Source organism: Trachypithecus francoisi, unplaced genomic scaffold (assembly GCF_009764315.1).
Source record: "Trachypithecus francoisi isolate TF-2019V2 unplaced genomic scaffold, Tfra_2.0 Lachesis_group1, whole genome shotgun sequence".
NCBI classification, from domain to species: Eukaryota; Metazoa; Chordata; class Mammalia; order Primates; family Cercopithecidae; genus Trachypithecus; species Trachypithecus francoisi.
The window spans coordinates 65,013,927-65,158,105 of NW_022681454.1; the positions used below are offsets into that span (position 1 = coordinate 65,013,927).

General features: G+C 37.4%; 2 protein-coding genes across 2 annotated transcripts; both read left to right on the forward strand.

The window, feature by feature from the left end:
• Positions 1-22,751: 22,751 nt before the first annotated feature.
• TMPRSS11D (transmembrane serine protease 11D) lies at positions 22,752-91,907 on the forward strand. Its single transcript, XM_033214546.1, has 10 exons — positions 22,752-22,854; positions 58,093-58,214; positions 63,619-63,737; positions 70,037-70,104; positions 74,155-74,312; positions 77,377-77,415; positions 79,107-79,284; positions 85,281-85,540; positions 86,963-87,105; positions 90,286-91,907. The coding sequence occupies exons 1-10, from the start codon at positions 22,847-22,849 to the stop codon at positions 90,445-90,447; spliced, it is 1,257 nt and encodes a 418-aa protein (XP_033070437.1). The 5' UTR covers positions 22,752-22,846; the 3' UTR covers positions 90,448-91,907.
• Positions 91,908-92,419: 512 nt separating this feature from the next.
• On the forward strand, positions 92,420-93,535 carry LOC117084906 (POU domain, class 5, transcription factor 1-like). Its single transcript, XM_033213323.1, has 2 exons — positions 92,420-92,437; positions 92,778-93,535. Exons 1-2 carry the CDS (start codon positions 92,420-92,422, stop codon positions 93,270-93,272), a joined length of 513 nt encoding a protein of 170 aa, XP_033069214.1. The 3' UTR covers positions 93,273-93,535.
• Positions 93,536-144,179: the final 50,644 nt, after the last annotated feature.

The following is a 144,179-nucleotide window of genomic DNA, read 5'->3' on the forward strand; positions in this document are numbered from 1 at the left end:
GAGATGAGTTCAATTCCTGGATATCCTTGATAACTTTCTGTCTCGTTGATCTGTCTAATGTTGACAGTGGAGTGTTGAAGTCTCCCATTATTATTGTATGGGAGTCTAAGTCTCTTTGTAAGTCTCTAAGAACTTGCTTTATGAATGTGGGTGCTCCTGTATTGGGTGCATATATATTTAGGAGAGTTAGCTCTTCCTGTTGAATTGATCCCTTTACCATTATGTAATGGCCTTCTTTGTCTCTTTTGATCTTTGATGGTTTAAAGTCTGTTTTATCAGAGACTAGGATTGCAACCCCTGCTTTTTTTTTGTTCTCCATTTGCTTGGTAGATCTTCCTCCATCCCTTTATTTTGAGCCTATGTATGTCTCTGCATGTGAGATGGGTCTCCTGAATACAGCAGACTGATGGGTCTTGACTCTTTATCCAGTTTGCCAGTCTGTGTCTTTTAATTGGAGCATTTAGTCCATTTACATTTAAGGTTAATATTGTTATGGGTGAACTTGATCCTGTCATTATGATATTAACTGGTTATTTTGCTCGTTAGTTGATGCAGTTTCTTCCTAGCATCGATGGTCTTTACATTTCGGCATGTTTTTGCAATGGCACGTTTAGGGCTTCCTTCAGGGTCTCTTGTAAGGCACGCCTGGTGCTGACAAAATCTCTAAGCATTTGCTTATCTGTAAAGGATTTTATTTCTCCTTCACTGATGAAACTTAGTTTGGCTGGATATGAAATTCTGGGTTTAAAATTCTTTTCTTTAAGAACGTTGAATATTGGTCCCCACTCTCTTCTGGCTTGTAGAATTTCTGCTGAGAGATCTGCTGTTAGTCTGATGGGCTTCCCTTTGTGGGTAACCCGAACTTTCTCTCCGGCTGCCCTTAAGATTTTTTCCTTCATTTCAACTTTGGTGAATCTGGCAATTATGTGTCTTGGAGTTGCTCTTCTGGAGGAGTATCTTTGTGGTGTTCTCTGTATTTCCTGAATTTGAATGTTGGCCTGCCCTACTAGGTTGGGGAAGTTCTCCTGGGTGATATCCTGAAGAGTGTTTTCCAACTTGGTTCCATTTTCCCCCTCATTTTCAGGCACCCCAATCAGATGTACATTTGGTCTTTTTACATAATCCCATACTTCTTCCAGGCTTTGTTCATTTCTTTTTCTTCTTTTTTCTTTTGGTTTCTCTTCTCGCTTCATTTCATTCATTTGATCCTCAATCGCTGATACTCTTTCTTGCAGTTGATCGAGTCGGTTACTGAAGCTTGTGCATTTGTCACGTATTTCTCGTGTCATGGTTTTCATCTCTGTCATTTTGTTTATGACCTTCTCTGCATTAATTATTCTAGCTGTCAATTCTTCCACTCTTTTTTCAAGATTTTTAGTTTCTTTGCGCTGGGTACGTAATTCCTCCTTTAGCTCTGAGAAGTTGGATGGACTGAAGCCTTCTTCTCTCATCTCGTCAAAGTCATTCTCTGACCAGCTTTGATCCGTTGCTGGTGATGAGCTGTGCTCCTTTGCAGGGGGAGATGCGCTCTTATTTTTTGAATTTCCAGCTTTTCTGCCCTGCTTCTTCCCCATCTTTGTGGTTTTATCTGCCTCTGGTCTTTGATGATGGTGACGTACTGATAGGGTTTTGGTATAGGTGTTCTTCCTGTTCAATAGTTTTCCTTCTAACAGTCAGGACCCTCAGCTGTAGGTCTGTTGGAGATTGCCTGAGGTCCACTCCAGACCCTGTTTGCCTGGGTATCAGCAGCAGAGGTTGCAGAAGATAGAATATTGCTGAACAGCGAGTGTATCTGCCTGATTCCTACTTTGGAAGCTTCCTCTCAGTCAGACTGCCCCTAGTGGGGGATGTCTCCCAGTTAGGCTACTCAGGGGTCAGGGACCCACTTGAGCAGGCAGTCTGTCCGTTCTCAGATCTCAACTTCCGTGTTGGGAGATCCACTGCTCTCTTCAAAGCTGTCAGACAGAGTCGTTTGCGTCTGTAGAGGTTCCTGCTGCTTTTGTTGTAGTTGTTGTTAACTGTGCCCTGTCCCCAGAGGTGGAGTCTACAGAGACAGGCAGGTTTCCTTGAGCTGCTGTGAGCTCCACCCAGTTCGAGCTTCCCAGTGGCTTTGTTTACCTACTTAAGCCTCAGCAATGGCGGGCGCCCCTCCCCCAGCCTCGCTGCTGCCTTGCGGTTAGATCGCAGACTGCTGTGTTAGCAATGAGGGAGGCTCCTTGGGCGTGGGACCCTCCCGGCCAGGTGTGGGATATATTCTCCTGGTGTGCCCGTTTGCTTAAAGCGCAGTATTGGGGTGGGAGTTACCCGATTTTCCAGGTGTTGTGTGTCTCAGTTCCCCTGGCTAGGAAAAGGGATTCCCTTCCCCCTTGCGCTTCCCAGGTGAGGCAATGCCTCGCCCTGCTTCAGCTCTTGCTGGTCGGGCTGAAGCAGCTGACCACCACCGATTGTCTGGCACTCCCTAGTGAAATGACCCCAGTACCTCAGTTGAAAATGCAGAAATCACTGGTCTTCTGTGTCGCTCGTGCTGGGAGTTGGAGACTGGAGCTGTTCCTATTCGGCCATCTTGCTCCCTGTTCCCACATTTCTTTTAAATAACTAGTTGGGGTCACTTTGAAGCTGAGTTCATAAATTTGGCACTATTAATATTTTGGTCTGGATAATATTTTATTGTGAAGGGCTATCCTGTTCATTGTAGAATACTTAGCAGCATCCCACTGGATGCCTGTAGCATACCCGTTTTCTCAAATTATTATAATCAAAAATATCTCCCGACTTGGCAAAGGTCCCCTAAGGTATAAAATTATTCACTATTGAGAGCCACTATTCTGGATTCATTTGATCATTTTTAGAAATGTGAGAAATGACTCAAAGTTATGACACCAAATATTCAGAAACTACAGTTTTCTGATCAAGCTGAACATTCACTAGCATGTTCTTAAAAGAAATGACAGAATACATGACTGGTGCTTCAGTCTGTGGCTGTTTCAAATGCAGACTGATCTCCCCAAACATAAAGTGCTCAAAGAATTTGTCTAATGCTTCTGCCTGAACTAGAGTATAGTCATAGAGCACCATTAAACTTTTCCATGAAAACAGGGCTTTATGAAAAACACCCTCTAGCAGTTTCTCTACCTTGACCACAATTCACAGTAGGAAATATGTTATACATCACAGCTCCATACATATACAACCAAATACATACAAAAATTGAAACAGCAGGTTCATAAAACAATACTTACCTTTACAAAATGTAATGAAATCTAATATTTCCTACTTTATTGTACTCTATGCTATACAATTCTATTCCACTTTAAAAAAAAAAAAAAAAAAAACCATTTACCCCGTCTCCTAAATTGATTTCACAATCTAATCAATCATCATTGGCAATGCCAATAAAATGTTCTCAAATTATCATTTTCTATTATATTTTTTATTTGTATAAATTTAAGGGGTAGAAAGTGCAGTTTTGTTACAGGAATATATGTACAGTGGTGAAGTCTGACCATTTAGTGTATTATTAACATTCATTTGGGGAGGAGTGGATCAAGATAACAGAATAGAAGCCTCCACTGATTGTCCCCCTCCCCAAAGGACACCAATTTAACAACTATCTACACAAAATGATCACCTTCATAAGAACCAAAAATAACGTGAGAACTCACAGTATCTGGTTTTAACTTTATATCACTGAAAGAGGCACTGAAAAGGTAGGAGAAACAGTCCTGAATCACTGGCACCATGGCTCCCCTATACCCAGAAGCAGCGGTGTGGTGCAAAGAATATTTTGGTGTGCTGGGCAGAGAGATATGACAGTATTTTTGAGGCACTAAACTCAGTGCTGCCCTATTATAACAGAAAACAAACATAGACTAAACTTAGCTGACATGGAGGGAGTATATAAAACAGCCGTAATCAGAGGAGAATAATCCATCCCAGTGGTCCAACCTTGTGTTCCTGCGAGCCTCAAAAAAGAGAACCATTCCCTCCATTTGAGGAGAGAGGATAGAATAGTGGGAAGGACTTTGTCTTGCATCTTGGATACAAGCTCAGCCACAGCAGGATAGGACCCTGGTCAGAGTCATGAGGCCCTCTTTCCAGGTCCTAGTTCCTGGATGATATTTCTAAACATACCCTGGGCCAGAAGGGACCCTCCCTGCTTCCTCAAAGGGAAGGACCCAGTTCTGGCAGGATTCATCACCTGCTAATGAAAGGGCCCTTGGGCCCTGAAGAACCAGCAGCAATACCTAGGTACTATGTTGAAGGGTTTGGGTAAGACTCTAAGATGTGCTGGGCTCAGATGAGACTCAGCATATTACCAGCTTTAGTGGCTACGAGACTCCTTTCCTTTAAGAAAAGCAGAGGGAAAAGCAAAAGGGACTTTGTCCTGCACTTTAGGTACTAGTTTGGCCACAGGGGGATAGAGCACCAAGTGGGCTCTTGGGGTATCCAACTAGGACTTGATGCTTGGATGGCATTTCTGGACCTTCCCCGGGCCAGAAGGGAGCCTATTCACCCTAAAGGGTGAATTTCAGGCCAGGCAAAATTCATCGCATGCTGACGAAAGAGGCCTTGGGCCTTAGGGGAACATCAGTGGTAGTCTGGCAGTACTCCCATGGGACTGTGGCAGTGAAGGCCATGGGGTGAGTCTCTCTGCCTTTGGAAAAGGGAAGGACTGCATCTTTTGGTTTCAGTGCCAGCTCAGGCACAGTACAATAGAAAATCAGGTAGACTTCTAAAGTTTTTGACTCTAGTCCCTGGCTCCCAGAAGGCACCCTGGACATGCCCAGGGGTGGGGTGAACTTACCACCCTGAAGGGAAGGATACAGGCCTGGCTGGCTCTGCCACTTGTTGATAGTAGAGTCCCATGGTCTTGAATGAACATAAGTCATAGCCAGGGAGTGGTTACAGCAGGCCTTTGGTGAGACTCAGAGCTGTGCTGGCTTTGGGTCTGACCCAGCACTGTTCTAGCAGTGTTGGCCATAGAGATGCTTGTGTTAGTTACACCATCCCCAGTTTCAAGTGTCTTAGAAAAGAGAAAGAGAGAGACTTCATTCACTTTGGAGAAAGTAAGGAAAGAGAACAAGAGTCTGTCTGGTAATCCAGAGAATTCTTCCAGATCTTGCCCAAGACCATCAAGGTGGTACTCTGTGAATCTGCAAGACCCACAGTGTTACTGGGCCTTGGGTGCTCCCTTAAAGCAGACAGAGCTTGGATCACAACATTCAAGTCCTTTTGAATATCTGGAAAGTCTTCCCAAGAAGGATGGGTACAAATAAGCCCATATTGAGAAAACTACAATAAATACCTAACTCTTTAAAGCTCAGACACTGAAGAACATCTACAAGTATGAACAACATCCAGGAAAAATGTGACCTCATCAAATGAACAAAATAAGGCACCAGGGACCAATCCTGGACAAAGAAAGATATGTGAACTTTAAAACAGGTAATTCAAAATAGCTATGTTGAAGACATTCAGAGAAATTCAAGACAAGACAGAGAAGGAATACGGAATGCAATCAGGTAAATTTAACAAAGAGATTGAAATAATTAGAAAGAATTTTGCAGAAATTCTGGAGTTGAAAAATGCAATTGGCATACTGAAGAATGCATCAAAGTTTTTTTTTAATAGCAGAAGTAATCAAACAGAAGAAAAAATTAGTGAGCCTGAAGATAGCGTATTTGAAAATTCACAGTCAGATGAAACAAAAGAAGAAAGAATAAGAAAAAAGTGAAGCACACCTACAAGATTTAGAAAATAGCCTAAAAAGGGCAAATTAAGAGTTTTGAGCCTTAAAGAGGAAATAGAGAAAGAGATAGAGGTAAAAGAGTTTCATTCAAGGGATAATAATGGAGAACTTTCCAAACCTAGAGAAAGATATCAATATCCAAGTATAAGACGGTAAAAGAACACCAAGCCAATTTAACCCAAAGAAGACTACCTCAAGGCATTTGATATTTGAACTCCCAAAGGTCAAAGATAAAGAAAAGATCCTAAAAGCAACAAGAGAAAAGAAACAAATTACATACATTGGAGCTCCAATACATCTGGCAGCAGACTTTTCATTGGAAATCTTACTGGTCAGGAAAGAGTAGTATGACATATTTAAAGTGCTGAAGGAAAAAATATTTACCCCAGAATAGTATATCCAGCAAATATGTATTTCAAACATGAAGGAGAAATGAAGACTTTCTCAGACAAACAAAAGCTGAGAGATTTCACAACACCAGACCTGTCCTACAAGGAATGCTACAGGGAGTACTTCAATCAGAAAGAAAATGATGTTAATAAAATAAGAGATAAGAAGATACAAAACTCACTGGTAATAGGAAATACATAGAAAAACACAGAATATTATAACACAGTAAATGTGATGTGTAAACTACTCTTATCTTAAGTAGAAAGACTAAATGATGAACCAATCAAAAACAACAACTACAATAACTATTCAAGACAAAGTACAATAAGATACAAATAGAAACAATAAAAAGTTAAAAAGCAGGGGATCTAAATTAAAGCATAATGTCTTTGTTAGTTTTGTGTTGGCTAGTTTGTTTGTTTATGCAAACAGTATTAAATTGTTATCAGCTTAAAATAATGGGTTATAATATAGTATTTGCAAGCTTCATGGTAACCTCAAACCAAAAACACATACAACAGATACGTAAAAAATAAAAAGCAAAAAACTAAACTGTATCACCAGAGAAAATCACCTTCACTAAAAGGAAGACAGGAGAAAAAGAAATAAGGAAGAGAAGATCACAAAACCATCAGGAAACAAATAACAAAATGGCTCAAATATGCCCCTACTTATCAATAATAACATTGATTGTAAATGGACTAAGTTCTTCAATCAAAAGACATAGAATGGCTGAATGGATCTATTTTTTTTTTTAAAAAAGATCCAATGATCTGTTGCCCACAAGAAACATACTTTACCTATAAAGACACAGGGATGTAAAAAGATATTCCATGCCAGTGGAAACCAGAAAAGAGCAAGAGTAGCTATACTTATAACAGACAAAATAGATTTCAAGAAAAAAACTATATGAAGAGACAAACAAGGTCACTATTTTAATACAAAGGGGTCAATTCAGCAAGAGACATGACAATTTTAAATGTATATACACCCAACACTGGCACACCCAGGTATATAAGGCAAATATGATCAGAACTAAAGAAGGAGATAGGTCCAATCTAATAATAGCTGGAGACTTCAACATCTGATTTTCAGCAAAGGATAGATCTTCTAGACAGAAAATCAATAAAGAAACATCAGACTTAATCTGCACCATAGACCAAATGGACCTAATAGATATTTACAGAACATTTCATTCCATGGCTGTAGAATATACATTCTCTTCTTCAGCAAAGAATCATTCCCAAGGATAGATCACAGGTTAGGTCACAAAACAAGACTTAAAACATTTTTTAAAATTGAAATAGTATCCAGCATCTTGTTTGGCCACAATAGAATAGAACTAAAAATCAATAACAAGAGGAATTTGGGAAACTACACAAACACATTTAATTAAATAATATGCTCCTGAATGACCAGTGAGTCATTGAAGAAATTAAAAAGGAAATTAAAAATTTCCTGAAACAAATAATAATGGAAACACAACACACTAAAACCTATGAAATACAGCAAAAGTGGTACTAAGAGAGAAGTTTATAGCTATAAGTGTCTACATAACAAAAAAGAAAAAAAACAACTTCATAATCTTATATTTGGAAAAACCTAAAGACTCCACCAAAAAACCATTCGAACTGATAAATAAATTCAGTTAAGTTGCAGGATACAAAAATCAACAGAAAAACATTAGTAGCATTTCCATATGCCAACAGCAAACAATCTGAAAAAGAAATTAAAAACATAATTCAATTTACAATAGCTGCAAATAAAATTAAATACCTAGGAATTAATTCAACTGAAGAAGTGAAAGATCTATATAATAAAATCTATAAAACACTAATAAAAAAAATTGAAGAAGTCACCAAAAATGGAAAGACATTCCATGTTCATGGATTGGAAGGATCAATATTGTTAAAATGTCCATACAATCCAAAGCAATCTATAGAGTCAATGCAATCCCTATCAGAAGACCAAAGATATTCTCCACAAAAATAGAAAAAATAATCCTAAAATTTATACGGAATCCCAAAAGACCTGGAATAGTCAAAGCTACACTAAGCAATAAGAACAAAACTGGAGGAATCACATTACTTGACTTGAAATTATACTACAGAGCTATTGTAACCAAAACAGCATGGAACTGGCATAGAAACAGACACACAGAACAATAGAACAGAATAGAGAATCCAGAAACAAATTCACACACCTAAAGTAAACTCATTTTTTTCAAAGGTACCAAGAACAAACACTGGGGAAAAGACAATCTCTTCAATAAATTATGCTAGGAAAACTGGATATCCATATGCAGAAGAATGAAACTATATCCCTATCTGTTATCATATACAAAAAATCAAATCAGAATGGATTAAAGACTTAAATTTAAAACTCTAAACTATGAAACTACTACAAGAAAACTTTGTGGAAACTCTCCAGGACGTCGGTCTGGACAAAAAGTTATTTTTTTTTTTTCTTTTTGAAACAGAGTCTTTCTCTGTCACCCAGGCTGGAGCGCAATGCATGCTCTCAGCTCACCGCAACCTCTGCCTCCCGGGCTCAAGCAATTATCCTGTCTCAGCTTCCCCAGTAGCTGGGACTACAGGTGCACATCAACATGCCTAGCTAATTTTTGTATTCTTAGTGGAGATGGAGTTTCACCATATTGGTAAGGGTGGTCTTGAAATCCTGACCTCAGGTGATCCACCTGCCTCAGCCTCTCAAAGTACTGGGATTACAGGCGTGAGCCACAGCACTCGGTGACAAAAAATTCATGAGCAATAATACCCCACAAGCATAGGTAACCAAAGCAAAAAATGGGCAAATGGGATCACATCAAGTTGAAAAGCTTCTGCACAGCAAAGGAAATAATCAAAAAAGAGAAAAGACAACCCACAGAATGGGAGAAAACATCTGCAAACTGCCCAGATGGGATTTAATTGGTAAACTAACTTTTTAAACTGTTTTGATATTTTCTAAGCTCAGTAGACTCCTCCTACACCAGAAGTCACTAAATAAAATAAAGCAGAAAAATACTAAATGTCACGCTGTAATTCAAAAAATATACCAATGGAAGTGATCTGGGGCTCATGAGCTAACAAAAGACTGGAAAACAATGAGTGAGAGTATCAACACTCTCCACATAAGGAGGTACCTGAAACATCCAAACTTAGAGAAAGACTCAGTAACTAAAAACCACTTGTATATGAACTAATGTAGTATTAGTATTTTGAGCTAGCATTAACTTAGTATTTTGAGCTAATGTTAAAATTTCTGAGGTCAAGTTTTGGAGAGAAGACAAATCAAAAGCCATTTTACACATTTTTAATCTGAAGATTGTAACTGGTAGGGAAGGGAATCTGGATCCAAACCTACTTAGAGAATAGGTTCAAAAGAATGTGGACATTTAAAGCCTAATTCTTAGCCCAACAAATGGTAAAATCAGGCATATTATAATAAAGTAACAATATTGTTGGCAAAAATAAGGATGGAAAATTAAAGATACTATCTTATGTTTATTCATTAAAAGAACTAAAATGTGTCTGCTACATTTCTGAGGTAGGAAGTGAGTTACTACAGTGACTTCTCCCTCCAGCCCATATGCTTCCAAGTATGCAGAAACAGTAGTTAGCTGAGAACCTAACACTTGGATTTTCTGCCTCTGGTTAATGTTTCTGAGATAGGTAGATAAAGTAGAGTGAGTTCTTAGTGAACTGGGCATAGGTGAGAATTGTGAAAGAATGAATAGATGTAGATGGAGTGGAAACTGAAGCTCCAAATTACAAGAGAAATATTAAAGTTGCCAACACTTCAGAGGGAACCATTCAGCAGACCTCTAGACCCTGGCAATGGCCAGAGGAACCCTCAAAGAATATACTCTACACATACTCTACACAGCAGTCTTCCCTAAGGTTACACACTATTGTTGCACCTGATCTTGGTATCCCAGAGACTATGCTGGTGGCACTCCTGCATTGGGCTATAGATTTCCCAAGCGCTTTAAAAAAAGGCTATCAAGGGAATGTGTAACAGTATAGCCACTTTGGAAGAAAGTTTGGCAGTTTCTTACAAAGCTAAACATACTCTTTGTTTGTTTGTTTTAAGACGGAGTCTCACTCTGTTGCCCAGGCTGGAGTGCAATGGCAGTCTCGGCTCGCTACAACCTCCACCCTCCAGGTTCAAGTGATTCTCCTGCCTCGGCCTCCCAAGTAGCTGGGATTACAGGCACCCACCACCATGCCCAGCTAATTTTTGTACTTTTAGTAGAGACTGGATTTCACCATGTTGACTAGGCTGGTCTCGCACTCCTGACCTCGTGATCCGCCCGCCTTGGCCTCCCAAAGTGCTGGAATTACAGGCGCGAACCACCGTGCCCGGCCAACATACTGTTATATATGATCCATCAATCATTCTCTTTGGTATTTACTTAAATGAGTTGAAAGTTTATGTCCCTACAAAAACCTGCACATAGTTGTTTATAGCCATTATAATTATCAAAACTTGTAATCAAGGTGTCCTTTAGAAGGATAGTGGATTAAAAAAATAACTGTGGCACATCCATACAATGGAAACCTTAAATGTATACTACTAAGTGAAAGAAGACAATTTTAAAGGAATCAGTGGTTGTCAGGGGTTGCTGGGTGGGGAAGGATAAATACATGGAGCACAGAGATTTTTAGAGAAGTGAAACTACTCTGTACCATACTATAATGGTGGATACATGTTATTGTACACAAGCCAAAACCCATAGAATGTACACCACCAAGAGCGAACTCTAATGTAAACTATAGATTTTAGTTGATAATGATATCAGGGTAGCTTTATCAGTTATAACAAATGTACCACTCTGGTTCAAAATGTTGATAGTAGGGGAGGCTGTGCACGTGATGTGGTAAGAAGATATACGGAAACTCTCTGTACTTTCCATCTAATTTTTCTACATACATAAAATTGCTCTGAAAAATAAAATCTATTTTTTATGTATTATTATTATTATCATTATTATTTTTGAGACGAAGTCTCACTCTGTCACCAGGCTGGAGTGCAGTGGCACAATCTCAGCTCACTGTAACCTCTGCCTCTCAGGTTCAAGCGATTCTCCTGTCTCAGCCTCGTGAGTAGCTGGGACTACAGGTGTGCACCACCACACCTGGCTAATTTTTGTATGTTTGGTGGAGACAGGGTTTCATCAGATTGGTTAGGATAGTCTTGATCTCTTGACCTCATGATCCACCCACCTTGGCCACCCAAAGTGCTGTGATTACAGGCATGAGCCACCACGCCAGACAAAATCTTTTTTTAAAAAAAAGCTACCAGATCCTCAAAGGCCCTTTGAGATGTGGTGGAATATAGAGGAGTATAAAAGGAGAATATAGAGTTCTGGATGAAGGAGTGCAGGGAGTTAGAATAAGGGAATTACTTCTTCCATAGCTAAAGAATTCTGTGGCTGAATTTTGTTGTTGAGAGAAAACATAAATCAGAAATTTTTGTAATAATCAAATTGAAACTCTTGATCAATGGGTATAAGCAGAGAATAGGAACCAAAACTATTTTTCTTAAATAATGGAAGAGCTGAATATCATGTAACTTAAAGTTCTGTGGAAACTGATGGTGATGATGTAGACAGAGGGTCAGTGCAGTATCTAATAGCCTCATGAGGATGTTGGAGACCTCCTTGCTAATGTCATACCAATGTTAGTGGGAAAAACCAAAGGTAACAAGTAGCTTCCACAGTCAGGAAAAGAAAGTGATTTCTCAGATTACCCTCATCCGTCCTTAGCCTTCACATAAGCATGATTGGTTTGGGCATATTAGATGATATTACGTAGTATTTTGTAAATTTTTGCATAACTTACTGCATATTTTGCATGGGCTGTATTGATAAACTATGGTAGCATCATAGCACAGAAAAAGTCATAGGTTGAGTCACTCCCTGACTTACTGTCCTCGTGAAGTAAACCACCTCTGAATTCTGGGCCCTCCAGGGCCATCTCAGGAGGTTCTGGCATTCTGTTAGACACTATTATCCATAGCAATTCTCCAGTTATCTTTGAGGGATCATCTATATTAATTGGAGCCTGGGAGTTAAATGACTCAAATTCTCCAGTTAGTTAGATATCCTAGAGAAAATTTCCCTGACAAATCCCTGATAACCTAATTTGGCCAGTGTCAAGCCTATGAATGTGTTATGCTACCTGACAAAAGGAAATTTGCAGATGTAAATAAAGCTACCAAGTATTAGCATGTAGTTAAGATAATTCTAAGTTATCTGAGTGAGTCCAATATAATATCATGAAACCTTAAAAACAGGGAGAGCTAAGCAAAATTTCACCAACTTTGAAAGGTGCAGTTGAAATGGTCTGCCTTAACATACTTAATAAAATTTCCCTTGAGGATTCCCAGAGCCAAATCAGGAAAAAATCCAAGTTCAATGAAAGGTTCGTGTGACTAAAGATCTAGTAGAACGTGTTATGTTTATTACAAGTAAAACAAAAACAATGGCAGCATTTTCAAATACAAACCCTAACTTGATCATAAGAACAAACATTTTGAATTGCAGTGTTTGACTTGAAGTCCACTTAAGCAACCCTACATACCTTGATCTAGAGAAAATAGTTAATTCTGAGGAATTATTAACTGTACATAATTAAATATAATTACTAAGTGTACATGTTTAAATAACCGTATATACTTAAATACAGTTAAAAATTTCTCAGAGCCACATTAGTCTATTTATGAGTGTTCTAACAAGATTTTTATTAATCAAGATAATGTGAACATTATGAAATCAACTGAAAAGATTTCCGCATGTTCTATTCTTAAAAATGGTTAACATAGGAAATAACTATTTCTTGAAACATTATGAGTCCAGATCATTTTAGAAAAAAAAAATTGTATATAATGTTTTCCATTCTTCCATGGTTATTTTTCACTTCAAGTTTTCTACTTCTTCAGTGAATTTCAATAATTTTTGTGTTTCATAAAATTATTTTCTTATGATTCAATATTTTTATCATAGTTTCACATAATGTTAGCATTTCTCATCTCTTCTGTGTCTGTTGTTGTATTATTTTTCTCATTTTTAAAATTTTGCATTTTTGTGTACTTTTTATCGATACAAATTATACTTCTTATCTGTGTTAATGTTGTTGCTCTGGACTTCTACCTATACTGTGTCTGTGTAGTAATCTGCTGTTTTTGTTCTTCCTCTTTAACTTTTTTTGTTTGTTTTAGTTATGTATCTACTAATGCACTGGTTTCTGCTAACTGCATCTTCTTTTAAAAACCATTAGAAGAATCATTGTCTTTTACTATTTCTGTTGAAACAATTCATATATATTGGCATAATCAACATTACATTTCTATCACATTTCTTTCTACCATTTATTTCTTATATTTTCTTAAGAACTTCCTAATCATCTATATTTTATTCCCCCAATACACACCCATCCCCAGAGCAACTGAGACCTTAGTAAATATTTCCAGGTACTTCCCTCCCTTGGTGGGAGACTTTTTACTATTTGTTTGCTATTATTATTTGTTATAGTCTAATTGCTCCATTTTAAACAGATAGATGTTGTTCCCTTTATTTTTTTATTTTTTATTTTTTTTTATTTTTGAGATGAGTCTCACTCTGTCACCAGGCTGGAGTGCAGTGGCGTGATCTCTGCTCACTGCAGCCTCCACCTCCAGGTTCAAGCGATTCTCCGGCCTCAGCCTCCCAAGTAGCTGGGACTACGGGTGTGCACCACCATGCCCAGCTAATTTTTATATTTTTAGTAGAAACAGGGTTTCATCATGTTAGCCTGGGATGGTCTCAATCTCTTGACCTCGTGATCTGCCCGCCTCGGCCTCCCAAAGTGCTGGTATTACAGGTGTGAGCCACCGCGCCCAGCCTATGTTGTTTCCTTTAAAGCATCTAAAACCAAAAATCAACAAAATAGTTTTTATGTCAAAACTTAATGTAACTTGATTTTCCACAACACTTCTGCTTGTTCTTCCTCTCCAGTGAAGCTGCATCTTTGCCAGAGGCCTGGTTTGTGTTCGTGCAGAGGCCTGGTGTGTGTTCTTATTAGGTTCTTAAAAAGAGCACTCACCATAGAAATTCATACCATGGGTTCTAAGGCCCTTAAATTACAACACTGCACAGCTATATATTTTTCCAAAATAACTACTTTAAAATATTACCATATATCTACATCAATACATAATAAGATAATGTCTCTGGCTTTTAAAAGATTATAATTGATTTCCTTCTATATTATACAGGCTTATTACTGCTCAAGAATTCCTTTAAGATGAAAAGATAGATATAAATGTCATGATACTGGAAAAAAAACAACTCTATGTCACACTCAAATTATACTTAGTCACAACCTGAAAAGAACATATTTCATAGCAGAAAACAAAGCAAAACAAAACAAATAACCTGTGACTTCTTTGGAATTTGTCTCTACATGTTAAAAAAGTGAAAATAATTTATTTATTCCACTTCCAAATGAGCAGGACAATACAACATATTTTAATGACTTAATCACAATGAAATCAGTTATTTTAAAAAAATCTCTGGGAGACAGGAGAGGCTCCCTTCAATTATAAGGTATCTATGAAGTTAGAATGTTTCCAACAACCCAGATAGTGCTGTTGGCTAAGGCCCTCCAGGCAGGCAAGACAAACCCATATCTGGCATAGATGTCCATTCCTGTGAGAAGAAATGGCTGGTCCTTCCAGGATAGAAGGCATTCAACACAGCTAACTTGCCACTGACTGTCCAGTTGGCCCCCTTGAGTAACAGAGTTATCCAGTGGGTGTAGTTATTATCTAGGTTGATGGCAGGTTGGCATTCTGAGGAGGCATTTGTTGCATTGTTGTTGGTAAGTGGGAGTCCTTGCTGCTGGGCCTAGGCAGGACCTCTATCTTGCCCACTGCGGCCACGTCATTTGTGCGTCCATCCTGCCAGCACTTAATGATATTGATCTAAGATGACCAATCATGCCAGTTTGCCTAGGATTGAGGAGGTTTCCAGGATGCTATACTTTCCATTTCAAAGCCTGGATTGTCCCAGGCAAAATGAGACAAATTGATCCTCTCCTAGTGCATATTCCACCAGCTCCTGTCACCAGCATATTCCTAACGGTCTTCATTTATTATCTGGACTTTCCCAGGGAATATAATTTTCTAATGGGTCTTCTGGCTTCACATAAGGTTATACATTACATCATGTCCGGTTCTCTGAGTCCTTTAATCCCCTTCCCTACTGTCTTCCATAACAATCCTAGCATTTCAACCTTGCTCAGGATGGGCCATCACTTTTTCCAGACTCCTAAGAGCCACTCCAACAGCAAGTTTACACCATTCCCTGGGTACCTTGTCAGGTGTTAAATCCTGTATACTGAGAGATTACTCCCAAATTAACAAAACTTTCCTCATCCAGCCTTATGCTCCAATCCCCTTGACCAAGCACACTCAGGATCCTGTCCCACAGAAGGCACTCCCACGGTCTCTGCTGCCGCCTGCTGGTTACTTTATGCAGCACGTTTGGGGTGAAGATTGTTTCCTCCCTCTTCAGGCCTGACACATTCCCAGCTGGTTATGATAATAATCAGCTTAACTTTGATAGGCCCAGTAACCAGGAGAGGAGAGGCACACAGCTCCTAATTTATGAGCTATTGCCTTGTGGGGAAAAGGCCTGCCCAGTATCTCTTCACAATGCCAGCTGTCATTGAAAAAAGTGGGGCCACTTCCGCAAGGCCACAGGTTCAAAAAGAAGTCTGCAGAGTCAAAACCTTCAAGGCCATCTAGCTAGATGTCCACATCCCATGCATCAGGTCCCAGGTTTTCTTAATTAGACCCTTGACTTCAGAAGAGCAGATCTATTTCAACTAAGTATTTAACCATCATTGAAATTCAGCCACTCTATCCAATTCTGTGCTTGGTATTCATCTTTTCCTGCTTACCCACTAAGGTTAGGGCTTCTTAATAATCTACCAAAAGGAGTCTCTGGAACACGTACTCAGCTTTTTCAATTACGTTCATTGCCCTCGACTTTTCATCATCTGCCTATTGGGCATAAAAGCAACCAAGTAGCAACCATGCAATTTCACTCTCGTTATGTTTATCACCCCAGTCCCCCATGCCTTTTAATACGTGAATCATCACACTAGCTTGTGTATTCACTAGCTTGCTGGCCTGCCTCACTACTAATGAAAATTTCAACAGACTACCACCTCTTGTTAGAGGTTGCCAGCTTGCCACCTACCACCAAGTCCTCATTACCAGCTGGGTAGTGAATAATAAGTCTCATCCTGATGCCTATTTTCCTGGAGTTGTCTCGGTATCAGCTATTACAAGTTGGGTTTCAGCACAGCAAATACTTACACAAAGTTAAAGTACAAAAATTTATTGAAAAGTAACACCTGTTAAAGGAGATGGAAAGAAGCAGGACTGGGCAGGGGTAGCTGTCAGAGAGCAGTGACAATCTGACAACATTTCTCCCAGGTCAACAGGGAACTTTGTAATAAATATTACTTGTTAGAGAAATCCATATTGAGTGGAAATAGCTAGACTCTTGTATCATCACCTTGCTCAATCACTGGCTTGGGGGCCACTGGGAAAAGAACATGTTCTTAGCTTGAAAGCTGAGGAAGGCCCTGACAAACCTATTAGTTAGACTGTCATGTTGTACTAAGCATGTCCTTTTTTTCTGATGTTTTCACATCTGCATGTCCTTATTGACCCTGGAGGGACTGCCCCACCCAGGGCTAACTAATTTCCAAAGATAGCAAATGACTCCTTAGGACTAGCCTGTCATATGCAAGCCAACCCTTCCCACCTGTCTTATGGAGCTCTTATACTCCAAGCCACTATTAGGGCCTTGCCCTAATTACTCCAGGGCCAGGTATCATGCAACTAATGACACCCCCCACACCTGAGAGCCCCTGATATTATTCAAACTAGCCAATCCGAAGCCTGCTTACCTTGTCCCACCTGTTCCTTACCACAGAAACAATAATAAAGGTTCTTCCTTATAGTACCTCTTTCACCCCTTTCCTTCTGAGTGACCCTCCTGCTTCACTGTGTGGCATGGTGTGCACCCTCCTCTTGGGAAGTGTGAGTAACAAGCTGTCTTTCCAGTGTCAATCTTCTTCTGATCACTTAGCCTCACCATACCTAAATAAAAAACAAATCTACAATTAAAAGACAGATACTCATACTCTTTGCAGTTAAGCACCAAGCTTTGTCTTGAAGAAGGATCTGAAGGACAGCTCCACGTCTGCTCTAAGAGTGAATTGTGTAACAGCTGAAACACAGTTACAGTATGCAGAAAGCAGTGAAGTTTTATTTACTCACTCAATAATTCAAAAATTATTCAAATAAATAGTTGAGTAATTTATATAAATTATTGAAATTATTAAATGAATGATTAACCCCATGCCTGGTAGGAGTAACAGGCTCTGAGAACATAGCAATCCTTTCTTTTGTGGACTCTGTTGTCTACTGTGTAGGCAAATTTCAAAAAAAGTATGCTGAGGCCGGGCACAGTGGCTCACTCCTATAATCCCAGCACTTTTGGAGGCCAAGGCAGGAGGATTGCTTGAGGCCAAAAGTTTAAGACCAACTTGGGCAATCTAGCAAGACCCTTATCTCTACAAAAAATTAAGATATTAGCTGAGCATGGTTGTGCACACCTGTAGTCCCAGCTACTAGGGAGGCCAAGGTGGGAAGATTGCTTGAGCCCAGGAGTTCAAGGCTACAGTGAGACACAATCATGCCAATGCACTCCAGCATAGTCTATGGAGGAGTGAGATTCTATCTCAAAATAAAATAAAAAAGTATACTGAGTGTTGTAAGGAGTATACGAGGAGAAGTAAACTGATGATGGATCACACTTCTGAGGAACCAACCTACCAAAAGAGAAAAAGCCTATAAGTAGACCTTAATGATTATTCTGATTTGGGAATTAAGAAAAAAGTTTATTGAAAGAGGTAGAAAAAGATAATCCAAGCTAAAGGGACAGAACTGGAAGAGATAGAGGGGTAGCATATTGAAGTAATTAAAAGAAATTCAATGGATAGAGTGTGGAGTATTAGAGGTATGGTGGGAATGAGCATGAAAGTTGGGCAAGGGCCAGATACCACAGGGCATTGCCACCCATGTTAAGGAGAACAGATTCTATCTTAAGTGTACGGGAAGCTATTGAAGAGTTTTTTAAAGAATAGTGACATAATTCAATTTATAATCATCATTCTTATAGCTGAGTAAACCAGAGTGGGAAAAGGATTAGAGGCAGAAGGGTCAATTAGAAGGCTGTGACAGTGATCAAGCTGATGATTACCATGGCCTGGAGTCACGTAGTGGCAGTGGGGATGAGAGGGAAAGAAATTGGTTCAATACATATTTATGTACATAGGGCACCAAGAAAAGAGATAGAGTCAAGGATGACACCTTAGTTTGTTAGGTTTCTGGAGTTCAAAACTGGGTGAATGGGAGTGGACTTGTGGAAATAGGGAATAGTGGAGAAACAGGTTTAGAAAAAGGAGAGAAGACATGAATACAGAGCACAATGAAAAGATTAGCCTCCCAAGGGATGAGGAAACCTCTTCTGCTATAACAGGAAGAACATGGGCAGATGGGTACAGATCTGTAGACATGATAGCAGGAAGTGAAGGGAGTGTCCATCTGAAGGCTTCTCTTTTGTTTTTCCAATAGTGGAAAGGTAAGTCATCTGCTGAAAGCAAGTGCAGTGAATAAGGAATGGAACATACATACTGGGGAAGAGTAGAAAGATTTGAAGTGGTTTTAATAAACCCTAGCTTGACATTGACCAGGGAAACCTAGCTGTATTGTTAGGCAGTATTGAAGGGCCAGCTAAGACCAATAGTCATAAATTTATAATGTACTAATTCTTAAAATAGATACTATGTAATATCTATTTTAATACATACTAGTATCTCTTTAATAACAGAGTTTATCAGTCAGACCATCCAGTATGTGAAATGATGTATGATGTTGTATGCTAAATGAAATTAGATTTATTTGCTCTGATTGCTTTTCTCAATGTCGAGAAAAATTACAAGAGTAAAATTTGTGAATGCGTGCAGGAAAGTGAAATTTACTCTCCATATAAGAAAACAACTCTATGCAGCTCAAAGGGGATGAGGTAGAAAACTTAGGAGAGGGGTAAAGGATACATACGTCTTCCTTTAACAAGATTAAAGAATGCCTCTAGTCAAGATGTTTCTTTGGCCTCCTATGGTTAAGTGCAGGTAAAAAAAAAAAATTGCTTGTGGAAAACACAAGAAAATAACTGACTGTCAACATGAAAGCCATCACAGTTTGTAATGAGTGTTGGATTTCTTTAACCATGTTTGTATGAATGCTTTAGGAATAAGACTGATTTGTAGAAGCAAAAGAACATGCCAATCTAAGCAGGGGCGGTATTTTGGAAACATCCAGGACCAGTTTCAAATTGTATGAGGTCTCCACTCCTTAGAGATTATGACCCCTATACACACACACACACACACACACACACACACTGCCATGAGAACAAGTACCCTGCGAACTGAACATGACAAGTGCTTTACATTTATTAGTTCATTTGATTTGATTTGACTAAATTTAGTTTTTGCAACTCTATGAGAATGGTATTTTAACCCAATTTTCACATGTTAAAAAAAACTCTGAGGCTTACAGAGATAAATAACTTTTCCTGACCTTGTGGGGTAGTAAAGAGAAGAGTCAATGTTTTATTTAAAGTGTATTCTAACTCCAAAGAGAATACTGTTTCCATTACATCATGCCTTCTAAATAGATAAATGCCTCTAAAACATGGTAAAATGTACTTGTACCTTTGCCTCCAACTACCTGGAAGTCATAAGCCACAAAATTACATTTAGCCACACTAGCAAAATCCAATTATTACCCAATTTTAAAATGTACATTTATAACAAATATGAATACTTGTATTTAAATAACATTTATAGCTTTTATACGGTGAGCACATCCATTCTTTTTTCTTTTTCTACAATAACTCTGTGAGGGAGGTCATGACAAATATATAACCTACCATAACCATATGACTGTGCTTTCCTGGACTTGATGACTAAACAAACTTCAAATTCAAAAAAACACTACTGGCCCACACCTTCTTAGGTCATCTGCTTTTTGGTTGTTTTTTTTCTGCTAATATTGTTATGACGGTCCCATTCAATGATTCACACTTCCTTCTAAACCAAGTGTGTTAATAGACATTTGTAGGGAAATATGTCCAGAGTTCAAGATTTCATGGGTCTCTTAACCACACTGTCTCCCTATCAGCAGGCAAAATAACCAGTCTTAATAGTTCTTACATAGCATAGTTCATCTTCCAGAAATATAAATGATCTCCACTATGTCCCTGAAAACTGTTCCTGTCATTCCTTCTCAGTCTAGCTGCCTTGGTTTTGTGACTGTTCAACCAGAAGAATAAAATCAGCCTGTAACCAGAAGGCAGACGACTTTTATATTTTTTGTATAATGTGATTCTACATTTCTCATTCATGCAATCTCTTAAAAAGAGAATAGGTCAAGGCCTATCCTGACACTCCCTGAGGATCTAAAGATGAAGAGTCAACATCTTTAAACTGGTCCCTGTTATGAACAATTCCTTTGCCTCACAAACCATAATTTCCTGCCCCACCTCCCTTTCTGTGTTGAGCTCATCATGCGGGAAGTCACTTTCAGACTGAATCCAATTTTCCCCATACCTTTCCCCCGACTCATCCCCAAGTTCTGTTGTGAATAGTAATAGAGCACTGGGATTTGCGCTAATATGTTAATTACGAGACATCTAAACAACATATGTTGAGTAAGTACCTTTGGTAAAAAGGTCTTTACTGCTGAGCATTCCAGGAAATAAAAAGACATACAAGAAAGAGCATGCATAATTAGGGAAATTTTCTGTAAACAAAAAACAGAAGATAACACTTTAAATCCTGGTAAAAATTATTAAACCAAAAGTAAAATTTTATAAGCCATTAAAATATTTAAATTACTTGGCTCAATAAGCCTCTTCAGTTTATTATGAAGAAAAATTCAACTGTAGGATGACAAAGAAAAACTATGTTTGTGAAGGTAGTCATTCAAAGACTCATCTACAATTAAAAAAAATAGAAAATATCTAAATACTTCACATTAGAAGATAACTTTGGTACTTTATGATGACTCCATTCAATGTAATGCGATTTGCCTTTTAAAGTGCAGCCATTAAAACTGCTAATAATGGGTGAATCTTGTGAGTTTTAAATTATATAAAACTACAAAGTTATAAATATATAGCTACTAAAAATAAAAATTAGTAATATCAATATGTTTGTGAAATAATATTAAGTATAAAAAGCATAACACAAAATTATATACCATGATATAACTATATTTAAAGGTACTTGAAGTTAACATGTAAAATTTAAAAATGTTTTGTTTATGTAAGTTTATTTTTTAAACTTTTAAATCTTGTTATATTTATTTATTTATTGTTAAAAATAATGGCAGAATGTCAGGCATGAGATACAGTATGTAAAAAATACATTTGGGAAGGGTAGAGAGTAACCACTCATTCCTGTCTCTGTTGTTTGCTTTGCACATTATATTTTAAAAAGTCAAATAATTGAACACATCTGAAGTTGCAGTACTGGAGTAAATGTAATCATTAGTGGTCAGTGCTTTACAAGATGAAGTCAAAGAACTTTATAATTGAAAGAGTCCTTTAAGACCTCCTGATTCAACTTCCCATTTTCTTAGTAGATACATGTGACTCATGGAGAAATAAGTAAATTTTTCCCTTAAGCTACACAATTAGTTGGTGAAAAAGCTAAGACTAGAATTCATATTGTAATAATAATAATATTGTAATAATTCTATTACAATTTCCAATTATTTAGCATTCATTAGTTCTCATAAAGTAACCCCAGTATAACCTTCCAAATTTATATCCTGCTTTGGAATGTTAGACAGGAATGCCCTTTTTCCCCTCCATGCTAGTCTTGCCTGCTTTCTTGAGCTCTCCACCCTTACCCTAACCCCCTACACACTCATACTGTCTTCTTCTGTCTGCTCCTCTTCTAGTAGTAGTGTGTTAGAATACCTTTTTCAAATGATCATATTGGAAAAAGACAAAGTGGATTTTAGTTCCAACTATTCTGTTTGCTAGTCTTACTTTGTGCACCTACTCAATTACTGCTCTATTTCATATACTATGAGAAAAACAGCATTTAATCATAGAGATGAGGGAATTCAGAGGTAGTCCCCATTAATGTATGGAAAGTATATTCTGATAGTTCTTGGCTGGCTGTGGCAAGGTATGAGGTATATGACAGTATGATAACACGAGCAAAAGAATTGTCAAATCCCCTTGAACTAAAAGTGATTCTACAATTGTGAAGTAGTCACAGGCTTTCACAAAATACCTGTCAACTGTAATTGTGTTTAATCTCAATTTACCAGAATAAATTTTTTACTAATTTGTGAAATTCCTGTCTATTTTTAATTATCTTCCACAAGTCATACTATTGGTTTGCTGATTCCCTCAAACTTGTTTAACAAGTTATATTTTAATTACATGAGATTTCCTCCTTTGTCCTCAACTATAGATCACACATAATACATGAGAGTCATTCGAGTGGGAATCTCAAAGCAGTTGAGTAGGCAGAAAAAGGAACCCCTTCATTAAGGATTAAAATGTATAGGTAAGTCCTGTTTTTGTCTTTGTAGCTTTAAAAGTTTTACTATATCTTACAGTATGGGAAAAATATAAAAAAGCTTTGGAAATTTTGACTGTGTCTAGCAATCTTCTAGTTACTTCTCTGAAAACTTCATTGAAACTCTTAGATATTGTTTAGATAATATGCTTGATATTATTTCCATAAGGTACATAGTTGCTTAACTGAATTTTTTATAAAACAAATAACCACAAAAATTCAGCTTAGCATTATGACAACATATCTTTAAATAACGAAGTGGTTTTGTTTCTCATGTGCAACGTTTTAAAAAGTGGTGTGTGGATTTTAAAATTGCAATCTGTAAATAATTCTTCTGTTGTTTAGAACTTTTTGAGGATTCTGTATTTTGACTTCCATTACAGTTTTATTGCTAGTTATTAAATAAATATGCCATAAATCCTAAAGTACACTTTTAGAAAGTAAAGATGGTATTTTTCTACTTTTTATGTAGTCGTGGAATTATTTTCAGGAAAGTTCTTGCTAATATTTAAGAAAAAATAATATCTCTCTGGTTTTCTTTTTAGTTAATGAATAGGTATTTTCATATACTTTCACATAAAGAAAGCAAAAAGTTGTGGGATAATCAAGTCACCCGTTAAAAATCTCAAAACAATGAAATAATTATATAACTTGGTATGCTTATATGTGCACTTAAGTGTATATATATGTATATTATTTTTCTATGACTACAGAAAAACATGATACTGGTAAGTCATGCTGAAAGGATCAACAAAAACATGAACAATGTGTTGGCTATAAGTGTAGTTGAATTTATTTTAAATCTCCTGAACACTGGAAAATTCAATCAAAAGTCAAACCATTTTAAATAATAAAAATATATATACAATTATATGCACTTGAATATACATATGAGTGAAAAGTGGATAGCTGTCTAAGCTTCCAGTGATAGAAGAAATAAAATTATTTCATATTAATGTAATAGATACAAGACATTTATTAAAGTAGCTTAAAAAACCTATGAAGTAATTTGCATACTGAGTTTGTTCTCGTTTTATGCGGGAAAAAAAAAACCAAATCACAAAATCATATTTACTCATCAACTACTACTTTGTAAAGCTGTACATGGGAGAAAGTCTAATAAAGAACATAGAATATTTATCAGGTTTGTTATACTAAAGCAGTGAGTTTATGAATTATATTTTTTATTATTCTTAAACCATATATAACAGTGTAATATTATTTGGGTAATATAGTGCATTTTAAAATGTATTTTGCGGAAATATTTTAATTTTAAAGGAATTGCTCTGATTTTAAAATATTGCCCTTATAAGTAGCCAAGTGTATATCAAAACATCATTCAATGGAAAATAATAAAAGAAGACATGTAAATAACACAAATCCTGAAAGAGTTGTACAATTTCAGAAGACTTTGAATCAATCAAATTTCTAAGTTGATCCATCGTACAGGAAATTTGCCACTCAATCAGAGCCAACCTTGCCAATTACAAAGAACTCTCCTGTGGAATTTTGGTTTCTAAGGATCACACTTTTTGGAATATTTTATCTCTTTAATAGTCTGTACCTACTACTAATAAATAGTAGCTAGGTGTTTATATTATATAATGGAAGGGAAATTAAATTGTACAATATACTTTTTTAGGTAATTCTAGGTAATTTTGGCATAATTTTAGGTAAGTCTTCAGGTAATTCTGAAATACTTTTGGTTGAAAATGGGCTGCCTTGGATGGTTTGATTGCTTTTTTATAAAAATTAAACTCCTAGCTCTCTTCCAAGCTGCTGCAAGATGAAATGCTCCTTTCTTTGTCTACCTTCTTCCCTTCTTTGAAGAAGGAAATCCCACCACAGGGCCCAGGAACCTAAACAGCTGTGTTACTCATTTCAGATCCTTGGTCACTTGAGATTTTCTCAGATTCACCAAGGGAACATCTGTGCCCACCAGATTACATAAAAAGTGAGAAATGAGGTTTGGGAAATAGGATAAAGATTTATAAACTGGAATTCAGAATATAGTTTATGGAAAGATTTAAGGTAAATGAGCACATCTCAGCTCAGGGACACACAAGTCTTAGCAGGAGTCCTCCTACCAAACAAATCTTATTTCCGTTTCTTCCCTTTTCTCAAGACATGATTAACTGACTGCAGAGACATGCCAAAGACAATCAGATGTCCTGCCTCCCAACAGTCCAAAAGAACCTGAGACAGAAGTTGGGGGGGAAGAGCCATCGCTGTCAAAAATGCATTCCAAATTCTGCCTGTTGTTTCAATCCTGGTTTTTGAACTGCTATAGGAACTTAGAAAAACATGCTTAATAAATTGTAAATCATTAGGCAAAGAATGTATTTCTTCATAGAAATTAGACAGGTGGACACCAATTTATATTTACAGTCATGAAGCCCAAAATAGTGCATTTAAAGTACAAGTTGTTGCCTATAAAATCTTGGGCCACATGCTAAAGCAGCTGCTGCATTTGGCCCAAATGTTTTTCTAATGATGGTGTGGGATGGGCCCGCACACAGGAAGATGAGCTGCAGTAAGTCATCTGGGATTATATATTTTCTAGCAAATTATCCCATGCCACTGCCAACTTGTCTTCCAGAAGGCACTCCCAATTTATTTTCTCAGTAATTCATTACTTACCTAATTCTTACACTACTGCAACTCCCAAATAGCTATGACTGGCACCCCTAAAATAAGTCATGAGGAAGGAAATCAATATCTACTGTTGTAAGGGAACTTAAAGTTATCCAATCCAATTTCGTAAAAGGTATTGCTCCCATTTGAAGGATCCCATTCTTTTGAGCAAAGAAGACTTGGCATGATTTCACAGTTTGGGGGAGTATTCTTTCTCTAGCTTTAGTGTGTGCTCATGACATATAAAATAAAAGCACCATCCCAAGTCTAAAGTCATTAATTGGATAACTGCCTAAGATAGTTGTAAATAAAATGGACTTTGGAAAAGTTTATACTGATGAGTCATTCAGCAGAAAGTAAAAGCAGATTCTATGGAATATTTACAATATCCATTTGCCAGACGTTTTAACAAGTGTATCAGTGATGAATAAAGTAATACATGCACTCAGAGTTCAAGGCAGTGGAGCAATAAGTCATTGATGGCCATGGTGGTGCTTGTATTCCGTGTATTCCCTGAAGGCTGAGGTAGGAGGATCACTTGAGTCCAGAAGTTCAGTGTTGCAGTGAGCCATGATCGTGCCACTGCACTCCAGCTGGGGTGATGGAGCAAAAACCTATCTCAAGAAAAAGATTAAAAATTATAAATAAATAAAAGCCGTCAAGTATATTTTTTCTAAATTAGACACATTTTTATTCTGACAAGCTTTCTTCTTAGCCAATATATCTACCTGAGTTTAATAGTGCAAGAATAAATTAAGATGTAATGTTTCCTTCTCTGGTGAATATTTGTCAGCATAAAGACATGCCATACTATCCCTAATTTTTAAAAAATCCCTCCCTTGGCCCATATCCCCTGTCCAGCTATTGCCTCATTTCTCATCTCCTGCTCTTAAAAGCAAAACTATTCTAAAGATCTGTCTAAACCTATTGCCTCTATTTTTATTTTCTTCCTCCATTATCTCCTTTTGCTTTTTAACTTTTTATCATTAAACATATCACATATACATTCTAATTTTAAAATAATGAACCTCTGGGTATGAGACATCTATTAATAAAAATAGCATCACCAGTATCTTAGAAGACCCCGTGGGCACCTCCTGTCTATTAACTGACCTTTCCCCACTTTTCACGATGTAACTGTTATGTGGCATGGTATCTTAATTTCTTTCATTTTCTTCATGATTTTACCATTCATAGATATATTCCTTAAAAACTTATGGTTTAATTCTACCTGTCTTTGAAAATCATATAAATGAGAAATATATTATATATTATATACAATAAAGTGTGCATAGCTTATTCGTGTTCATAGCTATATAATATTTCGTTGTAAGACTGTCCTATAACTTAAATATTTACTTTTCTAGTATATTGCCATTACAGATAATGTAGCACTGAATATTCTTACACAGGTCCAATGGTACAAACATGCAAGAGTTTCTCTTGGATATGTTCCTAGAAATGGATTTTCTGAGTCAAATGGTGTATGCATCCTCCCTTTTCCCAGTGCAATAGTTTCTGATCTTCACAGCTCTGAAACAGCTCTTGTCTTGCTCCACATTGCAAAATCCAGTGGTCAGATCTCCACTGAGATTACATTATCACTCCACCAGAGACCATTCTTTTCTTGAAACGTGATCTTCACAGAGCTTCCAAAACACCATTCTTTCCTTTTATTTTATTTTTTGCCTATCCCATGGGTCAAATTTTCTCTGTTTCTGTTACTAGAATCTACTCATTTTCCTGTCCTCCAGAGTTTAAGTGCTTTTCTTCTTACATTCTGTGTGATTCCATCAGTCTCATGGTTTTCAATATTACATAAGCTAATGATTCCCTAGGATAGATAATGATCCCTTAAGTCCACTATCATTCACTGGAAAACACAAAATGCTGTTACCTCAAAGCAACTTCTGATATCATATGGCAAAATAAACCATTTTGAATCCTAAATACCTTAGTGCTTTATTTATACTTATACATCTTTTATGATATGTACAATTACTCCATATATATATATATATATATATATATACATGTTTTGAGACAGAGTCTCCCTCCGTCACCAAGGCTGGAGTGCAGTGATGCAATCTTGGCTCACTGAAACCTCTGCCTCCCGGATTCAAGTGATTCTCCTTCCTCAGCCTCCTTATAGCTGGAATTATTGGCACATGCCATCACACCTGGCCAATTTTTGTATTTTTAGTAGAGACGAGGTTTCACCATGTTGGTCAGGCTGGTCTCAAACTCTTGACCTCATCATCTACCTGCCTCGGCCTCCCAAAGTGCTAGGATTACAGGCATGAGCCACTGCTCCCAGCCAATTACTCCTTATATTATAATTCATTTATTCATTCATTGAGTGCTAGGTATACAGCACTGGAACAAAAAGGCCCAGACCTTGTTCTCATGGTGCTTGCTGAGAAGACAGACACTAAAATACATTAGGCAAGCAAATACTTATCTAATTATAGTTTTGGTGGTGCTATCAAGAAAAGTTTAAGGACTTTGGGTAATTAAGATAAATGGAAACAACCATCATTGAAAACATTTACTCTGTGGAAATCTCAGTAGGGCAAAATGTAGTCTTTACTGAAAACCACAGACCTTCTCATTCAAAAGACAACTGTTACAGCGATTAACATGGAAATATATAATTTCATTATGATTTGTTTAATACAACGACACTGAAATAAGTATTATAATAGTGAAAACGAAACCAGTCTAGAAGCTCATGGAAGACTTCTCTGAGGAAGCATTGTTTAAGCAGAAACTTAAAGGCAGGCAAGAAACAGATCCTGCTGCTTTTTGAAGACCATGTTTAGGATTTGGGATTATATCCTCAGAGAAACACAAAATTGTTAAAGATGTAGCAGGGCAGATATGTTATTACATTAGAATCTTTTTTCTTTATAAATTACCCAGTTTTAGGTCTTTTTTTATTATTATTATGCTTTAAGTTCTGGGGTACATGTGTAGGTTTGTTACAAAGGTATACATATGCCATAATGGTTTTTAAAAGATGATTTTAGCTTCATATAGAGAACGATCTCTGTGGAGAAAGGAGATATCTTTTGATGAAGGGAGACTAGTTGGAGGCTTGTTCAGTATTTTGGAAAAAGGATAAACATGGCTTGGATAAAGTGGTGGGAGTGGTAATACAACTTGAGATATGTCTAAGAAGTCAAAAGAACCAGATTTGACATTCAATTGGATGTGAGGGATGAGAGAGGTGTCAAGTATGATTTTCGGGTTTTTCACACGTATAACTTGGTGAATTTTGGCATCATTTACTGAGAAAGAAAATGCCAGAAAACGGTCTATTTGACTGGGCAAAAGAAGGTTTTGAAAATCAGAAAGATTATGATCAGTTCAGCTTTGCAAATGCTGAATTCTAAGCACCGAATAGAGATATGTGAAAGATACAGCTGGATATTGTAGTCTGGAAATCATGTACAGATCAATGTTTCTCAGGTGTAATTTTTGGTTTATCTCTTTCTGAATCCCCCATGCTACTTGTATAATGCAGAACTCTGAGACGCAAGACCAGACCTACTGAAATAGTCTGGGTGGGTATTGGATTCAGTACAGGAATTTGCATTTTTCCAAGTTTTCAAGTAATTCTTACTCACAAAAATTCAAGAAGCATTGGCTTAGATGGTAATTGAAACTGACTGAATGAGATCAACTAGAGAGAAAGGAGAATACCCAGGACAGAGCATGGAGCAACACCAGATACTTAGGTTGACTAGAGGATATGCAACTAGCAAAAGATCTAAAAAAAAAAAAAAAAAACACTTTTTATTGTAGAATATTTTAAAGATATACCGAAGTACAGAGAACAATAGAATGAATTCTCACACCTATGGCCAGTTTCAAGTTACCACACCCCAGCAGCCAGTATTGTTTCCTCCATACCCTACTCACAACCAAAAGATATTTAAAGAGGAGATGGGGCCAGAAAGAAAAAAGAGTATGAAATCATGGAAATCAAAAGAAAAAGAGTGTTTCAATAAAAAGGGATATTCAAGGGTGGGAAATGCTGCTAAGGGGCTATGTAATAACCTTCTTCAGTAAGACATGAGTACTTTAAGGGAAGGACAATTATTTGGCCATTTAAAAAAATGTCCTAAGTGCTTGGCAGAATATTGCAATAGGTACTCAATAGCTATTAGTTTTTCCAACATTCATTCAATAAGCACTGTACCTATAAAGCACCCACCATGTCTTGGGTTGCAAAAAACCATAAGGCTTCAGAAAAAAAGCACAGACAAAAAAGTCAAGAGGTTTAAATGCTGGTCTCTCTGTGGTACTACTTAATCTCACTGCAGATCAGTTTATTTATCTGCATAATAACAAAATCAGAGTGGATATTTTTGAAACTCTCTTCCATTGCTAACATTCTATGATTCCGCAAAATGCTATCAATCTTATAAAATGTTATTATAAAAATATATCGTATCGTATACCTTGAATATATAAAATTGTATTTGTCAATTAAATATTTTAAAATAAAAATAAAATGTATATATTCTATTGCATGTTTTCAAAAAATGTATTATTTTTAGCCAAAGTTAGGTTCTACATATAGAAAGACTAACAAATTTATAATTTATTGAACATACAACAGAATCTAAGTACTTTATAAACAGCATCTCAGTTATTCTTCACAACCCTCTGAGGCACGTGGCTATCTCCATTTTATGAATGAGGAAACTAAGGCTCAGAGAGGTTTTATTACTTCCCAGTGATCACATGGGTCTGTCTGATTATAAAACTCATGGTTATTACTATTGTAATATATTACCTTTCTGCATTGCCTGTGTAGTAATTAAAAACACAGGCCTCTAGACAGGACTAGTGTTTCATAGTAATCTTTATATAAAAAGAGAAGAAAAAGAATAAACAAGTACATTTGTTCAGGAGACAGAAAAAAATCCCTTTTTTATGTGACTCTTTGTGCCAGTATTAGATTCCATGGTGAGATTCACAAAGTAGACAGAGCCTTCCTTCCATCATCTAACCTATCCTTTTACTGTACAGATTCACTTAATGAACAGATCATTAAATACTTTGGGAGATATAGCAGAAAAGAAATCACAGTCTGTGCTTGCTTTTGACTTACTTGATTTACCAAGCACTGGCATAGGGCCAAATGCCAGACATTATTTGAGTTGTGTTAAAACATTTTTAATTCACTGTGCTCATAACAACAAGGAGGTAGGTACCACTGTCACTTCCATTTTGCAAACAAGGAAATTGAGGAGTTAGGTGACTTCCTAGGTTCACACAGCAAATAAATGGCAGAAGTGGGATTTGAACCCAATTAGTCCAGTCTCAGGGTCTGTGCCCTCAGCTGTTATCCTGTGCTGTCTCTCTCACAGAGCAGTTTATTTGTAGGGACAGGTTGTGGATGCAGAGACAGGTAATAAATATATGAGCAAACAGACCTTTCAGGGGAATAAAGTACTTGCAAAGATTGAGAGTGTGTAGGAGTGGTGGGAGGATCTATCCATGGGCTAGCCATGGGAAGGAAGAAGGAACCTTCTTGTTAAGAAGGGAGGATATAGAGAACAGTGTGAAGGTGATGAAGACACTTGCTGATTCTTCATTCAATGACAAGGAAGAAAACTGAAATCCAAAGAAGGGATTTGCCTCCTGTCGAGCAGCTTTTTCTGATTACAACAGCTTTCTCCTCTCACCCTGCCAGTATGCATACTCCTCCCCTGGATAAGAGAATATATGTGCAGCATTTTTCATAAGCTCTGAGGAGCACATTGTATAGGCATCAAAAGTATTCATTCCATAGACCTTGGAACTCTGTTCATTTCATTATAACACAAAATCATCCTTGGAAAATAAAACTAAGAAGCTTGATTCTTTCCTCTGCTTCTGAAGACAATCTAGGCAAGAAGCCAGTAGGATTAAATTCAGAAGGGATTGAATGCAAGATGTTGTTTTTAAATATATATTGATGCAACTAAATATTACTCAAGCACATTTCAAAGAACTAATCTAGGGTTTGGTCCATGATTCACTAAAAGTCACATTTTTTTTTTCTGTGAGAATAATTATGATTTAGTAGATATGGTTAAATAGAATGAACCGTGATGAATACAAATGAGGCTCTGATTCCAGCATCCACTCCTCTCTACTAAATGACCCTCAACCAGTTGCTGTGAGAAAATAATTTCAGTAAATTTCTGGATTCCCTACTCTATCACCTCCTCTGACTTATTTCACCCAATATATGTTGAAATGTCATCTTTCTTTCTTTATGCTCTTTATTAATAGATTTTTACTTATTTAACCTGTGTGTTTAATGATATATGTCTTTCTTACTGATTCTACTCCATAATTCACAGTGCCTCCCTTCTCACCAACTCACTCCCATCCCCAACATTTTTAACATTGCAACCAATGTTGTGGTTTAGGTCTATCTACAAAAATAAAATCAAACATTGGAGGATGCCCACATTTGGAGCAAAAAACACTGCCATGAACTCCTTTAGAGTGTAATGTAACACATTTCTCACCTCTTTGGGACACATTTTGTAGAGATAATGATGGGTGGAGAATATCTTGACACTTTCTATTGAACATTACAAATCAGATCACATTGAGCTATGTATAGGAGCTTCTAAATCCTTCACTGATTTATATCCTACAGGAAGCAAACATGGATCCACCAGTCATCTGTTACTTGACAGGGAAACATTCTGGGAAATACATCATTAGGCGATTTTGTCCTGATGCAAACATCGTAGAGTATACTTAGATACACCTAGATGATATAACCTACTACACACCTAGGCTATGCAGTCTATTACTCCTTGTCTACAGACCTGTATAGCACATTACTGTACTGAATACCATAGGCAATTGTAACACAGTAGTAAATATTTGTGTATCTACACATATCTAAACATAAAAAAGGTACAGTAAAAATGTGTATAACAATTGTATGGGACCACTGTCATACATGTGACCTGTGATTGACAAAGATGTTGTTATATGTTTTGTGACTGTAGTTCTATAATAGGGTCAGTATATTTTGATGAAGCAATAAGTTAAGGCTTTGAACATTTCATAATAATCCTATAGCAAAGAGGATTGCCTATTTACTTGGGCTTTAGGAAACAGAGAAGGATTTATTATGCCTTCAGTGCAATCACTCCACTTTTCTCTGATCTTTTCTGATGTAATTGTATCTAGAACCCTTGCTACACAAAACATAGTCTTTGGACCAATAGCATTTACGTCACCTGGGAGGCTTGTTGGAAATGCAGACTCAGATCCAACCCAGATTCACTAATTTAAAATTTGCATTTTAATTGACAATTCACATATCCACTAAAAATTGAGAAGTGCTGGACTAAACAATTTATTTCACCCAATATGTGCTGAAATGTCATCTTTCTTTCTTTAGGCTCTTTATTAATAGATTTTTATTTATTTAACCTGTACATTTAATGACATATTTCTTTCTTATTTATTCTACTCCATCATTCATGCTACAAGCTACAAGTTACAAGCTTAGTCTCCCAGATTCCCAAAATGGAAGAGAGGGGTACAGTAAGACATTTCCTTGTGTATTTAAATACGCATAAACATGTATCTAACCTGAGTGTGCAATAGATTTCCCCATTCCTCTCCTGCAGGAACACTGAATGCCTTGGCAAGTTAGAACTCACAGAGCAGCACATTCCTGAGTTCCAGGAATACTGTGCTCCTCAAAATGCTAGGTATTTCTGAAATAAATGTTTCTGTGCTTTGATAAGTTCGGGAAACACTGCTGTTTCATCAGTTCAGGCTACAGAAGGAAAAGAAGAAATAGAATTGGAAATGTGCAAAGAGCAATTGACTTTTTGTCATTTGGCATCTTGAGGTTAAACATGAACTTTTCTCTAGGCTTTCTCAGTCCTTTTTCCACTCTGACATATGACAGTGATGAAAATATGTGACACATCTCCATGGGTCCAACCAGGTTTAAAGCAATTCCCAATGCACTATTTGTAATTCCACCCAGAAAACAAAAACAAACAAAAAATGCACATGAGTAGGAAGAACATTATCCTAGAATTAAGTAATTTAAATTGCATAAGAAGTAAATCATTTCAAAACTCTGATGCGTTTTAACCATTATGTGTAACAAATTGCTTGTCATGAATACTAACAGACTCCTGTATTCCAATGTCTCATTGACAATTGCTACCTAGGAAATAGCATTGAAACCTGAGCTGAATGGGCTATTGAGTCTTTTTCTGTTCTGGAAGTTTAAGTCCACCCTCATCGTCAATTGAACACAGGAAACTTGGTAATTTTGTTATTCCACTAAGTTAACAATTATTAAAAGATAAATTTAATTTTAACCACTTTATTGAAATAAAATTACAAAACAGCAACTTCACGTGTTTAAGGTGTTAAGGTTCAATGATTGCTAGTATATGTACAGAGATGTGCAACCATCACCAAAATCCAATTTCAAAATACTTTCATCATCCCCAAAGATATTCAAATACATGTGATATTCAAGTACTCATTTCCCAAAGGCATTTTTACAATAAAATATCACATATTTAAACAGTCATGAATATTTCTTTATAATTTGTGGTAGCTGGCAAAATTATTTTGTGCCAATAAAGGTTAGAAGACATCTTTAGTTAAAAGTAAAGGGGGGAAAAGGAAAGAAAATGAAAAGAAAGAATGAAAGAAAGGAGGAAGAAAACATATCTATTTGGAAACTAAATCCAAACAGGGAAAAAATTTATTTTGGCCATTTTAGGGGCAAATAGGCAAGGAAGCAAACAAGTCTATAAATAGTTTTTTTCTTGTTTTGAAACTGGTATGGTCTTCATGGCTCTGTCAATGACTACACTTTGTAGAACTCAGAAAAAAAATATTAAAATTGAACAGCAGTGCCCTCTACAGTATATATTGGGCTATCCCTAACTAGCATTAATCAGTAAGGAGATAGCTAACCCATCAGGGCTCTCTCTGTTATGGTTCTTGGTAACAGGTTACAAACACTCAGTGCATGTTCTTAAACACCAGTAGAGTCAATAAAGTATTGTTCCCATCACTTTGCAAATCTGGTGACTCCTAGAGAAATTTACTTAAAATCTTAGCATCATAAAGTTCCAGAAAAAAATATTTCCATTTGTTCTGTTGTTTTCAAATCATTTTGTCAGACTCACCTTTGTAGGTGGTGCCACCCCTACCATACTATCACCATGCTCATTTGCAGACAGAAAAGGCTTCATAATCTCAATTATAGAAGCAAGAATCCACACTTTGGGCAGATGTAAAATGCCAGAAAAGATTACTTTCCTTAGCAAAGTAAGTGTATATTAAGTTTAAGAGAGAAGTAATCAGAATTGTTTTTAAGTCTTCAACTGATTCTTCACAGAAATGGCAAGTAGTCTTCAGACATTTATTAATAATCATGCAAAGCTGACCCTATTATTAAATATGGGGATAGATTCTGAGTGAAGGAAAACATGGCAAACTTTCCTGACTTGTGTCAGCAGCATTCTCGAAACCCTACTCAGCAGTCTATAGCATCCTCCTAGCTATACCATTGCTTGAAGAAGATGAGGTATGAGAGTGACAATACAGATATACCATCTCCTTCCTCAGTTTAAAATAAGATATATAGCATATGAGGATCAGAAACAGCATCTGAAAATTCTTGCCTTGCAAATTATGAGTGCAGAGCTGTATCACAGCTCTGACTTGAAAGGGAAACACTCTGAATTTCTTTAAATCCGTCTTCTGCAGTCAAGAAGTTCTTTCCCTGGAAAGGCTACAAATTAGTCTGACTAATGAATAAAGACTCTTGGCTTTGGTATTCGTCACCTTCCTTTATAGATTTTTCAATACCAGAATCAATTCCTACTCCTAGCCAATGCCTTCCTAGGAACAGTTCTTGAATGTATTAAATATACAGAAGCCAGAGTAATGAGATCACCGTCTTTTAAAATAAAGGCATTATTAATGAATTGGTAGGAAGAAAGAAAGGAAGGAACATAAAAATCCTCACCTTTATGGAGCTTCTTAACTGGTGGAGGGAGACACATAACAAACAAAATAAGTAAATTGTGGGGTATATTAGAAAGTTATAAGTGTACTGCAAAATAATAAAGCAAATAATAATAATAAAGCAGAGAGAGGAGGTGCAATTTTAAATAGGGTACTTAGCAAGGTCTCACTGAGAAGACAACAATTGGGCAAAGACATACGAGAGGCCAGGGAGCAAGGCCTGTGAAAACCTGAGGTTAGAGTGTTCCAGGCAGAAGGAAGAGCAAGCACAAAGTCCCAGAGGTAGAGAGGTCCTACTGTGCTTGAGGAGCAGCAGAGAGGCCAGGATGTCTGGAACAGGATATGGAGGCAGAGTGAAGTTAGAGATAAAGTCAGAGACGTAAGGACATATGGAACCACATTAGAAATTCCTGGAAGTAGTGTCTTGATGCAACACCAAGAAATTAAGAGGCAAAACAGTACAAGATAAATACCCATGGCTATCCTGGATGTCTAATAAACATGTCCACTATGAAAATTTTATTTTAAATTTTCTAGAAAATCTTAAAATATACAAAAACGATGTTGCCACACACAAGAGAAGGGTGTGACGCTCGGCATGAAGTCCTTAGTGGGTGATCAATGTAGCACCACAGGTGGGGTAGCTTGTGCCAAGACCATCTTTTTTAATTAGAGACTTCCTTCCATTTTTGGCAGGGAAGAGTGTTTGCTAAAAAAAAAAAAAGGAGCACAAATTTGCAAAATAGCAAATAAGAATAAGGGTTGAGCCTATATCTGTGAACTAATTGGAACAATCTATATAAAATTAAACCTTTGACCTTGGTCTCATTATACCATACCCTAAGTACCTAAAATAACCAGCTGCTGATTGATGGCTTAATGTGGTAGGTGTGATCCTTCTAGCAACTTATTAAATAACCACACACCCAAGCAGCCAGCATGAGTAATTATTTATGTTGTTTTCATTCATTACCAGTAACTCTTTAAGAATTAGCATGCACTAGTACATGAAGTACAGACCAAATTTAATATTGCTTTCTTTTCTATTTGTAAGCCACAGTTTACAAATATGAAACAAATGAAACAAAAGTTTCATTTTCCCTGGGTCATAAATCACTCTCTGTGTTTTTAGCCTCACATGTAAAATTATTTCACTTATGGCAATGGTATGATCATATGATTATAAATATTAATTGATAGGTTCCTAAATTATATACATGTAATATTGCATATATAGTAAGCTACACACATTATTATAAATTATATATCGCATATGTAATCATAATTGCCAATTGTTTCCTCTTATTATTAGATACCTAAGGCAATAGTAATGGGAAATTCTTTATTGTATCAAATTCATGTGTGTCTACATATATGCCTACAGATTTATATTGAAGGTCTGTATTTTTTAATCCAAAGGCAGTGAAATAAGTGGTTTCCAATACTCTTTTTCAGAGCTTCAAATACTACCTGTAAGATAATGACTTCAAAAAAAAATACTTCCAGTCCCAAGACCTTTGCTCAGTTGAGACCCATCTTAGCAGCTGACTGCTAGGAATTAACAGGAAAATATTAACAGTTACTGAAGTCTCAAAACGACTCAAATTGTCTAGTCATGTGACCAGTATAACTAAATCCCCAGTCACACAAGCTCAATCTTCAAAGTTTCATCTTGGACTTCCACTCTTGCCCCTGGCACTGAATTCTCTATGAGGGAGTGGTCCTAATTCTTCATCTTCCACATTTTCCTCAACCCTTTCTTTTCCACACACATAGCCTCTACACGGCCCTTGGCACTTCATATCCCATTAATGGATTAATAAATTTGTCTGTGCGATGAGACCTCCTGCCTCATAACTCCTGCCTCTTGCAGCCCAACCGGGTCACCAGATTAACCTTTCTAAAACACTGCTGCTTTTCTTTAACTTCTCATTTCAAAAAGCTCATTGATACCCTAAGACCAAGAAAGAGTCCAAACCCATTACTCATAAAGTCTTCTATAATCTTGACCAGCCTTATTTTTCTAGATTATTTTCCATCTGCTTTCCTATAAGCACCAGACTGGGCCAATTACTTTTCACCAAACACACTTTGCACTTCTACCTCTTCTGTTCCCATTTCTTCATTTACCCAGAAGGCCTATCCATCTTTCAAGGCATAGCTCACATGTCACATGTTCTATGAAGATTGGTGGCATTTCCTCCTCCCTCCTCTGAGTGAAGGAATTTTTATAATAGTTTTAAGGGGTAGAAGTGCAGTTTTGTTACATGGATGTATTGCATTGTTATGAAATCTGGGCTTTTAGTATAGCCTTCACCTGAATAGGGTACCCTGTATACATTAAGTAATTTCTCATCCTTCATTTCCCTCCCATCTTCCATGTCTCCATTATTCTACTCTCTCTGTCCATGTGTACACATTATTTAGCTACCATGTATAAGGGAGAACATGCAATCTTTGACTTTTTAAAAATCTTTTTGTTTTTATTATACTTTAAGTTCTGGGACACACGTGCAGAACGGGCAGGTTTGTTACATAGGTATACACGTGCCATGGTGGTTTGCTGCACCCATCAACCCGTCATCTACATTAGGTATTTCTCCTAATGCTATCCCTCCCCTAGCCCCCTAGCCCCCAGTAGGCCCCGGTGTGTGACGTTCCCCTCCTTGTGTCCATGTGTTCTCATTGTTCAAGTCCCACTTATGAATGAGAACATGTGGTGTTTGGTTTTCTGTTCCTGTGATAGTTTGCTCAGAATGATGGTTTCCAGCTTCATCCACGTCCCTGCAAAGGACGCAAACTCATCCTTTTTATGGAGGCATAGTATTCCATGGTGTATATGTGCCACATTTCCTTTTTCTTTTCTTTTTTTTTTTTTTCAGTAAGAACTTTTTTTATTGTTTACTTTTTAGTTTCAGTAGTTTTAGGGGTACAGGTGGTTTTTGGTTACATGGATGAGTTCTTTAGTAGTAAATTCTGAGATATTGGCACAACCATCACCCGAGCAAGTGTACACTGTACCCAACATTTAGTCTTCTATCCCTCATCCACCTCCCAGCCTCCTCCCGCTCAGGCCCCACAGTCCACTATCACTGTGCATTTTTGTGTCCTCCTAGCTTAGCTCCCACTTATAAGTGAGAACACACAGTATTTGATTTTCCATTCCTGAGTTACTCAGTTAAGAAAATTCTTAATACAAGGCTAATCAACCCATGTTGCCTTTTTTTCTTGCTCTCTCAAAGTTATAACCCAAATCGGAAAATACAAGCTCTTCTGCAGAGAGGTGGACTGACCACTAGACAGGGGCTAAGAGGCCCGTCTTGACTCCTGTCTCCTTTCTATGTTCCAGTTCACCAGCCATGCTCCCACGGGCCTGAGCTGCTCTTGTCTGCTACTAGTCACCCCGCTGCAGCTTCCCTCCCCAAGGCCCTGATTCTTGCTTCCTGAGTGTGAACTTCCTCCTGTCATTTACAACTGGCTGTGCTTCACACTGCACACCTGGCCAGGGGCAAGGAGGGGCTGGTGCTTGGAAATCCCAGACAATGTATATCAGGACAGTGACTGTAACAATTTTGGCAGATGGCAGGGAAGTGTCTTGTGGGAACTTTTTATAATTTGCACCAAGTCCCCATTTGGGATAGTGTCGGGGCTGCTCAAATCTTTCTTTCTTTATTATTATACTTTAAGTTCTAGGGTACATGCACACAACGTGCAAGTTTGTTACACATGTATACATGTGCCATGTTGGTTTGCTGCACCAATTAACTCGTCATTTACATTAGGTATATCTCCTAATGCTATCCCTCCCCCCACCCCACAACAGGCCCAGGTGTGTGATGTTCTCCTTCCTGTGTCCAAATGTTCTCATTGTTCAGTTCCCACCTATGAGTGAGAATATGCGGTGTTTGGTTTTTTGTCCCTGCGATAGTTTGCTGAGAATGATGGTTTCCAGTTTCATCCATGTCTCTACAAAGGACATGAACTCATCCTTTTTTATGGCTGCATAGTATTCTATGGTATATATGAACTACATTTTCTTAAGCCAGTCTATCATTGATGGACATCTGGGTTGGTTCCAAGTCTCTGCTATTTTGAATAGTGCCACAATAAACATACATGTTCATGTGTCTTTATAGCAGCATGATTTATAATCCTTTGGGTATATACCCAGTAGTGGGATGGCTGGGTCATATGGTACATCTAGTTCTAGATCCTTGAGGAATCGCCACACTGTCTTTCACAATGGATGAACCAGTTTGCAGTCCCACCAACAGTTTAAAAGTGTTCCTATTTCTCCACATCCTCTCCAGCACCTGTTGTAGCCTGACTTTTTAATAATCGCCATTCTAACTGATGTGAGATGGTATCTCATTGTGGTTTTGATTTGCATTTCTCTGATGGACAGTGATGATGAGCATTTTTTCATGTGTCTGTTGGCTGCATAAATGTCTTCTTTTGAGAAGTGTCTGTTCATATCCTTTGCCCACTTTTTGATGGGGTTGTTTCTTTCTTGTAAATTTATTTGAGTTCTTTGTAGATTCTGGATATTAGCCCTTTGTCAAATGAGTAGATAGCAAAAATTTTCTCCCATTCTGTAGGTTGCCTGTTCACTCTGATGGTAGTTTTTTGTTGTTGTTGTTGTGCAGAAGCTCTTTAGTTTAGTTATATCCCATTTGTCAATTTTGGCTTTTGTTGCCATTGCTTTTGGTGTTTTAGACTTGAAGTCCTTGCCCATGCCTATCCTGAATGGTATTGCCCAGGTTTTCTGCTAGGGTTTTTATAGTTTTACGTCTAATATTTAAGTCGTTAATCTGTCTTGAATTAATTTTTATATAAGGTGTAAGGAAGGGATCCAGTTTCAACTTTCTACATGTGGCTATCCAGTTTTCCCAGCACCATTTATTAAATAGGGAATCCTTTCCCCATTTCTTGTTTGTGTCAGGTTTGTCAAAGATCAGATGGTTGTAGATGTGTAGTGTTATTTCTGAGGGCTCTGTTCTGTTCCACTGGTCTATATGTCTGTTTTGGTACCAGTACCATTCTGTTTTGGTTACTGTAGCCTTATAGTATAGTTTGAAGTCAGGTAGTGTGATGCCTCCAGCTTTGTTCTTTTTGCTTCGGATTGTCTTGGCAATGCAGGCTCTTTTTTGGTTCCATATGAACTTTAAAGCAGTTTTTTCCAATTCTGTGAAGAAAGTCATTGGTAGCTTGATGGGGATGGCATTGATTCTATAAATTACCTTGGGCAGTATGACCATTTTCACAATATTGTTTCTTCCTATCCATGAAGGTGGAATGTTCTTCCATTTGTTTGTGTGCTCTTTTATTTCATTGAGTAGTGGTTTGTAGTTCTCCTTGAAGAGGTCCTTCACATCCCTTGTAAGCTGGATTCTTAGGTATTTTATTCTATTCGAAGCAATTGTGAATGGGAGTTCACTCATGATTTGGCTCTCTGTTTGTCTGTTATTGGTGTATAAGAATGCTTGTGATTTTTACACACTGATTTTGTATCCTGAGACTTTGCTGAAGTTACTTATCAGCTTAAGGAGATTGGGGGCTGAGACAATGGAGTTTTCTAAATATACAATCACGTCATCTGCAAACAGGACAATTTTACTTCCTCTTTTCCTAATTGAATATCTTTTATTTCTTTCTCCTGCCTGATTGCCCTGGCCAGAACTTCCAACACTATGTTGAATAGGAGTGGTGACAGAGGGCATCCCTGTCTTGTGCCAGTTTTCAAAGGAAATGTTTCCTGTTTTTGCCCATTCAGTATGATATTGGCTATGGGTTTGTCATAAATAGCTCTTATTATTTTGAGATACATCCCATCAATACCTAATTTATTGAGAGTTTTTAGCATGAAGGGCTGTTGAATTTTGTTAAAGGCTTTTTCTGCATCTATTGAGATAATCATGTGGTTTTTGTCTTTGGTTCTGTTTATATGCTGGATTACGTTTATTGATTTGCATATGCTGAACCAGCCTTGCATCCCAGGGATGAAGCCAACTTGATCATGGTGGATAAGCTTTTTGATGTACTGCTGGATTTGGTTTGCCAGTATTTTATTGAGGATTTTTGCATCGATGTTCATCAGGGATATTGGTCTCAAATTCTCTTTTTTTGTTGTGTCTCTGCCAGGCTTTGGTATCAGGATGACGTTGGCCTCATAAAATGAGTTAGGGAGGATTCCCTCTTTTTCTATTGATTGAAATAGTTTCAGAAGGAATGGTACCAGCTCCTACTTGTACCTCTGGTAGAATTCGGCTGTGAATCCGTCTGGTGCTGGACTATTTTTGGTTGGTAGGCTATTAATGATTGCCTCAATTTAAGAACCTGTTACTGGTCTTTTCAGAGATTCAACTTCTTCCTGGCTTAGTCTTGGGAGGGTGTATGTGTCCAGGAATTTATAAATTTCTTCTAGATTTTCTAGTTTTTTTTTGCACAGAGGTGTTTATAGTATTCTTTGATGGTAGATTGTATTTCTGTGGGATTGGCGGTGAAATCCCATTTATCATTTTTTATTGCGTCTATTGGATTCTTCTCTCTTTTCTTCATTAGTCTTGCTAGCAGTCTGTCAATTTTGTTGATCTTTTCAAAAAAAAACAAATCCTGTATTCATTGATTTTTTGAAGGTTTTTTTGTGTCTCTATCTCCTTCAGTTCTGCTCTGATCTTAGTTATTTCTTGCCTTCTGCTAGCTTTTGAATGTGTTTGCTCTTGCCTCTCTAGTTCTTTTAATTGTGGTGTTATGGTGTCAATTTTATATCTTTCCTCTTTTTTCTTGTGGGCATTTAGTGCTATAAATTTCCCTCTACACACTGCTTTAAATGTGTCCCAGAGATTCTGGTGTGTTGTGTCTTTGTTCTCATTGGTTTCAAAGAACATCTTTATTTCTGCCTTCATTTCGTTATGTATGCAATAGTCATTCAGGAGCAGGTTGTTCAGTTTGCATGTAGTTGAGCAGTTTTGAGTGAGTTTCTTAATCCTGAATTCTAGTTTGATTGCACTGTGGTCTGATAGACAGTTTGTTATAATTTCTGTTCTTTTACATTTGCTAAGGAGTGCTTTGCTTCCAACTATGTGGTCAATTTTGAAATAAGTGTGATGTGCTGAGAAGAATGTATATTCTGTTGATTTGGGGTGGAGAGTTCTATAGATGTCTATTAGGTCTTCTTGGTGCGGAGCTGAGTTCTATACCTGGATATCCTTTTCCTGCTTGTTAGTTTTCCTTCTAACAGTCAGGATCCTCAGCTGCAGGTCCATTGGAATTTGCTGGCGGTCCACTCCAGACCCTTTGCCTGGGTATCAGCAGCGGAAGCTGCAGAACAGCGAACATTTCTGAATAGAAAATTTTACTGCCTGATCATTCCTCTGGAAGTTTCATCTCAGAGGGGTACCCAGCCATGTGAGGTGTCAGTCTGCCCCTACTGGGGGGTGCCTCCCAGTTAGGCTACTCGGGGGTCTGGGACCCACTTGAGGAGGTAGTCTGTCTGTTCTCAGATCTCAAACTCCATGCTGGGAGAACCACTATTCTCTTCAAAGCTCTCAAACAGGGACATTTAAGTCTGCAGTGGTTTCTGCTGCCTTTTGTTCGGCTATGCCCTGTCCCCAGAGGTGTAGTCTACAGAAGCCAGCAGGCCTCCTTGAGCTTCAGTGGGCTCCACCCAGTTCGAGCTTCCCAGCGGCTTTGTTTACCTACTCAAGCCTCAGCAATGGCGGGCGCACTTCCCCCAACCTCGCTGCCACTTTGCAGTTCAATCTCAGACTGCTGTGCTAGCAATGAGCAAGGCTCCGTGGGCATAGGCCCTCCGAGCCAGGCACTGGATATAATCTCCTGGTGTGTCGTTTGCTAAGACTGTTGGAAAAGTGCAGTATTAGGGTTGGAGTGACCCGGTTTTCCAGGTGCCATCTGTCATAGCTTCCCTTGGCTAGGAAAGGGATTTCCCTGACCCCTTGTGCCTCCCAGGTGAGACAATGCCTTGCCCTGCTTCGGCTCATGCTTGGTGGACTGCACCCACTGTCCTGCAACCACTGTCCGACAAGCCTCTGTAAGATGAGCCTGGTACCTCAGTTGGAAATGCAGAAATCACCTGTCTTTTGTGTCACTCACGCTGGGAGCTGTAGACTGGAGCTGTTCCTATTCAGCCATCTTGTGCCACAATATTTGACTTTTTGTTTCTGAGTTGTTTCACTTAAGATAGTAGCCTCCAGTTCCATCCATATTGCTGTAAATGACATGATTTTATTCCTTTTATGGTTGAGTAGTATTCTGATATATATATATATATATAATTTCTCTAATGATCTGTTGATAGACACTTAGGTTTAATGCACATTTTTGCTGTTATAAATAGTGTTGCAATAAACATATGAGTACAGGTAATTTTTTATATAATTTCTTTTCCTTCAGGTAGATACCCAATAGTTGGATTGCTGGATCAAATGGTAGTTCTATTTTTTTTTCTTTGAGAAGTCTCCATATTGTTTTTCATAGAGGTTTTACTAATTTACTTTTCCACCAAAAGTGTGTAAGTGTTCCCTTTTCTCCTGCATCCTCACCAACATCTGTTATACCCTGACTTTCTAATAACCATTCCGACTGGTGTAACAGGTTATCTCATTCTGGTTTTAATTTGCACTTCTCTGATTAGTGATATTGAGCATTTTTTCATGTATTTGTGGCTATTTGTATGTCTCTTTTGAGAACTATCTATTCATATCCTTAGTCCACTCTTTAATGGGGTTATTGTGTAATTTTGCTGTTGTTATTTGAGTTCCTTATACCTTTTAGACATTAGTCTTTTCTAAGATGCATAGCTTGCAAATATTTTCTCCCATTTTTCAGGTTGTCTGTTCACTCTGTTGATTATTTCTTTTGCTATGCAGAAGCTTTTTAGTTTAAGTAAGTATCATTTCCCTATTTTTATTTTGTTGCATTTGCTTTTGAGGACTTAGTCATAAATTCTTTGCGTAGATTAATGTCCAAAAGTTTTCCCTACATTTTCTTCTAGCATTTTAGTAGTTTCAGATCTTAAATTTAAGTCTTTAATCCATCTTGACTTAATTTTTGCATATGGTGAGAGAGGTCCAATTTTATTCTTTGATATACAGCAATCCAGTTTTACCACCACCATTTATTAAATGAGGTGTCCTTTCCCTAGTGTATGTTTTTGTTGACTTTGTCAAAGGTCAGTTGGCTGTAGGTATGTGACTTTATTTCTGGGTTCTCTATTCTGTTTCATTGATCTATGTGTCTATTGTTATGCCAGTATGATGCTGTTTTGGTTACTATAGCTTTGTAGTATAATTTGAAGTCATGTCATATTATACCTCCAGCATTGCTCTTTTTTCTTAGAATTGCTTTGGCTATTTGGCTCGTTTTTTTTTTATTTTTTGGTTTTATATGAATTTTAGGATTTTTTTTTCCAATTCTGTGAAAAATAACATTGGTATTGTGATAGGGATTTAATTGAATGTGTAGATTGCTTTGAGAAGTATGGTAATTTTAATGGCATTGATTCTTCTGATGCATGAGCATGGGATGGTTTTCCATTTGTTTGTATAATCTCCATTTCTTTCTTTTTTTTTTTTTATACTTTAAGTTCTAGGGTACATGTGCAAAACGTGCAGGTTTGTTACATATGTATACTTGTGCCATGTTGGTGTGCTGCATCCACCAACTCGTCAGCACCCATTAATTCGTCATTTATATCAGGTATGACTCCCAATGCAATCCCTCACCCCTCACCCCACCCCATGATAGGCCCCGGTGTGTGATGTTCCCCTTTCCGAGTCCAAGTGATCTCATTGTTCAGTTCCCACCTATGAGTGAGAACATGCGGGGTTTGGTTTTCTCTTCTTGTGATAGTTTGCTAAGAATGATGGTTTCCAGCTGCATCCATGTCCCTACAAAGGATGCAACTCATCCTTTTTATGGCTGCATAGTATTCCATGGTGTATATGTGCCACATTTTCTTAATCCAGTCTGTCACAGATGGACATTTGGGTTGATTCCAAGTCTTTGCTATTGTGAATAGTGCCGCAATAAACATACATGTGCATGTGTCTTTATAGCAGCATGACTTATAATCCTTTGGGTATATACCCAGTAGTGGGATGGCTGGGTCATATGGTACATCTAGTTCTACATCCTTGATGAATCGCCATACTGTTTTCCATAATGGTTGAACTAGTTTACAATCCCATCAACAGTGTAAAAGTGTTCCTATTTCTCCACATCCTCTCCAGCACCTGTTGTTGCCTGACTTTTTAATAATTGCCATTCTAACTGGTGTGAGATGGTATCTCATTGTGGTTTTGATTTGCATTTCTCTGATGGCCAGTGATGATGAGCATTTTTTCATGTGTCTGTTGGCTGTATGAATGTCTTCTTTTGAGAAATGTCTGTTCATATCTTTGCCCACTTTTTGATGGGGTTGTTTGTTTTTTTCCTGTAAATTTGTTTGAGTTCTTTGTAGGTTCTGGATATCAGCCCTTTGTCAATGAGTAGATTGATTGCAAAAATTTTCTCCCATTCCGTAGGTTGCCTGTTCACTCTGATGGTAGTTTCTTTTGCTGTGCAGAAGCTCTTTAGTTTAATGAGATCCCATTTGTCAATTTTGGCTTTTGCTGCCGTTGCTTTTGGTGTTTTAGGCATGAAGTCCTTGCCCATGCCTATGTCCTGAATGGTACTACCTAGGTTTTCTTCTAGGGTTTTTATGGTATTAGGTCTAATATTTAAGTCTCTAATCCATCTTGAATTAATTTTCGTAGAAGGAGTAAGGAAAGGATCCAGTTTCAGCTTTCTACTTATGGCTAGCCAATTTTCCCAGCATCATTTATTAAATAGGGAGTCCTTTCCCCATCTCTTGTTTCTCTCTGGTTTGTCAAAGATCAGATGGCTGTAGATGTGTGGTATTATTTCTGAGGACTCTGTTCTGTTCCATTGGTCTATATCTCTGTTTTGGTACCAGTACCATGCTGTTTTGGTTACTGTGGCCTTGTAGTATAGTTTGAAGTCAGGTAGCATGATGCCTCCAGCTTTGTTCTTTTGACTTAGAATTGTCTTGGCAATGTAGGCTCTTTTTTGGTTCCATATGAACTTTAAAGCCGTTTTTTCCAGTTCTGTGAAGAAACTCATTGGTAGCTTGATGGGGATGACATTGAATCTATAAATAACCTTGGGCAGTACGGCCATTTTCACAATATTGATTCTTCCTATCCATGAGCATGGTATGTTCTTCCATTTGTTAGTGTCCTCTTTTATTTCACTGAGCAGTGGTTTGTAGTTCTCCTTGAAGAGGTCCTTTACATCTCTTGTAAGTTGGATTCCTAGGTATTTTATTCTCTTTGAAGCTATTGTGAATGGAAGTTCATTCATGATTTGGCTCTCTGTTTGTCTGTTACTGGTGTATAAGAATGCTTGTGATTTTTGCACATTGATTTTGTATCCTGAGACTTTGCTGAAGTTGCTTATCAGCTTAAGGAGCTTTTGGCCTGAGACAATGGGGTTTTCTAAATATACAATCATGTCATCTGCAAACAGGGACAATTTGACTTCTTCTTTTCCTAACTGGATACTCTTTACTTCTTTCTCTTGCCTGATTGCCCTAGCCAGAACTTCCAACACTATGTTGAATAGGAGTGGTGAGAGAGGGCATCCCTGTCTTGTGCCAGTTTTCAAAGGGAATTTTTCCAGTTTTTGCCCATTCAGTATGATATTGGCTGTGGGTTTGTCATAAATAGCTCGTATTATTTTGAGGTACGTTCCATGAATATCGAATTTATTGAGGGTTTTTAGCATGAAGCGCTGTTGAATTTTGTCAAAAGCCTTTTCTGCATCTATTGAGATAATCATGTGGTTCTTGTCTTTGGATCTGTTTATATGCTGGATGACGTTTATTGATTTGCGAATGTTGAACCAGCCTTGCCTCCCAGGGTTGAAGCCCATTTGATCATGGTGGATAAGCTTTTTGATGTGCTGCTGAATCCGGTTTGCCAGTATTTTATTGAGGATTTTTGCATCGATGTTCATCAAGGATATTGGTTTAAAATTCTCTTTTTTTGTTGTGTCTCTGCCAGGCTTTGGTATCAGGATGATGTTGGCCTCATAAAATGAGTTAGGGAGGATTCCCTCTTTTTCAATTGATTGGAATAGTTTCAGAAGGAATGGTACCAGCTCCTCTTGTACCTCTGGTAGAATTCAGCTGTGAATCCATCTGGTCCTGGACTTTTTTTGGTTGGTAGGCTATTAATTATTGCCTCAATTTCAGAGCCTGCTATTGGTCTATTCAGGGATTCAACTTCTTCCTGGTTTAGTCTTGGAAGAGTGTAAGTGTCCAGGAAATTATCCATTTCTTCTAGATTTTCTAGTTGATTTGCATAGAGGTGTTTATAGTATTCTCTGATGGTAGTTTGTACTTCTGTGGGGTGGTGGTGATATCCCCTTTATCATTTTTTATTGCACCTATTTGATTCTTCTCTCTTTTCTTTTTTATTAATCTTGCTAGCGGTCTGTCAATTTTGTTGATTTTTTCAAAAAAACAACTCCTGGATTCATCGATTTTTTGGGGGGTTTTTTGTGTCTCTATCTCCTTGAGTTCTGCTCTGATCTTAGTTATTTCTTGCCTTCTGCTAGCTTTTGAATGTGTTCGCTCTTGCCTCTCTAGTTCTTTTAATTGTGATGTTAGAGTGTCAATTTTAGATCTTTCCAGCTTTCTCTTGTGGGCATTTAGTGCTATAAATTTCCCTCTACACACTGCTTTAAATGTGTCCGAGAGATTCTGGTATGTTGTATCTTTGTTCTCATTGGTTTCAAAGAACATCTTTATTTCTGCCTTCATTTCGTTATGTACCCAGTAGTCATTCAGGAGCAGGTTGTTCAGTTTCCAAGTAGTTGAGCGGTTTTGATTGAGTTTCTTAATCCTGAGTTCTAGTTTGATTGCACTGTGGTCTGGGAGACAGTTTGTTATAATTTCTGTTCTTTTACATTTGCTAAGGAATGCTTTACTTCCAATTATGTGGTCAATTTTGGAATAAGTGCGATCTGGTGCTGAGAAGAATGTATATTCTGTTGATTTGGGGTGGAGAGTTCTATAGATGTCTATTAGGTCCGCTTGGTGCAGAGATGAGCTCAATTCCTGGATATCCTTGTTAACTTTCTGTCTCGTTGATCTGTCTAATGTAGACAGTGGGGTGTTGAAGTCTCCCATTATTATTGTATGTGAGTCTAAGTCTCTTTGTAAGTCTCTAAGGACTTGCTTTATGAATGTGGGTGCTCCTGTATTGGGTGCATATATATTTAGGATAGTTAGCTCTTCCTGTTGAATTGATCCCTTTACCATTATGTAATGGCCTTCTTTGTCTCTTTTGATCTTTGATGGTTTAAAGTCTATTTTATCAGAGACTAGGATTGCAACCCCTGCTTTTTTTTGTTCTCCATTTGCTTGGTAGATCTTCCTCCATCCCTTTGTTTTGAGCCTATGTGTGTCTCTGCATGTGAGATGGGTCTCCTGAATACAGCAGACTGATGGGTCTTGACTCTTGATCCAGTTTGCCAGTCTGTGTCTTTTCATTGGAGCATTTAGTCCATTAACATTTAAGGTTAATATTGTTATGTGTGAACTTGATCCTGCCATTATGATATTAACTGGTTATTTTGCTCGTTAGTTGATGCAGTTTCTTCCTAGCCTCGATGGTCTTTACATTTTGGCATGTTTTTGCAATGGCTGGTACTGGTTGTTCCTTTCCATGTTTAGGGCTTCCTTCAGGGTCTCTTGTAAGGCAGGCCTGGTGGTGACAAAATCTCTAAGCATTTGCTTATCTGTAAAGGATTTTATTTCTCCTTCACTGATGAAACTTAGTTTGGCTGGATATGAAATTCTGGGTTGAAAATTCTTTTCTTTAAGAACGTTGAATATTGGCCCCCACTCTCTTCTGGCTTGTAGAGTTTCTGCCGAGAGGTCTGCTGTTAGTCTGATGGGCTTCCCTTTGTGGGTAACCTGACCTTTCTCTCTGGCTGCCCTTAAGATTTTTTCCTTCATTTCAACTTTGGTGAATCTGGCAATTATGTGTCTTGGAGTTGCTCTTCTGGAGGAGTATCTTTGTGGTGTTCTCTGTATTTCCTGAATTTGAATGTTGGCCTGGCCTACGAGGTTGGGGAACTTCTCCTGGATGATATCCTGAAGAGCGTTTTCCAACTTGGTTCCATTTTCCCCCTCACTTTCAGGCACCCCAATCAGATGTACATTTGGTCTTTTTACATAATCCCATACTTCTTCCAGGCTTTGTTCATTTCTTTTTCTTCTTGTTTCTTTTAGTTTCTCTTCTCGCTTCATTTCATTCATTTGATCCTCAATCACTGATACTCTTTCTTCTAGTTGATCAAGTCAGTTACTGAAGCTTGTGCATTTGTCACGTATTTCTCGTGTCATGGATTTCATCTCTGTCATTTCGTTTATGACCTTCTCTGCATTAATTAGTCTAGCTGTCAATTCTTCCACTCTTTTTTCAAGATTTTTAGTTTCTTTGCGCTGGGTACGTAATTCCTCCTTTAGCTCTGAGAAGTTGGATGGACTGAAGCCTTCTTCTCTCATCTCGTCAAAGTCATTCTCTGACCAGCTTTGATCCATTTCTGGCAATGAGCTGCGCTCCTTTGCAGGGGGAGATGCGCTCTTATTTTTTGAATTTCCAGCTTTTCTGCCCTGCTTCTTCCCCATCTTTGTGGTTTTATCTGCCTCTGGTCTTTGATGATGGTGACGTACTGATGGGGTTTTGGTATAGGTGTCCTTCCTGTTTGATAGTTTTCCTTCTAATAGTCAGGACCCTCAGCTGTAGGTCTGTTGGAGATTGCTTGAGGTCCACTCCAGACCCTGTTTGCCTGGGTATCAGCAGCAGAGGTTGCAGAAGATAGAATATTGCTGAACAGCGAGTGTACCTGTCTGATTCTTACTTTGGGAGCTTCCTCTCAGGGGTGTACTCCACCCTGTGAGGTGTGGGGTGTCAGACTGCCCCTAGTGGGGGATGTCTCCCAGTTAGGCTACTCAGGGGTCAGGGACCCACTTGAGCAGGCAGTCTGTCCGTTCTCAGATCTCAACCTCCGTGTTGGGAGATCCACTGCTCTCTTCAAAGCTGTCAGACAGAGTCGTTTGGGTCTGCACAGGCCTCTGCTGCTTTCCCTGTTGTTTTTTTAGCTGTGCCCTGTCCCCAGAGGTGGAGTCTACAGAGACAGGCAGGTTTCCTTGAGCTGCTGTGAGCTCCACCCAGTTCGAGCTTCCTAGCAGCTTTGTTTACCTACTTTAGCCTCAGCAATGGTGGGCGCCCCTCCCCCAGTCTCGCTGCTGCCTTGCGGTTAGATTGCAGACTGCTGTGCTAGCAATGAGCGAGGCTCCGTGGCTGTGGGACCCTCCTGGCCAGGTGTGGGTATAATCTCCTGATGTGCCCGTTTGCTTAAAGCGCAGTATTGGGGTGGGAATTACCCGATTTTCCAGGTGTTGTGTGTCTCAGTTCGCCTGGCTAGGAAAAGGAATTCCCTTCCCCCTTGCACTTCTCAGGTGAGGCAATGCCTCGCCCTGCTTCAGCTCTCGCTGGTCGGGCTGCAGCAGCTGACCAGCACCGATTGTCCGGCACTCCCCAGTGAGATGACTCCAGTACCTCAGTTGAAAATGCAGAAATCACCGGTCTTCTGTGTCGCTCGCCGGGAGTTGGAGACTGGAGCTGTTCCTATTCGGCCATCTTGCTCCGCCCCCCGTGTTGATTTTTTTTCATCTCCATTTCTTTTATCAGTGTTTTGTACTTTTCCTTGTAGAGATCTATTTTATTTTTTAATCTATTGTAAATAGGATTGACTTACTGATTTGGTTCTCAGCTTGGTCATTATTGGTGTATAAAAATACTACTGAGCACTTTGGGAGGCCGAGACAGGTGGATCACGAGGTCAGGAGATCGAGACCATCCTGGCTAACACAGTGAAACCCCGTCTCTACTAAAATATACAAAAAACTAGCCAGGCGAGGTGGCGGGCACCTGTAGTCCCAGCTACTCGGGAGGCTGAGGCAGGAGAATGGCGTAAACCCGGGAAGCGGAGCTTGCAGTGAGCTGAGATCCGGTCACTGCACTCCAGCCTGGGCGACAGAGCGAGACTCTGTCTCAAAAAAAAAAAAATACTACTGAGTTTTGTACATTGACTTTGTATCCTGAGACATTTCTGAATTCATTTATCAAATCTAGGAGTCTTTTGGAGGACTTTTAAGAATTTTCTAGTTATAAGATCATATTGTCAGCAGAGGTAATTTGACTTCCTCTTCTCCAAGTTGGATGTCTTTTATTTATTTCTCTTTCCTGATAGCTCTTCTATGACTTCAAATAATGTGTTTAATAGACGTGATGAAAGTGGGCATCCTTGCCTTGTTCCAATTCTTTGGTGGAATGCTTTCAACTTTTCCCTGTACAGTATGATGTTATCTGTGGGTTTATCATATATGGTTTTTATTATTTCGAGGTATGCTCCCTTTATGCCTAGCTGTAAGGGTTTTTATCATGAAGGGATGCTAAATTTTATCAAATACCTTTTTCTGTATCTATTGAGATGATCATATGGTTTGGTTTCTAATTCTGCTTATGTGGTGAATCACATTTATCAGCTTGTATATGTTGAATCATACTTGCATCCCTGGAACAAAACCCAATTGACCATGAAATATTATCATTTTGATGTCCTGTTGGATTCAGTTTTCTGGTATTTTGTTAAGGATTTTTATGTAGCGTTCATCAGGGATATTGGCCTATAATTTTCCCTTTTGTGTGTGTGCCCTTGTCTCGTTTTGGTATCGGAGTAATACTGGAGTCATAGAATGAATTAGCAAAGATTCCTTCCCTCTCAATATTTTGGAACAATTTCATTAGGATTGGTATCAGTTTTTCTTTAAAAATCTGGTAGAATTTGGCTGCGAATGCATCTGGTCCTGGGATTTTTGTTGTTGTTGAAAGATTTTTTTTTTTCTTATTCAATTTTACTACTCATTATTGGTCTGGTCGGAATTTCTATTTTTGCCTGGTTTAATCTGTAGATTAAACTTGGTAGATTTCTACCTGGTTACATGTTTCCAGGAATTTATTGGTTGCTCTAGGTTTTCTAGTTTGTGAGTGTAGAGTTGTTCATAATTGTGTCTAACGGTCTTTGTGTTCCTATGATGTCATTGTAATGTCTCCTTTTTCATTTCTAATTTTGTTTATTTGAATCTGCTCTTTTTTTTCTTGGCTAGTCTAGGTAGCAGTCTATCAATTTTTTTATCTTTTCAAGTAACCAAATTTTTATTTCATTGATACTTTGTAATTTTGGGGTCTAAATTTTATTTAGTTCTACTCTGATCATTGTTATTTATTTTCTTCTGCTAGTTTAGAGTTTGGTTTGCTCTTGTTCTTCTAGTTCCTTAAGGTGCATCATTAGGCTGTTAATATGTGATCTTTTAATTTTTTTGACATTGGCATTTAATGTTATAAAATTCCTTCTTAGCACTGTCTTTTCTATATTTTAGAGGGTTTGGTATGTTTTGTCCCCATTTTCATTCATTTCAATTTTTTTTTAATTCCCTCTTTATTTCGTTATTGACCCAGAGATCATTCAGTAGCATGTTGGTTTTTTTTATTGTTGTTGTTGTTGTTGTTCATTTTTTTGTTTCATGTTTTTGTATAGTTTTAAGAGTTCCTCCTGGTATTGATTTCTAGTTTTAGACCATTGTAATTTGAGAAGATACTTGATATGATGATTTTTTAAAGTTTTTTCAGACTTGTTTTGTGCCCTAATACATGATCTATCTTGGAGAATGTTCCGTGTACTGATGAGAATGTATATTCCATGATAGTTGGGCAGAATTTTCTGTACATGTCTATTAGGTTCATTTGGTCTAAGTCCAATTTAAGTCCAGTGTTTCTTTGTTGATTTTCTGTCTTGATGATCTGTCTAGTACTGTCAGTGGGGGTGTTGAAGTTCTCCATCATTATTGTATCCCTGTCTATCTTTTGTCTTAAGTGTGGTAATATTTGTTTTATGCATATGGATGCTCTAGTGTTGGATATGTATATATTTAGGATTATTATATCTTCTTGTCGAGTCGATTCTGTTATCATTATATAACTTTGTCTTTTTTTTTTTTTTTACTATTGTTGATTTAAACCCTGTTTTATCTGATATAAATATAACTATTTCTACTGTCTTTTGGTTTTCATTTGTGTGGAATATATTTTTTCTATACATTTGCCTTTAGTCTATTAGTGCCTTTATCAGTAAAGTAAGTTTTTTGTAAGCAGCATATGGTTGATGGAGTTCTGTCATGCAACCATTTTATTTCTTTCTCTGTCATTTTTGTAATTGTTTCATAAGCCCCATGGTTTGGTGGAGTTCTGTCATATTGCCATTTTGTTTCTTTCTCTTTCTCATTTCTTTAATTGTTTTGTAAGACAGGTGAGTTTTATACTTTCATGTATTTTTATGATAGGTGAGTACCGACCTTTCATTCCCATGTTTAGAATTCCTTTGAGTATTTCTTGCAGAGCCAGTCTAGAGAGTTAAGGAATTAATTACTACAGAAGAGTAGAAAACTAGTATTGACTCTCCTACTCCAAAAGTACTTCAGTGGAGGTAGGTGTTGACACATTCCTCTTCTTTACTATAAAGCTACCTGTGTGATAAAAATGATATAGAGCACGACAAAAAGTGTGGAGAAAAAGTGAAATAGGTAAATCTGTAAACAGGTAATACTGAATATTTTAAAGAAATGCGTTTTTTTCTCTTGATAGTATAAGTTAAAATATATAGTAATAAACTAATTAATTAAAAATTTATTTTTCTCAAAAGTTTTTTATGGTTATTTAGCCCTTTATAATTTATACAGCATGCATGTCATCTACTCTAATTCTCACAAAATATACTGTACAATAACTGTTGTTATTACCAACATGTTGCAGGGGAACTAAGATTCCGCAATATTAAAAGGATTCATCTAAGCTCACGCAACAGTTACTGGCAGAAAAATCTTCAGTTCTAGGAATCTTGCTGTTATACTTCAGTTGCCTCTATAGTAATACCTTAAATTCCAGTTTACAAATCATTGGTATATACACTGTTTTATTTGATTTAAAAAAATCAAATTATGAGGAAGGTATTATCTTTATCATTTAAATTTTTTTGAAACCCGAAGCTTAAAACAGTTATGATTAATGTGAGATCACATAGCTTATATTTGACAGAAAGAGTACTTGAATCCACATCTCCTACCTCCAGTCTAGTTCCCTTTCCCATCCCCTTAGAAGTGCTTTATGATGTAGGAATTAAACACTGTGCTTAGAAGTTTTAAATCAATTAAATAAATCTTTCATATCTCAGTTCCTTCATTTGAAAGACATGACTGATATTAGAACAAAGTAAATTTCAAAAAAATAACAAATGATCATGTTTTAATTGGAAAAAATATCTTGCAGAAAAATTCTTTAATACAACCCTGGGCATATCCTCAAACACTATAGTCCAATGGGAGAAAAAACCCATTTGTACCAAGTTTGGTTTGAACTTTTCTATTTAAGGTGGTTGTAAAGCACCCATAACACCTTCAATTAGTAATTGGAAATGATGATGTGCAGCTCAAAGAGAGAGTTCTGGGCTCAAGATCTATCTTGAGAAATATTATTATTAATAGATGGTGATTCCCTTTGCTTCCCCCCAAGTGAGGTCAGGAGAGACATGAAATCCAAAGCTTTTCCATTCTCTGTAGTGTGAAGCAATGTACTTAGGGACGAAGTGTATGTGAGAGGAAGTTCATGTCTCTTTATTCAAACTTACCTGGTTTCTGTTTCCAGCTCTGTCACTCCTGAATAAGCATAAGCTATTCACTCTCTGAGCCTCACCTTGCCTATGTTTACAATGCAGTCATAATACAGAATTTACAACGCTATGAAAAGATCGTGAAGATTGGCAATGTACATGTACAATGCCTGACAGATAGGCTTTCACAATAAAGTATAAAAAGATAAATTTTCCACCCTCATGCAATTTTTTCAAGTCAATATAAAAGAGAAAGAGTGAGAGGGAAACTGGGTAAATGGGTCACAAATGAGTATCTGCTTTGCTGTTTAAACGCAAGCACTAAAAATCTCTCTGATCAAGACCCTGCTTTAAAAGCAAAATATTTTGTTTCACATATTTCCATTGCATTATGAATTAAAATTCAGTATTTACAAACATATTCAGTATTTACAAACAAATTCAGTATTTACAAACATAGAGTAAATACTGTGCACAATTTAGTTTGTGTTAGCAACGTTCAGAGGTTCAACTATAAGTTGAACATGCTATTGAAAGTTGAAACATGCTATTTCTTCAGTTGTTTCTACAGGCTGGAACAATTCATTCTTACGTAATTAGTTATGGCTTGTGAAAGTAAGGTAATTTCGGCTCCACACCCTTTGTTGAATCATATGTCTCATGGTGCTTTTCAGTTATTGAGTTCAAGGTGTTTTTCATGAACTGAAAGCAAAATTGGCTGTAATGTCATTCCTGTGGGAGGCTCATCCAAGTTAAAGCATATATTGACTCTAGTCATTTGATTTCATTTTTTGGAGATTTTAGCCTCCAACTTAATCCTTGTTTACAGTTCCTCTCACTCCAAGCTTGCAAATCCTGACATATCAGCTCATCTCTGGAAACATAATCAATCCCTAATTGTTGCAGAAAGGAACAATTTGAGATTTGTTTAGCCTTTGGAGTTACATTTGCCTCCAACTCTGTCTCTTTTTGACTCTTTCACTACTCAGCAGCCACTATTAATTACTGAAATCACAAATACCAAACACTATGCATTTGTGATTGCATGTGACAGGCACAATAACCCCATGAGGTAACAAATGGGTAAACTGAAACTCAAATAGTAAACAAATGTCAAAGTGACAGTTTTCAACTAGAAAATTACTACAGTAGTGGTTGCTGAACACTGGACTCTCAACCCATGTCAGTGAAAGCCAGTTTTCATTAGTGTAGCAAAATGAACAAATAAGACAAATATAGCAAAAAGACATCATAAAGTTATAGCATTTAATAAATTGTTCTGAGGTTATTTTCTTCCTATGTTATATATTTAAATGCTCTTTTTAAAAGTGATCATGCTTGAGCAGGGTCAATTTTTATAAAGTGTTCTGTGTTTATTCAACAAAATTGAAAACTGGCAAATCTCTGTCTGCTTCCAACAATCTTCTGGAATGTTACTAGTTCCAGTGCCACAGCGTACAATGTGCAAGTGACGCAATACAAAATATAAAGAGGTGCCCTTTTATAGGCCTGTGAGTTGGGTAGAGGCCAAACAATACCAGACGACACTGCAGTGAAATGTGTCCCACAGCACTGACCCTCAGAATGTACCCTTCTCACTTGTACCAGAATGTTGGCAAAACAAAATAGAAAAATATAAAAATTAGAATATGCCTAAATATAACTGCTTCTCAGCTCTGTTGAGGCTTTTAAATCTGAAATATGTCAAGAATTAACATAAGCAATAAATATTTATAAATACCATAAGTATTTACAAAATACCTGTATAACCCAAGCATTCTGCAAAGTGTTAAACACTTTGCCTATGTTAAGCATAGGCATGAATAGTATCTTTACCTTCAAGGTGTTCACAGCCAAGTTGGATAACCTATTGAACTAGAAATATATACTTTATAACACATAACATGACCCCACTTAATCTTCAAAACAGCCTTTTGAGGTAGGTATTACTATTCGTATTTTTCAGACAAAGAAAATCTCAGATAAATGACAATATGACCTCCAAGCAAACAAAGGGTAAAACTGAAATTCACACCCAGCTCCTCTGGTGACTTTTCCAGTGTGAGTGTGTGTGACTATATATTAGTACAAATTCATGGAGAAAATATGATATATCAAATAAATCATTGGCTGTTGGAGCAGTTCAAATTCATTTCAGGTGCTTGCTATTCTCCCTGATTCTCTATGCCTCTGCCGATTTTTAATAATATGGGGAATCTTGCAATGAGAAATGCTACTGTCCTGACCCCCTTACCACCCCACCCCTGCTTCTTTATCTTCCTCGACACTTCTTCCCACTCAAATGTACTCTCTCTTCAGTACAGCCTTGGGGATGGTGCCCAAGCAAGGATGATTACTACAGTAGGGTCTAGCATAGAATTTTGGATGACATTGCAGTAGAACAGAGAATGATTTGTTGTTATTCTTGAAAACTTTATCAATTGGCAGAAGGGAAAGCAATTCCAACCATAAGTCAGACTTCCTTCTTCCATCAGACTGATTGAACTTCAATCATTTTGTGCTGGAAAAAAAAAACCTTTCAAGGTTTTTTTCTTTCAAGAAAAACCATTAAGGACAGCCCTGTTAAGTTCAGTTTCATTTCTAGGAATATGTTTCTATGACTAGAGCCATGTGCCAGATAAGAGATCGTGAAAGACAGAAGACAATCGTGAGCACTAAAATGATGGCTGAAATCAGTGAAATGAATGACTTTCTTTGATCTCTCTCTCTCGTAAGGCCAGCACGTGTACCATCGACTTCAAGATTTCTGAATCCATATGTAGTATGTTTCATTGTCGTCGCAGGGGTAGTGATCCTGGCAGTGACCATAGCTCTACTTGTTTACTTTTTAGCTTTTGGTAAGTACCAGAGCATTATTACTCTTTAGATTTAATAGTGACGTACGATTTCAGATTTAAAGTTTGGCATTCTTTCTTTTATTATGGCTTTTATTTCTTAATATAATGTGATTATATATCTTACTTATAGTACTTCCGCAAATATAGATTCATATCTGTATTTTTCCTCAATCAGTATTTTTTCTCTTTCCTATTTTGGCCATTTTTAGTGCCCCAAACATGCCTTTTGAGTATACCAAACATTGTTACTCAAAAAAGAATTATTCTATCCAAAGGAAAAAAAATCTCAATAATTTTCTGATGCTAAAGTTTACTCATTTTGTTGTTCATTAATACTATGATTTCCTTCATTGATAACCTGATAAAATCACAAAAGTGAAATATTGCAAAGAACCCTAAGTTTCAACACCTAAAATTTGGATGTACGTAAGTATTTGCCCATTCTTATTAACAAATAATGCTCTGTCTTCTGAAAACAGTGTTTTACAGGCCTAACAGTTAGGATGGTCAGGAGATAAATTTTCAGTTGAGAAATAAAAAGGGGTAAAGTCAAACTTTTTAAAACATCATGTTCTTTAGTTATTTGTTTCCTTTATTTTTTTTAATTTTTTATTATATCACTAAAACAATAGACAACATGGACAAGAAAAAATAATGTAAAGAATATACATACCATGCTCATTCATAAACAACTTACTGTAAAAATCTCTGTGAAGGCTCTTTCAGATGCTTTAACATAGATATGTAAAATGTGTCAAATTTTACTAAATAATATCATATATTAGAATCTTTTTTCACTTAAAATACACTTTGAGGTTATTTTTATTTCAAATATAATTCTATTAAATCACTTAAATCATGTGTGTGGGTGTGCAGGTGTGTACATGGGTATGTGTGAGTGTTAAGAGAAAAAGAGAAATAATATAATTTATAGTATGTCCAATTGTAAATAGGTAAAAATGCTTAATTATGCAAAGGTTGAAATACTTCCAATGATGCAATACAATTACCAACATTAGAAATACCAGTAATGATACACAATCATTTCAGCCAATCAAATGTAAAGGTTGTGGCTAAATTTTGCTTATGACTGCATTTTGCTATCAAATCACCTGGAGTCACCTATCCCTAAGGTGAACTACAGAGGTAGAAAAAAGAGACATGGAGTTTCAGATTAAATTAATGAATTTTCACTCTTAATGACATGGCATTGTCATGCCTAAAGAGTAGGCCCTTTGGTAAGTCATCTGCAAACTGTGTTCCAGTGATCACTTATGGCCCCTAAATGACTTGATCTTCCACTACAAACAATCACGGTTCCCCCAGTATCTCCAACTCTTGCCCCTTACCAAGGTGTTTGTTTGCATAAGTAATGCATATGAATGATCAAAGGAAAGCAGAGATTTTTGTTCTGAGACAGATTCCATTAGGTTATGTACATTTTCATAATGTTTATGAGTTGTGTACAGATATGTTTTAGAGACTTTTGTCTCTTTCACACAAGTGAAAAGGTCCTCTGGAAGACCCCTGTCGTTGTTGTTGTTGTTTTTGTTGTTTTAGTGATACATAACATCTTACATATTTGTGGGATACATGTGATATTTTGTTACATACATAGAATGATCAAGTAATCTTAGTAAGATTAGCAATCTTAACTGAGGTGAATGATCAAGCCCGGGTATTTGAGGTATACAGCACTTTGAGTATTTATCATTTCTATGTGTTGGAACAACTCAAGTCCTCTTTTCTAGCTACTTTGAAATACATAATATATTGTTGTTAATCATCTGCTCTGCTATTAAACTCTAAAACTTACACCATTTACCTGACTATATGTTTATACCTGTTAGCCAACCTCTCTTCAATCCCCCTCACAATGCTCCACCCTTTCCAGTCTCTAGTATCTGTCATTCTACTCTCTACACTGATGAGATCAAATTTTTAAGCTCCCACATATGAGTTAGAACATATTTGTCTTTCTTTTTTATTCTTTTTTTAGTCATAGAGATGGGGTCTCACTTTGTTGCCCAGGCTGGTCTCAAATTTCTGGCTTCAAGTGATCTTCTCAGCTCTGCCTACCCAAGTACTAGGATTACAGGCATGTGCCACCATGCCTGGCTAATTTTGTCTTTCTGTGCTTGGCTTATTTCACTTAACACAATGACCTCCAATTCCATCCATGTTGCTGCAAATGACAAGATTTCATTCTTTTTATGGCCAAATAGTATTCTATTGTGTGTGTGTGTGTATGTGTGTGTATATACATATATATGTAAATATATATATGTAAATATATATATATATATAAAATATTTTCTTTATCCATTCATTTCTTGATGGACACATAGGTTGATTCCACACCTTGGCTGTTGTGAAGTGCTGAGATAAACACCCAAGTACAAATATTTCTTTGACATGATGATTTCTTTTCCTTTGGATAAATATCCAGTAGTGGGATTGCTGGATCATATGGTAGTTCTGTTTTAGTTTTATGAGAACTCTCAATGCCGTTTTCCACAATGGCTGCACTAATTTACATTTCCACCAACAGTGTATAAAAATTCTCTTCTCTCTGCATTCTCACCAGCATCTGTTATTTTTTATCTTTTGGTAATAGTAATCTTAACTGAGGTGAGATGATATCTCATTGTGGTTTTGATTTGTGTTTCTCTGATGATTAGCAATGTTGAGTATTTTTTCATGTACCTGTTGATGATTTGTATGTCTTATTTTGAGAAATGTTCACTCATGTTCTTTGCCCACTCCTTAATAGAATTTTTATTTTTATTTTTTTTAGTGTTGTGTTGTTTGGATCCTTGTATATTCTGGATATTAGTCTCTTGTCAGATGAACAGTTGGCAAATATTTTTTTCCCATTCAATAGGTTGTCTTTCCATTCTGTTGGTTGTTTCCTTTGCTGTGCAGAAGCTTTTTAGTTTAATTAATTCCCATTTGTCTATTTTTGGTTTTGTTGTCTGTACTTTTCAGGTCATAGTCATAAATTATTTCCCTAGACTAAAGACATGAAGTGTTTCCTCTAGGTTTTATTTTAATAGTTCTCATAGTTGTAGGTCTTACATTTAAGTCTTTGACCCATCTTGTGTTGATTTGTGTATATAGTGAGAGATAAGGGTCCAGTTTCATACTTCTGCAAATGGATATCCAGTTTTCCTAGTACTATTTATTGAAGAGAGTGTGCTTTCCCCATTGTTTGTTCTTAACACTTTTGTTGAAATTCAGTTGGCTGTATGTGAATTTCTTTCTGGGCTTTCTATTATATTTCATTGGTCTATGTGTCAGTTTTTATACCAATACCATGCTGTTTTGGTTGCTATAGCCTTGGAGTATAGTTTGATGTCAGGTAGTGTGATGTCTCCAGATTTGTTCTTTCTGCTCAGGTTTGATTCGACTATTTGGGCTCTTTTTTGTTTCATACAAATTTTAGGATGGTTTTTTTCTATTTCTGTGAAAAGCGATGTTGGTATTTTGATAGGAATTGCATTGAATCCATAGATTGCTTTGAAAAGTATAGTTATTTAAATGGTATCAGTTCTTTCAATCCATGAGCAAGAAATGTCTTTCCATTTGTTTGTGTCCTCTTCCATTTCTTTCATCGGTGTTTTGCAGTTTTCCTTGTAGAAGATGGAATTACCTTCTTGATTTGTTTCTCAGCTATTTCATTGTTGGTGTATAGAAATGCTACAGATTTTTTATGTTGAATTATATCCTGCAACTTTATTGAAATTATATATCAGATCTAAGAGTTTTTGGTGGAGTCTTTAGGTTTTTGGGGTTTAGAATTATATAATCTGCAAAAGGAACAATTTGAATATGTAACTTCTTTTCCAATTTGAATGCCTTTTTATTTCTTTCTCTCACCTGATTGCTCTGGTTAGGACTTCCAGTACTATATTGAATAGGAGTGATGAAAGTGGACATACTTGTCTTATTCCAGTTCTTAGAGGAAAGGCTTTCAGCTTTTCCCTATTTGGTAAAATGTTAGCTGTGGGTTGGTCAGCCTTCATGTTGTTGAGGTAGTCCTCTTCTAAGCCTAGTTTGTTGAGAGTTTTTGTTATGACGGGATATTGAATCTATTGAGCGTCTATTGAGATGATCATACGGTTTTTTTCTTCATTCTGTTTATGTGATGTATTAAGTTTATTGATTTGCATATGTTGAACCATTCTTGCATCTCTGGGATAAATCCTAGTTGATTGTGGTATCATTTTGGTATGCTGTTGGATTCAGTTTGATAGTATTTTGTTGAGGATTTTTGCCTCTGTGTTCATCAGTAATATTGGCCTGTATTTTTTTTTTTTTTTTTTGAGACAGAGTCTTGTTCTGTCACCCAGGCTGGAGCGAAGTGGCTTGATCTTGGCTCACTTTAACCTCTACCTCCTGGGTTCAAGCAATTCTCCTGCCTCAGCCTCCCAAGTAGCTGGGATTACAGGTGCCCACCACCACACCTGGTTAATTTTTGTATATTTAGTAGAGACAGGGTTTCACCATGTTGGTCAGGCTGGTCTCCAACTCCTGACCTCGTGATCCACCCGCCTTGGCCTTCCAAAGTGCTGGGATTACAGGCATGAGCCACTGCACCTGGCCTGTAGTATTATTTTTCTTTTATTGTGTCCTTGCCTGGTTTTCTATCAGAGTAATACTGGCTTCATAGAATGACTTGGGGAGAACTCCATCCTGTTTGATGTTTTTGAATAGTTTGAGGAGAATTGGTGTTAGTTCTTCTTTGAAGGTTTGGTAGAATAGCAATAAAGCCATCAGTCCTGGACATTTCTTTATTAGGAGACATTTTATTACTGATTCAATCTTATTACTTGTTATTGGTCTGTCAAGCTTTTTATTTTGCAAGGTGCCTTTTGATGAAAATAATTTACATTGGATTACTAGATTAGATATCTTGTCAGATGACTTATCTTCTATCTTACTCCAGAAAAACTAATGGCGAATCACTAACTCCTCTATAAAGAACATTATTTGAAAATAATTTTTTAAAATTTCATAATTACTTTGGGTTCTTTCCTAATGATACATGAATAATAGTATATTACAAACACTCATTAATATTTCCTGAATAAATACACCACAAACCTCCCTTAAAATATAGCAAGAACAAAAATTATAGTATTTGTGACTATTTTTAATTTCTCAAATAATAATTCCACTCTGATTGTAAAACATCTACACCACTCTGGCTTTGCCAATCTTTTTAAAAATGGAAAAGATAATAATTTTATCATAATTACACTCATATTAAGCATAGAACTTTTTCTTTCAAGGAAAGCAAATTTTTGAAATTCTATAATATAACATCCCATAATCCTGAATAAATTAAAAGTTTAATTACTTAGTAAAGTAAGACTGACCCTCCCTTTTATTTCTTTTCCAGATCAAAAATCTTACTTTTACAGGAGCAGTTTTCAACTCCTAAATGTTGAATATAATAGTCAGTTAAATTCACCAGCTACACAGGAATACAGGACTTTGAGTGGCAGAATTGAATCTCTGGTAAGTTAATGTTTGTCTCTGCTCTTTATTCCATTATAAAATGAATATGATAATAAACCTAATGCTTTGTAATATATTTTCAGTTGTTAGGTGCTCTACACATTTTCCTTCTTTGCATGGTGAAACATGTGTTTCTCTCTGCTTTTATCAAGTTAGTTTACTCATATACTGGTTCTTATTCACATATTTGTCATGAGTAAAATGTGTTAGAAAGGCCATGAGTAAACATGCATTTTATTTGTTTATGAATTCAAGTACTGAAAGTTTTTTATTTGTTCAATTAAGCATTGACATGGTCTTTTTAAATTCTTTTCATTTTTCCCTCCTCCCTCTTCCTTATCCAACTGAAGACACAAGGCAGGAGGTATTAAAAGACAGGTTTACCATATCAGTAATAACATAGTTTGGACAACATTACACTTTGGCTCAATAATAGACATAGAAGTTTGAACAGAAATATGCAAAGCAAGTTTGAGCTCTGACTTGAAGAGGGCCTCTGACTGCCTGCCAGGAAACCTCACCAGTGAACCCTTAACATTCACGTATCACCACAAACCAGGGGCTGCCCTTTAGCTTTGACCAGGTTCAGTGTTGCTCACTTACCCTTACCTTTTCAAAAATATGTCCTAAGACTATAAAGTAATTCAATGGTTCTACAATTTTAGCATGTAACTGAGTCACCTGGCAGGGTTGCTTTGGTGAATTCAATATAAAATTTTATCAGCATTTCTACATTTTCTGAAATATTCCTTAATCCAAGCTTTTAATCCCTTGGTGCTTTTCTGAAACACTGCAATGAGCTTCTAACTGTTCTCACTGTGTGCAGGCTCTTTTCCCTCTAATCTAATTTAAATCTAATTTCTGAACACAAATCTCTCACAGCCTGTTTCCTTCATGTTACCTCCAGCTCAAGACTTCTTGCCTACAAAATAAATTCCAAACTTGTTAGCTAAGCAACTTCTCATGTCTATGCTGTGTCTCATATTTCAGTCATCGTGTGCCCTACTTATTCTTATAGCCAACCTGAAATGCCATCTTTTATAAGAAATTACCTCTGATCTCCATGGTTGGATATAATTAATCTTCCTTCCACATCACCTCATCACAAAATCATATCTGTGTGGATCTCATGCCACATACCTCTACGTATTTTATGTTATAAATATTTGTAGACTTGTTTAATCTGCCGTGTTAGACTAAGTTCCATGAGGACAGCTCCACATCCATTCCATTTTTGTATATCCACAACATTTGGTGGGGTTGATGCTTAATAAATGTTTATTGAAGGAAAAGGAGTCTCCCACTTCTGACATAATGAACTTATTTTCCCCAGTGTTAACCCTACATCTGGTTCCTGCCCTAAATTCTCTTCCCAAATCATTCTGATTCAACTGGTCATTCCGATCTCATTAAACATTTAAATGATGTATCTAACTCCCCTTGCTTTATTCTATGCTCACCCTGCAGTCTTCTCATAACTGGGTTTTCAATGATGCTTGCTTCTAGAGAAAAAAAAATGTGATAAATAAGCTTATGATTCAGTCCTCCAGCTGTGATGGTTCTCACTGGAGATTAGCTCAGTAGTTTTTGAAGTATGGTCTCTCTAGTATCACCTAGAAACTTGTTAGAAATGCAAATTCTTGGGCTCACCAAGATCTACCAAATCAGAAATTTTGACATTGGGGCCTAAAAATCTGTGTTTTAACAAGTCTGCCAGTGCAGCCTGGTCCCTTTGTTCCTCGGAGCCCCGCTCAAAGCTTTCAGCGCTCATCTCCCACCAATGACAGGGTCCTCTATGGAAACTGGCAGGAGGGTTTCCAATTCTAACTACGTTTTAGAGTTTGCTTCCTAGGGCTATCCAGGCCCCAAGTATCACAGGTCAGGTTCCCAGGGAAGCAGACTCTAAGACCTGCGTGCAGAGAGTGTCTCTGGAGTGCTCTCAACCAACACCTTTAGGAAGAGAAGGAAGCAGCATTGGGCAGAGGCAGAGTCAAACTACAGTGCTGTTGGCACAGAAGACTGAAGGGAGCCAGAGGCAGGGGGTAGAAGTGGGCCCTTAGCAACCATCCTTCACCATTGGGTGTGAGTTGCCCTACCCCCTGTGTGTAACCTCAGTCCCAAGGTGGGTGGTAGTGCAGCAGAGCAGCCCCTACAAGGGCCAAACCAGAGACACACCAGGTGCCAGGAGTGCTGCCAGGGAATAGAGAGGAAAGGATGGGCTTAAGATAGGATCCACAGAACTTGGCAATGGATTAGAAGACAGGATGAGAAGTGGCAGGTTAACACTGACACAGAAATGTCTAACTTGGGTAGATAATGGTGCCATTGGCTGGAAGAGAAAACCAAAATGAAAACAGGTTGTTCAGGGAGACAAAAGTTCACTGTGGACATCTTAGCAGAGTGATTCAATGGGGAAAGGAATGGATGCCTAGACTACCTCAGAGGTAGATCTAAGCTGGAGCCAGCAATAAAGATACAAGATGAACAATCCCTAATGAACTGTTCCTCAGCCATGCTCCCCAGCCCCACTGCTTCAGTTTTACCATCCAAGCGAGGCTAGGAGGTGCACCTCCCTCAGTGGAGGACAGCAAAGCACCAGTGGCTCCAGGGAGTTGAGATCTTTTGATACTTTTTGTTCTACCATCTATCTGAAAAGCTGTCTCTCAGCCATTGCCTGCCTTTACACACAAGTGCAGTCCGGAATTGGGAGACGGGTGAGATTTATTATGCCTAGAGATCTGGATACCCAGTTGTTTGGGAGTGCATTTTCTGAATCACTTGTTGGTTTAAGTAATGCAGGTTTATTGATGCCACTTCTCTTGAATCCATGACTCTGGACCCGCCACCTACGTGAATGTGCAGAGGGAACGGAATAGCTGCAGTAGATCTCCATTAAAACCAGTGCATCCTCCCAGACACATACAGTAGCAGGGAAGTGAGTCAATGCCAGGACAGCACCAGCTCCCGCTTCGGTACATTTCCAAAGCTCTCAGTCTGTGTACAAAAGTTTGCTCTGGGGCAGTAGAAATGGCCCTGGGCAGGCAGTCAAAGGCCTGGTTTGATTTCCTCCACTTCCAGGCAAGTCACTACAAGGCTCACAGACTTTTTCCTCACCTGCCACATGGGTCCAGTGAGATCTACTGAGCTGTAAATAATGAAATGAGTGTGTGTGCAGTCACCTATAAGTTGTAAAGTACTACAAAATGGTGAAACTTTGGGATTTAGGTTATTTAAGGCTGAATGCTAAAAATGTCAGGCATTGTGGCAAAAGGAATTGAAAAATAAGATTGATTGACTGGGATTTAAAGACAAATGAAGGCACACATGCAAGTGCACATACACACTGACACTGCACAGCTCCCCTTGGAGGCAGATCCTGACCATGCAGACCTGGGGCTCTGCCTCTCCAAGTGCACTCCTTTACTACATAAACCCTCCTTCTCTTCTGGGGCTGTCACCCCACCAGAGCTGGCACTGAGCCCCTGCTGCTGCGCTTCCCTGGGGCGTCAGCTTTTGATAGGGGGCTAACTCCCTCTGTAGGAGCCTTAGCATCCCTGGGACTTCTTTCCCCCACCCCTACCCCCAGCAGTTTGTATCTATTCCTAACTCAGTCACCTGGCATTTGTTAAGTTCTAATGAGTGTCAGTAGTAACATTGTCACCCACTCTGTGAAATATGGAATCTTATTCACAGGCCTCTTCTTTTATATTTGTATTTGCATATCAACCAATTAATCAACTTGCTTTCTTTATGATGCTTATTATCTTAGTCCTTACTAAATTGCCTCTTAATGTTTTCCGCATAACAGAAATGTTAAAGTGGATCTTTAAGATTTTGGTCCAGTCAACCTGTGCCAGTGCAATGCCAAATCATGAATTAAAATATAATTACAAGAACCACTTATCCAAATTTTAACAGTTCCTTCAACTTTACGACAGTTTCTTCTACTTCGATTAAAGTCAAGTAAAATTAAAGTTCAATATTTTTATTAAAATATCTCCTTTAACATTCCATATTAATAAACATATTAAAGCTCATGATTCTAAGTAGATTACTGGAAGTTACTTTATCCAATTATGGCAATGGTTAATTTTAGATTATAGAATTTAGAATGAATTTTTGCCTTCTTTTTTTTCTTGTTTTTTAAACAGAGTCTTGCTCTGTTGTCCAGGCTGGAGTGTACTGGCGCGATCTTGACTCACTGAGACCTCTGCCCTGCAGGTTCAAGTGATTCTCCTGCCTCAGCCTCCTGAGCAGTTGGGATTATAGGTGCCTGCCACCACACCGGGCTAATTTCTTTTTTGTATTTTTAGGAGAGACAGGGTTTCACCAAGTTGGCCAGGCTGGTCTCGAACTTCTGACCTCAAGTGATGCACTCACCTCAGCCTCCCAAAGTGCTGGGATTACAGATGTGAGCAACCATGCCTGGCCTGACTTTTGCTTTCTGCTTAATACTTACTAGTATTTCTTGAATTTTTAAAAAAGAAACAAAAAGTACTTTGATAAAACCAACAGTCTCATTGTTCTTAAAGTTGTTCAAATGTTCTCTGGAAAAAAAAAAAAAAAACCCAGAAAGTTATCATTTGGTTAAGAAGCATGTTGGTCTGACATCAATCATCCTACAGGAGTGAATATTGAAAAAGTAATATATATTGTGGTGTAATCGACATTGCATAAATTTTACCATTTTGAGAAGAATCGGCTTCAAATCCTGGCTTAATGTAATACCCACTATGCTAGTTAATTTTCTTATCTTCACCTTTTCATATCCACATCCACCTAGGTGCCACCACACAGTATAAGCCAGCATAATCCATTCTTCTTAATGAAACCACAATACATCTGACCCTGCATCTCAGGAGAACTGTATCAGGCACAGCACTTCCCGTTGACTGTGAATCTGAATGTTATGCCTCAGGAGAAACATCCTTGCTGGGACCAAGTAGTGATTCAAAGAGATAGTTATGATTCGGTTAAGAAATTAATTATTATTATTACTATTTTTATTATTGAGACAAAGTCTCGTTCTGTCGCCCAGGCTGGAGTACAGTGGCGTGATCTCAGCTCACTGCAACCTCTGCCTCCCAGGTTCAAGTGATTCTCCTGCCTCGGTCTCCCAAATAGCTGGGACAACAGGTGCTTGCCACCACGCCCAGCTAATTTTTTGTATTTTTAGTAGATAGGGAGTTTCACTGTGTTAGCCAGGATGGTCTCGATCTCCTGACCTCATGGTCCACCCGCCTTGGCCTCCCAAAGTGTTGGGATTAGATGCGTGAGCCACCACGGCTGGCCAATAAATTATTAACTGAGCCAGGCACAGTGGTACACACCTGTAGTCCCAGATACGCAGGAGACTGAGGTTGGAGTACCCTTTTTTATGTTATTTTATTTTTAATTATTATGGGTACATAATAGGTGTACGTACCCATGGAGTATAAGTCATGTTCTGATACAGGCACATAATGTTTAATAATCACATCAGAGTAATTGGGATATCCATCACCTCAAGCATTTATCTTTCTTTGTGTTAGGAACATTCCAACTCCTCTCTTGGAATAGGCACCCTGTTGTGCTATTAAATGTGAGATCTTATTCATTTCATCTAACTATATTTTTCTACCCATTAACCATCACCACTTTTCCCCTCTTCCCCACTACGTTTCCTGTGAGGCTGGAGGATTCTTAAACACAGCAGTTAGAGGCCAGCCTGGGTAACATATGAGACTCAATTTCTAAAAAATAAAAAAGATATTACCAACTAATGCTAAAAATAGTCCCTGATGCTTAGGTATGAATCAGAAATGACAAAAAAAAAAAAAAAAAAAGACTGCCCTTTGCTTCCTTCTCCCCTTCTCTTCAAGTTTTCCATTGCTACTCATTTTAGTCTGGTTTAATCAGGTTTCATCCATTAAAAGCAATTGTTGGGATCACACATTTTGAGTTGTGTCAGTGGACTTCCCTTATGCTAGCATGACTCCTGCCCCAAGCCCTTAGAACAGTCACCAAGCCATATAACATAACCTCTCATTGAGTAAAACACCTGATGTGTTTAGAATGATTTCTAGCAAAAACCCATCCTGTCGTGCATCATCTCTGTGTAACAGATAAAGGAATAGGTACTGCATCAAAAGGTTACAGAACCTGTCCAAATCAATCCCATGTGTTTTACAATGGAACTGGGTTGAACTAAAGTGAAAATTCAGTTGTTTACTCCTCATTAACATGTCTCATGTTGCAAGGTTGAGAGGAAGGAGAAGAACTGTAATTACAGAGAGTTTCTCCCCTCTTTCTTTCTACAGATTACTAGAACATTCAAAGAATCAAATTTAAGAAACCAGTTCATGAGAGCCCATGTTGTCAAACTGAGGTGAGTGGAACTGTAGAAAAAATATTTAACTATAGATACAATGTGGCATATTTGACTTTTTGTCACAGAATGAATAGTAAATGACATGTTCAGATAAGTTGTTGCAATATTGTGAAAATAGTATTTTAGTCATCTTAAAAAACAATGCCAAAAAAGCCAAACATATGATCTATTTAGCTACTAATGTAAATAACCATGTTACATCTATTCTTATTGGGAAGAGGAAGAAGGGGTGGAGAGAGAGTTGGGGTGAAGGTACAGTAACAAAGTCATCCTATTGTAAAATTCCAGTGGATATCACTCACAGTGCAGCCTATGTCAATAGTCCTTCCTGGAGTTGTACAATGCTGTGGCTTGGGTGTATCCATCCAAGATCAAGACACTATGACCATCATCAAAAGTGGCTTTTTGGTTTTATCTGCCTGACATGCTATAATGAAAGGGTATTATGGCCAAATCCAAGGCGTGTTTATCATGAATTAATAATAGGAGGAGTAGCAGTATGCATACTAGTTATTTGCCATTCCTGCCTTAGTTAAATATGATGTGATAAAACCGGCCTTTCCAACTGAAATAGTCACCTTTACTGACTCTCCTGTAAATGACTCAAATGACCACATTGCTCTAGCCTTTAAATAATATGCAATAGTTCTTTGGCAGAAGAGGAATTATACCAATTCTTTTTCAAATACTAGCATCACAAGAAAATTAATTCTTACTCTCTGGAGAGTCACCTAGTAAGTATCTGGAGCACACATGTCTGGTAAGTTTTGATGAGGAGTTAAAGGGGTAAGAAGAGTCCATGAGAAGGAAATTTTCCAAAACACCTCTCAGTCAATTCAGTGCACATTCACTTAGTACTTTCTTGTGAGTATCTGTATCAGCCACTAATGCTCAAAAGTAAGTAAGCCCTGAAAAACCTGTAGGACTACGTGAGCCTTCTGCATTTTCTCTCTTTTCGGTCACTTCCTACTTATCACTCAATCCTCTGCAACATGGCTTCAATACCATCACAAAATATAAACTGCTCTTGCCAATTCAACAATGACATCCAAATAACAAAATCCAAAGAAACCACATCAGTCCTATTCTTGGACCTCTCAACAGTATTTTGTCCTGTTGGCCTGTCACTCCTTGAAATAGAACTATCCCTTGGTTTGTATGGCCTTGTACACTCTGATTTTCCCCTTATCTCCCTAGCTATTCCTTCTTGGTTTCCTTTACTAGGTCTTACGTCTTTGTATATTCCTCATATGTTGCTGAACGTCAGGCTGTGCTCTAGGCCTCTCATCTTCTCAGGTCACACTCTCTCCTTTCATTGACCTTCACTGCCACCCATATGCTGAGTGCTCTCAAAGTTATATCTCTAGGACAGTCCTCTTTTTTCTTTAGACATGAATATATGCAGCCATCTACTTGGTACCATCACATGGATAATTCTCATGATCTCTTCCAGTTTGACTGCTTCTTTATTTTTTTCTGGGCTCCTTTTTAGCATTGTTTTACATGGAACTTTACCATGTCTCTCAACCTCTATTTTATCTTTTATCTATGTTAGATTCTGTGTAATTTCTTTATCTCTTTTAGATAACGAATTTCTCTTCAACTTTGACTTGTATTCTGTGTAACCCATTTATTGCGTTTTCAATTTCAATGAGTATGATTTCCTATCTGAAAGTTCTATTTGCTTCTTTTGAGAATCTGACTGGTCTTTTAAAAACATTTCTTATTTTAAGTTTTGTGGGTACCTAGTAGTTGTGTGTATTTATCTGGTACATGAGATGTTTTGGTATAAGCAAACAATGCATAAAAATCACATTGTGTAAATGGGGTATCCATCCCCTCAAGCATTTATTCTTTGTGTTACAAACAATCCAATTATATTCTTTTAGTTATTTTTAAATGTTTAATTAAATATTATTGGCCATAGTCACTCTGTTGTGTTATCAGATACTAGGTGACCTTTTAAAAATAATGTTTTCTACTTAATCTCATTTTTATGATTCCATCTTTTATGTCATTTGTCACTTCAAATATAATCACTTGTCTGTTGATTCTGTTATGTGAAGTTTTTGAGGATAATCTATTTGTTATTTTGATTCCACCTTGGTATGGTTTGGCTGTGCCCCTACCAAAATCTCATCTTGAACTCTGGTTCCCATAATACCCACATGTCATGGAAGGGACCTTGTGGGACGTGATTAGATTGTAGGGACTTTTCTCCCCTTTGCTCTGTTCTTCTCTTTCCTGTCACCATGTAAGAAAGATGGGTTTGCTTCTCCTTCTGCAATGATTGTAAATTTCCTTAGGTCTCCCCAGCCATAGGGACATCTTTTCTTTATAAATTACCCAGTCTTGGGCAGTTATTTATAGCTCCGTGAGAAAATACTAATACACTCCTCATGATGTGTTGTTTACCATTGAAATTGTATGCTTAAATTTAATCTCACTTGGGACCCTGTACAACCTAGACTTAACACATCTACCTCCAGAGCAGTTACATCTGTCAGACATTCTAGAGGAATCAGCAGCACGTGGATTTTGTTGTTGCTGTTAATTTCTTAGTTTAAAGGTTCTGGGAGTATTCAGGTAGTATTAAGGAAGATTCAGACATCATGCAGCCAGGCCCATGATTATGAATTTTCAGTTGATACTTCTTTTTCTTTTTCTTAATTTAAAGCTGGATCTTGGAAACAGATAAATTTATTTTTTTATGAGATGATGAGCATATTTTTTTCATTCTAGTTCATGCTGTTTGTGGGGTTTAGTTTGAGACTCCTGGCCTTATTCTAAAACCTCAAGTTCAACTTCCTATTTTGCACTAGCCCAAGGTCCCATCTCCAGCCTCTATGTAAATGCTAAACATAAGCCTGTGGAATATTCTAGTCTTACCACATACTATTCATATTCTTCTTTATTTTTGGTCTTCCAGGATTTTCCTTACTTTTCTGTGAGCCCAGTTTTGCACTTGTAGTGGAATTTATTATATATTATCTATCGTTTCTATTTGTGTTATACAGAAAGTGTTTTCTAAAATTATTTAGGCTTCCATGTTGCTAGACATGGCAGTGGTAATTATTTGTTCAGTGCCTGTTTCTACATCTAAACTGCAAGACCCATATGGCAACTGTGAATCTTGGTCACAGCTAATTTCTGAAGCTTAGAATAGTGCCTAGCACAAGAAGTTGTTTATCTAACATTTTTCAAAATAAATATTAGATTAGTATCTGGAATGAATATTAAGTTACAGCTGGTCATTGAGGTGAGAGGAGGAAGCCAAGAGAGAATATGAGGGCCTCAAAGCCAAATATCTTTAACGTACTTTTTCAGAAGAGAAGATAGCCAATGTTAGGTAGAGAAACTGGTTTATGAGGTAATTTTCATGGAAGAAAATAGAAATTACTGAGGCTTTAGATAATCAGAATATTTAATCAAGTCACCAAGGTTTATTGTGAGGAATATTTATCGTTAATTAAAATGATTGATGAAATCTTAATATATGACAAAAGTTAAAATTTGCTTTTGTAGCCAGATGAATGGTCCAGGTACCAAGAAATTGAGTCTCTCACACAAATTTAGAATCTCATCACTTTATGAATTTGTTTAAGGAGATTAATTTTAATAACATTGAGAAGTCTAAGACTAGCTAATATTTATAGTACACTTACTGTATATTATTGACTCTTCTTCAAAGTTTTGCATATAGTGATTCATCTAATCTTCATAACCCATTTTACATGTGAAGAGACTTAGATATAGAAAGATCAAGAAACTTACATAACTTATCCAAAGTTACACTGTAAAATTCTGGCATTATAACTTCAAAATCAGCTCTCCTATAGTGAGTACAATGTTCTGTGCATTGAAATCAAATTTGTGAGATAGCATCGTGATATAGTATTATGTATACAAACACTGTTACAGAGATCTAGCTAAAGTTAAATTCCACAAATGAATGCTTTAAAGGGGTTTAATCAAGAAGAGTATACAAACAGGATGGTGAAAAAGTGTCATGTTATTTGTTTTTTAAAATATCTTTATGATTTACAGTCAAGATGGTAGTGGTGTGAGAGCGGATATTGTCATGAAATTTCGATTCACTAGAAATAACAATGGAGCATCAATGAAAAGCAGAATTGAGTCTGTTTTACAACAAATGCTAAATAACTCTGGAAATTTGGAAATAAACTCTTCAACTGAGATAACATGTAAGTATAATTTTTCATAAACAATTTTATTTCACCATATCCCTCAAGTTTACCAATTCAAATTCACATTTTAATTGAGAGGCTAACTTTTCTTTCTTTGAAACTAAACTATGAAAACAATACATTAAAAAGCTAAATACGCCATATAGCTCTCTAACGTAAAACATTCTAAGATTTAAAGAATCATTTGGCATTTATATAGTAAATTTTATTTGCTAAAAATTATCATTAATTATCCCTGCAACATTCCTTATGAGTGATGTTACTGTCAGATGTCATTTGTGGATATGACATTGGAGGGGTACATAGATGCTCAAGGTCAGAGAACTATTTAATTAATGATCCACCTCAGAGGCTTCTTCATTTTTCTTTGTAACATTTATCACAATTGAAATTACAAAGTTATTTGTGTAATTTTTGTATTGTTTGGCTTCATCCTACACTATAATCGTCCTGAAAAAAAAGAACCAGTCAAACTTCTTCATCCTACTACCCTCCTACCACCTAGTCTCCATCATATAACACATATTCAATAAATAATTCTTGCATGACTGAAATAAAAGAAGTAATATATGCATAGAATTTAAGGACATTCCTCCAAGTTGGTCACGTTCTGCTAGTTTAGTAAGTTATGATTTCTTCACTATGAGCTCAAGATTAAAAGGATTTTGATGATTCCCACACTAGACTGGTAGGTACCGGTTACAGATGTACTAACTGTTAAATATTGAAATGCCTTCCTATTTGTTAGTAAACAATTACTGCATCAGGCCCACAAAGTTGTCCTCCGAGATGCTTCAAATCCACTGCCACTGCAGCTAAAGAGTTATGCTTAGCAAAGCAAAGAACTCTAAGACACTGCTCCAACTCCATAGCCTGATTGCATCTTTTATGACTGGCTGATGCTCATGCACTGCAGTTTGTTAGGTAGTTGAATATTACCTCTGCTTCCACACATTAAGGAATTCTCATGAATGCACTTCCTGAGTGTTTATTTATTTAGCATTATACTAGACAGTATGGTGATACAATGGTAACATAACAGCAGTTTCCACCTCCAGAGCCCATAATCTAGTTAAGGGAAAGATATTCCAACACAAGAGTGTTGACAATCAAAATAGAATATGATCAAGGGCCCAGTGTGAGGCCCAGGCAGTGACCACTGCAAGAATCTAGGGAAGAAAGAGACCAGTGTGCTTAGGATATCTAGCAAAAGTTTCATGAAGGAGAATGGACTTTGACTTTGAAATATGGGTAGGATTTACATATTTTGAGATGAGAGAAAGAAAATTGCCAGAAAAGGAAAGCATGAAAAAGGAAACTAGTCTGTACCGAACGTGATGCTTTGACAGAACAATGAAGAAAGGGGCCTGCTGGAAAGATTGATTAGTGTTCATCATTCACATCATCATCATCAAAACACTTATTTAATGAGAACTTACTATTTTTAGGCATGGTTTTAATGCCTTATATGAATTTTTTTCTTGATTAATCCTTACAACAACCATATCCCATAGATAGTTTTATTGTCCCCCTTAGAAGAGATAAATTGCCCAGGCTGACACAGTCAGTATATGAGGCAGTCAGGATTCAAACTAAGTCTGTTTTGTTCAAAAAATTAAGAATGGCCAGCTTTTTAAAATGTTCTGTCTCCAAAAGTATGATCTGGCTCCACTGAAGCTTGCAAAACAAATATGATACCCAAACCTTGTGAAACTTTTAGTGGGAAATCACTTTGGATAAATCAGTTTGAGAGAGCATGGAAACCTGTCTTGAAAAGTTTTAATTTATCTTGCAGGAAATAAAAATGACAGGTTTCTCAATTAAAAAATTCAATCAAGGAAGGATATAATCTAACATAACATTTTTTAGAAAGGATCAGTCTGGTAAGGTAGAGGTGCATAAACTGAAAAGGAGCAAAAGTGGTGGAATTCAGTTAGAAAATTGTTGTAACCGTACTGATGTCCAATGATGAAAGCATGAACTAAAGTAGTAGCAAAAGGAATGAAGAGGAGAGAATAATTCAAAACATAGAGGACAGAGGTACAGAATCTGAAGATTATAAGATGTGGAAATGATGAGAAAGGAGGAGTTTGAGACAATTTCAGATTTTAGAAGTGGTGTCATTTTACTAATAGGAAAGAATAAATGGCAAATTTTGGATAAAATTGGGTCACAATGCATTTGATATGGGTGTTGGACATGCAGAGAAAACGGTCTTGTATGCCGTTCTTAAATTGAAATAGACAGACCTTTACCATCTGATACTGACATATTTTCCTTTCCAGGCTCACCCTCTATTTCCCTAAACACAACACATGCTCTAGCTCTCCTTACTTTATTGCTCCACAAACATCTTACACCTCCAAGCATTTGTGCTCACTATACCTTCCATCTGAAATCTCTTTTGTCCTCTTGTGTGCCTGAAAAATTCCTTTCAGATCTTCAAAATACAGTGCAGATGCTATTTCCTCTAGCTCAAATGTTATCTCCTCCATATAATTTATATTAGTTATTCTCTTTTTTCTTTTCTCTACTTTGCACTTACATTTGTTTGAATGATTGCTTGATTAATTTCTATCTGTAAATTATATGAGGGCAAGTCCTCTATATTTTGCTCACAGTTAAATCTGCAGCACTTATTATAGAATGGTATCATTAGAGTAATATACATATATTTAAGTACATGATAAATTAACTTCCCTTATAGCATTTATCACATTGCATCTCAATGACTTGTTTATTTTTCTGTTTTCCCATATAAATTGAGTACCTTGAAAGAAGAGATACCTACTAAGTATTTAATGAGAAATTAAAGTACAAACTTTAGTATGCATAACAACAAATTGGGAAAGGGTTGTAAACAAAGAGATTTGTAGGGCCCATGAGTTGGAGATTGTTTCAGCAGGTCTGAAAGGGAGCCTAGGAATCTGCATTTTAGAGGACTCCCCCCAACAACAAGTAATTCTGCTTCTTCTTGTCTGAGTACTGTACTTTAAGAAATTATGGTGAAATGATATACAGCCTTTACTGTATTTATCTTATTCTCATTTTTAAATTCTAGCACTTACTGACCAGGCTGCAGCAAATTGGCTTATTAATGGTAAGTTTTTAAATTATTTTGTAATTATAATTTGCCAAATCATAAAGAGTAAAAGTGCAAGTCTTTTGTGTACTTTTGGCCAGGGCAGTGTCTATCAAGTTGATGTCTTTGTTCTTAGATCACTCAGGTGGTGTTGAAACAAGACAGTGCTGATCCCAAGTGTCCCATGGAATGGACTTTAGGTTTCCCCTTTCCTTTTAGAAAAAGGAAGAAGTTGTAGTGGAGGACTACCCACTCTGTACTCAAAATTGGCCTCATGAAAATTTCCTTGGCAGCTTTGAGAAGCTTTTACTGCCCTGGTTCTAAAGTGGCATTTCTGCAGACTTACAAATTATGTTTGATGACACCATTTATGTAGCTTCTCCTAAACACCAGAGTAGCTTGCTTTGTTGTGAATTCAGGTTAATCACAAAATATAATAAAAAAGAATTATGAGAGATCTTCTCAGCTTTGGGTCTATAACCTGAAGGAAAAGTCACTACTTTTCAACATCATCCTATGTATTCTCAGGCTAGGATAGCAGAAATGCAATCCCTAGAAAACAGCAACTTACTTCTCTGACCAAAAAAATGCAGTTAAAAATGAGTTCAATGTACCTGGTAGCTGGCCTATCTTAGGTACTTAAGTGATTTTACAAAGTGATGCTAGTCCCATCAGTGTTTTTCAGCTTCACTACATATTTAATTCATGCTTATTGTTAATGAAACTGTGATAAACAATTTACTAGGATATTTGTTTGGGAGATGCCACAAAGGAACATATGTATATCTTAATGAAAGCCTGGTCCTCCTTTATCCAGGAAATTTGCTAGGAAAAAAAGCCTTTAGGTGGTTGTGCTATTAAACCAGGGCACTACTTAAGAGCCAACCCAGCAATAGTTGTGCAATTTACCATTAATTTCTGAGTAACAGACCACAAAAGAGAAGCAAATCATGGGAATGGGAGTTAAGAGGAATCGGGTGATCAGCCTACCCCAGCCCATTTCAGCTCTGGCCAGTAGAGTGGTCACAGGCTCTTTGAAAACATTTAAATAAACCTTATTTAAATGAAACCCTCTGTCACCCTCAAGAATATTCTGTGGTATAGTAGCTCCTTTTTGAGGGCATGTTTGGTAATACAGCATCAGTCTTGGACTGGATTCTACAAGATGAACTGCAGTCACTAAGGAGTCTTTTGGATGAGACAAGTTTTCCTCCAACTTCAGTGTGTGCATGAACCTCACATCAAAACACAGCTTTAGATTTGTCCCATGATGTGGTTCTGAGAATCAGCACTTCTAATAAGTTTCCAGGGGATGCCCATGCTGCAGGTCCACAAAGCACACTGAGCATAGCAAGGCTATTGAGAAAAAGGAAATTTCCCAGGAGTCTGTGGCCTGAGCTGGCACATTCAATAATGATCTCTTTTAACCTCAACTCATGGGGAATTCCAGGGAACTCTGAAACTGCCCAAAATTTGAAGCCCATATGCCAACTAAATTCAGAAATGGTCTCCAAAATGCCATCTATAAGCAACAGTAGTCACAAATGAATTGTAAAAATACATTGATCATGCTTTTTGGAAAGTCCAGCATGTCCTGAGGAAGAATGTGTAAGGCATAAAAGTCATAAATTATGGAAAAACTCTTCAGTTTCTTCCAAATGTAAAGGAATCATGACCTTCCCAGCACATGAATGCCCTTTTCTCATTAGAATGTGGGGCCGGTCCAGACCTAATAACATTGTCTGAGCAGAGAATCATTGGAGGCACTGAGGCTGCAGAGGGAAGCTGGCCGTGGCAAGTCAGTCTACGGGTCAATAATGCCCACCACTGTGGAGGCAGCCTGATCAGTAACATGTGGATCCTGACAGCAGCTCACTGCTTCAGAAGGTGAGAACACTGCTACCTACCCATCTGGGAACAATTAGAATAGACAGGCCATGAAGACTGCACCCTAGGATTGAATTGAGCTAGAAATAATTCAGTACAAAAAAATCAATAAGAATTTTCTTCCTATTCATGAGAGGAAAAGCATTTTTCCCCTTTAGCATGCTAATTTAGTGCTATTTCTCTGTTTCAGGTAATAGTACATTAGCACAGTAAAGAACAAAAATTTATATGTCAGAATGTTTTTTAAATCCTAGCTATAAAAGCTTAAGAAATTTACTAAATCTCCATAAGCTTTGTTTTTTTTTTTCCAAATTAAGGGACAACACTGTTATCTGTGACTTAGTGTTACTGGTAGCATTGAGTACACTAATGTAAACGTATGTTAAATGTTTGCAAAATGAATTGTTGTCGAAGATTTGCACATTATATCATAGAAGCTGATGGCTAACCTAGAGACCACCCCATGCCATTAATTTATTCATTCATAAAGATTATCAAGTATCTAGTATGAGCACAGTGTTATATATTGTAGAAGCTACTAGTATAAACAAAGTATTGGCCGGGCGCGGTGGCTCAAGCCTGTAATCCCAGCACTTTGGGAGGCCGAGACGGGTGGATCACGAGGTCAGGAGATCGAGACCATCCTGGCTAACACGGTGAAACCCCGTCTCTACTAAAAAATACAAAAAACTAGCCGGGCGAGGTGGCTGGCGCCTGTAGTCCCAGCTACTCGGGAGGCTGAGGCAGGAGAATGGCATGAACCCGGGAGGCGGAGCTTGCAGTGAGTGGAGATCCGGCCACTGCACTCCAGCCTGGGTGACAGAGCCAGACTCCGTCTCAAAAAAAAAAAAAAAAAAAAAAGTAACAAAGTATTGCCTCTGCCTTCAAAGAGCTTACACTCTAATGTTGGAATTAGAATGCACAAAAATAATGATCGATTACAATGAGTAGCATAAATAAAATTTTTTTAAAAAGGCAACTTATAAGAATTCTTAATTGAGGTGACTAAACTATTGCCAACACTAGGGTGATATGCTGCCAGTGGAGAGTAGGTTGCATAAACTTACCCTATTGGTAAAAAGACAAGTTCACATTGCTCATAAAAGAAGGATTTTAGACTTCAGCATAACTAAAATCTATCTGTTTCAAACCTGCCTTGTTACTGGGGCATCATAGACCACAACAGTTGTTGGGAACTTAACTCAAAAAGTTCACCCAGAAAAATAATGGAGATTTGAACTCGTGTGCCCATGACCATATCAATTTTCTTCTCAGACTCTTACTCTAAATTAGACTTCCTTATCACACACACAAAGCCTTATATAGCCAGATCAATCCAGTCTTATTTCTCAAAGCATGTACCTTGAGCTTCAGATAAACAGCATTGTTCTCTTGCCCTGGACTCTTCCTACATTTCCCTACCTATGAGTATCTGCTCAATCTGCTTATCCTTGAAATGCTTATATATTTCCCAAATCTCTATTTGAATTTTATGAAATTTTTGATAATTTCTAAGTAGTCGTTTTCAGATTTATAGGCACTACTTCATGGTACAGTGCCTGTTACAAAAGTATTTGTTAAATTTAGAAGGAATAAAGGTTTAAAAGACTAGGGTCATTTCTGAACTAGAGTTTTAGGAAATCCCAAATTATTTTGAATTTTTCTTATAGTAATTTTATAACTTAATATTTTTATATGCAGTGAACACATTTGAAATTTCAAAAGATACTTCCAGAATTACCAGTTTTCTGATATAGATTGGCAAATTTATTACTACATCCCAAATAACTCAAGCGATAAAATTCACAAAATATTTCAATCTTCATTGCCACTTGAAGGCCAAAAAGCAGAAATGACACGCATTGATTTCAATCATACTCTTGAATGTGGGAACCAGGGATTCAAATACCTGGACTTATCAGGCACTTAGCATAACCAAGAATGGAATAGAAACCTTAGTGGATTCTAAGCCCTATTCAGGCCCAACCACCAAAAACTAAGTAAATGATATCACTATAATGAAAGCCACAGTTATAAACATCACCAATGATTACCAAAGGAATCCATGGAACTTTGAATTTTGCCACCCCACATCCTTCTATTCATTACCATGATTGATCCACTAAAGCTAACAAACACCGTGGACCTTGTATTGGGCCCCTCCCTAAAGAGCTGATTGTCACTGAGAACCATCAGTGAGCATTTGTTTGGGGCACGACCAGCCTTACATCAAAGTACATAGAAGTGATGAGATCTTATCATAGAGGATTATCGAATTATCACCTCTTCTATGTAGCTTTCCCTGATATTCTCTTTCCTCTACATTGAGTTCCACAGAAATTTGTTTACCTGCCTTTAACAGTTGTCCTTATGATTTGTGATATTTGACTTACCTCTTGCCAGTTTCCTTCACTAGTGTGGAATTCCTCAAGGAAAGAGATCATAATTACTTTTATTTTTATTCCTGGACACTCATATTATTCCTTATACAAAGTAAACACTTAACAATGGCTTGTTGAACTATAATTAATGAAAATAATAGCTACCTTCATGAAAGTTCACTTTGTGCCAAACACTATACTTGACATAATACATTTCTCATTAATACTTAACAATCGTGTGAGAAGGTATCACCAATCACATATTATATGTAAATAAACCTCAGAGCTATTAATTAACTTGTCATAAATAATACTTTTAATATGTGGCATAGCCAAGATTTAAATATAAACATGACTGGTTCCAAAACAATGCTCTAATTCACTAGCTGGAAAGAAGAAAAGGAAGAAAATAAATAAGTGGGAGGAAGAGAGGGAGGGAAGAGAGAAAAGGAAGGAAAGAAAGAAGAGTCTCTTCAGAACCTTCACTCGGAGTAAAGACTCTGAGCAAAGGAAGTTGAAAATAAAAACAATCATGGGTTTGTTTTCTAATGTTTTTTCTTCAAAATTTTAAACTCAGGTTCACTCTTACACAAACTACTGTGTCTTATAAAAGTATTTCAGGTCATAGAGTTTTTATTTTCTGTATTAACTTCACTATCTAATCTCCATAAAGCTCCTAAATTGGTATTATTTGGTTACATTTTGTTTTTACTCAACCCTTAGGAACAATGTTAAGTTAATCAGCCCACTAAATCACAGATCCTTATTTTCATCAGTCTGTACAAGGCATTTCTCTCATTTTATTTTTTTTCCTCCTGTCATTCCTGGAGTTCACTTCCACTGCCCTCCTTCTGCCCGTATGCCTCATACTAATATATTCGAAATATACATGTCTTAAAGGTACATGCATGCACCTACAAAACCTATAGTGCTTTTTTTGTATGTATATGTCTTTAATTTAAATAAGTAGCATTGTGTAAAAGTCTAATATTGTTTCTTAACGTTTTCACTCAATCCTTGGAATTTTCATCTGAAGCACTGCTGCATAGCACCCCATGGTATGCAGTCACCATATTTCCTTCACCCAATTAGGTTGCATGACCTACCTTCCCATTGCCACAAAGAGCACACACAAAATATTTGTGCTTATCTTTCTGTAAACCTCCAGTAATTTCAGAAGCACACATGCAGGCTGTTAATACACCAGAATACTCTCTGGGCACTTAAATCTTTACCAGTAATGCAAAAGAGGTCCAATTTCCCTCCATATCAACATTTAGTATTATTCTTTTGTTTAAGTCTTATCAGTCTTTTAAATGTACATAAGATGCTCATTTTTATAATTTTAATTTCTCAGATTCCTAGTTTGAGTATCTTTTCATGTATTTAAGAGCTGTTTTGATCTCCCCTACAATGAACTGCCATTGATATTCTTTGCCTATTTTATAATGGTTTTACTGCTTATTTATTACTGGTTTACAGACTTTTAAAATATATTCTACAAAAATTTTAGACAGTAAACATTACCAATCTTTTCCCATGGTTTCTCATTCATCTGGTAAATTTAGATACAGTATATCTAATTCTGATTTAATAGAATTCATTCTTTTTTTACTTTTTAGTTTGTGTTTTTGTTGTTTAGCCAAAAAGTGCCTATTCCTAGGTCACAAAGGTAATGTCCTTTTTTTTTCACGCTACTGTTCTATCTTGTCTTCCTCTATGTATATAGATGCACATATACTTGTACACACACACATATACATATACATGAGGGGAGTTCAATAAGTTTATGGAAAATAAAATTAAAAGATAAAATAAAAAATTATAAACTTTATTTCTCAACATAAGCTCCATCAAGTTCAAGACACTTTTGTCACTTTTGTAAGCAATAATACCAGCCATATAGTCCATCCCTAAAGAACTGAAGGTCCAGAGAATTTAACTATGTCAATGCAGTCTTTTTTACATTACCTTTTTACAGTACTTATTGAAGAAAAATGGGTGCCCTTTAAAGATTGTTTTAAGATTAGGAAACAAAAATAAATCAGAAGGAGTCAAATCAGGACTGAAAGGTGGATACCTGGTGATTTCTTACTGAAACTTTCATAAAACTAACCTTATTTGATGAGAGGAATGAGCATGAGCATGGTTGTGGTGGAGAAGAACTCTGGTGGAGCTTTCCTGGACACTTTTTCTGCTAAAGCTTTGGCTAACTTTCTTACTCTCATAAGAAGAAGATGTTATTTTTCATTGACCCTTTAGAAGGTCAACAAGCAAAATGTCTTCAGCATCCCAAAAATCAGTTGTCATGACTTTTGTTCTTGACTAGTCTGGTTTTGCTTTGACTGGACCACTTCTACCTCTTTGTAGTCATTGCTTTGATGGTGCTTTGTCTTCAAGATTGTATTGCTAAAGCCATGTTTCATCTTCTGTTATAATTCTTCAAAGAAATACTTCAGAATCTTGATCTGTAGTGTTTAAAATTTCTACTGGAAGCTCTGACCTTGTGTTCAGCCGATCTGGGCAAAACAGTTTTGGTATCCATCAAGTAGAAAGTTTGCTCAACTTTAGTTTTTCAGTCAGAATTGTATAAGCTGAACCAGTTGAGATGTCTATGGTGCTGTCTATTGTTTCTCACTGTTAATTGTTGGTCCTCTTTAATTTAGACATGAACAAGATGAAATTTGTCCTAGCAAATTGACGTGGATGATCTGTTGCTGCAGACTTCACCCTCAACCACATCTCTTTCTTTCTTAAAACAGATTATCCATTCATAAACTGATGACTAGGGGAGACGTTGTCCCCATAAACTTTTTGTAAGGCATAAATAATTTCACCATTCTTCCAGTTTCATCATAAATTTGATGTTTTTTGCTTCAGTTTTAGCAGCATTCGTGTTGCTTTGATAAGAGCTCTTTTCAAATTCATGACTTACTCCTCTTAGTGCCTCAAACTGATCCTGTTCAGTATAACAAGTTAGTATGAGTCTATTTGCATGCAAAAATTTTTGAAATCCATGTATAATTTGTTTATAATATACATTTTCCATGAACTTTTGAAGACCCCATACGTACATATGTATATATATGCACACACACACCAAGATCTTCAACCATTATCAGACTTAGTGCAGAAAAATTATTCATCCAGTAATAAGATAAGAATACCCCTTGTCATCACTGCTATTTAAATGGTGCTCCTGGCTAAAGGAAAACATAGGAATTGAAAGAAATTAGTTAAATCTAAAATGTTTATTATTTCAGGTTTCTTAGTTGCTTAAATGGGAAGGGAGGTATGGACAAAAGAGAAATCAAAGATATTTGTGTTGTGCTATTTATCATTAAAGTATCAGCATAACTTCATTGGAGTAGAAAAACACCAAGATCACCCCAAGATACGTTTTCCAAAATCTTCTCCATTTCTTTAGACAAGTGACCATGTATTCTGCCAGTGAAGAATTAAACTCATTTGCCAGCTTATAATGCAGGAATATATAACAAAGAGATGTGGATCCAATAGTTTCTGGATAGTGGTACAGGATGGCTAAGACAAATTTATATATCTGAAATGTTCACAAATTCCCTACTCATATAACATGTTTTCAAAATGTTTTAGCAACTCCAATCCTCGTGAATGGATTGCCACCTTTGGTATTTCCACAACAAATCCTAGACTAAGAATGGGAGTAAGAAGTATTTTAATTCATAACAATTATATATCTGCAACTCATGAAAATGACATTGCACTTGTGAGACTTGAGAACAGTGTCACCTTTACCAGAGACATCCATAGTGTGTGTCTCCCAGCCGCTACCCAGAATATTCCACTTGGCTCTACTGCTTATGTAACAGGATGGGGTGCTCAAGAGTATTCTGGTAAGTATATGTCGGTAAGTGTCTCAGAAAAAAAATTAACAATAGAAATGTCTTATATTTGCTATTATGTAATTTTTTAAATTAGGAAATACCTGGAATAGGTGTTTCTATTCTTCTACAGACAGAATCATTCTATATTCTGTTCAGCCCAAGCTCTGGCTACCCCGAGTTTCCTTAGCAAAGCAAAGCAATGCCCCAGGAATTATGGAGAATTGTCAAATATAGTAAAAGGAAAATGTAAAACAAAGTTATGAAGAAACATGAGTTATTTAATAATACGGAGATTCTATAAGATTCAAACAGCTTCCCTATAAACAATAAGAAAGATTTTGTTTGTTTGTTTGCTTGTTTTTTAGAGACAGACTTTCTCAGACTGCAGTGCAGTGGCACAATCGTGGCTTACTGCAGCCTCAAACTCTGGTCTTAAGAAATCCTCTTGCTTCAGCCTCCCAAGTAGCTGGGACTATAAATAAGTGTGTACCAGCATACCCAGCTTTTTTTTTTTTTTTTCTAGAAATAAATTCTTGCTATGTTGCTCAGGCTGGTTTCGAATTCCTGCCCTCAAGTCAGCCTCCTGCCTTGGCCTCCCAAAGCAATGGGAGTATTTAGATTAGACATTCTATGAGGCCTTAATAATTCTTAAAGTATTAACTGCCCTTTAAAGTATTCTAGGATAAAATAAATCCTGCCTCTATGGCAAAGACTCGATGTGAACATAAGCATTGTTTATATTTGTTTATTGAATGCATAAAATGGAAACTAAAATGAGGACAATGCACAAGAGCTACTAGAACCAAAGAGAAAGTAAGAGTGTCAGCGAAGGAGTGGAAGGGTAGCATTGACAATTTCCCTGGGCTCTTACCCATGTTGTAGATAGTCTCTCCAAGGAATAATACAAAGCCTTAATAGTTCTAGAACATGTTCTATTGTGTTCTTGTGACCCAAAGTAATTTGGTATAATAGATAAAATTTGCACCAGTCATGAAATACTGGTGGTGTCATTGTGAGAGTACATCAATATAAAATAGACTAGTTCTTTAGCCTTGAAACTAGGCTGGTTTCTCTTTTGCTGCTAGGTTAAAGGTTATTCAATATGTAATCTTCCAATCCAAAGTCTGTCAGTGGATAATTTAAATTCTTTTAGCCAATTTTAAGGTAGCAAATTTGTTTTCTCTAAAGGTTTAAGGGGCACTGTGTCACAAAGCTAAAGCAAAAAAAAAAAAAACTGATCTGTGAAAGGGGTTATCTTCATCTACTCAGAGAATTTTTGCTGCAAAGAAACTCCAAAGTAAATCTTTAGGAGCCTTCACTGTTAAATATGAAATAATGTTTGGAGTACATTTATTTCTTCTCAAATTCATTATAGGGTCAATAATGTACATATCTTGAAGTCCATTTTTTTCCTGCTTTTATACCAAACAGGCCCCACAGTTTCACAGCTAAGGCAAGGACAGGTCAGAATAATAAGTAATGATGTATGTAATGCACCATATAGTTATAATGGAGCCATCTTGTCTGGAATGCTGTGTGCTGGAGTACCTCAAGGTGGAGTGGATGCATGTCAGGTAAGCTCAAGAAAATCTGATCCATGTCATCATCCAAGAAGTGTATGAGCACTCCCTAGTATCTGACAATGTGATAGACATAAAGGGAACAGTTACAATACACAGTTCTGTTCCTCTAAAACTTATAATCTAGAGTTTAGAAATAAAATTTTTATGAAGTTTATCTATCATGAAAGCATTCACTCCGAGAGGCCACATTACAGAGTAGTTAACCATCCAAAGCCAAGAATCAGAAAGATCTCTATTTGAATTCCTTAACCTCCATTACCAAGTCTCTTTATCTAAAAGCTGGGGATAATCATAATAGCACCTAACTTTTTGCGTACTCAGAAAAATTAAATGAAGACTAAATATGTCAGGCACATTTTAAGCAACAAAGAAATCTCATCTATTTCACTGTTGTTAATGTAGACCATGGTCACTGGTGTTAATAACTTTAACCTCAACCTTTTAACTGCTATGAAGGATTAAATAAAAAATTAATCACTATATTATAAAATTAATATATATAGTAAATGAATTTTAAGAGATAAATAGTAATTCTTGGACACCTTGAAGACAGAAACTTTATACAAAATCCTAGTAATTTAAGTTACAAAAGCTCCTACAATAATAAAACAGTACAAATGAAAAAGAAAAGAAATATTATATTTGGATCTAGCCCACAATTTTTAAACAAATGTACAAAAACAAACAATAAATATGAAATTCTCACTGTAAAGTGATTAAAATCAAATTTTAATTCTAAAATGTTAAATTAAATTATCTAAACATAATCGATGCACTTATATCTTTTAATAGGCTTTGTTCACATATCTGAAATCCAACTCCATATAGTAACAGGAACAGGTAGTGTCAGAAATTGAATATTCTTTTAGCCTGGAGTTTTAAAAAATCAATCTGTTTACTTGTGTAACTTGTTGCTGTTTTTGTGGGGGAATTGTATAAAGAAGGATAAGAATTATTCTTCACATCAAAAGGTCACTGACTTTTCTATTTAGTGCTCATAGTCTTTAAAAAGTGGATAAAAAGTAGTTCTCACATTTTACGTAAAGCTCCCAATGCATGAGCACTTTTCCCAAAATGAAACATTTTTATCAACTGTAAGTTGTGTGTAGGTGGAGATTTGTTTTTCAATTGTCAAGATACTGTTAATTACCCAGTCCTTTATCTCCTTTTGGTGGAGATGTCTCTGTAGTAGGAAATTCTTCTTGCTCTCCTTCCTGTTTCTCTGTTACTACTAGCCCTGAAACAACAAATTCTCAAGTTTCATGATAGCTTTCCAAAGAATCCATCAATCAAATAAGCAACACACCTCCACACTGACAATTCCACACTTACTGAGAGCATTAATTAAGACTTAAAAATAAGCATGAGTTTTAAAAGGGTGTTATTCATTATTTTTCCATTTATAATGTCGCTTACCTTCTGTCCTTTGGTGCATACAAATTATTCTCTTCCTTCAAGCCCAGTTCAAGCCATAACTCATCATGATACCGTCCATGTGTATTCCACTCTAGGGCTCACTGATTTTTAACTGAAATACTATAATGCATATTTCACACTTCAAAAAAAAAAAAAAAAAAGAACACAGCACTTTACATAAGAACTTAAAAGATCTTGTTTTATCCATTCTTTTGTTCATTTTTACGTTCATTAATTCAAAGGAATTATATTAATTACTTTCTAGGCACCAGACATTATGTTAGCACAACAATACTATCCCTGCATTCAGCAAGCCTATGGTCTACAAGAGAGGACACAAATTCAAATGTCTGCAGTCAGGCAATGAAGTTGGCTAGATATGGAAAAATTACAAGTCCCTCTTGCTTTAACATTTACTTGCCCACATTTGGTCAGACATCATGCAAAATAATTTCTCACTATAGAAAAAGCACTACAAAAACAATAATAGAAAGTACGGAGAACTGGTTAACTGAAGCATGCATATGTCATATAAAAGAAGCAGGTGACAACCAGCTTCATGAAGTATTTGCCATGCATACTGGCACTTCACAGACTGACTCTTCTCCCCATCTAGACCAGTAATTAAACAGGTATGGATGAGCTAGCTACTAAGAGCAGCCAATGAATAGCTGACTAATTTAGAAGCACACTTGGTAATAATAGCTGACTTTTATTAGTACTGACTATACTATATGCTAAGCTGTACTCAAAGTGCTTTGAGTTTTAAACTCATACAAACATTATAAGAGGAAACAGAGGTACAGAGAGCTATTCACCAGCCTATCAATGGTCACATAGCTTGTAAGTGGAGGATTTAAACCCAGAATGTAAGACATACTCAATATGTCTCCCCAACTAGATTATTATGTGCACAAATGTTTGTTGGTTTGTTGGTTCATTATTATGACTGGGTGGTAAGTATCTCATTAGGAGTGTTTTGCTTATGACTATATACATTTCTTCACCAAAAGAAGACTTTTTGATGATATACTATGCATCAGACACCATGCAGTGTGCTAAGGTTAGGAAGATAAGTCAGATTTCCAGAAACTCATTCATTCAACAAACATCTCTTAAGGGCTAGAAGCTTCGGTTTCAGCAGTGTACAGAATACGTATGTTTTCTTTCCTGTTGGACCTTACAGTATATCTGGGAAAACAGACATTGAACAAATATAATAAATGCAAGTGAATGTTTCAGAGGCATGCAGCTGCTATATCAAAAACAAAACAAAACAAACAAACAAACAAAAAACTGACCAATGGGATTAAGTGTAAATAGGCACACAAATGCACAAATGTGCTTTTATAAAGTAGTAGAGCAGTGACAGAGACACACACAAGATGTAAGGACACAGTGAAGAACAATTGAGCCCAAAGCTGGAAAGGGTGAGAGTGGGAAGGAAAAAGGTTGCTCAGAGAAGTTTTCCTGAAGGAGAGAAAGCCTGGATGAGTAGGAGGCAACCACGCAGTGACTGAGGGAAACCTGAAAAATGTATTTGTTATCTTCTCAGACTTGCTGAAGGAACAACTTGGGTACTTTGAGGATTTCAGTGATTTTTCCACGACTTGGTATAATATTTCAAAAGGAAATAGGCTGACTTTATTCATATAATGGATGTGACTCCTTCCTCGACTGCCGTAGAAATAAACTCCTTAATATTTTGGGTTGGTCTTTGCACTTAAGTAATAAGTCATTCTGTTTTTTTTACAGGGTGACTCTGGTGGTCCCCTAGTACAAGAAGACTCACGGCGGCTTTGGTTTGTTGTGGGGATAGTAAGCTGGGGAGATCAGTGTGGCCTGCCAGATAGGCCAGGAGTGTATACCCGAGTGACTACCTACCGAGACTGGATTAGGCAACAAACTGGGATCTAGTGCAACAAGTGCATCCCTGTTGCAAAGTCTGTATGCGGGAGTGCCCGTCTTAAATTCCAAAGCTTTACATTTCAACCGAAAAAGAAACTGGAAATGTCCTAATTTAACAACCTGTTACATAAATATGATTTAACAAACACTGTTTAATCTTTCTTTATTATTAAACGTTTTCTATTTTCTCCAGAGAACTACATGAATGTTGCATAGTACTGTGGCTGTGCAACAGAAAAAACACACTAAACTAATTACAGAGTGAACAATTTCATTATAGTTGTGCTAAATACTAGTAGTGAGAAAAACAGGAACCTTGAGCATGTATAGTAGAGGAATCTGCACAGGTCTAATGGGTCAGAGGGGTCTTCTCTGAGGGTTTCACTGAGGAAGAGAAGCAAGCAAAGTGTGGAAACATACAAAGGAAAAAGTGATGGAATAATATTCAGGACAAAAAGAACAGTATGAGGCAAGAGAAATAATATGTATTTAAAATATTTGGTTACTCAATATCTTATAGTCAGTATGAGTCCTGAAATTTAAAATGTGAAACTATTGTACTATATATAACCTAATCTTAATTATTCTGTAAGAACATGCTCCCATAGGAAATAATGGATAATTTTCAGCTATTTAAGGCAAAAGTTAAAATAGTTCACTCCTCAACTGGGACCCAAATAATTGTAGATATTTTCATGATGACCCATGAAAAATATCCTTCATCTACATAACGGAGAGACTATATCTACTTTACAGAGAAGTTAAGAAATATACCTACACAACCTTCTCAGGTGCTTTACAACTACATAGTACTTTTTAACAACAAAATAATAATATTTTTAAGAATGAAAAATTTAATCGTCAGGAAGAATTTCCCACTACAGACTTCCTATCACTGGCAATTATATTTTTGAGAGTAAAATGGTCTTCAAATGCTAAATCTAAGTAATGAATTGAAAGTTTAAAGAGGGGGAAGAGTTGGTTTGCAAAGGAAAAGTTTAAAAGCTTAATATCAACATAATGATCTTGAAGACAGAAAAAATTTTTTCACTCTTCCTCTCTCATTTTCTCTTTCTCTCTCTCTCCCTTTCTCATATACATGCCTCCCCCACCAAAGAATATAATGTAAATTAAATCCACTAAAATGTAATGGCACAAAAATCTATGTAGTCTGAATCATTAATATTCCAGAGTTTTTATGAGCTCCTAGTGCAGCTAAAGTTTGCCTATGCATGATCATCTACGCGTCAGGGCTTCCTCCTTCTAGAAGCTAACTCCCTACATCTGGGCGTCAGGACTGCTCCATACATTTGCTGAAAACTTCTTGCATTTCCTGATGTAAAACTGTGAAAATACCTACATTAAAGCCATCTACTTTAAGGGAAGGGGAGTTGAAAATGCAACCAACTCTTGGCGAAATGTACAAAGAAATCTTTGCTATACTTTATTTCAAATAAATTCTTTTAAAATAATTTCCCTGCCTAATTATCTATGGAAGTTATGACTTTTGAAGGACAATTCAAAAGCATTTATTTAATTGGTTCTGCAATGAAATAACTGCCACCTATACTCTAGTAAAGGCCTGGCACTTTCTGCTACCTTGTAATCAAGCGCTATAATTGAGGCAAGCGTCCAGCTTGACACTCCTCAGCTGCACCCTGTGAAGACAACATTGAACTGGTAATTTAGAGTAAACCTCAAGGGGAGGGATTCTTTGTGCTTGAGTGTGTTTGTGTGTTTCTGTGCGCAGCTGCCCTCATATAATAGCAAACATATGTGTGTTTATTCTTATGTATTGAAAGCTATATAAAAGGAGATGATTATTTAGCAGAAAATAGAGCAAATTCAATTATTTATTGAAAACAATAAAAACTTATTTAGCAAAATATGCATATTTTGTGAAAAGATATTTGAAAACTAGGGGAGCATTTATTTTAAGAGCTTTTTTTACATATTGATAAATTCAATTTTTCTGACACCTATGTGTGGCTTTATGAAAGTAATTTGAGTAGTTACAGAGGAGTGGTGATTTATAAATGCTTTCAGTCCTTAAAATGTCATTCTGGGAGCTCTGGAAGAAACTTTCTAGCACCCTAATTTGGTTGTAGAAAGAGTTTTTGAACAGGGAAAATCCTGTTCAGCATACATACTAATCAATTCTTAAAAGCACACATACTAATCAATTAAAAAATGTGTCAAACAAAGTGAATATTTGGCACTAAAACTGAATCCTCCTGAATTTAAAATAGTGAACAGAACTAATGAAAAGAGAATTATTCAAGAAAGTTTAGAGCAAACAATTGACTACTTATTGCACTAATTGGACGTCTTAATTACAGAGAGTAAACTGTTCCTTTAATAAATGTATTGAGGTGGAGGAAGCTGACAACAATGAAAATCTTCAGGAGATATGCAAAGCAGAAACCCTCGTGCAGGCCCGAAAGAGAAAGCGAACCAGTATCGAGAACCGAGTGAGAGGCAGCCTGGAGAATTTGTTCCTGCAGTGCCCGAAACCCACACTGCAGCAGATCAGCCACATCGCCCAGCAGCTTGGACTCGAGAAGGATGTGGTCCGAGTGTGGTTCTGTAACCGGCGCCAGAAGGGCAAGCGATCAAGCAGTGACTATGCACAACGAGAGGATTTTGAGGCTGCTGGGTCTCCTTTCTCAGGGGGACAAGTGTCCTTTCCTCTGGCCCCAGGGCCCCATTTTGGTACCCCAGGCTATGGGAGCCCTCACTTCACTGCACTGTACTCCTCGGTCCCTTTCCCTGAGGGGGAAGCCTTTCCCCCTGTCTCCCTCACCACTCTGGGCTCTCCCATGCATTCAAACTGAGGTGCCTGCCCTTCTAGGAATGAGGGACAGGGGGAGGGGAGGAGCTAGGGAAAGAGAACCTAGAGTTTGTGCCAGGGCTTTTGGGATTAAGTTCTTCATTCACTAAGGAAGGAATTGGGAACACAAAGGGTGGGGGCAGGGGAGTTTGGGGCAACTGGTTGGAGGGAAGGTGAAGTTCAATGATGCTCTTGATTTTAATCCCACATCATGTATCACTTTTTTCTTAAATAAAGAAGCCTGGGACACAGTAAAAAAAAAAAAAATAAATGTATTGAATCCTACTATGTTTGGGGTTCTCTGATAACCAATGAAACAAAGACAAATAAGACATAACACTTGCTCGTAAGACATACAGAGAATAGTGATGTTGAAAAACACATTATGCAATATAACATAATGGATGAAATGATAAAGAGTACAACATTTCTGACCAGACAATAAAAAAACGGGAAGGTCATAGAAGACTAATAAAAAATATATTTAATTTATAATAAAATTGAAACTGAGCCTTTCAGAGCAGCAATTTGCCATAAACCATGATAATTTCCCTGTGGTTAGGGAAAAGGAAACTAAGAACTTCTCAGATTATGAATCTAAATCCTTCACAAGCTCCAGTTTACACAACTCACTTTCTTTTTTTTTCCAACTTGCTAAATATGAAATGGTTCAATGAGACCAAAAATAGATTTTTCCCTTTATATTTATTACATGTCTACATAATCCAGATATCAAACCTAGTCCTTTTCAACTCAAAACAGTCAGTTTGATTGATCTTCTGTAGGGGAAACAGGTTATTTTCTTCTCTATTTCTGGCGTTTCATTTCATTTCTTTTTTCTTTTTTTTAATTTAGAGACAGGATCTCACTATATTATCCAGGCTAGAGTACAGAGGCTGTTCACAGGTGCAATTATAGCATACTACAGCCTCAAATTCTTGGGCTCAGGTGATCCTCCTGCCTCAGTCTCCCAAGTAGCTGGGACTATAGGCACGCACCACAGCATCAGGCTTGGTGGGTTATTTATAAAGGAAGCAGTTGTCATTTGAAGAAAGAGATTCATTTCCATGGGATCATTTTTTAAATCATGGGATATTTTTAAGCAGAAGCCGGATAATCACCTGTGGTGATATTTTGCGGAAATGTTTCGAAAGATTTCTGTAATGAGTTGGGCTTAAAATCAGATTATTCCCAAGACTGCTACACAATCTAAGATGCTACCCATAGCAGTTCTGAGGATCTTAAGATCTCCGAGAGAAAGAGGAATTTCAGAGTTTGGATACTGATTTGTTAGTTTGTTTAATGTTGTACACAACTACAAAACAAATCACCTAAAGAAATCAAACCAAACACAATGTGAATTAAGTAACAATCCATTTTGGAGAAAAAGGCAACCAAATGAAATTGAGAAGATGATTCAGAAAACAAACAGGGCATTTTCCACGAATGCCATTCCATTTAACCTACCTACAATCATACAAGTTTTACTGAAATTACTAGTGCAATAAAAATCTGTTGACACATGTTCTCACTTACACGTGACAGCTAAACAATGGGTACACATGGACATACAATGGGGAATAATAGATACCGGGGATTCAAAAGGGAGAGGTGGATGAGGATTGAAAAAGTACCTGTTCTGTAATCCCAGCACTTTGGGAGGCCGAGACGGGCGGATCACGAGGTCAGGAGATCGAGACCATCCTGGCGAACACGGTGAAACCCCGTCTCTACTAAAAAAAAAATACAAAAAATTAGCCGGGCGAGATGGCGGGCGCCTGTAGTCCCAGCTACTCGGGAGGCTGAGGCGAGAGAATGGCGTAAACCCGGGAGGCGGAGCTTGCAGTGAGCTGAGATCCGGCCACTGCACTCCAGCCTGGGCGACAGAGCGAGACTCCGTCTCAAAAAAAAAAAAAAAAAAAGAAAGAAAAAGTACCTGTTGGTTACACTGTTCACAATTCAGGTGATGGGTGCACGACAAGCCAAGACTTCACCACTGCTCAATATATCTATACAATAAAACTATACTTTTACCACCTGAATCAATTAAGATCATTTTTAAGATGGTTGACATGTTCAGAAAGAGATTTTTCTGCAAATTTTATGCATCTATCCATTCATTCGTTTTTTATCCATCCATTTATTTATTTATCAATAGTTTTTGCTCACTTGCCATGTGCCAGATACTATTCTAGGCCAAACTGAATTCTAGGAAAGAGCAAGACAGGCAAAAGAAAAAGCAAGTATAGGCCGGGCGCGGTGGCTCAAGCCTGTAATCCCAGCACTTTGGGAGGCCGAGACGGGTGGATCATGTGGTCAGGAGATCGAGACCATCCTGGCTAACACGGTGAAACCCCATCTCTACTAAATATACAAAAAGTTAGCCGGGCATGGTGGCGGGTGCCTGTAGTCCCAGCTACTCGGGAGGCTGAGGCAGGAGAATGGCGTGAACACGGGAGGTACAGCTTGCAGTGAGCCGAGATAGCGCCACTGCACACCAGCCTGGGTGACAGAGCGAGACTCCGTCTCAAAAAAAAAAAAAAAAAGAAAAGAAAAGAAAAGAAAAAGCAAGTATAAAGTTCCTGAGGTAACTATAAAGTTGGTGGGTTTGGAAAACAGTAAGAAGCCAATGTGGTTGGAACAAAATTAATGAAGGGAGACTGGTATTAGGTGAGGCTGAAGAAACAGATATGTGGGCTACATAGATAAGTTTTTGTTTTATTCTAAACGTGAAGACAAGAGTATGGAGGGAAATCCTATGATCAATTTTCCATTTTCTAAAGATGAATCGGGCTACTCTACAGAGAACTACCAGAGGACAAAAGTAAAAGTGAAACCAATCAATAGACCATTGCAGTCATCTAGGAAAAGGATGAGCTTGACTTGGATTAAGGGGCTAGCAGTGAAGATGGTAGAAAACGTTGAAATTTAGGAAATATCTATAGAAAAAAATAATAATTTCTGATTGATTAAATTTAGGTGGTGAAGAAGAGAGAGAAATCAAAGTTGACTAAAGTTTTGGTCCTGAAATAGAAAATAACTGAGAGAAAAATCAGGGAGGAGAACCAAGTTTGAAGAGTAGAGAATCAAGAATTTCTTTCTGAATCTGATACATTTGAAATGTACAAGCTATGAGGACAGGTAAAAAGTTGCAAATATATATCTGTAGCTCAGGGGAGGGATTGAGGTTGGAAATATAAATTTTGTGGCATTTACAAGAACAGTTTCAGGGAAGTAGAGGAAAAAGTAGTGTTGGAATAATGAGAAGAGAGAATGGAAAATATAGCTTTTGGAAAATAATGTAAGATGATATCTTGAGGACTTCAAGGTAAAGAAAGAAGTTTTAAAGATGATTTTAAAAAAGATTTTAGTATCACAGCTAAAAGGGACTTAAAGGAAATAACGTTAAATTTTTTAAATTAGAAACTTTTTGTTACTCAAAAGACACTGTTGTAAGATTAAAAGGCTAAATAACAAAGAGAGAAAAGATATTTGCAATTGTAGTGGTGGGAAAATTTGACTTTTGCCATCTTAGGGTTTTTTTGAGCTAGACCTGAGAATTAAGTTGACATAAGACAGATCAACAAGAGAAAATCATACAAAGTTAACAGAAGTTCTATGTGGCACAGGAGCCTTCATGAGAAAATGGAGACTCCAAAATACAGTTAACAGTTGAACACATACTGAATTGAAGAACACTAAGGTTAAAAAAAAAGAAAGTAACTACATTATAAGGGAAGGCTAGAAGATATTTTATTTTGTTGTTTTGTTTTATTATAGACAGAATCTCGCTCCACACCCCAGGCAAGAGTGCAGTGGCACAATCTCAGCTCACTGCAACCTCCACCTCCTGAGTTCATGCCATTCTCCTGCCTCAGCCTCCCAAGTAGCTGGGATCACAGGTGCCCACCATTATGACTGGCTAATTCTTGTATTTTTAGTAAAGACGGGATTTCACCATTTTGGCCAGGATGGTCCTGAACTCCTGACCTCAAGTCATCAGCCTGCCTCGGCCTACCAAAGAGCTGGGATTACAGTACAAGATATTTTAACAAGATCTGTGCCGAATGTTCTCAGTCTCAGCATGCCATCCTTGATGATAAGAATTGTTCTTTCCTTTTGGTAGAGGGAGTACATCTTTGACATGGGAATGTCATCTCCTGCTTTTAAGAAACAGCACAAAGGTCAGAGTGATCTTATACCTGCTGTTTTCAAATGACTTTAACTAAAAACAGTCAATATGCCAGAATAGCATATTTTTAATTTCTACACAATACATATAAATTAAAAAATATGTTGTATCTAGAATGTGTAGAAAAAAACTACAAATAAATTTTTTAAAGACCAATAGCATAATAGAAAATGAGCAAAGAGTTGGATTAGGCACATCAGAAAAAAAAGAAGTGGCCAATAAATGTAAGAAAAAAAGGCTCAACCTTATTGGAAATAAGAAAGATGAAAATTAAAGCTATTGTATTATATCACCACTACACACTTATCAGAATGGGTAAAAATTAAAAGTTGCCAATATGAAGAACTAGCAAGAATGCGGGAGTGTAAATTGCTTTAATAAAATTTGAAAATGGTACTATCTAACAAAGAATATAATATACATATCCTATGACCTAGGAATTCCATTCTAAAGTGAATACTATGTAAATGTATGTACATGTGCAGGAATATTCAAAGAAGCATTATTAATCATAGTCAAACAGTGGAAACAACCAAATATCCATCATCAGTAGAATGAATAGATTTTGTTATAGTCATACAATAGAATATCACTCTACAACAAAAATGAAAAACATAAAATTAAACAAAAGAAGTCTGGCCAGGCATGGTGGCTAACATGCAGTATTTGGTTTTCTGTTCCTGTGTTACTTTGCTGAGGATGATGGCTTCCAGCTTCATCCATGTCCCTGCAAAAAACATGATCTCATTCCTTTTTATGGCTACATAGTATTCCATGATCTATATGTACCACATCTTCTTTATCCAGTCTATCATTGATGGGCATTTGGGTTGGTTCCATGTCTTTGCTACTGTAAGTAGTGCTGCAATAATCTTGTGTGCATGTATCTTTATAGTAGAATAATTTATATTACTTTGGGTATATATCCTGTGTCAAATGGTATTTCAGGTTCTAGATCCTTGAGGAATCACCACACTGTCTTCCATAATGGTTGAACTAACTTACATGGCCATCAACAGTGTAAAAATGTTCCTATTTCTCCACAACTTCATCAGCATGTATGTTTCTTGACTTTTTAATAATTGCCATTCTGATTGGTGTGAGATGGTATCTCATTGTGATTTTGATTTTCATTTCTCTAATGATCAGTGATGTTGAGCTTTTTTTCATATGTTTATTGGCCACATGGATGTCTTCTTTTGAGAAGTGCCTGTTAATATCCTTTGCCCACTTTTTAATGAGGTTTTTTTTTTTCTCTCTCTCTTGTAAATTTGGTTAAGTTTCTTGTAGATTCTGGATATTAGGCCTTTGTCAGATGGATAGGCTGCAACAATTTTCTTCCATTCTGTACGTTGCCTGTTCACTCTGATGGTAGTTTTTTGGGTTTTTTTGTTTTTTGTTTTTTGTTTTTTTTTACTGTGCAGAAGCTCTTTCATTTAATTAGATCCCATTTGTCAATTTTGGCTTTTGTTGCAATTGGTTTTGGTGTTTTAGTTATGAAGTCTTTGCCCATGCCTAGGTCCTGAATGGTATTGCCTAGGTTTTCTTCTAAGGTTTTTATGGTTTGGGGATTTACATTTATGTCTTTAATCAATCTTGAGTTAATTTTTGTTTAGGTGTAAGGAAGCAGCGCAGTTTCAGTTTTCTGTCTACGGCTAACAGTTTTCCCAGCACCATTTATTGAACAGGGAATCCTTTCCCCATGGCTTGTTTTTGTCAGGTTTGTCAAAAATCAGATGGTTGTAGATGTGTGGTGTTATTTCTGAGTTCTCTGTTCTGTTCCTTTGGTCTGTGTGTCTGTTTTGGTACCAGTACCATGCTGTTTTGGTTACTGTAGTCTTGTAGTATAGTTTGAAGTCAGGTAGCATGATGCCTCCAGCTTTGTTCCTTTTGCCTAGGATTGTCTTGGCTATACAGACTTTTTTTTGGTTCCATATGAAATTTGAAGTGTTTTTTTTTTTTTCTCTAATTTTGTGAAGAATATCAATGGTAGTTTGATGGGAATGGGATTGAATCTATAAATTACTCTGAGCAGTAGGGCTATTTTCACAATATGGATTCTTCCTGAGAATCAATATGAGGATGGAATGTTTTTTCATTTGTTTGTGTCCTCTCTGATTTCCTTAAGGAGTGGTTTGTAGTTCTCCTTGAAGAGGTCCTTCACATCACTTCTTAGCTGTATTCCTAGGTATTTTATTCTCTTTGTAGCAATTGTGAATGGGAGTTCACTCATGATTTAGCTCTCTGCATGTCTATCGTTGGTGTATATTAATGCTTGTGATTTTTGCACATTAATTTTGTATCCTGAGACTTTGCAGAAGTTGCTTATCAGCTTAAGGAGATTTAGGGCTGAGACAATGGGATTTTCTAAATATAGAATCATGTCATCTGAAACAGAGACAATTTGACTTTCTCTTCCTGTTTGAATACCACTTATGTCTTTCTCTTACCTGATTGCCCTGGCCAGAACGTCCAGTACCATGTTGAATAGGAGTGGTGAGAGAGGACATCCTTTTCTTGTGCTGGTTTTCACTGTGGGTTTATCATAAATAGCTCTTATTATTTTTCGATATTTTCCATCAATAATCCATGAGTTTCTAACATGAAGCAGTGTTGAATTTTATCAAAGGTCTTTTTGGCATCTTTGAGATAATCATGTATTTTTTGTCATTGGTTCTGTTTATGTGATGGATTACGTTTATTGATTTGCCTATGTTGAACCAGCCTTGCATCCCAGGGATGAAGCCGACCTGATTGTGGTGGATAGACTTTTTGATGCGCTGCTGGATTCAGTTTACCAGTATTTTATTGAGAATTTTCACATTGATGTTCATCAGGGATATTGGCCTGATGTTTTCTTTTTTTATTGTGTCTCTGCCAGGTTTTGGTATCAGGATGATGCTGGCCTTATAAAATGAGTTCGAGAGGAGTCCTTCCTTTCCAATTCTTTGAAGTAGCTTCAGAAGGAATGGTACCAGTTCCTCTTTGTACCTCTGATAGAATTCAGCAGTAAATCCGTCTAGTCCTGGGCTTTTTTTTTTTTTTTTTTTTGGTTGGTAGGCTATTAATAACTGCCTCAATTTCAGAACATGTTATTGGTCTATTCAGGGATTTGACTTCCTCCTGGCTTAGTCTTGGGAGGGTATATGTGTCCAGGAATTTATCTGTTTCTTCTAGATTTTCTAGTGTATTTACATAAAGGTGTTTATAATATTCTCTGATTATAGTTTGTATTTCTCTATGGTCATAAGGGTGGAGGACTATCATATCATCTTATGCCCAATTTCTGCCTCCAAAGAAAGAAGAAGTAAAAACTAAAAGGCAGAAATGAAATCCACAGGCAGACAGCCTGGAGCTGCACCCTGGGCCTGGTAGTTAAAGATCGACCCCTTACCTAATCAGTTATGTTATCTATAGATTACAGACATTGTATAGAAATGCACCATGAAAATCCCTATCCTGTTTTGTTCCGATCTAATTACCGGTGCATGCAGCCCCCAGTCATGTACCCCTGCTTGCTCAATCAATCACGATCCTCTCACATGCACCCCTTTAGAGTTGTGAGCCCTTAAAAGGGACAGGAATTGCTCACTCGGGGAGCTCAGCTCTTGAGACAGGAGTCTTGCCGATGCCCCTGGCCAAATAAACCCCTTACTTCTTTAACTTGATGTCTGAGGAGTTTTGTCTGTGGCTCGTCCTGCTACAGTCAGTGGAAATATCCCCTTTATCATTTTTTACTGGGTTTATTTGATTCTTCTCTCTTTTCTTCTTTATTAGTTTAGTTAGTAGTCTATTTGTTTTTTTGTTTGTTAATTTTTTCAAAAAACCAGCTCCTGGATTCATTGATTTTTTTTGAAGGGTTTTTCATGTCCCTATCTCCTTCAGTTCTGCTCTGACCTTAGATATTTCTTGTCTTCTACTAGTTTTGGATTTGTTTGCCCTTACTTCTCTAGCTCTTTTAATTGTGATGTTAGGGTGTTGATTTGAGATCTTTCTAGCTTTCTGATGTGAGCATTAGTGCTATACATTTCCCTCTTAACGCTGCCGTAGCTGTGTCCCAGAGATTCTGGTACATTGTCTTTTTGTTCTCATTGGTTTCAAAGAACTTTTTGACTTCTGTCTTAATTTCATTATTTACCCAGGAGTCATTCAAGAGCAGTTCACTCAATTTCCACGTAGTTGTATGGTTTTGAGTGTGTTTCTTAATCTCCAGTTCTAATTTGATTGCACTGTGGTCTGAGAGACTGTTACGATTTCATCTCTTTTGCATTTGCTGAGGAGTGTTTTCCTTCCAATTACGTGGTTGATTTTAGAATAAGTGCCATGTGGCACTGAGAGAAATGTATATGCTATTGATTTGGGAGGTGGAGAGTTCTGTAGGTGTCTATTAGGTCTACTTGATCCAGAGCTGAGTTCAAATCCTGAATATCCTTGTTAATTTTCTGTCTTGTTGATCTGGCTAATATTCACAGTGGGGTGTTAAAGTCTCCCACTATTATTGTGTGGGAGTCTAAGTGTCTTTGTAGGTTCCTAAGAACTTGCTTTATGAATCTCGGTGCTCCTGTATTGGGTGCATATATATTTAGGATAGTTAGCTCTTGTTGCATTGATCCCTTTACCATTATGTAATGCTCTTCTGTGTCTTTTTAGATCTTTGCTGGTTTAAAGTCTGTTTTGTCAGTGACTAGGATTGCAAACCCTGCATCTTTTTGCTTTGCATTTGCTGGATAAACTTTCCTCCACCCCTTTATTTTGAACCTATGTATGTCTTTGCACATGAGATGGGTCTCCTGAATACAGCACACCGATGGGTCTTGACTCTTTATCCAATTTGCCAGCCTGTGTCTAACTGGGGCATTGGCCCATTTACATTTAAGTTTAATACCGTTATGTGTGAATTTGATCCTGTCATCATGATGCTAACTGGTTATTTTCCACACTGTTTGATAGCTTCTTCATGGTGCCATTGGTCTTTATATTTTGGTGTGTTTTCACAGTGGCTGGTACCAGTTTTTCCTTTCCACATTTAGTGCTTCCTTCAGGAGCTCTTGCATAGCAGGCTTGGTGGTGATGAAATCTCTCTGCATTTGCTTGCCTGGAAAGGATTATATTTCTTCCTCACTTATGAAGCTTAGTTTGGCTGGATATGAAATTCTGGGTTGAAAATTCTTTCCTTTAAGAATGTTGATGATTAGCCCCCATCTCTTCTGGTTTGTAGGGTTTCTGCTGAGAGGTCTGCTATTAGTTTAATGGGCGTCCCTTTGTAGGTGACCTGGCCTTTCTCTCTGGCTGCCCTTAACATTTTTTCCTTCATGTTGACCTTGGAGAATCTCATGATTGTGTGTCTTGGGGTTTATCTTCTTATGGAGTATCTTAGTGGTGTTCTCTGTATTTCCTGAATTTGCACGTTGGCCTGTCTTGCTAGATTTGGGAAGTTCTCCTGGATAGTATCCTGAAGTGTGTTTTCCAACTTGGTTCCATTCTCTCCCTATCTTTTTCAGGTACTCAATCGATCGTAGGTTCCTTTTTTTCTGTTTTTGTTTTCGTTTTTTTTTTTTTTTTTTTTTTGAGATACAGCCTTGCTGTGTCGCCCAGGCTAGAGTGCAGTGGTGCAATCTCGGCAAACGATTCTCCTGCCTCAGCTTCCCAAGTAGCTGGGATTACAAGCACCTGCCACTACACCCAGCTAATTTTTGTATTTTTAGTAGAGATGGGGTTTCACCATGTTGGTCAGGCTGGTCTCGAACTGCTGACCTCTTTATCCACCCACCACAGCCTCCCAAAGTGCTGAGATTACAGGCATGAGGCACTGTGCTCAGACTGTAGGTTTAGTCTTATTACATAGTCCCATATTTCTTGGAGGTTTGTTCATTCCTTTTTGTTCTTTTTCCTCTAATCTTGTCTGCATGCCTTGTTTCACCAAGGTGGTCTTCAAGCTTTGCTAACCTTCCTTCCACTTGGTCGATTCAGTTGTTGATACTTATGTATACTTCACAAAGCTCTTGTGCTCTGTTTTTCAGCTCAATCAAGTCCTTTGTGTTCCTCCCTAAACTGGTTATACTAGTTAGCAGCTCCTGTAACCCTTTATCAAGTTTCTTAGCTTCTTTGTGTTGGGTTAAAACATGCACCTTTAGCTCAGCGGAGTTTGTTATTACCCACCTTCTGAAGCCTACTTCTGTCAATTTGTCTATCTCATCCTCCGCCCAGTTCTGTGCCCTTGCTGTAGAGATGTTGAAATCATTTGGAGGAGAAGAGGCACTCTAGCCTTTTGGGTTTTCAGTTTCTTTTCTTTGATTCTTTCTCATCTTCATGAGTTTGTCTAGTTTTGATCTTTGAGGCTGCTGACCCTTGGATGAGGTTTTTGTGAGGACTTTTCTGTAAATGATGTTCTTGTTGCTTTCTGTTTGTTTTTCCCTCAATGGTCAGGTCCCTCTACTGTAAGGCTGCTGCAGTTTGCTGGGGGTTCACTTCAGGTCCTATTCATCTGGTTGGTTGACTCCTGTGCCTGGAGATGTCACTCAAGGGGGCTGGAAAACAGCAAAGATGAGTGCCTACTCTTGCCTCTGGGATCTCTTACCTCAAAGGGCACTGACCTGATGCCAGTAAGAATGTTCCTTTATAGGAAGTCTGACAGCCCCTGTTAGAGAGTCTCACCCAGTTGGGTGGCATGGGGAGTAGGACCCATTTAATGAAGCACTTTGTCCCTTGGTGGAGGGGTTGTGCTTTGCTAGGTGGAAACCCACTCATCTGGGCTGCCCAGATTCCTCAGAACTAGCAGGAGGAAAGTCTCTGCTGGTCTGCAGAGACTGCGGCCACCCCCACTCCTAAGGGTTCATGGCCAGCGATATCAGAGTCTATCCCTGAGCCCTGGCTGGAGTTGTTGGAGTTCATGCAGGGAGGCCCCACCCAGTGAAGAGGGATGGGTCAGAGTCAGGCCTAAAGAGGCAGACTGTAGTCTGCCACAGCCAGTGTGTTGGATTGTGGGGGATACCTCTTAGGACCAAGCCATCCAGTCTCCCTGGTTCCAGCAGCGGTAAAGTACAGCCTGGAGCTATGGAGATGGTTGCTGCCCTTCCCTTGCCCTGGGAGCTTAGTGTGTAGGCAGCTAGCAATCCCAGTGTTGGCTGTCCCCCTCCTCCAAGGAGCTCAAATGGCTTAGACAGCAGGCAATGGTAGCTGAGACGCTGCCCCGCTCCCCCCCAGCCCCCCTGGAGAGCTTGCAGGCTTTAGCAGATTTCGAGCGGCTGTTGAGAATTTGCATGGCTCCCTGGTTGGGACCCTAGGCCCCCGTGGATGTGAGCTCATGAGTGGGATCTTCCAATCCGTGAGTTGCACAGTTTCATGGAAAAAACACAGTTTCTCCGGCTAGGTAGCACACTCACTCCCCACCTCCCTTGGCTGGAGGGTGGGGGCTCCCCTGCCCCTTGTGGCTCTCAGGTGGGCCGCTACACCACACTGCTCTTCCTTTCTCTCCATGGGTCACACCAGCCTCCTAGTCAGTTCTCATAACAGAACCTGGATACCTCTGCTGCCTGTGCAGGATGAGCACACTGTTAGGGTTCTTTCTGATGGGAACCTCCAATCCCCACTGCTTCTAGTTGGCCATCTTGGCCCCGCCCCCAGTAATACTTTCACTTATGGAACTTAAAGGAATTATATATATTCACAGAAACACAACTATGTCACACATTAACTAAAAAAAAATCAAAGAAAGCACTCTCAAGTAGGAATAACTAGAGAATTTGACTAATACTAAGTTTTTATGTGTTAGGTAACTTTTATAAAAATAGTTAAAATGAATTATCAACAATGAGTATACACATATATATTTGTTAACAAAACCCAAGGTGCTGTTTCTCAAATTATGAATTGCATATATTCCAGAATTGACTCTTACATTAGCTTTATTGGTATTTTAATTAAAAATGTTCCATATCATGCTTCTTTTCAAATGGCTTACTTATGCTTAAAAGCAGATAAATTTTCTTATTTTCTAAGGACCTTCTAAAATTGAAATACATTTATGTTTTATTCTGTGTAGCTTCCATACTGCTAACAAGTTTTCCCTTTATGAAAAGTTTTCTATTTGAAAGCTGGATAGGAAAGCAAATGTATCTTATACTTACTTTTAAAAGATATTTATTTTTAAATTTCACCTGAAATGTTCAAAAGTGATTATAAATGAATAAGCCAACATTTTTAAAAATGTTTCTTCATTTTAAAATAAAGTATTGGGTAAGTAACATTATGATAATGGGAAGGAATTTAAAACTTAAAAAAAAAATCAATGACACTGCCAACCATCAATCACAGTACTTTTCATTTTTCTGTATTCTCTTTCAGTTCTCATCTAAATACATACATAATTTTACTTGGTTTATAGTCATTAAAGAACTTGCATTCTGCCTTATTCACTTTATATATTCACATTCATTCCATGCTGCTTCATTATAATTACCAAATTTTTAAATTTAGTTTATATGTCAATGCATCAGTTACTATTCATTTTAAAAACAGATTTTCATTATTTCATGTTGTCCTGACAACATATCTGAAGAAAGGGATATTGATGAGGTATTCCTCCTGTCCATATTTTCCAGTGTACTGGATAAAACTTTAAAGTTTGTCTGTTCAGAGCTCATTGTCACTTGTGAATGTTCTTTAGTAGTAGCAATGAATTCAGAAGACTTTGCCACTTCTGTTTCCTTTCAATAAATATGTACCAGTCAATTCACAAAAATATAAATAAATAATAATACAATATAAATTAGTTTTTTAACCTTTTAAATTTCAATCCAATGGTTGGTTTGTTGACTTTACTGGTAGCTTTTAAAGTGGACATAAAAATTGTAATAAGAAGGAAAAGAAGAAACAAAGAAGAAAAATATATTTTATTTTTATTTTTGAAAATGTTCTAAGATACATCACACCAAATGTTAGGTATATAGAGAAGACACTTTCAAACACATAATATTAGGAAATTATAACTTCCTTAAACAACTTTCTATGGCATTCTTCTTTCAAAGAATATCTTAAAGGTATCTTCCTTTTTTTAATACTTCTAAACATCTCATTGCTTAAAAACAAACTTTTATGAAAACTTATTTCCTTCCTTCCTTCCTTCCTTCCTTCCTTCCTTCCTTCCTCCTTCCTTCCTTCCTTCTTCTTTCCTTTTTTTGAGAGGCTCACTCTGTTGCCCAGGCTGGAGTACAGTGGCACAATCAACTCACTTCAACCTCCACCTCCCGGTTTCAAGGGATTCTTGTGTCTCAGCCTCCCAAGTAGCTGGGACTACAGGCGCGTGCCACCACACCCGGCTAATTTTTTTGTATTTTTAGTAGAGACAGAGTTTCACCATATTGTCCAGGCTGGTCTCAAACTCCTGACCTCATGATCCACCCGCCGCAGCCTCCCAAAGTGCTGGGATTACAGGGATGAGCCACCGTGCCTGGCTGAAAGCCCCTTTTCTTAAACAAAAAATGAATATGAGCTTTAAAAGCTGCTTCTTTTTAAGCTTATATCAAACGTTCTATTCCATCTGGCATATTTTCTTGCTGTAAATTCAATTAAGCCCCCCAAAAAGTAATTTTCTCAATTCCATCTCTCTTTCAAGCCTCCACTCTGTCTAACGACAGCAAATATACACCCTATTCTTGTTAGATTTTGCCAATTCAGGGTTTTCTTAGACAGTATGAGGTTTTCTCAGTTAAGTTACCATATCCTTTATCCTTCTCTAAGTTCCAAGTGACCCAGCTTATACATTGACAATGCACTGGGCTGAGGCGCTGATCTTCGGTCATCATCTATTCACACTGTCATCTCCTGAGATGTACATTGTGCTGTCTGGTCTTCAGTGATGATCAACCCTCCATACCTATCCTCTCAGAAGTCTGAGTTTTCATTGTGTCTCCCACTCAGAGATCATATTGCTAACCACTGCACATTCTCCAAACTAGTCTGCCAGCTTTCTCTTGAACTCATTTAGAAGAATATAACACAGGGTCTACTAACCCCCACTACTCTCAATCACCATCAAACTCAACAAGGCTATTTCGGGGTCTCTGCCTCAATACACTTAGAGGCCCTCTACTGAAGGACTTAAGCACCATTGGTGTACAAGGAGCTGTGCAAGTTTGTCACTTTTCAGCTCCAAATGTGAAGGAGGACATAAGCCCTCTCTACTTTCATCTCCCTTCATGTTTATCTGAGTTTTATTATCACTACTCTCCAGCACTAACTCTGAGTTAGGGAAGAAGCATAAGAAGGGTTAAAGGTCATAGACTTTTTCTCACTCTAGTACTTTCCTTTCTGACACTCTACTCCCTCTTCCAGTCCATGAAAATGTATCTAGTCTGGTCAGATGGGGGGAAAACTTGCTCTGAACAAGAAAATATTTTTCAAATCTATAATATAGGTTGGGTTTTAGCTTAAAATAAGAGTATATACATTTCATATATAGTGAAATAATGCATATACAAAAAGCGTTTATGCTGATATGTACTTAAGAGAAAAATTTTTCAAAGTAGCACAAATGCATATATTATAAGAAACAGAACATTTTCAATAGCCTTGAATACCCCGGTGTAGAAGCTGTTTTTGATCATTAGAACAGCAGCCTCTTTTGACTAAAAATAAACACATTTTTCTTTTAAGATATTGATTCTGCCATAGGCTTAAATAGCCTATTTAAATTGTCTGCTATGGACAAGCCTTACCCAGTGGCAATGAACTCAATGCAATAACTACAACATGAAGTGAGGGGAAGAGTGGTCCTTTCTTACCTTTTTTTTTTTTATTACCATTTTTTAAAAATTATACTTTAACTTCTAGGGTACATGTGCACAACATGCAGGTTTGTTACATATATGTACTTGTGCCATGTTGGTGTACTGCACCCATTAACTCGTCAGCACCCATCAACTCGTCATTTACATCAGGTATAACTCTCAATGCCATCCCTCCCCTCTCCCCGCTCCCCATAATAGGCCCTGGTGTGTGATGTTCCCCTTCCTGTGCCCAAGTGATCTCACTGTTCAATTCCCACCTATGAGTGAGAACATGCGGTGTTTGGTTTTCTGTTTTTGTGATCGTTTGCTGAGAATGATGGTTTCCAGCTGCATCCATGTCCCTACAAAAGACACGAACTCATCGTTTTTTATGGCTGCATAGTATTCCATGGTATATATGTGCCACATTTTCTTAATCCAGTCTGTCACTGATGGACATTTGGGTTGATGCCAAGTCTTTGCTATTGTGAATAGTGCTGCAATAAACATATGTGTGCATGTGTCCTTATAGCAGCATGATTTATAATCCTTTGGGTATATACCCAGTAATGGGATAACTGGGTCATATTGTATTTCTAGTTCTAGATCCTTGAGGAATCGCCATACTGTTTTCCACAATAGTTGATCCAGTTTACAATCCCACCAACAGTGTAAAAGTGTTCCTATTTCTCCACATCCTCTTCAGCACCTGTTGTTTCCTGACTTTTTAATGATTGCCATTCTAACTGGTGTGAGATGGTATCTCATTGTGGTTTTGATTTGCATTTCTCTGATGGCCAGTGATGATGAGCATTTTTTCATGTATCTGTTGGCTGTATGCATGTCTTCTTTTGAGAAATGTCTGTTCATATCCTTTGCCCACTTTTTGAGGGCGTTGTTTGCTTTTTTCTCATAAATTTGTTTGAGTTCTTTGTAGGTTCTAGATATTAGCCCTTTGTCAGAGGAGATTGCAAAAATTTTCTCCCATTCTGTAGGTTGCCTGTTCACTCTGATGGTAGTTTCTTTTGCTGTGCAGAAGCTCTTTAGTTTAATTAGATCCCATTTGTCAATTTTGGCTTTTGTTGCCGTTGCTTTTGGTGTTTTAGACATGAAGTCCTTGCCCATGCCTATGTCCTGAATAGTATTACCTAGGTTTTCTTCTAGGGTTTTTATGGTATTAGGTCTAACATTTAAGTCTCTAATCTATCTTGAATTAATTTTCGTATAAGGAGTAAGGAAAGGATCCAGTTTCAGCTTTCTACTTATGGCTAGCCAATTTTCCCAGCACCATTTATTAAATAGTGAATCCTTTCCCCATTTCTTGTTTTTGTCAGGTTTGTCAAAGATCAGATGGCTGTAGATGTGTAGTATTATTTCTGAGGGCTCTGTTCTGTTCCATTGGTCTACATCTCTGTTTTGGTACCAGTACCATGCTGTTTTGGTTACTGTAGCCTTGTAGTATAGTTTGAAGTCAGGTAGCGTGATGCCTCCAGTTTTATTCTATTGACTTAGGATTGTCTTGGCAATGCGGGCTCTTTTTTGGTTCCATATGAACTTTAAAGCCGTTTTTTCCAATTCTGTGAAGAAAGTCATTGGTAGCTTTATGGGAATGGGATTGAATCTATCAATTACCTTGGGCAGTATGGCCATTTTCACGATATTGATTCTTCCTATTCATGAGCATGGTATGTTCTTCCATTTGTTTGTGTCCTCTTTCATTTCACTGAGCAGTGGTTTGTAGTTCTCCTTGAAGAGGTCGTTTACATCCCTTGTAAGTTGGATTCCTAGGTATTTTATTCTCTTTGAAGTTATTGTGAATGGAAGTTCATTCATGATTTGGCTCTCTGTTTGTCTGTTACTGGTGTATAAGAATGCTTATGATTTTTGCACATTAAATTTGTATGCTGAGACTTTGCTGAAGTTGCTTACCAGCCTAAGGAGATTTTGGGCTGAGATGATGGGGTTTTCTAAATATACAATCATGTCATCTGCAAACAGGGACAATTTGACTTCTTATTTTCCTAACTGAATACCCTTGATTTCTTTCTCTTGCCTGATTGCTCTAGCCAGAACTTCCAACACTACGTTGAATAGGAGTGGTGAGAGAGGGCATCCCTGTCTTGTCCCAGTTTTCAAAGGGAATGCTTCCAGTTTCTGCCCATTCAGTATGATATTGGCTGTGGGTTTGTCATAAATAGCTCTTATTATTTTGAGATATATTCCATCAATACCGAACTTATTGAGGGTTTTCAGCATGAAGGGCTGTTGAATTTTGTCAAAGGCCTTTTCTGCATCTATTGAGATAATCATGTGGTTTTTGTCTTTGGTTCTGTTTATATGCTGGATTACGTTTATTGATTTGTGTATGTTGAACCAGCCTTGCATCCCAGGGATGAAGCCCACTTGATCATGGTAGATAAGCTTTTTGATGTGCTGCTGGATTCAGTTTGCCAGTATTTTACTGAGGATTTTTGCATCAATATTCATCAGGGATATTGGTCTAAAATTCTCTTTTTTTGTTGTGTCTCTGCCAGGCTTTGGTATCAGGATGATGTTGGCATCATAAAATTAGTTAGGGAGGATTCCCTGTTTTTCTGTTGATTGGAATAGTTTCAGAAGGAATGGTACCAGCTCCTCTTTGTATCTCTGGTAGAATTCGGCTGTGAATCCGTCTGGTCCTGGACTTTTTTGGTTGGTAGGCTATTAATAATTGCCTCAATTTCAGAGCCTGCTATTGGTCTATTCAGGGATTCAACTTCTTCCTGGTTTAGTCTTGAGAGAGTGTAAGTGTCCAGGAAATTATCCATTTCTTCTAGGTTTTCTAGTTTATTTGTGTAGAGGTGTTTATAGTATTATCTGATGGTAGTTTGTATTTCTGTGGGGTTGGTGGTGATATACCCTTTATCATTTTTTATTGCGTCTATTTGATTCTTCTCTCTTTTCGTCTTTATTAGTCTTGCTAGTGGTCTATCAATTTTGTTGATCTTTTCAAAAAACCAGCTCCTGGATTCATTGATTTTTTGGAGGGTTTTTCTATCTCTAGCTCCTTCAGTTCTGCTGTGATCTTAGTTATTTCTTGCCTTCTGCTAGCTTTTGAATGTGCTTGCTCTTGCTTCTCTAGCTCTTTTAATTGTGATGTTAGGGTGTCAATTTTAGATCTTTCCAGCTTTCTCTTAAGGGCATTTAGTGCTATAGATTTCCCTCTACACACTGCTTTAAATGTGTCCCAGAGATTCTGGTATGTTGTATCTTTGTTCTCATTGGTTTCAAAGAACATCTTTATTTCTTCCTTCATTTCGTTGTGTACCCAGTAGTCATTCAGGAGCAGGTTGTTCAGTTTCCACGCAGTTGAGCGGTTTTGACTGAGTTTCTTAGTCCTGAGTTCTAGTTTGATTGCACTGTGGTCTGAGAGACAGTTTGTTATAATTTCTGCTCTTGTATATTTACTGAGGAGTGCTTTACTTCCAATTATGTGGTCAATTTTGGAATAAATGTGATGTGGTGCTGAGAAGAAGGTATATTCTGTTGATTTGGGGTGGAGAGTTCTGTAGGTGTCTATTAGATCTGCTTGGTGCAGAGTTGAGTTCAATTCCTGGATATCCTTGTTAACTTTGTGTCTCATTGATCTGTCTAATATTGACAGTGGGGTGTTGAAATCTCCCATTATTATTGTATGGGAGTCTAAGTCTCTTTGTAAGTCTCTAAGGACTTACTTTATGAATCTGGGTGCTCCTGTATTGGGTGCATATATATTTAGGATAGTGAGCTCTTCTTGTTGAATTGAATCCTTTACCATTATGTAATGGCCTTCATTGTCTCTTTAGATCTTTGATGGTTTAACGTCTGTTTTATCAGAGACTGGTACTGCAACCCCTACTTTTTTTTATTCTCCATTTGCTTGGTAGATCTTCCTCCATCTCTTTATTTTGAGCCTACGTGTGTCTCTGCACGTGAGATGGGTCTCCTGAACACAGCAAACTGATGGGTCTTGACTCTTTATTCAATTTGCCACTCTGTGTCTTTTAATTGTACTATTTAGTCCATTTACATTTAAGGTTACTATTGTTATGTGTAAACTTGATCATGTCATTGTGATATTAGCTGGTTATTTTGCTCATTAGTTGATGCAGTTTCTTCCTAGCATCAATGGTCTTTACATTTTGGCATGTTTTTGCAATGGCTGGTACCGGTTGTTCCTTTCCATGTTTAGTGTTTCCTTCAGGATCTCTTGTAGGACAGGCCTGGTGGTGACAAAATCTCTAAGCATTTGCTTGTCTGTAAAGGATTTTATTTCTCCTTCACTTATGAAACTTAGTTTGGCTGGATATGAAATTCTGGGTTTAAAATTCTTTTCTATAAGAACATTGAATATTGGCCCCTACTCTCTTCTGGCTTGTAGAGTTTCTGCCAAGATATCTGCTGTTAGTCTGATGGGCTTCCCTTTGTGGGTAACCCGACCTTTCTCTCTGGCTGCCCTTAAGATTTTTTCCTTCATTTCAACTTTGGTGAATCTGACAATTATGTGTCTTGGAGTTGCTCTTCTCGAGGATTATCTTTGTGGCATTCTTTGCATTTCCTGAATTTGAATGTTGGCCTGCCTTACTAGGTTGGGGAAGTTCTCCTGGATGATATCTTGAAGAGTGTTTTCCAACTTGGTTCCATTTTCCCCCTCACTTTCAGGCACACCAATCAGATGTAGATTTGGTCTTTTCACATAATCCCATATTTCTTGGAGGCTTTGTTCATTTCTTTTTCCTTTTTTTCTCTAGATTTCTCTTCTCGCTTCATATCGTTCATTTGATCTTCAATTATTGATACTCTTTCTTCCAGTTGATCGAGTCAGTTACTGAAGCTTGTGCATTTGTCACGTATTTCTTGTGTCATGGCTGTTATCTCTGTCCATCATTTATGGTTTTCTCTGCATTGATTATTCTAGTTATCCATTCTTCCATTCTTTTTTCAAGATTATTAGTTTCTTTGCTCTGGGTATGTAGTTCCTCCTTTAGCTCTGAGAAGTTTGATCGACTGAAGCCTTCTCCTCCTAACTCATCAATGTCATTCTCCATCCAGCTTTGATCTGTTGCTGATGATGAGCTGCGTTCCTTTGGAGGGGAAGATGCGCTCTTATTTTTTGAATTTCCAGCTTTTCTGCCCTACTTTTTCCCCATCTTTGTGGTTTTATCTGCCTTTGGTCTTTGATGCTGGCGACGTACTGATGGGGTTTTGGTGTGGGTGTCCTTTCTGTTTGTTAGTTTTCCTTCTAACAGTCAGGACCCTCAGCTGCAGGTCTGTTGGAGATTGCTTGAGGTCTACTCCAGACCCTGTTTGCCTGGGTATCAGCAGCGGAGGCTGCAGTATATAGAATATTGCTGAACAGCAAGTGCTGCTGTCTGATTCTTGCTCTGGAAGCTTCGTCTCAGGGGTGTACCCTGCCATGTGAGGTGTCAGGTGTTGGTCTGCACCTAGTGAGGGATGTCTCCCAGTTAGGCTACTCAGGCGTCAGGGACCCACTTGAGCAGGCAGTCTGTCTGTTCTCAGATCTCAACCCCCCTGCTGGGAGATCCACTGCTCTCTTCAAAGCTGTCAGACAGCTGTCAGACTCCACCTAGAGGTGGAGTCTACAGAGACAGGCAGGCCTTCTTGAGCTGTGGTGGGTTCCACCCAGTTTGAGTTTCCCAGAGGCTTTGTTTACCTACTTAAGCCTCAGCAATGGCGGGTGCCCCTGCCCCAGCCTCGCTGCCGCCTTGCAGTTAGATCTCAGACTGCCGTGCTAGGAGTGAGGGAGGCTCCATGGGCGTGGGACCCTCCGGGCCAGGTGTGGGATATAATCTCCTGGTGTGCCACTTGCTAAGACCCTTGGTAAAGTGCAGTATTAGGGTGGGAGTTACCCAATTTTTCACGTGTTGTGTGTCTCAGTTTCCCTTGGCTAGGAAAAGGGATTCCCTTCCCCCTTGCACTTCCCAGGTGAGGCAATGCCTTGCCCTGCCTCAGCTCTCGCTGGTCAGGCTGCACCAGCTGACCAGCATGATTGTCCGGCATTCCCCAGTGAGATGAACCCGGTATTTCAGTTGAAAATGCAGAAATCACCCATCTTCTGTGTCACTCGCACTGGGAGCTGGAGACTAGAGCTGTTCCTATTCGGCCATCTTGCTCCCCACTCCTCCTTTCTTACCTTTAATGTATTAAGGGTAATGTATTACAGTATTCTTTCTCTTTTTCTCTTCTTCTTTTTTTTTTTTTTTAAGAGTCTTATTTTGTCACCCAGACTGGAGTGCAATGGCGTGATCTCAGCTCACTGCAACCTCCCCCTCCCGAGTTCAAGTGATTCTCCTGCCTCAGCCTCCTGAGTAGCTGGGCCTACAGGCACTCACCACAACGCCCAGTTAATTTTTGTATTTTTAGTAGAGACTGGGTTCACCAGGTTGGCCAGGCTGGTGTTGAACTCCTGACCTCAAGTGATCTGCCCGCCTCAGTCTCCCGAAGTCCAAAGGATTACAGGCATGAGCCACTGTGCCCAGCCTTTAGAGTATTATTTCTAATTATATAATTAACATCATGTCAGTGCCATAACAGGTGTGCAATATATATTTTTTGGTCAATGAAGGAAGAAGATTACCCGTGTCAGGATCTTTGATCTCCAGAAACCATTTTAGGACAATAATTAGGGAAGCTTCTCACCTGGTCTCTTATCTAATATACTAATGGGATCTAATAGGATCAAATTAAATTACCAGAAATGCCTGGGCATGGTGGTTCACACCTGTAATCCCAGTATTTTGGGAGGCCGAGGTGGGAGGATCACTTGAGGACAGGAGTTTCAGACCAGCCTGGCCAACATGGCAAAATGTAGTCTTTATTAAAACTACAAAAATTAGCTGAGCATGGTGGCACATGTCTATAATCCAAGCTACTTTTGAGGCTGAGGCATGAGAATCACTTGAACCTGGGAGACGGAGGTTGTAGTGAGCCGAGATCGCATCACTACATTCCAGCCTGGGCGACAGAGCAAGACCCTGTCTCCAAAAAACTAGAAAAAAAAAAAAAAGAAATTATCAGAAATGAAAAAACACAACATATAACATTTCAAAATGTTGTTCTGAACACTTGTTTTGTTTTCTGTAAAAGGTAAGTCCCACAAAATAGGTCAACATGGTGGTGTCTCAAATATTTTATCTCAGGTATAATGTCTCCTTTTAGTCTCAACCTTGTATATTATGATATTGGCTACTCCTACCGAAATGTTTTCATTTTTCCTACATTTTGGTTAAAATACTAAATAAAGCAAAGCCAAAACAAAGTGTGTACTAAATAACTTCACTAGGATTCATATTCAATTACTGATCAACATTACTTGGATAGAGTTGTTTAACAAGCTGATCACTGACCAAGGCATTATCATGCAGCTTATTGTTTGCTATGTCATTCACCAGGATGCCATAGATACCTTTGTCAAAACAATATTTCATGAAGTCATTCGTCAGTGTTGCTTTGATTCCTCCACTCCCTCACTCGCCATACCCAATCAATCATTAAATCCTATCAAGTCCAGATATCTCCATTTCACTACCTTAGTTCAAAGCACTGGCACCTGAATAACTGTCTAGCTGTTCCCTTTCAACCCCAGTTTCTCCATTTTCCAATCTTCTTTCCAATTAGCAAGCCAGATTTATTTTAATTAAATGTCAATCTAATCATATTTATACTCTTCACTGGCACTGTATTGCTCTGAAATCAAGTCCAAACTCCCGAAATAGACGAGCATGCCTTATAGAATCTGGATACTTCCGATTTCCGTCACCTTCCCTCCTGTCAACATCTTCCACCACTGCCACCCACTAAACACACACATACACACACACACACACACACAGACACACAGACACACACACACACTCCTGCACCTTCTTCAACTTTGTCGTTACCTTGGGGTAATTTTCAATCACCCCAAATTGCAATTCTCCCTTTATTTTTACCAGGGTGACTCATTACTTTCACCTGTCTAAATATTACGTTCCTATGCATTCCTTTAGGTGTTGGGTTAGATATAACATGTTCTGAGTACTCTTTCCTTACTCCTTCCCAGAACAATGGGATTAAGTTTCACTTCTATGTTCATATAGTGCTCCACGTATGCTCTGTCCAGTGTTCATTTTGATGTGTTTCAATTTCTAGTTTATTTGATTGCTTTCATCGTAAGATTGTAATCACCTTAGAGTATTATTTCTAATTCTATGCCAATGTGTCAATATCACAGCAGGTGTGCAATATATATTTTTTTGATCAATGAAGGAAGAAGGTAATCTGTGTCAAGATCTTTGATCCCCAAAAGTCATTCTAGGACAATGATTAGGGAGACTTATCACCTGTTCCCTAGTCTAATATACTCCAAGTCCTGTGTACATTTTGTTGCAAGATACCAGGAGTTTATGAGCTTCAGATGATAAAGCGATATGTTTTGAGAGGCCCACATGGAGAAAGTAGGATCAAGCTAACCTCAAAGGATTAGCAGAATTTACATAGACAAAGAGAATGGGACGAATATACTAGAATTTTGCACACACACCAAGGATAGTGTCTGGAATGCTCAAATATATACAATTAATGTAGACTTTTTAAATGTAGATGATCTGCTCAAGATCCTATTAATAACTGATATAAGAACTGACATTATGGTTCTTTTCATCCTAATACAAATATGGTTTCCCTAATTATCTTCCCCTGTAAATGTTTCTGTAAGGAGGGAGGTAGGACAATGATTCTACTGGATCATATACTGAGTTTGAGTTTCTTTAACAAAGTCTATTATCCAAGAATCCTCTTCTCCTAGACTAATTCTCCTTTACTGCTGCCTCAGATTTCTAACAAATTCTTTCCTTTCCAGATAGCTAAACATTAAGGTATGTCCTATCTAGTCTCTACACCAGTATCAAAATTGACTGCTAAAAACCAGAATGCCGTCCAAAACTTTGGGAAATTACTGGTTAAACCCATATTTTTTAAAATAAAAAACACCCTGTGCATTTCAGGGATTCAAATTCTTTAATGAGCACTAGTATTAGTGGGGCAATAAAAAAATTCAGGGAGGAATTCATGAAAGGATGATACATGGTTGAAGGAGGCAAGAGAGGCCGGGCATGGGGGCTCATGCCTGTAATCTCAGCACTTTGGGAGGCCAAGGCAGGCAAATCACTTAGGTCAGGAGTTCGAGACCAGACTGGCCACCATAGTGAAACACTGTCTCTACCAAAAATACAAAAAATTAGCCAGTCATGGTGGCATGTGCCTTTAGTCCCAGCTACTCAGGAGGCAGTGGCAGGAGAATTGCTTGAACCCAGGAGGTGGAGGCTGCAGTGAGCCAAGATTGCACCACCACTGCACTCCAGCCTGGGCAAAAGAGCAAGACTCTGTCTCAAAAAAAAAAAAAAAAAAAAGGAGGCAAGAGAATTATAAGTTGAAAAACATTTAGATGCTAAGGAAGGGTTAGAATTTGGAGAGCCATTGGCTTTTCATCAAAGAGGAGCAAAAAACATTCCCATAACTTTTGGAAGTGGATTTTAGGGAGTGAGAAGAGCAGCCATTTGTCTCCAAATTCACAAAAATGTGAAACTGAGTTAAGGCTCACTGTCCTTCTCAAACCAGGTAGCCCTGTGGTTTCCTCATTCACACTGAGTTTTAAATTCTACCTCCACTTAGGTCATATGATTATTTATTATTTATGGAGTGACATATACACAGCTCATGTTTTACTAATGTAAAATTCATTAGTAAATGTTCAGAAAACCCTTTGAAGATGAAAAGTTGTATAAGTGCTAAGTATTATTATGTCATTATCACAAAACTAAGTATTATTATGTTCTGTAACACATAAAAGTCACAGAACCTCTTAAACTAAATAGGTGGAGAATGACCTGACTCAGCACTCAGGAGAGGATGGCAGAGGGTCAGTCTGGTGGAGTCAGCAGGCATGGACACCTCTGTAGGACAGGGGGCCTCAAGGAGGGTGACAACAGGAAGGCTTGCCATTACTCCTCAGGTAAATTTTCTAAAAGGACCAAATTTGTAACAGTAACTTAATTTGTGTTTTAAAGGTCTTGAAAAGGAGTTGCTTGCTTAATATTTTTGTAGAAATAGAAACACTATATATCCTAAATAAAAGAAAAACAAAAGTAATTAAGATGAATACATTTTAATTATTAGTGTCTGTTTGGTTGATTAATTTTTGTGAGTAATCTTTCAATCATAATTAGAGCATTCATGTAAAGTGAGTATGTAACCGCTGAAACTTCAACATGTTTGGGAGATTTTTTTTATATTATTTTTGTGCTTTTATTTTAGGTTCAGTGATACATGTGAAGGTTTGTTACATGGGTGAATTCGTGTCATGGGTTTTGTTGTACATGTTATTTCATCACCCACATATTAAGCCCAATACCCAAGAGTTATCTTATCTGCTCCTTTTCCTCCTGCCACTCTCCACCCTCGAGTAGACCCCAGAGTCTGTTGTTCTCTTCTTTGTGTTCATGAGTTCTCATCATTTAGCTTCCACTGAGAAGTCAGACCATGTCATATTTGGTTTTTTGATCCTGTGGTAGTTTGCTAATGATAATGGTCTCCAGTTCCATCTATGTCCCTGCAGAAGACATGATGTCATTCTTTTTTATGGCTGCATAGTATTCCATGGTGTATATGTTCCACATCTTCTTTATGCAGTCTGTCATTGCTGAGCATTTAGGTTGATTCCATGTCTTTGCTATTGTGAATACTGCTGCAATAAACATTTGCGTGCATGTGTCTTTGTGGCAGAATGATTTATATTCCTCTAGGTATACACCCAGTAATGGGGTTGCTGGGTCCAATGGTTTTAGCTCTTTGAGGAATTGCTATACTGCTTTCCACAATAAGTGAACTAATTCACACTCCCACCAACAGTGTATAAGCATTTCTTTTTCTTCACAACCTCACCAGCATCTGTTACTTGTTTGCTTTTTAGGAATAGCCATTCTGACTAGTGTGAGATGGTATCTCATTGTTGTTTTGATTGCATTTATCTGATGATCACTGACATTGAACTTTTTTTCATACGCTTGTTGGTCACATGTATGTCTCCTTTTGAAAAGTGTCTGTTCATGTCCTTTATTTTTTATTTTATTTTATTTTTTGAGGCTGAGTCTCGCTCTGTCCTCCAGGCTGGAGTGCAGTGGCGAGATCTCGGCTCACTGCAAGCTCCACCTCCCGGGTTCATGCCATTTTCCTGTCTCAGTCTCCCCAGTAGCTGGGACTACAGGTGCCTGCCACCATGCCCGGCTAATTTTTTGTATTTTTAGTAGAGACAGGGTTTCACCGTGTTAGCCAGGATGGTCTCGATCTCCTGACTTCGTGATCAACCTGCCTCGGCCTCCCAAAGTGCTGGGATTACAGCCACTGCACTCAGCCCATGTCCTTTATTTTTAGAAAGATAATTATACTATGAAAATCAAGATATCTATTTCTAATGATGTATGTTGATATAGAGACACTAATAGATATGTTTGCACCATTCTATTTTACCTATAGAAAGTGGTAAGCCAGAATTTAGGTCTTAATTTTTAATTATTGGAGCACTACAGTGCTTCACTTCTATACATTGTTACTGGTATAATTTAACATTGTGGTTGAACACAAGAACAGCAACACAAGAACAGCAATTAGAGAGTATTTAGTTCCTTCCCATTAGCAATGCCTAATACTTAAATAGCAATTGGCCTGAAAGTCAAACAAATTGCTGACTGGTTCTATGGCACACACAGGTGGACAAATAATTTTTACAATTTTATTATAAAGCTAATGAAATTAACACAAAGACAAATGTTCACATACACATTATGGTCTTTTCTGGCACTCCAGCAAAATGTATGTGTTGATAAACCTATTGAGACTGACTCATATTTTCAATAAAATTTGTAGACAGTTTTTTGGTTTTCATATCTTGCCATCATCTAGATTCTAGCTGCAGTATAATACTTGGCAGAGTGTAATTTCTTGATAAAGAGCTTTAAAAATCAGTCACTTTACACATTCACATTAATATTTAGCTTAATTAGCTGTAAGAGAAACTCTGAAATATTTTCCATCAAATTAAGTTACTGTTAATCTTATTAATTTAACTAACAAAACTAGCTAAAATTTTTCATCTCAGCTTCTAAGTAATATATTCTATGTCTTTCATGTCGACTTGCTCAGCTCCTTCTGCTTCATAAACTATGTATGAGAAAGCGTGTGTAGACAGACCCTGGTTTCATCCTTTCAAGGAATGAATAATTATTTTAGGTACCACTCACTAGCGACTCACAGTTTCTGAAATATCTAAATAATGCTTGACATTATTAGCACTTTATTATTATTATATCTGAATGGCTTCAGAGTATACTTGGTGAATAAATACAACACATATAGAAAATTAAGGCATGTTGCTAAAATCAAAGCAGGATTTTTATTACTCACTTTAACTTCCACCCAAGACCCAAGTTGTGTTGAATGATAAGTAGTCTATTTTTCAACCAACATTCCACATAATAACAATACTTTGGGAAAATAGAATTTATTTGTGTTACACTGTTTATAGAGAATGCTTTAAAGAAAAAAAAAACTAGATGTTGACAAAGTTTAATTTTCCTGTGTGTATGCATAAATTTTGTATGCATTTTGTATTGTTTGTACATGTATTTTGTGTATGTGTATACATAAGTATTGAATCTATGTATATATACACACACATGTACACATGCTGGATAACTACTTTCTCAATAAAACCTTTTGCAAGTAGGCAGAACATCTGAATCTTAGAAAATGCAGACTAAAATGATAGAAATAAGCAGCTCATCTACCTTTAAAATTAATTTTTATTCATTAACCATAATTTCACATTTTCAAGACAAGATAGATAGCTCACTGTAATGATCTTAGATTTGGGCTGTAAGATAAGTGAGAGTTGTAAATTAAAATGACTATATGGTTTAATTTTCCTTCTGGAGATCAGGAAAGAAGAACTTTAATCCCAATTCTAACCCAAACTTTAAATACACTGATAATAAATAAAGGAGAAATTTCTACCTTAAATGCTAATCTTTTCTAGATTTGAAATGTCCTAAAGTGAAAATATTGTCCCACAGTTTCCCTTATTTAAAATTAGAAAACTGGAATGGGTGATTTGCAAAGTTTCTTCCAGTTCCAAAGGCTATGAGTCTCTTGTCTCTTACTCCAGGACATTTATGTTAGATGGGAGTTTGAGGTCAAGCAATGCTCTCTCTTAGACAAATTATTGCACAAAAGATGCACTTGTATATCATCTTGTACACAAAACCAAAGGTGAAAAAATAAATGAAGAATATTTGTGTATCTGTAAATTCAATTATGATATTTACCATTATTCAATTTTTCATTGACAAAAGCAGTAATTTTTAAATAGTTCAGTCTAGTAGAAGGACACAATTAAGAAGAATAGAAAAATATAGCCCAAATACTTGCCACATAAAATTTCACACTTATTTATTACACTATCATTGGAGTTTATCCCATGGCAAGCTGTGTTGAGGAAACTATGCAAACATACACCAATGGGTATAGAGGAGGACGTTTTACAACACATACTCACCCCTAAGAAATTGATTGAATAGGGTTTACCATATCATTTAATCAATATTATTTCCATAAATTTTAAGCACTATCCTAGACTCAATAGTCAGTTGATCAGATTGAAACAGTACCTTCCTCTAAGTTCTTACATAGTGAGATTTTTTTTAGGTTTTTTTTCAATGGATCAAACATTTCAAGGGTATAAATATCCACAGAAATATTGAGACATTAATGTTTACACACAGTGTGCAAACATAATTTGAGCAAAATACTTTACAATGTTGGGAGTGCTATTTAAGTAAAATTAAGTTTCCCCAGAAATTAAGACTTTACCTGCATTGGAGATCTAGTTAATACTATCTGTTCAGAGAATATCATCTGTTCCGACATTGCTAGAAAATTAAAAAACAAATTTTCTGATAAATATTTGATTGTTTGCAGGTAAAAATAATATAGGTACTAATATAGGTCTCTCAAATTAATATTTAGTAAAGTCATTTCAATGTATGTTGATTTTTCTTTATATATATTAGAAACATCTTACACACACACATACATACATATAAGCATATCCAAAGTATTACAGATGGGTATTCAGTATCCAAAATATTAAAATGTGTTTTATTGTATTAATATAAAATATATAAATAAAAACTAAAAATATTTTTATGGGCTGAATTGTGTTTTCTCAAATTTTTATATTGAAATCCTAATCCCTAGTACCTCAGAATGTAACTTTATTTGAAGACAGGTAAATAGAAGTAAGTTAAAATATGGTTATTAGGGTAGGCCATAATCCAATATGACTGTTGTCCCTAAAAGAGGAGGAAATTAGGACACAGATATGTGCAGAGGAAAGATCATGTGAAAATACAGGGAAAAGACTATCTAAAAGCCAAGGAGGGAAGCCTCAGAAAGAAACAAACCTGATAACACTTTAACTTCAGACTTCTATCCTCTAGAATTATAAGAAAAAAAATTTCTGTTGTCAAAGCCACTCAGCCTATGTACTTTGTTATAGCAGCCCTAGAAAGATGCAGTATAGTAGAAAGCATATAAAACAAAATTAATTTTGTATAGTTTTTGCATTTTTACATTTATTAGTAATCTTGTTCATCATTGTACTCCCCTTGACTGGAATAATAGTTTGCACATAGAAAATGTTCAATGAACGTTGAGTACAATAAATTATTTAATTAGCTTCTTAAGAGACATTTCTTCCATATCTGTGTAGGCCAAAGTAAAACATTATTTAACAATATTAAAACATAAATATATTGGGACAAAGTTGTCTCCCAATTCATAAATGACAGACAATTTATTCTAAAAGTGTTTAACATTATTATCCTCTTCCTCTGTCCAATTACTATTTCCAAGTTGTACATACAACGTAATACGTATAACAGTCCTATAAATCTGTGAGTAGTGATGAATAGTCCCTAGAGCATCTGAAGGCTGCTTTAATTAAGGTATTAAAATAGCAGACTTGAATCCTAATATCAATAATTACTTTAAATGTAAATAATCTAAATACCTAATTGAAAGATATTGACAGAGTAGATGAAAAAATACCACCAGTCATATGTTGTCTACAAAAACTCACTTGAAATACAATAATATAAGTTAGTTAAAAGTAAGAGATCAGAAAAAGACCTATCATGTAACATTAATCAAAAGAAAACAGGAATAGCTATATTAATATCAAATAGACTTCAGAGCAAAGAAAATCACCAGAGACAGAGAGGAACATTGTACAATGATAAAAGGATCAATCCACTGTAAAGACACACCAATCCTAAAAATGCATGAACCAAACAACAGAGCAGCAAAATATGTAAAATAAAATGTGATAGAAATGAAAGGATATTAGAATTATAACTGTAGACTTCAACATTCCTTTCTCAATAATTGTTGGAACCACACAGAAAAACAAGAATGTGAAAGAATTCAACAACACCATTAATCAACAGGATCTAATCAACATTTTAGAAAACCACACCCAACAGCAGCAAACACATTCTATTTAAGTGCTCATAGAACATATACCAAGATAGATTATATCCAGAGCCATAAAACAAACCTTTAAAAATGTAAAAGAATTGAAACCATACGTAGTATATTTTCCAAGCACGATGAAATCACACAAGAGATCAATTTTAAAAAGACAATATCCTTGTTAGCATGTCTCAAAACACTTAGAAATGAAAAAAACATATTTATAAATAATCCATGGCTCAAGGAGGCATTGTAAGGAAAAACTTAAAAATACATTAAACTGACTAAAATGAAAATAAAACATATCAAATTTGGGGGGCATAGTCAAAACAGTGCTGAAAATGGAATTTTATACACCAAAAGCATAAAATTAGAAAAAAGAAAAAATCTTAAATCAGTAATTTAAGCTCCTGCTGCAAGAACCTAGTAAAAGAAGGGAAAAACAAACCTAAAACAAGAAAAAGGATAGAAATAATGATTCAAATAATATTTGCACAAATAAAAAGAAGATATAAATGAGAAGGGGGATTAAGAAGGAGAAATTTTTTTAACTGCTTATAGAGAAAATGGTAGGTTTATAGAATCAGCAGAAATATCTCTGGGACCTAGAATTCATGTAAGAACATGTGAATTCTGAGCATAAAAGTAACTGCATTATTCTATCTTTTCCATAGGATGCTATTTCCTACAGGAAATAAGATAACATAATACTATCGGTCTCCTAGAATGCACTACAGTATTCATGGTCTTTTCTTCAGAGACATCAATAACTAGCTCAAACACTGTCATTTTCCTAAATCTTCTCTCTTGACTCTGTTTACCCTCAGCATCATTTACCTATTCCTCTTCTCAATAAAATTTTATTGAAAAGTTAGGTATGCCTGCTATTTATGCACACACACAGACACACACACACACACACATATATACATACACACAGATAGAAGATTGATAACTAAATAAGGGTATTATTTTTATTTATAGTCCTGCTTCTACCCTCCCTCCAAACTCAGGCTGTGCTAGGGGTGAGAGGAAAGGAAGTGGAGACATTCCTAAGCAAGAATGACCTCCCAAAGCACTAGTATAGTAGAGACAACTCTGCCTCTCCACCTCCAAGCCTCCTCCAAAAGCAAATCACTTTATCTCACAGTCTTCATTTCTTCATCGTCAAGAAGAAGATTATGATATAGTCTTAGTTTCTTTATCTTTGAAAAGAAGATTATGACATCATATCCATATCGAACCACTTCATAGTGTTTTTTCTGAGAATAAATGAAAAAATACATCAAAAGTATTTAACACAGTGCCTGTCATAGCATCAGTACTCAATAAATACTAGCCAAGATCTCTTTATATCTATCTATGTATCTATGTATGTATGTATGTATCTATCTATCTATCTATCTATCTATCTATCTATCTATCTATCATCTATCTATCTAACCTATCTACCTATCTACCTATCCATCCATCTATCTGTCTATCTATCTAGCATATCCTTTACAAAGGACTATTTTCCAAGCCATTGCAATTATTCTGAGTAACTACAATTGGATGTTCACTACAGAGCCAACTGAGCTTGGGGAACATACATATATGCTTTCTCTCTATGGATTTAAAGCAAGGCAATAAGTCCATTTAAAAAGGTTTTACATGTGTCTGTTGGCTGTATGGATGTCTTCTTTTGAGAAATGTCTGTTCATATCCTTTCCCCACTTTTTGATGGGGTTGTTTGCTTTTTTCTTGTATATTTGTTTGAGTTCTTGGTAGATTCTGGATATTAGCCCTTTGTCAGATGAGTAGGTTGCAAAAATTTTTTCCCATTCTGTAGGTTGCCTGTTGCGTCCTTTGTAGGGACATGGATGCAGCTGGAAACCATCATTCTTAGCAAACTATCACAAGAAGAGAAAACCAAACACCGCATGTTCTCACTCATAGGTGGGAACTGAACAATGAGATCACTTGGACTCGGGAAGGGGAACATCACACACTGGGGCCTATCATGGGGAGGGGGGAGGAGGGAGGGATTGCATTGGGGAGTTATACATGATATAAACGTCATGCACATGTACCCTAGAACTTAAAGTATAATAAAAAAAAAAAAAAAAAAAAAAAAAAAAAAAAAGGTTTTACAAGCCACAGGAATGAAGTAAATCAGGAATGAAAATTATTGCTTTTACAGGTGTAAAAACAGATAAGCAAGCAAAGTGTCCGTTAACATTTCAGGACTGGGTGTGGTGGCTCACACCTGTAATCTCAACACTTTGAGAAGCCAAGGTGGGTGGGTCATTTGAGACCAGGAGTTTGAAACCAGTCTGGGCAATATAGTGGGACCCCCATCTCTACAAAAATAAATTTAAAAATTAGTCAGGCATGATAGCATGCATCTGTGGTCCCAGCTATCTGGGAGACTGAGATAGGAGGATCACTTGAGCCCAGAAGGTGGAGGTTGCAGTGAGCCATGATCACAACACTGCACTCCAACCTAAGTGACAGAGAAAAACCCTGTCTCCAAAAAAAAAAAAAAAAATTGCACTTAATACCTACCCCAGGAAAATTATATTATATAATTGAATTATATAAATTATGTAACTATATAATAGTATATATTTAATACTAAACCAAGCCAGGGAAAAAAATTTAATCATCTATTATTGGTTTAATTTGTTGAGTCATCAATTGAATACTGACTATGACCCAGGAAATTGGAATAAAATTCTAACTCACAAATTATTTGTTTATGCTAATATTAAATTTATTTTCTTTTCCTATGAACATGCCAAATGATACTGGAATGAGTGTATAAAAAAGCTTTTTTTGATGATTTTTTTAAAAGATGCCATAGATGATCAAATCTAGAAATCAGGTCAGGCAAGGTGGTTCATGTCTATAATCCCAGCAATTTGAGAGGCCAAGGTGGGTGGATCACTTGAGGTCAAGAGTTCGAAACCGGCCTGGTCAACATGGTGAAACTCCGTCTCTACCAAAAATACAAAAATGGTAGTGGGTGCCTGTAGTCTCAACTACTTGGGAGGCTGAGGCATGAGAATCGCTTGAACCTGGGAAGTAGAGGTTACATGGGAGGTAGAGGTTACAGTGAGCCAGGATTACAGATCGCACCACTGTACTCCAGCCTGGGTGACACAGTGAGACTCTGTCTCAGAAAAAAAAAAAAAAAAAAAAAAACTACAAATCAAAATATCACATAATTTCTACTTAACATTCATATTAGCTATAGCTGTTATGCCTGTTAAGTCATTTATCTTAGATCAGTGGCAACATCAGGAATAGTGAAAATAGGTTATTGATTTTTGGTTTAAAGTAAATGCACGGAAATTCACTGCTCACTGCACAGTAGATATTTAAAAGACTTTATGGATAGAAAAATCCTTAGAAATCCCAAGTCTGGTTGCCACATTTACGACAAAGAAAATGAAATGAAATTTAATGAAGCAGTGATTCATCCTAAATCGTAAAGCAAATCATGGACATACCCAAGACTTGAATTGTGAATTCTTATTCTATGGTCCGTGTGTTCTCTACACTACTTGTATGAATTAGTTTAGAACTGATGGCTATGTTAAAAATCTGTTTAAGCTGCAGATTTAAAGTTCCTAGTGGGGGGAAAAAAAAAGATCTGCCTTCTTTTTTTTTTTTTTTCGAGATGAAATCTTGCTCTGTCACCCAGGCTGGAATGGAATGGCATCATCTCGGCTCACAGAAACCTCCGCCTCCTGGGTTCAAGTGATTCTGCTGCCTCAGCCTCCCAAGTAACTGGGATTACAGGTACCCGCCACCATGTCCAGCTAATTTTTTTTTTTTTTTTTAGTAGAGATGGGGTTTCACTATGTTGGTCATGCTGGTCTTGAACTCCTGACCTCAGGTGATCCACCCACCTCAGCCTCCCAAAGAGCTATGCCTTCTTTTTCTAAATTTGCATCCAATCATTCCAAGTCCAAATGTTTAAAACTCTGTTCTCAGTTTTAGCATCAAAGAAGGAAGGCTATAAATCTATATCTAAACTTAACAAAAAACGCTGAGGGGAATAAAATAAATATTATAAAATATTAAATTTAATAAGCAATTATGAAGTATTTATACAACGCCTTGTTAGGTGCTATGGGGAATTCAAAGAGAAAGAGAATATTGTCCCTCTCAGCAAAAAGTTTACTTACACTTAAGCTTAAAGAAAGAGTTAGTGTATATGAGATGAAAGGCACAATTAGCATCATTGTTTCACAAACATATTTTAAGCTTGTTCAGTATAAGCTGTGTGGTGTGGAGGGGACCTAATGCTGCGGTTAGTTGATAAAATCAACAGTGACTGAAAGCTGCTCAATGAGAAGAGTTGAAAACTCTTGTCAACAAGATGCCCAGAGCCCCGTATTTTTTAGTCCACTAGTCCACTAGTCTGTACATCCTTTGTCACCATTTGGCCAACAGTCCCAGTCGGGGCCAGGATCCTTTGCAACAACTCTTATAGAAGGTGTTCTTTTTTTCAGAGCACTTCCTCTCAAGATTTTTCTTTTCTTATTTATTCACAGATTTTAATTGACAGAGAAAAATTATATATGTTTATCATGTAAAATATGATGTTTTGAAATACATAGACATTGTAGAATGGCTAAATCAATCTAATTAACATAAGTATTACCTTCAGATATTCATCATTTGCATGGTGAAAATTCTAAAATCTACTTGTTTAGCAATTTTCAAGAATATAAGACATTGTGATTAACTACAGTTATCCTGTTATACAATATAGCTCTTGAATTTTTTCCTTCTATCTGACTGAAATTTTGTGTCCTTTGACCAATAAATCCCCAACCTATTTCTAATCCATGGTAACCACCATTCTACTCTCTACTTCTATGAGTTCAACTTTTTTAGTTTCTGAATGTAAGTGAGATCATGCAGTATTTGTCTTTCTGTGCCTGGTTTATTTCACTTATAGTTTCCTCCAGATTCAACCATGTTGTTTCAAATGACAGGACTTCCTTCTTTTTTTATTATTTATTAATTTTTATTTTTTTTATTTTATGTTTTGTGGTGAAACTTAGTGAATCTTTATTAAACTAGGGCCCACCCCAGGAGGACAGCTGGGGCGGGGACAGGGTCTCAAATGACAGGACTTCCTTCTTTTTTATGACAGAATAGTATTCCTCTATGGATACATCCCACACTTTTTTAAATCATTCATCCATTGATGGACATTTTGGTTGTTTCCATATATTGGCTATTGTGAAAAATGATGCAATGAACATGGGAGGGCAGATATCTCTTCAACATACTAATTGTATTTCCTTTGAATACAAACTAGCAGTGGAATTGCTGGATCATATGGTAGTTCTGTTTTTAGATTTTTGAGAAACCTCCATATTGTCTTCCTTAATGGCTATACTAATTTACATTCCATTAACAGTGTGCAAGAGTTCACTTTTCTCCACATCCTCTCCAACACTTGTTGTCTTTTGCCTTTTCCTTTGCCCATTTTTAATTGGGTTATTTGTTCTCTTGCTGTTTAAGTTCCTTATATTTTGGATATTAATCCCTTATCAGACATGTGGCTTGCATATATATTCTCCCATTCCAAAGGTTGTCTCTTCATTCTGTTGAATGTTTCCTTTACTCTGCAGGAGCTTTTTCGTTTAATGTAATCCTGTTTGTCTATTTTCCTTTCTGTTGTCCGTGCTTTTTCATATCCAAAAATTATTGCCAAGGCCAATGTCTTAGAGTTTTTCCTCTATATTTTCTTCTAGTAGTTTTACAGTTTCAGGTCTTACATTGAAGTCTTTCTATCAGTTTTGAGTTATTTTGTATAAGATAAGAAACTCCAGATTACAGTAGATATGAATCTCTAGATTACTATCTTTCCCACCTTTAGATTATAGTTTGATGGGAAAGACAGTCAGTGGACGAATAATCACTTTAGTAAATGTATAGTTCAAACCTCTTGCAGAGGCCATATTCATTTTTGCCCATCATTATATTGTCAGAGCCTAGCACAGGGCCAGACACATAGCAGTAAATATTTATTGGATGCATTAATGTTTCATAATATCAAAGCTGCAACTAACAACCAGGATAGCAAGAGAGAGCATATGTACCTCTTCTCAACTCATGTTACACAAAAATTAAGCCCTAAAAATGTGACAGGAGTGAATATGCTTTCAGTTCTTCCAAAGGTGATACATAGTTAATACCATTCCAGTTGCATAAGAGAGAGGTTTATTCATTTCATACAATTGTTGCCATAGGACAGTAGAGTTTAATTTTCTTCCAGAACGTCAATTTAGGACTGATGATGACAAGCATGGCAGAGGTGTGCTGCTAGTAGACATTGCTACCCCCAGATTTAGGATGTAAAAAGTACTTCAATTATTAAGATCCAAAAACATAATGTATAATTTTATTTTCCAGTTACTCCTGAATCTCATGAAAAGTAACAATGCTACTACTTTCCAAGAAACTAATAAAATCAGTATTTCTGGAGTGTGTTATTTAGTGAGAGATCAAAGTTTTCTCTATCAATTCTAAACTCTCTAAATCAGAAGGCTTTAAAATTGCCTATTTAGCATAAAACCTAGAAAAACCATTGATAGCATAGTTTTCCTCTGCCTATGAAATAATTATTTCCTGAAAAATCTCACATAGGGTAAATTCCTTGACCTAATTCTATTGATTTCAATGGGAAAAGATTTTAAGCAAAAAGACCAGGAAAGGATCAGCCTAGCAAGATAAAGATCTTTTTTTTTTTTTTTTTTTTTTTGAGACAGAGTCTCGCTCTGTCGCCCAGGCTGGAGTGCAGTGGTGCCACCTCGGCTGGCTGCAAGCTCCGCCTCCCGGATTCACGCCTTTCTCCTGCCTCAGCCTACCAAGTAGCTGGGACTACAGGCGCCCGCCACGCCCGGCTAATTTTTTTGTCTTTTTAGTAGAGACGGAGTTTCACCGTGTTAGCCAGGATGGTCTCGATCTCCTGACCTCGTGATCCGCCCGCCTCGGCCTCCCAAAGTGCTGAGATTACAGGCGTGAGCCACCGCGCCTGGCGATAAAATTCTTTTAGACAATACTGGCTCTACTCCAGCCAAAACACCATAGAAAAACGATTGCCTTACCGGCACCCATGCTGGCAAAGGCTGAGTTGGAACCCTATATTTTCACGCTTTCTAGCCTCTAACAAATTATGTACAGGATGTGTATGCTGAAAACTGCGCAACACTTATACTTCAACAAAATTAAAAACTTCTGCTCTGTGAAATACCCTGTTAAGAAGATGAAAAGACAAGCCACAGACTGGGGAAAAATATTTGCACATCACATAACAAAGCACTAGGGTCTAGATTATATAAAGAACTCTTAAAACAGTGTTGCAATCCTGGGTCACTGCAACCTCCCCCTCCTGAGTTCAAGCGATTTTCCTGCCTCAGCCAACCTAGTAGCTGGGATTACAGGCACCGCCACCAGGCCGGGCTAAAATTTGTATTTTTAGTGGAGACAGGGTTTCACCATGTTGGCCAGGCTTGTCTCAAACTCTTGACCTTAACTGATCCATCCGCCTTGGCCTCCCAAAGTGCTGAGATTACAGGTATGAGCCACTGCACCCAGCCTATGAGATTTTATTGTAGCTCATAATGTGGCAAAAAATTAATAAGGAACAGGAAGAGGCATTCAAAATATTAATAGCTCTTTTTTTAAAAAAAAAGACAGAGAGATAGTTACCAAGTGTGTCAGTCTAATTTCTTTTTTTTTTTTTTTTTTTAATTTTTTTTTTTTTTATTTTTTATTATACTTTAAGTTCTAGGGTACATGTGCATGACGTTTATATCATGTATAACTCCCCAATGCAATCCCTCCCTCCTCCCCCTCCCCATGATAGGCCCCAGTGTGTGATGTTCCCCTTCCGAGTCCAAGTGATCTCATTGTTCAGTTCCCACCTATGAGTGAGAACATGCGGTGTTTGGTTTTCTCTTCTTGTGATAGTTTGCTAAGAATGATGGATTCCAGCTGCATCCATGACTCTACAAAGGACGCAAACTCATCCTTTTTTATGGCTGCATAGTATTCCATGGTGTATATGTGCCACATTTTCTTAATCCAGTCTGTCACAGATGGACATTTGGGTTGATTCCAAGTCTTTGCTATTGTGAATAGTGCCGCAATAAACATACGTGTGCATGTGTCTTTGTAGTAGAGTAATTTATAATCCTTTGGGTATATACCCAGTAGTGGGATGGCTGGGTCATATGGTACATCTAGTTCTAGATCCTTGAGGAATCGCCATACTGTTTTCCATAATGGTTGAACTAGTTTACAATCCCACCAACAGTGTAAAAGTGTTCCTATTTCTCCACATCCTCTCCAACACCTGTTGTTTCCTGACTTCTTAATGATTGCCATTCTAACTGGTGTGAGATGGTATCTCATTGTGGTTTTAATTTGCATTTCTCTGATGGCGAGTGATGATGAGCATTTTTTCATGTGTCTGTTGGCTGTATGGATGTCTTCTTTTGAGAAATGTCTGTTCATATCCTTTCCCCACTTTTTGATGGGGTTGTTTGTTTTTTTCTTGTATATTTGTTTGAGTTCTTTGTAGATTCTGGATATTAGCCCTTTGTCAGATGAGTAGGTTGCAAAAATTTTCTCCCATTCTGTAGGTTGCCTGTTCACTCTGATGGTAGTTTCTTTTGCTGTGCAAAAGCTCTTTAGTTTAATTAGATCCCATGTGTCAATTTTTGCTTTTGCTGCCGTTGCTTTTGGTGTTTTAGACATGAAGTCCTTGCCCATGCCTATGTCCTGAATGGTACTACCTAGATTTTCTTCTAGGGTTTTTATGGTATTAGGTCTAACATTTAAGTCTCTGATCCATCTTGAATTAATTTTCGTATAAGGGGTAAGGAAAGGATCCAGTTTCAGCTTTCTACTTATGGCTAGCCAATTTTCCCAACACCATTTATTAAATAGGGAATCCTTTCCCCATTTCTTGTTTTTGTCAGGTTTGTCAAAGATCAGATGGCTGTAGATGTGTGGTATTATTTCTGAGGACTCTGTTCTGTTCCATTGGTCTATATCTCTGTTGTGGTACCAGTACCATGCTGTTTTGGTTACTGTAGCCTTGTAGTATAGTTTGAAGTCAGGTAGCGTGACGCCTCCAGCTTTGTCCTTTTGACTTAGGATTGTCTTGGCAATGCGGGCTCTTTTTTGGTTCCATATGAACTTTAAAGCCGTTTTTTCCAATTCTGTGAAGAAAGTCATTGGTAGCTTGATGGGGATGGCATTGAATCTATAAATAACCTGGGCAGTATGGCCATTTTCACGATATTGATTCTTCCTATCCATGAGCATGGTATGTTCTTCCATTTGTTTGTGTCCTCTTTGATTTCACTGAGCAGTGGTTTGTAGTTCTCCTTGAAGAGGTCCTTTACATCCCTTGTAAGCTGGATTCCTAGGTATTTTATTCTCTTTGAAGCAATTGTGAATGGAAGTTCATTCTGATTTGGCTCTCTGCTTGTCTGTTACTGGTGTATAAGAATGCTTGTGATTTTTGCACATTAATTTTGTATCCTGAGACTTTGCTGAAGTTGCTTATCAGCTTAAGGAGATTTTGGGCTGAGACAATGGGGTTTTCTAAATATACAATCATGTCATCTGCAAACAGGGACAATTTGACTTCTTCTTTTCCTAACTGGATACCCTTGATTTCTTTCTCTTGCCTGATTGCCCTAGCCAGAACTTCCAACACGATGTTGAATAGGAGTGGTGAGAGAGGGCATCCCTGTCTTGTGCCAGTTTTCAAAGGGAATTTTTCCACTTTTGCCCATTCAGTATGATATTAGCTGTGGGTTTGTCATAAATAGCTCTTATTATTTTGAGGTACGTTCCATCAATACCGAATTTATTGAGCGTTTTTAGCATAAAGGGCTGTTGAATTTTGTCAAAAGCCTTTTCTGCATCTATTGAGATAATCATGTGGTTCTTGTCTTTGGTTCTGTTTATATGCTGGATTACGTTTATTGATTTGCGAATGTTGAACCAGCCTTGCATCCCAGGGATGAAGCCCACTTGATCATGGTGGATAAGCTTTTTGATGTGCTGCTGAATCGGTTTGCCAGTATTTTATTGAGAATTTTTGCATCGATGTTCATCAGGGATATTGGCCTAAAATTCTCTTTTTTTGTTGTGTCTCTGCCAGGCTTTGGTATCAGGATGATGTTGGCCTCATAAAAAGAGTTAGGGAGGATTCCCTCTTTTTCTATTGATTGAAATAGTTTCAGAAGGAATGGTACCAGCTCCTCCTTGTACCTCTGGTAGAATTCAGCTGTGAATCCATCTGGTCCTGGACTTTTTTTGGTAGGTAGGCTATTAATTGTTGCCTCAATTTCAGAGCCTGCTATTGGTCTATTCAGGGATTCAACTTCTTCCTGGTTTAGTCTTGGGAGAGTGTAAGCGTCCAGGAAATTATCCATTTCTTCTAGATTTTCTAGTTGATTTGCGTAGAGGCATTTATAGTATTCTCTGATGGTTGTTTGTATTTCTGTGGGGTCGGTGGTGATATCCCCTTTATCATTTTTTATTGCGACTATTTGATTCCTCTCTCTTTTCTTCTTTATTAGTCTTGCTAGCGGTCTGTCAATTTTGTTGATCTTTTCAAAAAACCAACTCCTGGATTCATTGATTTTTTGGAGGGTTTTTGTGTCTCTATCTCTTCAGTTCTGCTCTGATCTTAGTTATTTCTTGCCTTCTGCTAGCTTTTGAATGTGTTTGTTCTTGCCTCTCTAGTTCTTTTAATTGTGATGTTAGAGTGTCAATTTTAGATCTCTCCTGCTTTCTCTTGTGGGCATTTAGTGCTATAAATTTCCCTCTACATACTGCTTTAAATGTGTCCCAGAGATTCTGGTATGTTGTATCTTTGTTCTCATTGGTTTCAAAGAACATCTTTATTTCTGCTTTCATTTCGTTATGTACCCAGTAGTCATTCAGGAGCAGGTTGTTCAGTTTCCATGTAGTTGAGCGGTTTTGATTGAGTTTCTTAGTCCTGAGTTCTAGTTTGATGCACTGTGGTCTGAGAGACCGTTTGTTATAATTTCTGTTCTTGTACATTTGCTGAGGAGTGCTTTACTTCCAATTATGTGGTCAATTTTGGAATAAGTGCGATGTGGTGCTGAGAAGAATGTATATTCTGTTGATTTGGGGTGGAGAGTTCTATAGATGTCTATTAGGTCCGCTTGGTGCAGAGATGAGTTCAATTCCTGGATATCCTTGTTAACTTTCTGTCTCGTTGATCTGTCTAATGTTGACAGTGGAGTGTTGAAGTCTCCCATTATTATTGTATGGGAGTCTAAGTCTCTTTGTAGGTCTCTAAGGACTTGCTTTATGAATCTGGGTGCTCCTGTATTGGGTGCATAGATATTTAGGAGAGTTAGCTCTTCCTGTTGAATTGATCCCTTTACCATTATGTAATGGCCTTCTTTGTCTCTTTTGATCTTTGATGGTTTAAAGTCTGTTTTATCAGAGACTAGGATTGCAACCCCTGCTTTTTTTGTTCTCCATTTGCTTGGTAGATCTTCCTCCATCCCTTTATTTTGAGCCTATGTATGTCTCTGCATGTGAGATGGGTCTCCTGAATACAGCAGACTGATGGGTCTTGACTCTTTATCCAGTTTGCCAGTCTGTGTCTTTTAATTGGAGCATTTAGTCCATTGACATTTAAGGTTAATATTGTTATGTGTGAACTTGATCCTGTCATTATGATATTAACTGGTTATTTTGCTCGTTAGTTGATGCAATTTCTTCCTAGCCTCGATGTTCTTTACATTTTGGCATGTTTTTGCAATGGCTGGTACCGGTTGTTCCTTTCCATGTTTAGGGCTTCCTTCAGGGTCTCTTGTAAGGCAGGCCTGGTGGTGACAAAATCTCTAAGCATTTGCTTATCTGTAAAGGATTTTATTTCTCCTTCACTGATGAAGCTTAGTTTGGCTGGATATGAAATTCTGGGTTAAAATTCTTTTCTTTAAGAACGTTGAATATTGGCCCCCACTCTCTTCTGGCTTGTAGAGTTTCTGCCGAGAGGTCTGCTGTTAGTCTGATGGGCTTCCCTTTGTGGGTAACCCGACCTTTCTCTCTGGCTGCCCTTAAGATTTTTCCTTCATTTCAACTTTGGTGAATCTGGCAATTATGTGTCTTGGAGTTGCTCTTCTGGAGGAGTATCTTTGTGGCGTTCTCCGTATTTCCTGAATTTGAATGTTGGCCTGCCCTACTAGGTTGGGGAAGTTCTCCTGGATGATATCCTGAAGAGTGTTTTCCAACTTGGTTCCATTTTCCCCCTCACTTTCAGGCACCCCAATCAGACGTAGATTTGGTCTTTTTACATAATCCCATACTTCTTGCAGGCTTTGTTCATTTTTTTTCTTCTTTTTTCTTTTGGTTTCTCTTCTCGCTTCATTTCATTCATTTGATCCTCAATCGCTGATACTCTTTCTTCCAGTTGATCGAGTCGGTTACTGAAGCTTGTGCATTTGTCACGTATTTCTCGTGTCATGGTTTTCATCTCTGTCATTTCGTTTATGATCTTCTCTGCATTAATTAGTCTAGCTGTCAATTCTTCCACTTTTTTTCAAGATTTTTAGTTTCTTTGCGCTGGGTACGTAATTCCTCCTTTAGCTCTGAGAAGTTTGATGGACTGAAGCCTTCTTCTCTCATCTCGTCAAAGTCATTCTCTGACCAGCTTTGATCCGTTGCTGGCGATGGGCTGCGCTCCTTTGCAGGGGGAGATGTGCTCTTATTTTTGAATTTCCAGCTTTTCTGCCCTGCTTCTTCCCCATCTTTGTGGTTTTATCTGTCTCTGGTCTTTGATGATGGTGACGTACTGATGGGGTTTTGGTAGAGATGTCCTTCCTGTTTGATAGTTTTCCGTCTGACAGTCAGAAGGACTGTCTGTTGGTCTGTTGGAGATTGCTTGAGGTCCACTCCAGACCCTGTTTTCCTGGGTGTCAGCAGCAGAGGTTGCCGAAGATAGAATATTGCTGAACAGCGAGTGTACCTGTCTGATTCTTCTTTGGTAGTTTCCTCTCAGGGGTGACTCCACCCTGTGAGGTGTGGGGTGTCAGACTGCCCCTAGTGGGGGATGTCTCCCAGCTAGGCTACTCAGGGGTCAGGGACCCACCTGAGCAGGCAGTCTGTCCGTTCTCAGATCTCAACCTCTGCGTTAGGAGATCCACGGCTCTCCCCAAAGCTGTCAGACAGAGTCATTCGCGTCTGCAACGCCCCGCTCTTTCCCCTAATGGACTGCAGCTGTGCGCTGTCCGCAGCGGTAGAGTCTACAGAGACAGGCAGGCTTCCTTGAGCTGCTGTGAGCTCCACCCAGTTCGAGCTTCCCAGCGGCTTTGTTTACCTACTTAAGCCTCAGCAATGGCGGGCGCCCCTCCCCCAGCCTCGCTGTTGCCTTGCGGATAGATCGCCGCAGAGGGCTGTGTTAGCAGTGAGGGAGGCTCCGTGGGCGTGGGACCCTCCCGGCCAGGTATGGGATATATTCTCCTGGTGTGCCTGTTTCCTTAAAGCGCAGTATTGGGGTGGGAGTTACCCGATTTTCCAGGTTTTGTGTGTCTCAGTCCCCTGGCTAGGAAAACGGATTTCCTTCCCCCTTGCGCTTCCAGGTGAGGCGATGCCTTGCCCTGCTTCAGCTCAGGCTGGTCAGGCTGCAGTAGCTGACCAGCACCGATTGTCCGGCACTCCCTAGAGAGATGACCCCAGTACCTCAGTTGAAAATGCAGAAATCACCGGTCTTCTGTGTCGCTCGCGCTGGGAGTTGGAGACTGGAGCTGTTCCTATTCGGCCATCTTGCTCCGCCCCCAGTCGGCTTATTCCCGTGTCAGTCTAATTTCTATTTAAAATTTAAGCTACATGTTTTAAGTAAGAAAATAATACTTACAGTTTGTGTTTAATGACAGCTTAATTATGCAAATTCAAAAACCATGTAATTGCCATATATAAGTGCCATATAAGTGTTGCAGCAAGTAAGTCTATAAATTCTGTCATAAATTCTGTTATTGGGTCTAAATAAAAAATATTTATTTTTCTATATTTTCCCATCATATATAGTTTCCAGAAGAAATGCTTTTTTAACTATAGGAAAAACACATTTATTGTAAAAACAAGAACTTGAAATAAATTCCAGAAGAAAAAAGTGAATTCATTAAGAATGAATGAGTTAATATTATTAGGTGATGGGTAATTTGTATCAGAAACTACTATGTGCAAACTGGCAAGGAAATATGAAGCTAAGTGATCATCTCAAAAGAGGGAGATAAGAAGGAAAGTTTACTGGAAAAGATGCCTCTTAAGATAGGTCTTAAAAAAAGCAGTGGGCTTCAACTTGAAGGAACCCACAGTCTTCTCTGCTGAATGAAACATCGGAGCTCTGCCATCAAAGTGCAGACCCTTAGAAGGTATCTAGGTGCCTGGAAGAACCAAACTGAAAACTTTCCAAACTGAAAGTAGTAATCCTAAATATTAAATCCCTGTTAGTGTGTGTTTTCAAAAGAGCCCCTTACAAACACACGGATGGCACATCAAAAACATAAGACATGTTATAACATACATTATCCATTCCTCACTATACCAACATGATTGCCTAAATATATGATTTGCTACACGTCTTCTTCTCTCTTCATCACAACAGCCTTTTGTACTGCTTCCAAAGCTTAAAATAAAGTCTTGTGTTATAGAAGAAGCATATAAAATATCCTAATAAAAATAGATAGTTCAAGAAATTTTTCATATTTCTTGAAATCTGTATGAAGGTTTAAAGAAATTGAAGTACAGTTTTACCTTAAAAACTACTACCTGTGTATACAACTCATTATAAATTAACTTTAATTAATTTATAAAGATTTAATTTTATTTAATAAAATCTTTAGCATTGTATCTTCATAGTCAAAATGGTAAACATCGAAGATATGTACTGTGAAAGACTAACCTACATGACTTTAAGACATAACAAATGATATGTAATATCTAACCACAGAGATAAATTTCAGTCTACTTAGTAACATAAAGAAAAGCATTTTTTTTTTTTTTTAGCTCAAATATGCAGCCAGGGACTAATCAAAACCTGCAGTGAGGCCAGGTATGGTGACTCATGCCTATAACCCCAGCACTGTGGGAGGCCAAGACAGCAAGATCTCTTGAAACCAGGAGTTCAAGACCAGCCAGGGCATCGTAGCGAAACCCCATCTCTACAAAAACAAACAAACAAACAAACAAACAAACTTGCAGTAGCAAAGAATTCAAATTTTGTTCAACTACAATCCAGGTATATGCTCTGCTCCTTTATTTTTAATGTAAACCAGTCTTATTAGAGCTTTTTTGGAAAAAATATTATAAATAAACTTCCATGGTGGAAGATGATTTCTGTATCATAAAACAATTTACAGTTGTTACCTCATTCAGTAAGTCCATGTATGTAAGTTTCAACATTTTCAGAAATCTACCACATGAACATTTTTAATATCTCATAAAGCACATTCCATAAGAGAATACAGCTCAGTTCTTCTAAATTTGTGTTGGTAGACTCAAAGCAAAACGACCTAAATTCATCCACTAATATAGCATTTGGACCCATGTAAAGTAATGAATTCACCTAAGTAGAGTTAAAGCCTGTGATCTATGTAGAATTTATAGTGTAAGTTAGTCTATAGCTACTGGAAAATCATTCCTTATACTTTAAAATTACAGAGTTTAGATTTGAATATCCTTATCTGTTTCTGATTTCTTCTTTTAAGGAAGAAATATTCACTGGAAATCAGACTTTATGAGGAGCCATCCTTCTTAAAAGCGCATCTAAAGTTGCATTTTTCACTTCCTAACCTTGGCAAATATGGACAGTGGTCATGGACTTGCTACACTAAAGATCCAAAAGGCCCATTTAGAAAGTATCTAAGATTTTTTTCTAATCTAATGTTCAACAGCCAGTGGATTTTGCCTATTTTACCTCTGAAATAAATCTTGACTCCCTTCCGCCCTTCCGGAAGAATTTTTCTTGTCAGATGTGCCAATTTGCCAATTCTCCCTGTCACTCCTCTATGCTAAGTGACTTTTCTTGGTGTTTTCGATTGCCTGTGCACACTTCTTCCATATTATTGTGAGCCCAAAAGTATCTGAAACGGGTCTCAATCAATTCAGAAAGTTAATTTTGCCAAGGTTAAAGACATACCCGTGACACAGCCTCAGGAGGTCCTGATAACATGTGTTCAAGGTGGTCAGAGTAGTTTGCTTTTATACATTTTAGGAAGACATAGTACATCGATCAGTACATGTAAGAGTTACAATAGTTTGATCTGGAAGGGCAGGACAACTTGAAGCAGGGCTTCCAAGTCACAGGTAGATTTAAAATTGTTCTGATTGGCAATTGGTTTAAAGAGTTATTATCAATAGAAAGGAATACCTGGGTTACGATAAGGGGTAACCAAGGTGTTATCATGCAGATGAAGCCTCCAAATAGCAGGCTTCAGAGAAAAAAGATTGTTTCTTATTAGACTTAAGGTCTGTGTTGATCCTAATGCTGGCTGGGTTTTCTGGAATTCCAAAAGGGAGGAGGGTACAATGAGACATCTGACCCCCACTTCCAATCATGGCCTTGAACTAGATTTTCAGGTTAATTTTCGAATGATCTCGCCTGAGAGGAGGGGTCCATTCAGATGGCTTGGGGTACTTAGAATTTTATTTTTGGTTTACAGCACTTTCACACTGGTATTAACTTATTATTATTATTTTTTTAATCTCTTCCATTAGACTCCAAGTTTACTAAGGGCTGGGTCCACCCATGGTCCATGAAGAATGTCTATTATTTGATTCCTGCCCGACAGGAGAAGACCAATGCACATTTGCTGAGCTGTTTTTCAAAACTGCTTTGCCTTATTAACCTTTGATGGAATTTCCTCTTGGCAGGCATGTGCCATTGTTTCTTGTCACTTCCTTTATATGGGACATTGCAAACAGAGTATCTTAGGTTACAATGTTGACTCCTTAACTCAGAGGCAAATCTACAGGAATATCCAGATTCTGAGGGTGTGCCAAGGGTCTTAAAAGGAAGGAAACAAAAACAGCCACAGCAGCGACTTAGCCAAAAGGAGTGATGGCTTAAGTCACTTCCCCGCTCATCTTAACCTGTCTTCCCCCACCTACTCATGGGATAGTTATTCTATTAAGTTCTGGGATAATACAACTATTAAAAGTAAATTATGGCCGGGTGCGGTGGCTCACGCCTATAATCCCAGCACTTTGGGAGGCCAAGGTGGGTGGATCACGAGGTCAGGAGTGCATGACCAGCCTGACCAATATGGTGAAACCCCATCTCTACTAAAAATGCAAAAAGTAGCCAAACGTGGTGACACACACCTGTAATCCCAGCTCCTCAGGAGACTGAGGCAGGAGAATCGCTTGAACCTGGGAAGCAGAGGTTGCAGTGAGCAGAGGTTGTGCCGTTGCACTCCAGCCTGGGTGACAGAGCGAGACTCCATCTCAAACAAAAAAAAAAGAAAAAGTAAATTATAAGTCAAAAATATTTATTCTCTTTAGCAAGACACACATCAATAAAGAAAATCTCAAAGTAAGAAGAAATTTCCATGAACATTATAGGGTTTCTAAATAATTAGTTCCAAAGCTATTGGATTAACATTTTTTCCAGTCCACATAAAAGTTTAATTATTCCTAAATAATCTTGATATGGTTTGATATATTTACCAAGCCACAAAACTAAAAACTGAGCCCTAGAAGTATCATGTCAAATAAAAAACAGCCTTTGGAAAGCACCTGTGAAAGATTAGATGAAAAGATGCCAACTTTCAATTTAAGTAGGTGTGTCTCATATCAACTCACAACCCTGATGACTATTTAGCCCTCACTGTTAAATTACTTTGGCTTTTTTGTTCAGACAAGTCGACTTTCTGGGAAACGGTTCTTTTGTCTCCTTGATTTGAAGTGCAACCTAATAACAGTGTGTTATTGTAACTGCCATGTAGAACTGAATATTCTTTTCTTTCTTGAATTTATAGAAATCCAGGAAACTAATAAAAATGAACCTACAGTGACATAGTATTTAATTCATGCAACAGCTGGCGATTTATTTTTGAAGAGGAACTCTTTAAGTAGATACGGTAAGTAGGTTTATGGTCCTCTGGACTTGAAATTTGAAGCATCACTCATTTGTTCACCCTCTCCTCACACATTTATCACATGAAATGGATAGGTTTGCAATTCTGCAGATTCTACTAATCCCTGATATGGGGTCAGAACAGGTTTGAAATTCTACAGAGATATGGATCTAATAATTCGTCTATCAGAGATCCACTAATTTAAATTTAATTCAATAATGAAGAAACTTTAACATTGTCTACTAATCCCTGGATAGACAAATTATTTCAGGAAATAGTTACTCCAGTAAATAATTCCATTCTGTAATATTCCTTAAATAATTTGTTTACCCAGGGATTAGTAGACAATGTTAAAGTTTGCTTCATCACTGAATATTACTGAATTAAATTTCTTTTGACCCAAAATGAATGGAAAATGGGATGACATGCTTAGCCAAATGTTTTGAGTAACTGAAACTTAACACACAAAGAGTATTAATTTTTAAAGAGTTAAAATATTGTTAAATGTACTTGACACAATAAAATACATTAAATACAACAATATATGTACTCTCTCCTCGTTATTACTGTTATTTGTTAAGATACATAATTATTTGAGTGTCTTAGCTTGGCTTCTCAAAAAGCAGATCCTGAAACAAAAGCTTGCATGAAGTTGAACAATGAGAGTGAGTTGGCCATCACTAGGGGCAACTCCAGCTCTATCCTCTGGGACCTAGTTAGTTGTATTTCAGAACTGTACCCCCGGTGACGAAAGAGGGAAGCTTTTGTCCATCAGCTCCCACTTTACATTCGTCAGTGGCTATCCTGGCATTAACTCCTGCGTTTCCAAATTGTCCATCTGGGAGTGTCCAGCAGGTTTCTTCTGGCAGAAAGTCAGAAGTCTGGCCAGGCCCTGTGGCTCATGCCTGTAATCTCATCACTTTGGGAGGCCGAGGCGGGTGAATCACGAGGTCAGGAGATCGAGACCATCCTGGCTAACACGGTGAAACCCTGTTTCTACTAAAAATACAAAAAAAAAAAAAAAAAAAATTAGCCGGACGTGGTGGCGGGCCCCTGTAGTCTCAGCTACTCAGGACACTGAGGCAGGAGAATGGCGTGAATCCAGGAGGCGGAGCTTGCAGTGACTGGAGACCGTGCCACTGCACTCCAGCCTGGGTGACAGAGCGAGATTCCGTCTCAAAAAAAAAAGAAAGAAAGAAAGAAAGTGAGAAGTCTTAGGTGCTGACTTTAGCAGGGCACCTATCAAGTTACCCTTGAGCAAAGCAGATCCAAATCTATGTGGTCACCACAATTGCAATTGAAATAAGAGATAAGGGCTGGACGTGGTGGCTTATGCCTGTAATCCCAACACTTTGGGAGGCCGAAGCAGGCGGATCAGCTGAGGTCGGGGGTTCAAGACCAGCCTGGCCAACAGGGCAAAAACCCCGTTTCTACCAAAAATACAAAATTAGCTGGGCTTGGTGGTGCATGCCTGTAATCTCAGCTACTTGGGAGGCTGAGGCAAGAGAATCACTTGAACCCAGGAGGCAGAGGTTGCGGTGAGCCAATATCACACCATTGCACTCCAGCTTGGGCAACAAAAGCGCAACTCCTTCTCAAAAAATAAATATAAATAAATAAAAATAAAAAATAAAGAAATCAGAGATAAGTCAAAAGAATTTAAAGTGGTCCATAAAAGGTGTCAAGTACATTCAGTTTTCTGGTGTTGTCGATTCAGAATATGATAGAAGATCACAATTTTTCATATATTTTAGTACTTTCCAGGATCCAGAACTCTTTTTCAGATAACTTATAATGAAGAACTTGAGAGTCTCTTTAGAAACTGAAGAATGAATGCGAAGATGTTATTACTCGCTATACTAACTTATGAACATAGAAATTATATAGTCAAGATTGAATAAGATGATTATGCCTACAGAATAATGTGTTTCCAAAAAGAAAACAATTAACATTAATATGAAAATAAAATGTGTTCATAAGTGTAAATATTTTCATTTTCTTTTCCCTTGACTTTTAGACATTGCAATACTGGCAGCAGAAAATCTTCTCAAGTTAGTTCATCAATAATAAGTTGCTTTCAAGGAAAAATTAATTCTTTGGATGCCGAAAGAGACCTCTCCTTGAGTGTCATCGTGATATCTATAAATGTGTAATAATAGAAAAGCTGCTTTTAGAAACTTGCGTAAAGCTTACCGAGTTGA

Bases quoted from the DNA above. Each gene is read 5' to 3' on its own strand.
- TMPRSS11D (XM_033214546.1), top strand. The intron at 63,738-70,036 runs GTAAGTTAATGT...TTCTTTCTACAG, and splicing joins GTGGCAGAATTGAATCTCTG to ATTACTAGAACATTCAAAGA. The intron at 87,106-90,285 runs GTAAGCTCAAGA...TTTTTTTTACAG, and splicing joins GTGGAGTGGATGCATGTCAG to GGTGACTCTGGTGGTCCCCT.